The sequence below is a fragment of the Astyanax mexicanus genome, unplaced genomic scaffold, assembly GCF_023375975.1.
Source record: "Astyanax mexicanus isolate ESR-SI-001 unplaced genomic scaffold, AstMex3_surface scaffold_31, whole genome shotgun sequence".
Taxonomy (NCBI): Eukaryota; Metazoa; Chordata; class Actinopteri; order Characiformes; family Acestrorhamphidae; genus Astyanax; species Astyanax mexicanus.
The window spans coordinates 2,589,346-2,718,346 of NW_026040041.1; the positions used below are offsets into that span (position 1 = coordinate 2,589,346).

Below are 129,001 nucleotides of genomic sequence, written 5' to 3' on the forward strand. Positions count from 1 at the left end.
TGGGACTCCACCATGTCCACATCTGATGCTGAGGTACATAGTTAGTTAGTTATGTCTCAAATAGACAGATGCATGATGGGACTCTAGAAAGCACAAGAGAGGATTGAAGGATCTCAAGGTTTTAAACACTGGTCTACATGAGATCAGATCTTGATCTGGAATCAGAACTCAGACAGGCAGGCTTTTCCACAGGGAACTCACAAGACGGCAAAACACACAAAAACAACTAATTGTGAGTGTAATCAGAATTGCACGCGATGCTTCGGCCAGTGAATAAGAAGAAAGCAGGTATAAATACATTGAATTAAACAGAGAATCTCACACAGGTGTTCATTATTAACCAGATGAGCGAGAAGATCCATCCGAGGTAGAGCCTGCAGTCACTCAAACTACACCTCTGCCAGTTACACACCTTTTTACAATTGACTGGTTTAAACATTTCAGTATGAACGTACGTAAGTGAGACAGCAGTGTCCTGCAATTTACTGTGTTTACCTCAAACCAATATCTGAACAACAGTGTGATTTTTTGTTTAGCGCTAGTAAAGATATATCACATTTTTTATATATCACGTCTTTATATTGCCAGGAAACTGTAGATGAGTTTTAATCAGAGATGTGCAGTATAGCTGTTAGTCTGCTGTAGTTTATGTACAAGGGAATAACTTATATTTAATCATTTCTGACTTATTAAATGTGAAAATTATTGATCACAGATAAATATTAGTACAGTATATGTCTCCCAAAACCCATTCGAGACTGTTCAGATTTGTCTACATTTACTTCTAAGTCACTTCTCAAAACCCACCTCTTCAGATCTCAAAGTCAAAGTCAAAGTCAAAGTGGTTTTTATTGTCATTTCAGCTATATACAGAGTACACAGTGAAACGAAACAACGTTCCTCCAGGGACCATGGTGCACATAAACACAGTGTAGACAGAACAATAGTGCAACAGTACAAAAGTGCAGACAGACAATACAACACCATACAGACAAAGAATAATAAATAACAAGACAGTGTGCAAATTATGCAGTGTGCAAAAAGTGGGCAAAAAAGACCAGTGAGGTAGTAATTACTCTATTACACAGTGTGCAACAGAGCCCAGTGAGGTAGTAGGGTTTTTAGTGCTTTCCATTTTCTGGGGTAAGTGGGGTAAGAGTGTGTGTGCATGTACAGAAAAACCATCAGTTCAGTCTCTGCAGTTGAGGAGTCTGATGGCTTGGGGGTAGAAGCTGTTGCAGAATCTGGTCGTGCTGGACCGGATGCTGCGGTACCTTCTTCCCTGCTTTTAATTTAGAATGTGATGTAATTTAGAAACCTTTTTTATGTTCAATTAATACTGTATCCCTTATTATTGTTGTTATACCTTTAACTTTTACTTTGTGCCTTATTTTTGTATTTATAGTATATTAAAAAATGTTGAAAAGCGCTATTTAAATAAAATCTATTCTTCTTCTTCTTCTTCTTCTTATTATTATTATTATTATTATTATTTTTATACTGTAGAGACACTAAAGATGCACTAAACCCTTGTTTAAGCCTTTCCTAACCTTTAAAAAATGTTTTTTTATGCTTATTTTCGCCTCTTTTTCGCCTCTTTTTCTGTTTCTGTTTACTTTGGTACGTGGGCACTCACAATATGCAAATCAGTCAAACAAAGGCACACTGCTCAGCCAATCAGCTCTCCCTCCTGCACGCCCCTAAACGCATTCATAAATGAATGTATGAAGTTACAGTTATATAGCACCTTTCTAGAAACTCAAAAAACAACCATTCATACTCAACACTAGTGAGAGGCAGCAGCCAATAGCGCACAGCGTACTCTCAACCGGAAACAACCCCCGTCCACCTGGAGGACTGCATTGGGCACTACAGCATTTACCCAGGACAGAGTGCAAATTTATATCTGGGCACACAGTCATACATACATTTTTATGTTGTTTCTGGTTGAGAGTACGCTGTACGCTATTGGCTGCCGCTTCTCACTGGTGTGTGGATGAGTGCTGAGTATAAATGGTTGTATGTAAAAATGTAAATTTTAAATTGTAAAGCATCCTTGGGTTTCTAGAAAGGCGGTTTATAAGTTAAACTTCATTCACACCTGGGAATTTAACAAACCAAACCGTAAAATAAAAAGCAACATTTGCTGTAGTTGCACACAGAATTACTGTGGTTATATGTTGATATATCAATGTTACAAATAGTTTATATCTGCAGGACATTTTTGCTGGAGAATAAATGTAAAAATGTAATTGTAATTTTTGACACTTTTTGTGGATGTTCTTTGGCACAGCAACGTTTACATGTACTTTTTAAAGTCATTTATTAACACACATTTTTCACATTTAAAAAGTGAAAACAAAGTAAACATATCATCATAAATTATAGGGCTCTTTATCCTTTGATTTAAATAAAAGGAGCAAAATTCACTGTAATTGTACAGCAAATTTATTGCTGTTTTATTGCTAATATATCACTGTTAATTACGGTTTATAGTTGCATGAAAATAAATGTAAAAAAACGTCATTTTTGTGGACATTTTCTAAAAAAAAAAAATATTTTATTCAATTGGTGTATTTTTAAAACAGAATTTTTCATTTTAAAAGTGAATAATAGTTGTGAACTCTGTGTTATAAAGCTGTGATGTATGTATGTAATGAACGATGTGTTTTCCACGCTGCTGAGCGGAATGCTGTTATATGTTATATGTTATATATATATGTGATATATGTATAGAGACGTGGAGGTGTTGATGTGGACTGTTGTGGACGGTTCTCTCAGTGCTGGTGTTTTTCTCCACCCTCAGTCTTCCCTCGTTTTCCACTCTTTTATTGGGAGAGAGGGACCATATGGCCTTCAAAACACAGTAAAGAAGAAAGATCGGCTCCTGTCTAATAAAGTCAGTCATTCAGTCTTTATCTCTCTCTCTTTCTCTCTTTTACTCTCTCTCTCTCTCTCTCTCTCTCTCTCTCTCTCTATCTCTCTCTCTCTAAGGAGTGATATCCGTCGCACTCTTACATTTCTTGATGTTCTTCCAGTCTCTGCTCTGCTGGTTGAAAATGACCAAAACAGAGTCTCTCTCAGTGCCACATATGGCATGTTGTGTATTTGTGTGTGTATAACTGTGTGTGTGTGTGTGTGTGTGTGTGTGTGTTGTTTGTTTGGGTTTGGATTGGCGTAGCATGCTGGTTTTTCCGAGGCTTATAAAACACACGGTGTTCACCTTGTTCGTCAATCAACACAGAGAGTTCAATCTTAATATTTATTATCTTTTGCTGGATCTTGCAAAAGTATTCATACCTCTTGAATTTTTCCCAATTTTGTCACTTTACAACCACAAACTAAAACATATTTTATTGAGATTTTAAGTGACAGACAAACACAATGTGTTGCATACGTTTAAAGAGAGATAAAAATGATATATGGTTTTCAAAACTGTTATAAAATAAAAATCTGAAAAGTGTGACATGAAAAAGTATTCAGCCCTCTTTACTCTAAAAACCCTGAATAAAATCCAGTGCAATTCCCAAAATCAATTCCCTTCAGAAGTCACTTTATAAGTTAATAGAGTTAATCCAGCTGTGTGTAATTTAGTATAAGAACTGTGTGAAGAACAGCCAAGAGGCCCATGGTCACTCTGGAGGAGCTGCAGAGATCCACAGATCAGGTGGAAGAATCTATAAGAATCTATAGGACAACTACAAGTCATGCATTCCACAAATCTGGCCTGAAATACACTGTTAAAAGAATTTATCTTATCATGAGCACACTGAGCAGTGTTTAAACTCACTTTCAAGATAACACCTCACAACCTACACAGGTGTGCATTTACATTACATTCACATTACTTATGAAATCTCGATGCATATCTCTTTTTTAAAAAATGGATGTTTTCCAAACCAAAGCACTCATAGTATCATCTGAACTGTCTGTATTAATATCTTTTTTATCTCGTTTTTTGACGAATCAAAAACAACACATGTTAAACACAGAGCAGAGGAAGAGCCAGGGGTCATCCAGACCCTCTAAACACTGCAGCTGAACGCCCCCGCTGATGTCTTCACCCACCCGGCCCTCATTCCCTGCCAGAGACCCGGAACCCGTTTCCACTGGAACGCTCAGACCGTTAAACGGCGGCGCCGCGGGACTGCAGGCGTTTACAGGAGCGCTGAGTTACTCCAAACTCCAGAGCACCAATACACACTCAGGGTACATGATGTTCATGATGTTCCCTCACTCCACAGTGATGTCATTACTAAAGAGTGCAGGTTAGTGTGATGCTCAGGAACACCTAGAGTGGCTTGCAAATGTACTTATACCACTTGAACTTTCCCACATTTTGTCACCTTACAACACAAACTTAAATGTATTTTATTGAGATTTTAAGATCAACACAAAGTATTGCATGCGTGAGAAGTGGGGAGCTTTGGGGTTTGTCTCTACCAGCTTTGATCATCTAGAGACTTGAGAGAGAGTTGGATGGAGAGTGTTGGTCTGTGAACAGCAGTTTTCATGTCTCTCCACAGAAGATCAGTGAGATTTAAGACTGGATCATTCTAACACATGAATATTCTCTGATCTAAATCATTATAGCTCCACTGTAGCTCTGGCTGTATGTTTAGGGTCATCGTCTTGCTGGAAGATCTCAAGTCTTTTACAGCCTCCAACAATCTTCTTCCAATCTTCTTCCAGGATTGATCTGTATTTATTTATCTCCATCCATCTTCCCTCCATCAACTCTGACCAGCTTCCTAAATCTGTCCCTGCTGAAGAAAAGCTTATCCCCACAGCATGATGCTGCCGCCACCATGTTTCACAGTGGGGATCAGGGTGTGTTCAGGATGAAAGTTCAATATTGATCTGATCTGAACCACAGAACCTTCTTCCACATGTTTGCTGCAATTGCAAACAGAAATCCATGTTTCTTTTAACAATGGTTTTCTTCTTCCACTCTTCCATAAAGGCAAGATTTGTGAAGCGCACAACTTATGATAGCTGTCCTATATACAGATTCTCCCACCAGCTGTGGATTTCTGCAGCTTCTGATATGTTTTTATAATCTAACCCTGCTTTAAACTTCTTCTCCACAACTTTATCTCTGATCTGTCTGGTGGGTTCCTTGGTCTTCATGATGCTGTTTGTTCACAGAACAGCTGTATTTATACTGAGACTAATTTGTCTATCACTTAAAATCTTAATTAAATACATTTAAGTTTGTGGTTGGTGAGCCAATGAGACTATTGGGATTTAAACCCACTTTCTCCTGTTTACTAGACAAGAACAATAACCAACTAAGCCATAGTCCTAGTTTTGCTTATCCCAGCTAAGAGAGCCAGGGTCAGATGTTGTTGGACTTTCCTGTATTGATCGTTACAGAATTTAAAGGGGGCTCAGACAGTTTGTTGTAGCATTCAATGCATAACCAATAGTTGTCTGGCGGCCCCTTGTTGCAATAGGCCTTTTGGGATCAAAGCCAAAACTCAATGTCATCAATAACCCACTAAGACTATTTGGTGAACTAAAGGCACTGCTGGGAATCAAAACCAGTGCTGTTGGCTCACTGATTCAGTGGTTGTTAGATCACCAGATTATTGATGACCTTGTTGACAGTGTTCAGGTTCGATTCCCAGGTCTATTAAAGACTCCAGATACTGTTGAATCTTTGGGCATGGACCATACCCCTCCCTGCACCAGAGGAACACTGCCAGTTACCATCAGCTCGGATCAAAACGTGTTCGTGTTCAATTCCCATAAAGTTGTGTTCTTAACCCGGTTCTGATCTGCTGCTGGATCACCCATTTCTACAGCCTGAGCCCGACCCCCCCCCCCGCTGAGCAGCGCAGTAATGAGATCTTATAAAGCTGCGTATTTCTCTGTGGCACAAACTCAGAGTTTCCGTCTACAGGGTTTCAGAGCTTCCCCTGCGCTGGCATTCGGCGGGTGGGCGTGGCTCAGAGCCAGGGGGAGGAGTCTCAGTCTGCTGAAAGAGCTCTCACGCTCTCATGCATTCATTTAATAAGTGACCTCTCTCACACACACTCTCCCACACACTTTATCATGAATGCATAGCATTTATCACTTCCATTTTCTGACTGTGGGAAGCTAAATGATAAAACTGAAAATTAGGTGCTAAAATTATTGTTATTTTGTGTCTTTTTAACCTTTTTTGAGCCACAGCAGATTTTTTACATTGCAAAAATCCAACGGCACACCACCAACCAATAATGTTAGAAAATTACTGCTTTTAGCCTAATTATGACAGCATGATCACCTATTTCATACTGAGTGAGATAAAATAGGTGACCTTAATCTAATTTTCCTATTTTCTCCCAAATTTTGCACGGCCAATTACCCAACCCAACAGTGATGCTCCAACACCAGGAGGGTGAAGACCAGCACATGCTTTCCCTGACACATGTGAAGTCAGACTCCGCCTCTTTTTGCCGAGTAGCATCACAGCGCTAACGCTCGGAGGAAAGCACAGCGACTCGGTTCTGATACATCAGCTCACAGACGCAGCCTTGTGCTGATCCACATCACCCTAGGAGAAGTGATGAGGGGAAAGAGCACCATCTACTCTACCCAGTAGATCCAGTTCCTGAAGTGTGAATATTTTGTGTGGCCACAACTGCTTTCCAGAACTGCTTTAACTCTCCTGGACGTGGATGGTGTATGGTCTAACAACTGACAGACTTATCCTCCCACCTCTTCAATCTCTGCAGCAATGCCCTCCTGCATCTATCTTTTAAACACAGCATTTGGACGCGACGCTGAACTTCACGTGCACTCAGCTTCTTGTCGTGTATAAAGACTTAGCCAGTAGACAGTAGATAGGGAAAGGCCTCTATGTCGATACCCTGATTCAGACAGCGACTGATTTGATTTGCTTGCATTTATGAATTAGAGTAGCATCTGCCACCAGTTTTCCTGTTTGAATTAACAGCATACATCAACCTTCACCCGCAAACACTCTCACAACAAACTCAACCAACACAAACCAAATACAAACCAGACCAGCAGCAGAACACATTTACAAAAGCCTTAGAAACCAGAAAACACAGCCAGCTCAGAACCAGGTGACTCACGATGAAATCACGATGAACATGTGATGGAATATGGTACACCTTGCTAGTACCGGGTTGGACCCCTTTTGTCTTCAGACAGACAGACAGACAGACAGACAGACAGATACTTTATTGATCCCGAAGGAAATTTATCAAGAACTGCTTTAATCCTTTATGGCACAGATTCAAAAAGGTACTGGAAACATTCCTCCGAGATATAACTCGTTTAAGATGAACTAGTATAATTACTCTACATCCATCAATATAAATCTTTATAATCAAATCAGCCAAAGCAGATCTACACTTATCTAGAAGGACATGTGATAATTTGGATCTGCAGTTCATGTTAGCATCATGCTAACTACTTGGCTATAAGTTTGTTTCCATCACTGTTAGCTACATTAGCCTCGTAGCATCAGAGTAAAAAAGATAAACAGATACAGGAGTAAAGCTCAGTCTCTGAACATGACCTGGCTGATGGACGGCTCTTTGGACGGAGTTAAAGCGTGTGTTTAACGGAGGACGCTGCACTGTCCAGGCGGAGGATCTCAGCGGGGTAAAAGTCCTGCTCTCAGAAGTGTTTTGGAAATGCAGCAAAAAGAACCGGTAGCTAAGGAACGCTACACACACCACAGCAGCAGCCTGGGGAAACACTTAGCGCCTGCAGTGTGTGTGTGTAAGTGTGTGTGTGTGTGTGTGTGTGTGTAAGTGTGTGATGCAATCATTGTGTGGGTGGGATCAAACTAGATGATATCAGACACAAGCTGATGGTGTTTGATGGTTAAGGTGAATGAAAAGCTGTTTTTTAATACAATTTTCCCATTTTCCCCCAATTTATCTAGTTAGCCCACCTATATCACTAGTGATGCTCCAACACCAGGAGGGTGAAGACTAGCACACGCCTCCTCCGATACATGTGAAGTCAGACTCCACCTTTTTTTTAACTGCTGTAGCCGAGTAGCATCACAGTGTTAACCAGTGTTGGGCACGTTACTTTGAAAAAGTAATTAGTTATAGTTACTCGTTACTTCTCCAAAAAAGTAACTGAGTTACTAACGGAGTTACTCCACTATAAAAGCAATTAGTTACCAGCAAAAGTAACTATCTCGTTACTTTTTATTATTCGCCCGTCAAAAAAAGGAAATCAATTATGCATTTACTATTATTATTAGAAAAATAACAAAAAATAACAAACGAAAATAAACCCAAAATGTTGACAAAAATATAATCTAACGAATTTCAAAAAAACAAAACGAAATTATCCACAGAACCAAAGAAAATTACTAAAACTTGTAATACTGAAAAAAACGGAAAAACCGGAAAAACGCGTCTCGGGATGAAATTAAACAAACCAACCCACACTCAAAGGAAATATGTTTATATAAACAAAACAAAATAATGGACAAAAACAACAATGTAATGCCCGTTAAAATGGTATTAATATAACAGCTTCACCAAAAGAGAATAGAGCTTAGATCATGCCCAAAAAATCCGACCCAGCCGGAGCCCGTGCACATTCTGCCCAAGCCCGAACCATAAACTGTCATTATGAGCCTGACCCGATCCGCCCCATAAACTGTCTGTTTTCGGGCTGATTGAATGAGCGAAATATAATCAGAATTATGTTAATTAACACTGTAACATAAAAGCATAGAACTATTATTTAATTTAAATGATTTTTAAGAACAGCTACACACAGTGCTGCAAGTCAAACGCGGAGGCGTTCACGTGCGCCCAGAGCTACGTGATTACAGTTTTCATTTTTATTATAGTTTAATTTTATTTTGTTTTTATTTTTTCTGTTCATTTTAGGGTGGGCTTGCTAGCGCGAGCGCTTTACACAAGAACTAACGGACCACGAGTGCCGCGCGCTCGGCACAACAACTCCCGCTGTACAACTCCGCTGTACAACAGGTCCTCAGGTCAGGTGGGATTCGGGCAGAGAATCTAAGCTCTAAAATAGAAAGCAGCAGCACCACAAAAACCGGAGCAGCTAAAAAGAGCTTAACGTCCTTAATTCGGAACTTGGGCTGTCCACGGCAATCACTGAATTGATTAGAGCACGCAAATCGTCACAATTGTGCCTCACTTCACCACGCCAAACCACAGGCACAGCGGCCAGAAGCTCAAGTTCACCGGAAAGAGGAGGGGTTAACCAGGGCAAAGCAAAGTTAAAACAAAAAAAAAGTTCATAGAGCTGCTAAAGTAACGTGCAGTAACGGGGTGTCGGAAATGGTAACGGCGTTATAGTTACAGTCATAGTAATTAGTTAGATTACTCGTTACTGAAAAAAAGCAACGCCGTTAGTTTTAACGCCGTTACTCCCAACACTGGTGCTAACGCTCGGAGGAAAGCGCAGAGACTCGGTTCTGATACAACAGCTCACAGACGCAGCCTTGTGCTGATCCACATCACCCTAGGGGTGATGAGGGGAACGAAAGAGCACCATCTACTGTACTGTACCCACCCAGAGAGAGCAAGACCAACTGTGCTCTCTCAGGGCTCTGGCAGCTGATGGCAAGCTGCATGACTGGAATTCGAACCAGCGATCTCCCAATCATAGTTTTTATTTTTATAGATTACTAAAGGTGGGAATCACAGGGCGTTATCTCATGATATGATTTTATGATGATTTTCCGCAATACTCAATATATTATAATACAGTATCCGTTTTACTGAAGAGGATAAAATTCTCCTAAATAATCAAATACCAGAAGTTATGGACTCATTAGTGTTTTAATTTCACATAATTTAACAACCGATATTCTTCACCGCATGTTTATTAACCCTATTTATCTGATAATAGCGCCACCATGTGGAGTAATGTAGCTGAAACTTTAATAAGGCAAGTTGGAGAGCAAGTCTTACATAGTTTAGACAGCCTAAGTTTCAATAAATATATCTGCAATTGATGGCACATGTTGATAAAGTATCGCAAAAAAAAAAATACGATACATCGCAATATTGATATTTTGTCCCACCCGGGTTGAGGAGTTCTGGTGCCATCTTTCTTTATTGTCGGGTCGTTGGTTGGGGTTATCTGTATAAATTAGGGCTGTCAACATAAAAGCCGGTTAATGTGAAATCAATAGCGCAGTATTATTATTATTTTTATTTTTACGCAATTTAATTACACCACCAAGTTTGACCCCAACGTCCACCATAATCTGCCCCGCCCGCTGCCCAATGCGCAGTTAGTTTTTCTGCCTGAATGTCTATAGAGAGCTTTGGGGCAGGTGAAACACGAAGCACATGGAGCAGATAGGACACTCAGACTCGCTCTGGCAGTTTTATACTTACTTATTTATTACTTCATATATGAGCTAATGTACAACTGAATACTGGCTGTTACACATTTCCCCCAGGCCATTTAAATGGTCATCCCCCCATTGTGAGCATGCTCGCAATACCAAAGATTTTAAAACTCAGCAAATTAAGTTCTAATTCAGAAATCCTAACAGAAAAGCTGAGATATTTACAATAATAAAGTAAAAAACAATACTCTATACAATTTATCATGCATTCTTTATTCCAGCGCCACATGTTATGCTTTATGTTCCCCAAACATACTATAGTATAAGTATATACTAATATTTTTTTTTTATTCATATTTTGATTACATTTAAATATCCACTATAAAAACTCGCATCTTAAGAAGAATGAGTGCGATTAATCGCAGTTAATCACAGAATATTGTCGTGATTAATCTGATTATATTTTTGAATCGATTGACACCACTAGTATAAATGAATGAATGATAAATTAAGTTACATTTATATAGCTCTATCGACACTGCTGCTACAGCAGCAATAGCATGTGTGTACAGAGAATATTGGAGTTATTATGGGATGGATTATCACAGGAGGAGCATTAGGAACCTCTAAAACCCTATAAATGCTGAGAGGTCACTATTTGTGTATGTGTAGATCAATAAACCCATTAATATTATCCATATCAGTCTAAATTTATAATAATTTATCTATTTTTTGAAGGTTTAATCACCAACTTCACTGCATGTCCTCCACTGATGGTTTAAAAACAAGGGTATCTTTTATATTTGCGTCCCTGTAGAGCCACATGCTCAACAGGAAGTCGTCCAAATTTCCTGAAGATCATGAGAATGAAAATAATAATATCCCTTATTTCCCTTCATGCTGTTTTCACTGAAAATATCATTAAATTATTTGTTAAAACATTTTAAGTGAATCGTGGTTAACCACATTACATTCAACCCCATTAATCATTTAATCCATTATCATCAAAGAAAACACGATACATTCATTCTGACACTTTGATGGATTATCACAGGTCCCAGGCCTGTTTCCTTTGTTTCTATTGGCTGAACAGATCTCAGGATTTTCTATCATATTAGCTATTAGTTTAAAATCCCGAACTGTTGAGAAGAAACACGGACGCAGTGCTCTCTGACCTTCAGTTCAGGTCAGATTCATCACACAGCTGCGCCACACCGAGCTCCAGAAACGCTGCAACCCGCAGACTGATTCAGGCCTCAGGGAATCGTCATGTTTTGCATTACATGTGTCAAACATCCTTAACTGAAGCTCTAACCACTAAAATGTGTTGATGGGTCTTCAGGGGATCCAGCGTCTCTCAGAGAGGAATAAAATCTGAGTTACGGTTTTGTCCGAATCCGTGGACTCCGGGGAGTCCTGTACGATCAGGGATGCTATTTTAAATAATTACCCCTCAGGGACGTTAGTGGTCCTTCAGAAAGTCCTAATTTGGTCTCCGGTGGTGGTAATCCTCAACACAGTCTGAGAACACACACTTAGATACCATTTACAGCATCGAATAAAGAAGAACTGTGTGTGTGTGTGTGTCTGTTCCACATGCAGAATTAAAAAAAAATAATTAAAAATCTCATTTACACCCAATTTAAAAAGTCAAATTTGATGTTTTTTAAGACCTCACTATGTAAAAATGTAGAAAATAATTTTATGCACTGGAAATCAAAACTTACATTTCCCATCTGTTGTTATCATTTTATATGTTGTATAAGTTGCATTTCGTTAATGAAAAACATTAAAGTATCCTCTCTATAAATAATAATCATTGTTCATTTATTATTGTCTGATGTGGCCATATATTTAAAAGTGGTGCCTGATAAAATAAAAACCCACTAAAACAAACTTGTAAAGCGTCCAGATTTTAGTTCACGTAGCTAACTCATGCTAACCTTAGTTCTCTCTCTGGTAACGTAGCTTACCTGCTGCTAAAGTTAATATGTTAGCTAGCTTGCTGCTAATGTTAGCTAACTCTCCGCTAACCTTAGTTCTCTCCCCGGTAAAGTAGCTAACTCACCACTAAAGTTAGTGTGTTAGCTTGCTAGCCACTAATGTTTCCTAGCTCACTGCTAATGTTAGCTAGCTCTCCGCTCACCTTAGTTTTCTCCCTGGTAACATTAGTATGTTTCCTAGCTCACTGCTAATGTTAGCTAGCTCTCCACTAACCTTAGTTCTCTCCCTGGAAATGTAGCTAACTCGCCACTAAAGTTAGTGTGTTAGCTAGCTAGCCACTAATGTTAGCTAGCTTGCTGGTAATGTTAGCTAGCTATCCACTAATCTTAGTTCTCTCCCTGGTAACAAAGCTAACTCACCACTTAAGTCAGTGTGTTAGTTAGCTAGCCACTGATGTTAGCTAGCTCTCCACTAACATTAGTTCTCTCCTTGTTAGCGTAGCTAACTCATCGCTAACATTAGTATTTCAGCTAGCACACCACTAATGTTAGCTAGCTCTCCGCTCACCTTAGTTTTCTCCCTGGTAACATTAGTTAACTTAACACGAAATGTATTATCTGCTTTCCCACAAAATGTAATACTTACAGAAAATGTACTGTAAACTAAAGACAATTTAAGGCCTTAATGACTTAATTAATTTAAGACATTTTAAGACTTTTTAAGAACCTGTCAGAACCCTGCAATGAAGTTCCATTGAAGAAATGTCTGGGTTGGATCAAGAACATAAATACAGGAAGATGGTTCTGCGCTTAGACTAGCACAAATTTTAGCGTAGTTTAGAATAAAACAGCAGCAGAGATTAGCATTTGTTAATAAACGTAGTAATCATTGGTATCTCGGTAATAAATCAGATTAAACTGCACCTGAAAAGCTGTTTAGCTCAAATATGAGTAGTATATTTGATAGTTGGGTCTGAACGAGGTCGATCTTCTCTTGTGGGTCTCGGTCTGGTTGTTTTTGTCCAAACCAGAGTCCTATTACTGTTTTCACACCTGCTGAAACAAACCGCACCAAGAATACAACCAAAAAGCAGGCTGTTTTAACTGGATGAACAGTGCTGGTGTGAAACACTGTAAGAGTTCATGCTGTCGATGTTCCTGATATGACCTTTTTACAGATGGCACAGTTCCTGAGATACAGCAAAAGAAGCAGAGCTAAGATCAGACCAGCTGCCTGAAAACTCCCCGAAACTCCCTCCATTCCTACCCTGCCTCAGATCCCCTGAGTGCTGACTGTACGCTGCTGTTACAGAGCATGCTGGAACTGATTCTGTCACGTCTGTAAATCTTTATCAACTCCATCTAGTAACTGATTTTAGCAGAACGAGAGAGAAAACCTAGAAATCTTACCCAAAGATTTATCACTGATTAGTGCTGTGATTCTGTTTTTTGATGTGTATTATCAGGGGCGTTGCCTGGGTATGTAAAAATCCTAAAACTAATTATAGTAGTTTATTATCTGATCAGTTAGATCTGGAAAAAAACATACAATTTTATAGCAGAGATCAGGGTTAAGAAACTCATTTAAACTAAGTATAGGACTAAATTCTGAATATCCACAACATCCAGCTTCTAGCTAACTGATTAGCTAAATAAATGTTTGTTAATTATAGCTTACAGTAATCCTGCAATCCCAAATTAATCCTAAACACAGAATTCATTAGAAAATTAAATAGTTATTGGCTGTTCAGGTACATAAATCAGGGCAAGTTAAACATATACAGTTTTATTTTCTGAAACCTTGATCTGTGTGTTTTGATTCAGAGACGTGTCTTTTTAACCGGCTATCAGAAACATATCATCACAGTTTACATGGTTTTGGAAATCCTCCCCAGCGATGGCGGTGGGGGGGTTGGGGCGGGGGCTTCCCTACTAGCCCACCACGCTCCGCAAAACCAGCAAGCTGATTGTCTGTTTCTACTGAAAGGCGGGACTTTATCCTTGAACTGGCTCCGTGATTCGCGTCAAGAGATAGATAGATAGATAGATAGATAGATAGATAGATAGATAGATAGATAGATAGATAGATAATATTAATTAATCTCTAATAATACAGCTGAGCTGAGCGAAACAATTCGGGGCTACTGGATATTTATTCGAGGCTAAAGCCCCGGAAGCCCAGGCCAGGCAATGTCTGATAGCTCTTACAGAAAATGCCGGCTAGAAATAATTTTCCGGCATCGATTTGGCGCCCCCTCTAGTGCTGCATACCCCCTTTTTGCGCCACTGAGTCTTAAAGATGCATGATGGAGTGTAGATGTGTGAAACTCAAACCTGGACAGATCTACAGAACCTCCTCTAAAGCTACTGCACTGCTGAACTTCTATTTGGTGAATCAACACTCACAGCAGTAAATATATCACTCAAAATTGTTTTTAAACTGCTATGCATTTTTCACATACTGCCATACTGCTAGAGGTGCTGTGGAGCTCTGTGTAGAACAGCACAACCAAAGAAGAAGATACAGCTCACTAACTTAGGCTAGCCAGTTAGCATAACAAGCTAACACACTGTCCTGCCTGGAGAGAAATGAGAACAGCCCTTTATCTAAGGGGCTCCTGCTGCTGCTCCTCGCTGTATGAGTGTTTTTATCCAAGTTAAATACTAAAATAGAAAATAAATAAAAAACAGCAAACAGCGATTATTCACTCAGAAAATTGATCCACAGCTTCCTTTCGTTACGCAGACGAGCTCAGAATCAGTTCTGAATATAAAAAGGTGTGTATAAACAACTGTGATATACCGTGAAACTGCCAGGATATACATTGAATTTAACACTGGTAAATTTGCTGTGGGGAGCAGAAAATGTCTTTCAGGAGAGGAGAATTTCATTGTCTGCAATTACAGGTCATGCAGCTGGATTTATGGTGTGTTGGTGTATCTTTGCTATCGTAACAATGGGACATCGTAACAAAGCTTATTTAAGGGAACAGTAATGTTATTTTATTCTGTATTCTGTTTATTGTTAATGTAATGTCTGTAATGAGCGGGGGTGTATGTAGAAATGCACGAGTGACTGTTGTCATGGTTATAATCAGTCAGTGGAGCTCCTGTTCTTCTGTTACCAAGAAGAAACTACACTGTCCTTACTGAAGGGCTTGATAATGATATTATAGAGGGTACCCTCATTAAAACCCATCTGATTATCAGAATAAGAAACTGGACACCCTGCAGCTTTAAAGTCCTTGAGGACACATGCACATGAAGAGCACTATGAAGACGGTAAGTTTGCCACTTGGGACAGTTTCCTGCCCCCTGATGTTTCCTGTTAACTCCCACATATCTGATTGGATCTGCGTAATGCAAAGAATGTGAACATTATCAGACTGAGACTAACGACTCCAGTAGATCTGACTGTAACACAGACTAACTGAAGAGAGAGATAGACAGGAGGTAACATAGACACGAGAGCGGGGTGACAAAATAAATCAATGTTCAGGTTTATAACACTATCACTGTTCATGATTTTCAAACACAAGTCTTAAAGTTCTTAAAAATTAAGACTTGGGCGCAAAATTATGAGCCCGAGCCTGATTTAAACCCTACATTATTTATAGTAAGTAGAGCGTTAAAACTGAGCTATTTATAAACATTTTCAGGCTGCTTGTGTGAGCAAACTCTGTTCAGAATGATGTTTATTAACATTGCAACACTGAAGAACCATAGACCTATTATTTAATAAAAATGTTTATTAAGAATTATTAAGAATATCCAAAAGATTAAAACACCAACAATGCGAACAATGATCCACAGAGGCCTAAAGATCAGTAAATTAGTAATAACGATTTCCTTCTAATCAAATATAATATAGCATGTTTCAAGAAAATAAAATACTTTCTAAACAAGAAAACTTTTTTATATTGAGCTTTTATTGAGTTTACATTTTTCTTCTTTTAATATATTTTTGCTTTATTCTTATTTTACTTTTATTTCCAGTTTATTGTTATTCTTTTGTTTTTTAATTTGACTTCACTTTTTTTATTCTAATTGTATTGTTTATTTCCATTTTTATTGTTTATTGTGCACAATCATTAAACCCAAATAGAGCAACAACAATTACATGATTTACAATAACTTTTCTCTACTCTAATATAATTAACAAGGTTTAAGAATATAAAACACTTTCTACACATTTTTTTTTAAAATATTTTATCATATAGCCTAAAACCCTATCCGGACGGGTTTATTTTCTCATGGGGTTCTGGGTAATTTTCTCATTTATGGGTTTTTTATCCTCTGTGATTTTATTCCCGTCCAGAGCGATCATGTAGGTGTTTTTCTCAGACGTCCTCTGAGAAAATTACAGGCTGAATTATCTACTGTTTTTCTCTGAACTCCGTGCTCCTCCAGTAATTTTAGTCCCGTCCGGACGCACATCTCTGAGTTTCGTCTCCTCGCCTTTAATAAAATAGATATTTGTCCACTGCCGCGCACCGTAATTACACTTTGGGCACGCCACGGTTTCCACGGAGATCCATGTTAAAAACACAACAGCGAGTGGAAATGGAGGAGCTACTGAACACCGCGATGATGTCACGTGACCGAGAAAAAAAAGCCTAAAAACTCACTGATCCTCCTGTTTTTACAATTGCAGTCCGGATGCAGGAGTTTTATCACCTGACTAAAACACAGAAACTAATTCCATCCGGATAGGGCTTAAGCATTTGATTTGTTACTTTGCTACATTGTGATTATCACACCATGGCTTTATATAATATGAAAATAGCATAAAAAAAACAGTTTTAATCTTTCAGAGATCGGTTCTTCATAAACAGTTTTTATTAAATTATAGGTCTATACTTCTTCAGTGTTGCAATGATGACTAACATCTGGGTCGAGCAGAGAATATCAAGTCTAGTCTGAGAAAGGAACATTTTTAGAAGGATTTTCCAGAGTTGGCGAAGGGTTTTTATTGATGAGTGTGGTCCAATGTTAATTGTAGTAAGCAGGTAAAGGTTCTTACAGGTGATTTTTGATGTTGATAATCGTGCTTTCTAATAATTCTATATGTAATTCAGTAACTAGTTAAAGTCGTTGTGTTTTTGAGAGCTCTACTGAGCTGCAGTGCGGGTTCAGGGTTTGGTCAGGTGAGCTTCAGCAGGACGTACACGGTTGTTTATGAGAGAAGCTCCTGAACAGAACAGTCTGTCTAAGAATCTGAGAGAACACTATAAACCCAGCAGAACCGTCCATGTGCTCAGAACCATGTGATCAGAACCGGGCCAGAGAACCTCCAACATAAAATCCCTCTCAACTGGCAGAGACAACCCGGGAGACACTCAGGATGCTCAGGAAGATCTCACTACCATCACACACACACACACTAAAACACACACACACACACATCACACACACACAGACCAGACGAGGATCAAAGACATTAGAGATGCAGCGCTCGTCATTCAAAAACATCTAAAATATCAGATGTTTTCCATTGAAGCTCAAAACGCCCAGCAGAGACCAGTAAACCCCAGAGAGAGAGAGAGAGAGAGAGAGAGAGAGAGAGTAAGAGAAATAGACAATAGAAAAATAGAGTGGAAAAGAGAGAAATAGCAATAGGAAGAGAAAGTGAGACAGAATAAGAGATACAAATAGAGAGAAAGAGGGATCGAGAAAGAGAGAGGGAGAAAGAGAGAGAGATAGAGTGGGAGAGACATACCAAGAAAGAGAGAGAGAGAGAGATTATCACATCTCTGTCTGACTGTGATAATGTCAATATCATCACAGAAATCAGCTTAATCACCAGTCTAATCACAACATATAACACTGTTATTAATATCTTATTCAGTTATCCTTTCTATTATTTATCTATATGATTTACTTTTATATGCAAGGTATGTTAATATATATATATATATATATATATATTTATGTATTGTTATTTTTTTACCTTTTGTATATGAAGACAGAAAGAGGGATAGAAAGAAATATACATAATAAGACAGAGAGAGGGATAAAAACAAATAGAGAGAGAGTAAGAGAGAGAGAGGGATAAAAACAAATAGAGAGAGTAAGAGAGAGAGAGGGATAAAAACAAATAGAGAGAGTAAGACAGAGAGAGGGATAAAAACAAATAGAGAGAGTAAGACAGAGAGAGGGATAGAAGGAAATAGAGAGAGTAAGACAGAGAGAGACAGAGAGAAAGAGAGAGTAAGACGGAGAGGGATAGAAAGAAATATATATAGAGAGAGTAAGACAGAGAGAGGGATTGAAAGAAATAGAAAAAGAGAGTAAGGGAGAAGAAATAGAGAGTGGGGAGGGATAGAAAGAAATAAAGAGAGAGTAAGACAGAGAGAGGGATAGAAAGAAATATATAGAGAGAAAGTAAGACAGAGAGAGGGATAGAAATATATAGAAAGAAAGTAAGACAGAGAGAGACAGAGAGAAAGAGAGTAAGACAGAGAGAGGGATAGAAATATATATAGAGAGAGTAAGACAGAGAGAGGGATTGAAAGAAATAGAGAGAGAGAAAGACAGAGTGGGGAGGAGCAGAAAGAAATAGCGAGAGAGTAAGACAGAGAGAGGGATAGAAAGAAATAGAAAAAGAGAGTAAGGGAGAAGAAATAGAGAGTGGGGAGGGATAGAAAGAAATATAGAGAGAGTAAGACAGAGAGAGGGATTGAAAAAAATAGAGAAAGACAGAGTGGGGAGGAATAGAAAGAAATAGAGAGAGATAGAAAGAAACAGAGAGAGAGAGAGAGAGAGAGAGGGAGGGAGAGAGACGTCTGCATGCAGAGTTGTGTAAAATGATTCTGAAGGTTCAGAGAAACTCCTGGAACAGTGCATGCAGGACAGAATCAGGACAATTTCCACTGATTCTAAAAATACAAAAAAGGACAATCAAATTCTGGAGACATTTACAACACAGAGACACCCACTCTTACCATTATAAAGCTCTGCAGTACCAAGACACCAGTCCCCTCACTCAGCTGCACTGAAAAGAAATTGGAGTATGATTTACTTAAAAAAAAGTTAGGAAACCTTTTCCACGTAAAAACAGCAAGTAAATTTAAGAGCATATATTCAAGTAATATTCACTAATAATTCTAAGTGTATGTAACTACAATTTTTTTAGTAAATGTTACTTTGCAACAATTCAATATTCAATTAGATTTTACTCTGTGTATCTTATGCAGCGCTACATTCTCCCATGACTTTTATGGTTTACTAAATAGTACTAAATAGCACTGAGTTAAAACAACTCAAGTGTTTCATTTGTCCTTTTTAAAAAATGATCTGTTTAGTCAAATAAACTAACAATTCATCTTTATTTTAACACAAACTTTCAAGTTTATACAATTTTAGTAATATTCACATAACTTATCATTTTAAGTTTAGTATTGTAACAGTATAATAATGGAGTAATACAGGAGTAAACTGGGTAAAGAGTGAACTCTGTAGCTCAGAGTCAGCATACTGTGATCACTAGGAACTTACTCTTACAGCTCTACAACACTGAGACCTGCCAATCAACATGTATATTATAATTACTGCACGCTCAGGATCAGGTAGCTTTGGGCATCAGACAACACAAAGATGGAAAGTAAGGGGGAGGCCACACCCAATATGCAGATATATGGTTTTCAGTTTTGCGTCTCACAAAAAGAAAGAATTACAAAAGCGTTGTACATTTTACTTTGGCATTTAGACTGAAATTTACAAATGTATTTGAGGACACACAATTACAAAGAAACACCCAGTTGTCACGTCTTGGCCTCGTCTCGTGTCTCTGTGTGTCTTCCCCACGTGACCTGTGCTCCTCTGTGTCTCCCGTCTCAGTACTTTTCCACCTGTTTCTCATTTGTAGCTCCGCCCCTTCCCCAGGTGTTTCTAATTATAGAGTGTTTCCTGTTTCTTTAAATAGCCCTCCTCTGCCACTTTGTCTCCGTCGGTCTTTGCACCTTCACCTGTCGTCTGTCTCTCCGCGTTTCTGTGTTGCTAAAGCCCTAGTTCCGTGTTTATTCCTAGTTTGTTTCCCTTGCCCTGCTTAGTTTAGTTTTCCCTTGTCTAGTTTAGCTTCCTGTTTATTTCCTTGTTTATTTCTAGTCCTTCTCTTGTATATATTCCCTGTTTATTATTTTATTCTCTAGTTGGTTTAGTTTAGGTTCTCTGATTTGTTTTGGTTATTGGTTATTTGTGTATTTATCCCTGCCCTGTTTTGTTTTGTATTTATTAAGTCTCTCGCTTGCTTCTTTGTTTATTTACTCACGGTTTGTTTGTTAGTTATTATTTTTATCGAGTTTAGTTCCTTGTTGTTATTCCCTGTTTGTTTATTCTTATTATCTCTTGTTTGTTTATGTTCTCTAGTCTCCCTCGTTTATTTTGGTTTATTATCCTTGTTTACTTGTTTCTTTGTTATTTATTTAATAAATTATTTATTTATTTCGCCCTACCTGCACTTGTGTCCGTCTCCTCGTCTACCTGCCTGGGTAAACCGTGACACCAGTAGTGCATATAATTATATATGAAATTCTTTAGTAGCTAGACTGTACTAGATTATTCTTGTAGATAGTACCTAAATACATTTAATTCAATTTACAAAGTCAAAAACAGTGTGGTCCTGAAGCACAGCTCTACACTCACACACATTAACACACTTACACACACAGCTCTAACACACACTAACACCCCACACACTCAGGACCAGAAACCAATCAGATTCAACCAAATTACAAAACAACTCCAACAAAACTACAGGCTCTAAAGCGTCAGTACAGAGCAGCAGAATACCTGAGCACTCTGACTGACCCCAAACCGAGGTCCACCCTGACCAGGTACAGACTCCGTGCCCACAGCCTGGACACAGGAAATCCTGCTGCCCACACTGCCCACTGAACAGACCAGAGACAGAGCTGCACTTCCTTACAGAACGTCCCAAATATACCCAGATTAGAACCCAATTCTACACCAAATTCACCCACAAATTACCTGCATTTAAAAACATCCCCGATCCAGAAAAACTCCCCTATTATTATAAATTACATGTGTTTTTTTCTTTTTTTATATAATAATTAATTGAATTGTTTACTCAAACTTGTGTTCAAATTTACCTGTGCAGTTTTCCTATGCTCTATTTTGTTAGTTAAATGTTAATCACAGCTTTGGCAATACAAATGTGAATAATTATCATGCTAATAAAGCAACTTTGAATTAAATTGAATTGAATTGAGAGAGAAAATGAGTGAGGGATAGAAAGAAACAGAGAGAGAGAAATGGAGGTAGAGGGAGCAATTGGAACAGAAAGAGAGAAAGAGGTATACAGAGATAGGGAGAGATCTGGAGAGAGAGAAACACACAAAAAATGAAAGAGAGAGAGAGAGAGACAGAAAGACAGAGAGAGAGAGGGATAGAAAGGAATAGAGAAAGAGAGAGGCGAGAGAGAAAGAGGGATAGAAAGGAATAGAGAGAAGGTAGAATAGAGAGAGAGAGGAATAAAAAAGAAATAGGGAGAGAGAAAAAAATAGAGTGAGGGATAGAAAGAAATAGGGAGAGAGAGATACAGAACAAGAGATCAAGTGAGAGAGAGAGCACTAGAAAGAGAGATATAGAGATGAAGAGAGAGGGAGATAGAAGGAGCAATAGGAACAGAAAGAGAGAGAGAAAGTGGGAGAGTGAGAGAGAGAGAAACATACAAAAAGTGAAAGAGGGAGGGAGAGAGAGAGAGAGAGAGAGAGAGAGAGAGAGAGGGGGGAGGAAAATTCTTAAAGAATGAGAAAATTTTACAGCCTCTCTCTCTCTCTCTCTCTCTGTCAGTAGGGTAATGAGTGAGGAGTGGATGGAGGGATCAGTGATAGGCAGGCAGTAGAGGAGTGAGGAGGTCTGGAGAACTCAGCAGAGGAGCAGCGGACTCAGGTAGGACCTCCATACTCACCTGTTCCTCAGGTACTAACAGAACTAATACTGCTAACTACACCATTAAACCCCCCTGAGGAGAACCTGCAGCCCAGCAAACCCTCTAATAACTCTATAGCTATTCTGCTATATATTTATATATATATATAAGCCTAATTAATATATTACAGTACAAAGCCTGAACTCTAATTCTGTAACAGTAAAAAATTAATTTATGAGCATTTTACATCATAAAAAATGTATTATTTTATGATTTGCACATTCGCTACATTACTTCTCACATCGTTGATTCATGCACTGTATCCCATTTCTATAGTATGCATCAAAAAATGAAATGAAATGAAAATAACTTTTAAGTTTTTGAATAATGCACCAAATACCACATACATTTCTTCAATTTTCTCCATGTTTTTAAGTTCGAGATCTGGAGAGCTCTTGGTTTTTATAGTGTCTGTATTAGTGATGCGCATGCATCTACAGTACCTCTTCTCATTCAGTGTGTTTTTCTTTCTTTTTATGATTTTCTACATAGTAAATGTAATATTAAAGACTATATTAAAGCTCTACAGGAACACATGCTGAATTATTATTAATAATAAACCAGAATCTGTTTTATACTTTAGATTCTTCTAATGATTTAATCATTTATCTTTGAGGACACCACAATATGTAATAAAAACACAATATGTTTCTGTAAACACATGATTATATTATTCAAAATGCATCCATATCTCATACTGAGCACAGTGATGTTTATTTAAAAAGAAAAAATAACCTAACCTAACCTAATTAATACATTACAGTACAATAAGTCTAAACTGTAGTTTTGTAACAATAAAAAAGTTATTTTTTTAGCATTTTACATCATAAAAAAATATTATTTTATGATTTGCACATTCACTACATTACTTCTCACATCACTGGTGCATGCACTGCATTACATTTCTATAATATGCATTAAAAATATACATTAACTTGCCATTTAAATCAGAGATTATTAAATGAAAATAATTCAAAATGATTTTAAGTTTTTAAACAATGCACCAAATACCACATCAACTTTTTACATTTTACTTTTAACATCTTGGTTTTTATACTGTCTGTGTAAGTGATGCACAGACGTGGGAATTATGGGCTGTTGCAGTTGTCCAATATAACACATGTATCTACTATATTTCTTCTTATTCAGTGTTTTTTCTCTTTTTTTATATATTTTTTACATTGTAAATTTAATATTGAAGACTATATTAAAGATATAGAGGAACACATGCTTTTTTTTATAATAAACCAGAAAATAACTCTGTTTTATACTTTAGATTCTTTAGATTCACATTTATTTTAAGACTCCACAATATATATATATATATATATTTAAAACACAATATTTATCTTTAAACACATGACAACATGATTCAAAATGCACCCATATCTCATACTGTCCTGTCTTTTATTCAGGTAAAATGCACTAATTACACTCTTTGCAATGAAATAAGATTTTCCTTTTCATCTGTCAAAAAGTATATTATTAATATGATCAGAAAATGTATCGCAGTACGGTAAAACGTGGAGAAATATTAAATGATAAGACTTAATAAACACTCAATAAAATAGCAACTACTAACAGTACCGAACTAACAGTAATAAACAGTATTAAATGGTAATTAAGTTATTAAGTATCAACTAATTGTCAGTTAAAAGATCATAAAAACGTATATTAGTTAAAAAATGTGATGATTCATTAAAAAGTTCTAGAAAAGCTCTAGAAAAAATTGATTTTGCTATTTATAGGTTTATGTTTGAGTAAAATAAACATTGTTGTTTTATTCTATAAACTACAGACAACATTTCTCCCAAATTACAAATAAAAATATTCTCATTTAGAGCATTTATTTACAGAAAATGAGAAATGACTGAAATAACAAAAAAGATGCAGAGCTTTCAGACCTCAAATAATGCAAAGAAAACAAGTTCATATTCATAAAGTTTTAAGAGTTCAGAAATAATCAATATTTGGTGGAATAATCCTGGTTTTTAATCACAGTTTTAATTTCATGCATCTTGGCATCATGTTCTCCTCCACCAGTCTTACACACTGCTTTTGGATAACTTTATGCTGCTTTACTCCTGGTGCAAAAATTCAAGCAGTTCAGTTTGGTGGTTTGATGGCTTGTGATCATCCATCTTCCTCTTGATTATATTCCAGAGGTTTTTAATTTGGTAAAATCAAAGAAACACTTATTTTAAAAGTGATTTCTTATTTTAGAATAGAATATGTTACGTTTAAATTGTACAGAACTCTCCACAGCTCTGCTTTAATAACAGATCTCACTGTTCCTATAAACTGGACACATTTATTAAATTAATTTGATAAATTGAGTAGCACTGCACAATATATCAGTTTAGCATCGATATTGCAATGTAGACATGTGCAACAGTCACATCACAGACTGTGAAATGTTTTTCATTTTCATTTGTATTTCATTTTTACAAACTTTTCCACTGTTTGATACAACATTGTTTTCACACTCGTTTTACATGACAATATCTACCGATAATGAACTTTTTTAACATCATGACATGTTGGATCAATGTCGATGTCTAATTCTATTTCTCCTGAACAGTTTTAGGAGAAACATCTTTAAATCTTTGATCTTTAAATGAAACCTAAATGAGAATCACAAATACGTCTCCAACTTTTGAGAAGGTCTCAAATTTCTATTTCTATGGGAGGTGTTTGCTATTCTTAATAAAACAGCTGGATTCAACTTCTTAAGCATTTTTTTATGTTGGTTTCATTGAAGTTTTATTTTTTTATTAAGTTGTATTTTGCTGCATGGTTTTGACTTTCTTAAAAATAAATATAAAATAAATATTTTTACATTACATTACATTACATTACATTTGGCAGACGCTTTTGTCCAAAGCGACTTACAATAGTCAAGTATAATGTAAAATAAGTTTAAAGGTAAAACATCTTTGGGTAGGGATAAAAGGAGGTCAAAGGGGAATAATAGGATAGAGGAGTGAAGGAGGGGAAGAAGGAAATGAGGTTAGAAGTAGTTAGTGTGTTAGAGGTGTTAGGAGAGTAAGTGCTCTTTTAAGAGCTCTGTCTTCAGGAGTTTATTAAAGATAGTGAGAGATTCTCCTGATCTGGTAGTAGAAGGTAGTTAGTTAGAGGTGTTAGGAGAGTAAGTGCTCTTTAAAGAGCTCTGTCTTCAGGAGTTTATTAAAGATAGTGAGAGATTCTCCTGATCTGGTAGTAGAAGGTAGTTGGTTAGAGGTGTTAGGAGAGTAAGTGCTCTTTGAAGAGCTCTGTCTTCAGGAGTTTATTAAAGATAGTGAGAGATTCTCCTGATCTGGTAGTGGAAGGTAGTTAGTTAGAGGTGTTAGGAGAGTAAGTGCTCTTTGAAGAGCTCTGTCTTCAGGAGTTTATTAAAGATAGTGAGAGATTCTCCTGATCTGGTAGTAGAAGGTAGTTAGTTAGAGGTGTTAGGAGAGTAAGTGCTCTTTGAAGAGCTCTGTCTTCAGGAGTTTATTAAAGATAGTGAGAGATTCTCCTGATCTGGTAGTAGAAGGTAGTTAGTTAGAGGTGTTAGGAGAGTAAGTGCTCTTTGAAGAGCTCTGTCTTCAGGAGTTTATTAAAGATAGTGAGAGATTCTCCTGATCTGGTAGTAGAAGGTAGTTTGTTCCACCATTGGGGAACTCTGTATGAGAACAGTCTGGATTGCTTTGTGTGAATGTTTGTTTGGTAAAGCGAGGCGGCGTTCATTGGAGGAGCGCAGCGGCCGGGAGGTAGCGTAAGCCTTCAGGAGTGAGTGCAGGTAGGAAGGAGCCTGTTCTGTCATCACCTTGTAGGCGATTGTAAGAGTTTTGAATTTGATGCGAGCATCAACTGGTAGCCAATGGAGCTCAATGAGCAGCGGGGTGACATGTGCCCGTTTTGGCTGGTTGAAGACCAGACGTGCTGCTGCATTCTGGATCATTTGGAGTGGTTTTACTACACAGGCCGGGAGGCCAGTTAGCAGGGCATTGCAGTAGTCGAGGCGTGAGATGACGACCGCTTGCACCAGGAGTTGGGTGGCCTGTTGCGTCAAGAACGGTCTAATTTTTCGGATGTTATAGAGCACAAAGCGGCAGGACCGAGCAACTGAGGCCACATGGTGCGTGAAGGAGAGCTGGTCATCAACCAGAACACCCAGGTTCCTAGCAACCTTTGTCGGTGAGAGAGAGAGAGAGTCGATACTTATAGAGAAGTTGTGTTGAAAAGATGGTTTCAATACAAAGAATATTTCTTTGTATTTTTTATCTGATGGCTCTAAATGGTGCTGTTTGTTGCTATTTTGGAAAATACTACAAATTAAAACCAGAATTAAACCGACTCAGAGCGTTTTCACACCTGTAGTTGTAAAAGTTTCTATGATCCGAATCAGTTGAGATCAGATGAGTTTGTTTATTTGTAGAGTTTCTTCCTCTGTTTGGTTTGTTTTCACACAGGCACAAACCTGAACGCACCAAAATGCGCACCAATAAACTATGCATAAAACACATCGTCTCCTCTGATTGGTTTAGATCTGTCTGGCGTGGAAGCAAGAAATACAGTAAATATAGTGAGAAGATTCTGTTTTTCAGTGTGTATACTTGTGTAACGCTTTAATACAAAACACTGAAACACTTTTAAAAACAGTCGCACGACTGTGAACAGTGAACGCAGCACATACCGTGCTCAGTGTGTAAACAGCATGGAGCAGCAGCAGAGACTGTAGCTGTGGTAATTAATTAGCATTATCTGGCTACTATATATCAGATTAAACTGCTCCTTATCAGCAGTTTAGCTCAATTAAAAAGGAGTATATTTGATATCTGGGTCGGATTGAGACCAGATCACGTTCCCACCACAAGTGAACTACTCCAGAGTTTGTTTGGGACCTGTTCTTTTTCTTTTAATCTGCACCAGAGTGTGATTACTGTTTTTACACCTGCACAATCGAACTGCACTAATAGTACAAACCAACCAGAGTCTGTTTAAACCAGTGACTGTAAAAAAAGATGGCTGCCGTGTCTCCGTTCCCATTTATTCAATGAAAATGAAGCCAAAATCTTCCTCCATGTTGGCGATCCTGAAACCCGAGTCTGTAGAGCGCAGTAGAGACCAGAGGAGGGAGAAAGACTGTGGACAGACAGCCTATTAATTTAAATAACCCCGCCCCTGAGGGCTGCCTCGAGGTCACAGGCTGCAGGACGGAGCGGAGCAGAGCTGACCATCTGTTATTGGTCCCGCCCATAACCAGCCCTTTTACAATAACCACACCTTTTTTGAATAGAGCTGAATAATGTTTTAAAAACCGAATTCTGTGGGGAAATAAAAATATGACAATATAAGCAGAGGTTACACTAGCTGCTGCATTTAAATAATGGAGGTAGAATTACAGTATATTAGAAAAAAACACGATTGAAAGTTGTCTGTTTTGCCATTGAAACCTATGGGAATAGGTGAGGTTACACAGCTTTCTGCAACCGAACAGCAGGGGGCGCCCGACCTGTGGTGGCTTCACTTTTGAGAGACTATGCTCTGTCCAGCTATACACAGTCTATGGTTTAAACTGAAAAAACGCACTTACAATAAAAAATCGTGTATATATTTGAAGAATATTGAGATGTAATTATTTTAAGTATAGCCCCGCCCACCGTGCACTAACAGTAGTGAGTATTAGTGAGTATTGTGCTGTAGTGATCTGCTGCTGGTGATGGATGAGTTTCTCAGATTTAGTGAAGCTGCTGGTGTGAAGTTACAGAGTTTGGAGAGTAAATGGAGGCAGACTGGCAGATATACGAGCGTCTGGAGGAGTGTGTGTGTGTATAGTGTGTGTGTGTATATAGTGTGTGTGTGTGTGTGTTAGTGTGTGTGTTTGTTGGATATATACGGAGGGATTTATACAGCAGCACGGCTCACAGATTTACATGCTTTTTTCCAGAAGATTGAAAATGGAATAACCTGTTGGTTTTCCAGACTGTTCCTCTAACTGTTCCCCTGTCTCTCCTCCGCTACCGTTACGCTCCCTCGTTCATTATCCATCTTCATTTTACCCTCCTCCTTCTCCTCCTCTTCAGTTCTTTACTAAAGCAAACAGAGTGATCACTGATTAAATGAAAAGAAAACATGGTAAGTTAAAGCTCTGGCATCTCTCCACAGAAGAGTTTTAGCCTCTGATCCCATTCCCTAGTTCTATTTCCACCTTCGGGTTGCCAGGTATGGAACATAGCATGCTCCAGCCTGATCAGAGGCAGATTAAAACACCAGTAAATATAATTGCCATATAATTGCATTTGATAGTTGTGGACAGATTACATTGAAGCCCAGAAGGACTACAAGACACATGCTAAGCTCCTACTTTTTACCTCGAAAGGTTAGCACTGAACTTCAGCTAAGGTTAGCTAACGTTAGCTAGCTAATTTACCACACAGCCACTAGTATCAATTGACATTTTAAGTCATTTCCATTGCATTTCTACTCTGTGAGCAGCTGGTTTATCAAGTGAATTATAGGATTAAAATCATAGAATTTAGTTAATAGAATTTATTTTCTTATTAATGTTTGAAACCCAGAGACAATTTTCAGAAATATGTTATATTCTTTATTTAAATACTCTTTACTTTCCTAAATATTACAAAGTATTAATTTATTTGTCAGACATTGCTATTCTCAGGAGAGTCTACACTACTCAAGTATGTGTTTAATTGATTCCTAAAGGTTTAATTGATTTGCATTAATTTGGCCAAGTTTTGATCAGAAATCTGTATGTAAAATGTATCGCCTGCATTTTTTTTTTTTTGCATTTTTTGCAGAATCTTGTTGAGAAATCTTCTTGGGAAGTGGTAATATAGTGTTTTTTTAAGCTGAAAGTACAATAATTTTAATCTTGGGTCATGTTGTAGTCAATATATTGATAAATACAGTATATTTATAATATGTAATTTACAATATTTGACAGCATGAAGTGCTGTAAGATTTTGTGGGAAAACAAAACTGCACTGACTTTAGACTTGATAATAAAACACAGTGGATCAACAGCAGCAGATGACAGACATGACTCTCCAAACCATCACTGATCATCAGTAAATTTTACATTTTATTTAAAGTAAATCAAGGGAGCAGAGTCTGGAGGAAGAGTGGAGAGACACACAGTCCAAACTGCTCGAGGTCTAGTGTGAAGTTTCCACCAATCAGTGATGGTTTGGAGAGACATGTCTGTCATCTGCTGGTGTTGATCCACTGTGTTTTATTATCAAGTCTAAAGTCAGTGCAGTTTTGTTTTCCCACAAAATCTTACAGCACTTCATATCTTACAGCTTCCCTCTGCTGAAAACAACTTTTATGGACATGCGGATTTCATTTTCCAGCAGCACACTGCCAAAGTACCAACTGGTCTTAATATATAATATTCTAATTTTCTGAGACACTGATTTTTGGGTTTTATTTGGCTGTAATCCATAATCAATAATCAACAATAAAAGAAATAAATGCTTAAAATAGATCACTCTGTGTTTAATACATCTATATAATATTTGAGTTTCACATTTTGAACTGAATTACTGAAATAAAGTAACTTTTCAATGATATTAAATTTTTTTGAGATGCAATAGTATGGACTGCATTATATCCATATCATACGCAATATACGTAATATAAGTAAGTAAGTTAATATTCATGTTGCTGCAGTAGTGCATTCTTAAAATAATCATTATTTTTAAATGTTCTATTATATCATCAATATTATAGTTGCCGCAAAAAAAATAATATTGTGATGTTATTTAAGAGCCATATCGCCCAGCCCCCTATTATCTGCTCTTTTTATTTATTAATTCTTGCACTGGTGGTTACTGTACCCCATGCCTGAACCCTAAACCCCCCCCCCCCCCTGAGAGCAAGGTGTTGTAGGAGACAGTGGTCAGTGTGCTGTAGGACAGAAGAATGCTTCAGATCTCAGCAGGATCTCCATGTGTTTGGGTTTTATTACAGCATGAAGCTCCGCAGGGCTCCTGCAGGGGGTCAGCGGTGGAGGAACGAGCGTCTGGAATAAGAGACTTAAATAAAAGCAGTGAATTAAGGTCAGAAGGTCACAGATCTCAGCCAATGTATGCTAAACTAGCACTAGCATTGTACCACTGAAAGTCTGGGGGACCTATTTTAGTGATCTGTAGTGCACCGGTCTATTGAGCGCTGGGAGCACCTATAGGAATGGACTCTGACTGTTGGCTGTTGTCAGGGTTTTAATCAGTCAGTAGCTCTCCTGTGTTTTTCCCCACCAAAATATATAGAAATACACCAGAACTTTACCTGAACACACCTCATTTCCAGACTACCATGCCCATCAGGGTAGATATTTCTTAACATTTCTTTTAAAGTCAAACAATATTAACAGTTAGCTTAGATTTCCAGATTTCCACTAAGGCTGGGTGCAGCAGCGATAGCATTAACAGCTAACTGCTAGCGCTAGCCATGGTTAGCAGCTAATGCTGCCCCACAACGCTACACTGAAGAACCCTGAGTGTTCTGGTATACTAGGGTGATATTAGCTAACGGTTCTTCCCACGTAGCTTGTTTTTACACAGAAACATGCACACTACAGTTCAATAATACTCACCTCTGAACAGAGAAAGAGCTAGGTCTAAGCACATATAGTGGCTAATGCTAATGCTGCTCCAGCTGTGCTAGCCGAGGTTAGCAGTAGGCTACAATCTGATATTCTCATCTCTGAACGGTGAAAAGGTTAGTGCTTAGCGCTGTTACCAGCTAATGCTAATGCTGCTCCAGTGGTGCTAGCCGGGGATTAGCAGCAGGCTACAGTCTGATATACTCATCTCTGAACGGTGAAAGAAACGGTTAGCGGCTAATGCTAATGCTGCTCCGGTCTTATGCTGGAGAAAGTTTATGAAACTCCTGTATAACTCTGTACTGCACTGAAGTGATTTTACTGCTCCTTAATACCTGACTGATAGAATTCATACATAATACATGTGGAAGATTTGTAAGAGATTAGCCCATGAGTTGCAATATAAGATTAATAATCTTATCCAATCACAAGCCTCTTTACAAAGCTCAATACCTACCACTAGCTTTTTAGTCTGAAGTCATGCACTTCAGTTTCTGAATCAGTTTCTCTGGTTTTGCTATTTATAGGTTTATGTTTGAGTAAAATGAACATTGTTGTTTTATTCTATAAACTACAGACAACATTTCTTCCAAATTACAAATAAAAATATTCTCATTTAGAGCATTTATTTACAGAAAATGAGAAATGGCTGAAATAACAAAAAAGATGCAGATTAATATTTGGTGGAATAACCCTGGTTTTTAATCACAGTTTTAATTTCATGCATCTTGGCATCATGTCCTCCTCCACCAGTCTTACACACTGCTTTTGGATAACTTTATGCTGCTTTACTCCTGGTGTAAAAATTCAAGCAGTTCAGTTTGGTGGTTTGATGTTTTGTGATCATCCATCTTCCTCTTGATTATATTCCGGAGGTTTTCAATTTGATAAAATCATAGAAATTCATCCTTTTTAAGTGATATTACCTATAAATCTTCTTTTTGATATGCATATAAAGGTCAGATATTCTGTTGTGCTGCAGTTTAGACCTCATGGGTCCTTCAGAAAGACCGTATAAGGAAGTGAAAGCTGTTTACTGAAGCAGAGCGTCCTCTTTCATGCTGTTCTGATGCTCTTCTACAGAACACATTCTCCAAATGATTAAGATCCTTTAGCTGTTATTATTAAATGACATTTCAGTGTTTAGGGAAACGCTCCAAAGACCAAAGCGTCTCAGAGTTCCTGGACCTGCTCCTCTCAGATATCTGGAGAATACAAGCTCTACTCTGAGCTTTAGTGACACTTCATGATTACACAGTACTAAACCTGAATTAAACCCCAATACACAAACTAAAAGATAGTTAGGAGGAGGTGATACTGACCAATAACTTTCAGAAGGAGGTTTAGGAAGAACTAACACAGTGATTAGGACCAATGGAAGTCAAGAGAAGTATCCAATCATCCCAGTAAATAACAAAGAAACAACTATATCCAGTGTTTTATTGACCAAGCAATATTATAGTGATGGGCGAATAAGTATTTAATGTGATTAATGTGATTTTTTAAAATATATAATGTTATATATATATATATATATATATATATATATATATATATATATATATATATATATATATCAGAAATCATCCTCTTGATTATATTCCAGAGGTTTTCAATTTGGTAAAATCAGAGAAACTCATCATTTTTAAGTGGCCTCTTATTTTTTTCCAGAGCTGTATATCAAATATATACTGGCAGTATAAAAAATAAAATAAAAAAAATGTTCCTAAACTAAACATTTTTTAATTTGTATTCCTTTCGCTGTTCTTCATTTCTTTTAGTTCACACTTTTTTTATTTAATTGCCTGAAATAAACTTGTTTTCCACTGACTTCCATTGAAAGGTTTTTTCTCTCTCCTGTAAAGTTGCTGTTTGGAGATAAATGTTTTTCATTGGACAGCAACAATATTTCACATCTGTAAATGGTGCTGTTTGTTAGTATTTCTACATATTTACCAATAAAAACTGAATACAAGTGTAAACTAACATAAATGAAGAGGAGCGAAAAAAACATCTAAATTAAAAATGTTTAGTTTAGGAACACTTTTTCATTTGAATGAATTACTGCCAGTAAATATTTGATATACAGCTCTGGAAAAATAAGACACCATTTAAAAAATGACGAGTTTCTTTGATTTTATCAAATTGAAAAACCTCTGGAATATAATCAAGAGGAAGGTGGATGATCACAAACCATCAAACCACCAAACTGAACTGCTTGATTTTTATACCAGGAGTAAAGCAGCATAAAGTTATTCAAAAGCAGTGTGTAAGACTGGTGGAGGAGAACATGATGCCAAGATTCATGAGTAAAATGAATTGATTATATTCTAGAATTTTGTAAAATCAAAGAAACTCATCGTTTTTAAGTGCTTTCTTTTCTTTTTTCAGAGCTGTATATTGAATTATTTAAGTATGAGGACAGTATATGTATTGCTGCATGTTTAGAGAACTACAGTGTGGTTTAGTGCTAAAGAAACATCTTTAAACATTGAAACAAAGTGATACAATTTGATAAAACTTTAAAACTGCAGAAATTTCATCTTTAGAACTTCTTTTTGTGGCTGGTTTCCACTGGATTCCCACCACAGCTTGAAGAACAATAAAACTCACTCATGCGGAAAAATCTCCATTAAATCTCCATTAAATCTGCATTAAATTAACACCAGCAGTTCAGTTTAACAGCTGTACTGCTAATTCTCAACATCATACAATAATAATAATGTTAAAATCCTAACTATAAACTATGAAGTGTTTTATCTTTTTTTATCTTTTTATCAGGTGATAATGAGGCTTTAAGAGGAGTAAGGGATCAGCTGCTGGATCTTCTGAGGACTGAAGAGTCGATTTAAAGACAATAAGAAGATAAGAATAAGACAATACATCTGAGAGAAGAGTCAATCCATCAGCTCCATCAGTTTGGGAATAAACTTTATGGACGATGCCCGTCTTGTCCTTCCTCCACCTCGTCCTCGTCCTCCTCCCATGTCCCGTCTTCCTGAGCGGGGACACCGCTCTGGTCTCCGTGTCCCAGCGCGTCTCCAGAGACACCAAACCCCAGTCCATCCGGGTGGTGGTCTCAGAGCCGTGTCTGCAGGGTGGAGACCCCTGTGAGCCCAGCGAGGCTAAAGGGAAGGAGGTGGATCTGGAACCGGGGGCTCCTCTGGTTCTGACCCACCGGATCCGGCTGGTTCCGAGCTCGGGGTCCGGCTGCGGCGGCTGCGAGGGGGACTTCGCGGCTCTCAGGGCTCGTCTGGAGAGGCTGGAGAGGGAGGTGTCTGAGCTGAGGGAGAAATGTGGAGGTCCGGAGGGAGGATGCTGCACCTCCCAGCAGAGTAAAGGTACCAGAGATTTACCAACTGTTATAACTGTTCTATTATATTCTATTATAACCCCTTTTCACTGCACGGTACATTGCTTGTATATAAGCATTAGATTGACACATTTAAATTCAATTATATAAGTGATGTCAATCACTTAAAAATTCATTATCATCATGCTTCTTTTTTTAATGCTGCTAGTTCCCTGTAGGGGGCAGAAATAGTGTAAGCTTAGGTCAGACAGACTAGAGCTTCTTAGCAGAGAAAGATGGAGAGAGAGAAAGAGGGGGGAGACAGCGCAAGTAAGCGAGAGACAGAGCGAATGAGAAAGAGACAGAGCGAGAGAGAGAGGGAGAGGGAGAGACACCAAGTAAGTAAGATGGGGAAAGACAGTGCGAGTTTTTGAGAGAAAGAGCGGGAGAGAGAGACAGAGCGAGTGAGAGAGAGAGAGACAGAGCGAGTGAGAGAGAGAGACAGAGCGAGTGAGAGAGAGAGACAGAGTGAGTGAAAGAGAGAGAAACAAAGCGAGAGAGAGAGAGGGAGAGACAGAATGAGTGAGAGAAAGAAACAGAGCGAGTAAGAGAGAGACAATGAGTGAGAGGGAGGGAGAGAGAGAGACAGAGTGAGTGAGAGAGAGAGAGAGAGACAGTGAGAGAGAGAGAGAGAGAGAGAGAGAGAGAGAGTGTGAGAGTGAGAGAGAGAGAGACAGACTGAGAGAGAGAGAGAGAGACAGAGTGAGTGAGAGAGAGAGAGAGACAGTGAGTGAGAGAGAGAGACAGTGTGAGAGAGAGAGAGAGAGAGAGAGAGAGTGTGAGAGTGAGAGAGAGAGAGACAGAGTGAGTTAGCATTAGAACAAACAAGGTATTGATTAAGACCAATCAGCTTCAAAGCGGAGGTCTCAACACAAACAATGCAAGGATTAGAGCCAATCAGAGTTAAAGCATTAAGCATTATATTTTCTGTATGAGCTCATAACATGTTTAGAATGCATCATTAGATAATAAGGAAACATGAGGAGCTAAGGCAATGGCAGCTCTTTTCAGTAGAGCTTCAGACAGTATTTTATTACTTGAACTGTAAAGAACCTGAACCTCCCCACTGAAATTTACCCAGTCCCATTTCCACACCCGGAGTTGCCAGGTATAGAACACAACAGCATGGAAACAGTGTAATTCTAAGCTGCAGCCTAATGCAGTACATTAGGAACATTACCACTTTTAATTTAAAAGGAAAAAAATGTACAGATTGCTGCTTTAACAACTTGATTCTCTTTTTGGTGTACCATCTTCAGAGTGATGGGACAGCAATGATTTGTCTTGCATGGTGTGCCAATTCTATTTGACCAATCAGAGCTCAGCTCACTCGGAACCATAGAAAAAGTCTGATTCCACGTGCTTCTTCCACTTCAGAGATACTGCTTCTCAGCTTGTCCAAAAAAAGTGTGAACTTTAAACACAGTGTATGGAAAGTGCTGCAGCCAGATTGCATTATGCTTTATGGTGAAATGCATAAAAATGCTTATTATAAGTCAAAATCCTTCTATCTTCCTAAAAATATTCAGATGTTCTTATATAAATGATCTTAAGAAAGGTTCGAAACAAAAAGACAGATTTACTGTGTTTTTTTTTAAGTGCAGAATTAAATCCCATTGTCCTCGTAAACTGAGCAAATATGAAATTAGAGAACGCTGGAGAACGCCAGAATATTAGTGACTGTTTTTTTGTACTTTGTATTTTGGAGCATTTAGCAATCCCTCATTTTATGATCTTAAAACATGATGTGGAACGTTTTCTATTAGCCTTGCAGCTCCAGTGCAGAAGTACAGAAGCCGACTGCAGAAAGCGTGGCGGGTCTCGGCTGATTAATCGCGTTTGGGACGAGAGAAAAGTCACGCATATTTGATTCTTTACCAGAATTATTCCTTTAAAACCCTGAATTAAAACAGCCTCTCCAGCGGGAAAACACTCCTCATCAGAGCCAAGCTATGATCACATCTGACTCTGGTAGAGTGTGAGCTGAGGTCAGTCCATCACTCTGAATCAGGTCACACCCTACAGATTTAACCCTATAAACGCAGCAGATATGAAGTTTAGAACATGCACAGGGGTTTAGTGGTTAACACGCTTACCTTCCAGTGCTGGGGGCTTGGGTTCGAGTTCATATCTGGGTGGAGTTTCCACACTGTTTATTATTAAGTCCAAAAAAGTCAGTGCGGTTTTGTTTTTCCGCAAAATCTTACATCACTTCATATCTTACTGCTTCCCTCTGCTACTGACAACTTTTATGGAGTTGCGGATTTCATTTTCCAGCAGGACTTGGCACACTGCCCTCACGGACACTGATTTTTGGGTTTTAATTGGGTTTCAATGAAAGGATTTCTCTTTTTTTCTCTTATGTACTCTGCTTCGTCCTTTCAGGAGCCGGATGCACCACGGTCCAGCCACCGACAGACGAGTGTCCGGACGACTGCAGTGATCAGGGACGCTGCGTGGACGGAAAGTGCGTTTGTTTCCCAGGATTCAGTGGGCCGGACTGCAGCGAGTCCGACTGCCCGGGTAACTGTAACGACAAAGGGAAGTGCGTGGACGGTCAGTGTGTGTGCGATCCCGGCTTCACCGGTCCGGACTGCTCCCAGAGCTCGTGTCCTGGGAACTGCAACAACCGAGGGCGGTGTGTGAACGGGAAGTGTGTGTGTAACCCCGGCTTCTCTGGTCCGGACTGTTCCGGTAAATCTTGCCCCAAAAACTGCAGCAACCGTGGCAGATGTGTGAACGGGAAGTGCGTGTGCGATACCGGATTCACCGGCCCAGACTGCTCGGCTCGGTCGTGTCCGAGAAACTGCAGTAACAGAGGCAGGTGTGTGAACGGGAAGTGTGTGTGTGAAGCCGGATTCTCTGGTCCGGACTGTTCTGAAAGGTCTTGCCCTGGAAACTGTAACAATAAGGGCCGGTGTGTGAACGGACAGTGTGTGTGTGACGCTGGGTTTTCTGGTCCAGACTGTTCCGCCAAGACGTGTCCTGATAACTGTAATAACCGGGGACGGTGTGTGAATGGGAAGTGTGTGTGCGACGAGGGGTACGGCGGTCCGGACTGTTCTGAGAGGACCTGCCCCGGAAACTGCAACAACAAAGGCAGGTGTGTGAATGGTCAGTGTGTGTGTGACCCCGGTTTCACCGGTCCGGACTGTTCCGAGAGGACCTGCCCCGGAAACTGCAATAATAAAGGCAGGTGTGTGAACGGACAGTGTGTGTGTGACCCCGGTTTCGCCGGACCGGACTGTTCCGCCAAATCCTGCCCTAATGACTGCAGTGACCGAGGTCAGTGTGTGGACGGTGAGTGTGTGTGCGATGAAGGTTTTACCGGTCCGGAGTGTTCCGCCAAATCCTGCCCCAACGACTGCAGCAACAAAGGCAGGTGTGTCGACGGCAAGTGTGTGTGTGACGTGGGCTTCACCGGGCCGGACTGCTCCACCAAGACCTGCCCTAACAACTGCAGCAACCGTGGCAGGTGCGTGAGGGGCAGGTGTGTGTGCCGGCGTGGATTCACCGGACCGGACTGCAGCGAGTGTGAAGAAGGGTTGACGGGACCCGACTGTGCAACAGGTAAGTTGCCTAGAACCTCTGCATGAACTCTGCATGAACCAGAACCTTGCTATTCCAATTCAATAATAAGATTTATTAAGATTTATTATTATTATTATTCATTACAATAAATACACTGCTCAAAACAAATCTTCATACTATAGTACAAAGTCTGTTAGTACGGTACGTGAAGTACGGTAGAAATCGTAGAAACATTCAGAGAGCAGAAGCTGCAGATCTCAGACCCCCATTTCTGTGACTGGTCCAAAGTGTTTGTTCAGCCAATTGGTGTAGAATGTCTCTTGATAAAATCGTCAAGATGCCAGTCGCCTGGCAGTGTAAACGCAAGGTTATCAGGGATGTCATTGTGCACAGTTAGGAAGCATGAACGATTGGAAATCAAGTTTTGGTGCTTTGGTGTGAATGATACTGAGGTAAGAACAGGAGAGGAAAGTGCAAGACAACCTGCAAAAAATGTAATTTTTAGGTTTTGCTAGTGGTACAAACTAATCCTGTCCTGCCCCCTTATCATTTTTGACTGATTCTTTTTGAGTGTTGAATGTCGCAAGTATCACTACTGGTAGCATGAGGCGGTACCTGTAGGATCTTCAGGGAAAACTGGATGAACCTATGATTAGCTAAGTTTAGTTTATCTTTTGTCATAGTAACTTTGTCTTTGCTGCCCAGAGAAGACTTTTTACTGGATTCTGAAGCATGGCTATGAGGATTTGATCGTATTTGGTGACAAGATAACTGATAGCGAGTTCAGGATGTTGGGTGATCACCAACTCCCCAACTCATCCCTTTAAAAAAGTAATGGATGGAGCTCCATCATTGCAGATTACACAGTTCCACTGATTCACAGCTGTGGGCTGTATACCCCTCTAGCCAATGCCTGGGAAGCAATTTGGAAGTACCTCTTTAGAGGCACTAAACAAGCTGTGTTTGTGCAACTGCACATCTGTGTCAGCAGTAGACATAGACACTATTATCACATACTGTTTTTTTTAAGCCATGTCCATTTATTATTGTTCCTAGAAAGCTAACTGTGATTTCCTTTCCTTTCCTCATTCTAGCTCTGACGGGAGTTTCTCGTCTCAGTACGAGAGACATCACCGAGTCTTCCGTCACTCTCTTCTGGACTCCTCCCTCTGTCCAGTACGACACCTACTACATCACCTTCACCAGTAAGGTAATCCCCTCGCACCATCACCGTCACCATCAGATCACAACTACAGAAGCTGCTCCTGAGCTCAAACGCCTGTTATTTATCTTACTAATTTCACTGTACTTCACTTTAAACACACACACACACACACACACAGAGAGTCACACCCATGACCTCATCTCAGTTTCACATGTAATCACTTACCACACCACAGCACACACTCACACTCGCAGCACACTTCCTGCCCTCAGCGGTTCACCACAAACCACCTTCTGCCACACGACCACTCCGGAAACCATCATATAAAGCATCAAATTAACTTTCCTCTCAGAGGAAAACCATCTTAGTTAGAGATTTCACTCATAGTTTCAGTCGTAAAAATCAAACGTTTAAAAATACCAGAGGAAGACCAATCAGGAGCTTAATCCAGAGATGAAGGAATGACTAATCGCTTCTTTCACACTATTGGATTATTTGTGCAACAATCACAAATGAGAATTTCTATGACTTCATACAAGCAAACCTGCCAAATTTTCTAATAACAGTAAAATTAAAAGAATATTTTTAATCAGGCAATGAGGCATGTACCTGTTCTTAGCAACACCCTAGAAACCACCACTTACCAACACTATAGCGACCACAACGGATACAATAGCAACCACCTAGAAACACTATAATTGCTAACTTGGAAACACAGTAGCAACCACCTAACTACCACTTATTTAAACATTGCAACCATATTGGACACCATAACAACTACCTAGCAATGCCAAAGCAAAACAACAACAACCACCTAAAATCATGGCAACCATTTGACAACATCAAGGCAACCACCCAACATCTACCGAACCTCCAGATGAACTACCTGGGATCCCATAGAAACCAACTAGAAACACCATAACAATCACCTAGCAATGCCATAGAAAAACCATGGCAACAATTTAACACCACAGCAACTACACAGCAACCACTTAACACCATGGCAGCCACTTAGGAACACCATAGCAACCAGCTAGCAACCACTTGGGTACACCTTAGCAACCACTTAGCAACCATTTAACTTCATCATAGCAACTACTTAGCAACACCAATTGCAAACCTCCAGATACCATAGAATGGTATGATACCATAGAAACACCATATACCATATAACAACACCATATAACAACAATCACCTAGCAAACCCATAGTAAAACCATGGCAATCACTTGGGAACACCATAGCAACCACCTAGCAACCATTTAACATCATAGCAACACTTTGTGAACCTCCAGATTAAATAGCTTTGATACCATAGAAACACCATACACCTAGCAACACCATAACAATCACCCAGCAACTCCATAGTAAAACCATGGCAACCATTTAACAACACCACAGAAACCACCCAGCAACCACTTAACACCATGGCAGCCACTTAGGAACACCATAGCAAACTTCTAACAACCATTTAACATTATCATTGCAACCACTTAGCAACACTTAGCAAACCTCCAGGTTAACTACTACTTGGAATACCAAAGAAACCACCTAGCAACACCATAACAATCACCTAGCAACCCCATAGTAACAGTGCAGTAACAGTCTGAGGTGCACAGCTAGGAAGTGGATATGTCTGCAGTGTGTTTGTATGATAAACAGCATTAGTTGTGATTAGTTCAGGGCAGATGTCGCTCAGCGGGGGCGGTGGTTTCAGCACCAGTTTTACGACACGAATCACAGAAACGAATAACTGCAGTCTGACGAGAGACAGCAGATGTTCCTCCAGACAGACATGAGTCTGAACTGCTGTTCTGTCTTCATCACAACTTCTCTCAAACATCACATCTGCTCATCTGCTCTCGCTGTTTTTGTTTCTGTTTAGCGGTGGAGCTGCTGACTCACAGCCGTTACTCCAAACCAGGAAACCAATCAGTCCGCGGTAGAGAAAACCTATCAAAGGGCATCTTAATTTAAGCATGTAAAATTATACAGTGTTTAATACCAGTTTCTGCTCCATGATGTTAGAGTCACTCTATCAAAATCATTCAATTTCAAGCTAAAAAAAACTTTTTCTCTGCTGTTAAACATATTGGTGGGGGGGGGGGGGGTTAAGAAAACACAATAGCCAAAACAGTACTCTAAAACATGTGATAGGAAGTATAATAAGAACCTGCTGGATATGGGTTGGATATCCCAGTATTAATGAAAAATATATATATAAAGACTGTATCTGTTCCTCACTTTATCTCACAGTATCTACCACGCTCTCTTGCTTTCTGTAACACCATCTATTCCTTTACCTCACTCCACATAAACCCCAGCTCAGTCTGCCTCACTCTACCTCACTCTACCTCACCTCTAGCTCAGTCTGCTTCACTCTATCTCTCTTTACCTTCCTCTACCTCACTCCACCTCAACTCTAGCTTCCTATATTTTATTTTACCACTAGCTTTATCTTACTATACCTTTCTACCTCCCTAATTCATTACACTTCTCTCGACCTTGCTTTACCTCACTATGTCTTGCTCTACCTCACTTTACCTCAATCTGCCTCACTCTACCTCACTGTACCTTAATCTGCCTCACTCTACCTCACTTTACTCCACTTTTCATCGCTCTCTAACTCTACCTATCTCTAACATCCTCTATCTATCTCTGTCCAGCTATACTTCACCATACCATCCTCTACATCACTGTACCTTGCCTCTACCTCACTTTACCTTGCTCTACCTCCCTTTGTATTGCTCTACCTCACTTTACCTTGCTCTACCTCCCTTTGTATTGCTCTACCTCACTTTACCTTGCTCTACCTCCCTTTGTATTGCTCTACCTCACTTTACCTTGCTCTACCTCCCTTTGTATTGCTCTACCTCACTTTACCTTGCTCTACCTCCCTTTGTATTGCTCTACCTCACTTTACCTTGCTTTACCTCACTTTACCTTGCTCTACCTCACTTTGTCTTGCTTTACCTCACTTTGTCTTACTCCACCCCACTCTGCCTAACTCTACCTCACTCTGCCTCCAGCCTCGTTATGTTACATGATCACAGTCTCTGCAGTGTGAAGAGCTCCCTCTGTTGTAGCACACTGGTAATGCAGGTTATGTTCACTGTTATAGGATTTATCTTACAGCCTCAGGTTTTTACTGTGAAAAAGAGGCAGTATCACCCCCCCCACCCACTGATCTCCATGTACAGGAGGCTATTAATTTTTAGATTACTGAGGGCTAATGCCAGTCTGTCTGCTGGTCGTGCAGCGTGTAATCACATCAGACCGACTCCAACCTGATCACAGATCTTTCCTCCAGATCTGACCTCTGATCTGAATGTAGCACAAACAATACTATAACTCACACAAACACAAACTCGCCCCCACGGCCTCGGCTGTGTTCGGGCAGAGCCTGCGATGAACAGGAGCATAAATCCAGACTTTATGAGGGACCTGAGGAGCATGTGTGGCACTCATCACTAAACGCGTCAGTTTGATGGAAAGTCCTGAGTTTGGGTCCAAGCATTGCAGCTTCTGCAAACAATGTACAGCGCAGTTTATTCTGGAACAGGAACTTCCCAGAACATCTACATGATTTCATATTTACACTGGAGCGGTCCTTCACTGAAGACTTTATATTTTAAATCATTTATCTAAGGTTGGGAATCACAGGGCAGCTCATAATTCATGATACGGTATTATTACGATACGCTGAGCAATATAAAGATTATTTTATGATACTGTAATTCTGTGATACTCAATAATATATCACAAGACTATTCTTTATGATAGCATCTGCACAGCATCTGTATTCATTTATAATCTGATTATTGCACCAGCATGTGGAGTAATGAAGCAGTATCTTTAGTAAGTATAATTAAGGGCAAGTCATACACAGTTTAGAGCACCTAAACTGTTATATTTTTAAAAATATATAAAGTTAAGTAAATATAAAAGAATGAGAGACATTAAATTCACAATACAACAAGACTACAGATATAGACATATGTGAGACAAGAGACACAAGACAATAGTGCAATAAAGAAATGAGAGTGTACCAGTCAGTTATGATGGGGGAAATAAAGAGATAAAAGACATATCCATATTTGACGCCATGCATTGATAATGTATCGCAAATTAAAACCATAAGATATATCAAGATATTGATACTTTGTCCCACCCCCAGTGTTGGGAAGGTTACTTTTAAAATGTAATCCCTTACAGATTACTGATTACATCACTCAAAATGTAATTTGTAACGTAATCAGTTACATTACTTCAAGTGAGTAACGTAATCTGATTACTTTGGATTACTTACAATATTGTCATTTTTTTGAATGAATGTAGCAACCACATATTGCATATTATTCTTTTATTTTTCTTTCCAGTTAACAAATAGATAAACAAATAAAACAGCCTGTTTAATCACTCTATAAAAATACTTATGAAACCATTTCATCAAACAATTTTATGAAACACTTCTATAAATTGATGATAAAACAATTTAAAACCAAACAATGTAACAACAACTGTAAGCTATCTACTTGCAGGTTTGCCACCAGTGTTAATTTTGACAACAAATTTTGATTTAGTCTTAGTTATAGTCTTGTGACGAAAATAGTATTTAGTTTTAGTCACAATTTAGTCATCTGAAATGTTTTTAGTTTTAGTCGACTTAATGTCATAAGAATATAGTCGACTAAAATTACAGTAAATTTAGTCGACTAAAATGTAAAGGGTGTAAATGTAAATGCTTTTTCATCAGTTCCCTTGAATTATTAACTCTACACGTATACGAAATGAAACGTTTAATAACCACTTGAGTAATATTGTTAATGTTTGAAAGTGAAATATATTTATATATGATTTAATGTATATTATTATTATTATTGTAGGTGTGTGACTATACATATGTTACATTTAAAATTTTGCTCTAGAAATCAGGTCATAAAACATCTGAATAGTTAAATTATAGTTTAAACAGAGCTGTGGATGCAAAAACAGCTTTTAAAGGATCTAGTTTTATCTCCAGCACATCTACTGGAGCTACAGTCTATAAACGAGATCAAAACAAACATTCACACACTGTCCTGTAGAGATGCTCTCAGGATGTACTGAGAGACTTCATGAGTTAAAGTGAGAAACTTATGAGAAAGTGCTGTAAGGAATTTACACAGACTTTTGGGTTCATAGATTCACTTATTTTATTGTTTTATTTTCGTTGTATTATTGAGTTTCTTTCTGACCTGTTCCTGCTTTAACACTAGCTATATCTTTCCCACTGTGAGACTAAGCAGATGATCTGATCTTAATGAGTGAGTTCTGTATCAGTTCTGTGTTTTAGTGCACTGCTGAGTTAAACACCCCATCAGCGCATGAAATAACATCAGCATTAAAACGCGGATCTCGGCATGGAGATCTGTGTGACTCTGGTCTGCAGAAGCTGAAAGATTAGTGGTGTTTTTACCGGAGATGGAGTCTCTGTTTACACATTATCTTGTTTTTCGCGACGTCAAAGGAGAAATATATCGCCTCTCCCCTCTCTCTCTCTTCCTGCTGAACACTGTCGAGTTAACTTCCAGTCGAGCTCCGTAACGACAGGTTAATTCCCGGGTTTGTAACTGAGCGCGCGGCGCCTCCGCTAAAGTAGCAGTGATTGGATCTCTTCCTAACTGGTCCCTACCTTTCACAGAACTAAATCAGTCTGATTGGATTTCGTCCCTGCCAAACATTTTCGTCTCGTTTTTATTCGTTGACCAAAATGTCAGTTAATTTCGTCTCGACGTGTGTGCGGAGCCGCTGTCTGCCCCTCCTCCCTGTATGTGTGTGTGTGCAGCGAGACGGGAGGAGGGGCAGACAGTTCCCCGTCATATCAGAGCGATTTCACACCAAAATGTTATTTGCGTTTTGTCGGTGTTGGATTGGAAGAGCAAAAATAGGAAAGTACCGCAATGTAACCCTTTTATTTTAGCAGAGTAACTGTAATCTGATTACCATTTATTGAAGCAGTAACTGTAACGGATTACAGTTACTCATAATTTGTAATCTGATTACGTAACGCCGTTACATGTAATCCGTTACTTCCCAACACTGCCCACCCCTTATATTAATAATGTATTATTTTCATCACAATTTGGAAGCCCATTTACTCAACCCACCAGTTAGACCATAAAAGACCATAAAAAAACAATATGATGAAACTGGCTCTCATCAGGACTGAAGAGCAAGGTGTGTTCAGGTAATTTCCTGGCAAGTTCATATCTTGGCAATGGAAAACACAGGTGCTCCACTGACTGATTAAAACCCTGACAGGAGTCAATCATCAGAGTCCATTCCTGTAGGTTCTCCTAGCATGCCTTAAACATCCCCACTCATTAAATACACACATGGACACACATGGAAAAAAAAATAAACAGAATAAAAAATAAAATAACATTGCTGTTCCCTTAAATGAGCTGCTGGTGTATCTTCACAGTGAGAACAAGCAGGTCAGTATCCTTTGCTAAGAAGCACAAAAGCACCACGCTATTCAAATATCAACGCTCTGCCACTATGATCAGGAGATAGCTAGTCCGAATCCCGGTCATGCAGCTTGCCATCAGCTGCCGGACCCCGAGAGAGCACAGTGTGCCTTGCTCTCTCTGGGTGGGTACAGTACAGTAGATGGCGTTTTTTCCCCTCAATACTCCTAGAGTGATGTGGATCAGCACAAGGCTGCGTCTGTGAGCTGATGTATCAGAATCGAGTCGCTGCTTTTTTTTCCTCCGAGCGTTAGCACTGAGATGCTTCTTGGCAAAAAGTTCAAAAAGAGGCGGAGTCTGACTTCACATGTATCGGAGGGGGCGTGTGTAGTCTTCACCCTCCTGGTGTTGGGGAAAACACTAGTGATAGGGGGAGTCCTAATGAGTGGGTTGGGTAATTGGTCGTGTAAATTGCAGAGAAAATGAAACAAAATAGACATAAAGGAAGATACAAATGTGCCAAAGTCAGAGTACACCTGGCTCTTAAAGGGAGTGACTACTGACACTCTGATTGGTTTATTTCACGTTACGCCCAAAATTAACCACACCCATGAATAGTTAAGAGAAGGACTACATGCCTTTTGCACGTTTTGAGCGATGCGCTATCCACAGTTGACCAGATCACTAAAATAGGGCCCTACGAGTTTTTAGACCGTATTTATAACTCAATATCTTTACTGAGCTTTCCATGTTGGTCTTGGTCTTCTTATAAGCAGTTCTGTTATTCTAGGTGCCACCAAATCTTTGACTGGCACAACAGGAAACTTCTGGCTCTGGAACCACCAGATATTTAACGGAACATCTACGAAGTTTCATATTACCATCTAGACTTCTTAATCAATCAGATCACACAGCAAATGGTGCTTTTTAAGATTCCTCAGTAGCTCCCCCATTGTCTTTATTGATCTTTCCACAGTCTTGGCGTTCTCTCAAACTATTTTATGAGGAACCTTCTGAAATTTTCCAGATTTGAGAAAGGTACACTCACGCTGAGCTTAGTTTTTTGACAGCTCCTAAAAACAAGGTGTTGTGAAGGAGGGCAATAATCCCAGCTTTAAGTATACAGAGAAACAGATACAGAACTACATCCTGTAATTGCCTATTTTTTGTACTATAGCATTATATTTTTATTTTTAGCATTAGCATTTGCTGCTACCCACGCTAAGCGCTAACTCTTCATATATCGTATTTCAGACTGTTGTATGCAGCTAACCCCAGCTAGCACTGCTGGAGCAGCATTAGCATTAGAATTAGTCGCTAACTGCAGCACTAGCTCTTTTGCCATTCATAGGTAAGTATATCAGACTGCAGCCTGTGCATTTAACTTGTTAAAATAAGCTACATGGGGCGAACCGCTAACAATAATATGGCTCTGGCTTACCTGAACACTCAGGGTTCCTCAGTGTAGTGCTGTCAGGTGGTGTTTACTAGCACTAGTTATTAGCCGCTATTGCTAATGCTAATGCTGCTGCACCAAGCCTTAGTGGAAATCTGTAAATCTAAGCTTGCTGTAAATAAATGGAAGCGCTTTACTCACCCAAATAAACAGTTTTCAGGAGGGAAATCTGTATTGAATAACATCATGTTAAATGTTTTTTTTAAGAGTAACAGATTTGTTTACTTAGCTTAACTTTACTTAACCTATTTGACCTACCTCCACCAACACCCAGTGATTAAAATTATACTGAATTATAAGGGAAACATGGCGACACCCCTGTTCCTTACTAGCATAGTATACTATTATACTTTTACAATATTATTATTTATTACAACTACAGAAAGTCCTATATAAATTGTGGAGCAGGAATAATAACAGGATAATGTTTTTTTTTTTTTTTTGGTTTAGATAGTCAAAATGTTATGCTCAATCCCTGTACCCCATTACACTGCCTTCAGTGTGCAATGGCCCTAATGACCTCAAAGCCCGTACAACAGCCTTAATCAATCCCAGCATGCCCAGTTTAATGAGCTTTTAATAAAACCAATACATCACTCATACGCTCAACATCTCCAGAACTTTAGAACAGGAGGAACCGGCCCAGTGCTGCAACTTCACAGCACATCTGTTTGGCTGAAAACTGCAGATTACTTAATGCAGCATCGACTGTAAATGAAAGAACAGTAAACGCAGTAAGGAGGAGGATGATTGGACGGTGGAGTAATGCTTACTGGAAGCAGAGTAAAGTGTATACAGAGTTTTAAGGAGTCTCTCGGCTCCTGTTTACAGAACTACCGCTCTCCTCTCATCTCCAGCATTAATAATCCTGATCACCCTGTTCACTCTTTATACAGACAGAATCGAGAGCGTTACGAGGGGTTATGGAACCTGTAAATCTACAGATACGGAGAAAAATAATTCCTGATTAATTATAACTAGAATTAGAAACGTCTGTAAAACCACATCTATTTGAAAAAAAGTGTTCAAAGTAGTACTGGTCGGTAATACCGCATATCGTTAGATGCGATGTGGAGTGCTGTGTAGAAAAACACCACCAAAGAAGCATGTGCAGCTCGCTAAATAATGGTAGCCAGTTAACATAACAAGCTAACACACTTGAGTGACTGTGTAGCTAAGATTTGTCATATACTACTCTCGCTCCGTCCTACCTGGAGAGTAATTAGAACAGCACTTTATCTGAGGAGCTCCTGCTGCTGTTTCTCACAATATGGGTGTGTTTATCAGCAATTATTCACTAAGAAAATGATAGGAATATAATTAAACAATCAATCCACAGCTCAGAGAAAAGTTCCTCTCGTCCCCCAGACAAGCCCAGAATCGGTCCTGATTACAGAATCATTTATTTTGCACTGATGATTAAATTCCTTAAAACTCTGGGTATGAGGTGCACAAAAACTTCAAGAGCAATAACTATAGCCCTTTTAAATATATATTAATACTGTAGTTTGAAGTATTATAATTATATGTCCTTGCTCTCTCTGGGTGAATACAGTAGATGGCGCTCTTTCCCCTCATCACTCCTAGGGTGATGTGGATCAGCACAAGGCTGCGTCTGTGAGCTGATGTATCAGAACCGAGTTGCTGCGCTTTCCTCCAAATGCGCTGTGATGATACTCGTATTGCTGCATCAGCAGCAGTTCAAAAAGAGGCGGAGTCTGACTTTACATGTATCGGTGGAGGCGTGTGCTAGTCATAGTAGTAATGGGGGTAGTCCTAATGAGTGGGTTGGGTAATTGGCCTTGGGTTAAATGGGGAAGACAATAGGATAAAAATTTGTTTCATTGGCTTGTAAACTTTTTCATTGGTCTATTCTGATAAATGGAACAGGTCTCAATTAGTGCTGTAAGCAACAAAATATAATATAAAATATTTATGTTGAATATCTAATGTTCTGAACGCAGGGTCTGAAAGGGTTAAACAGCTGTTTTTAGTTGCACTAAGCTGAAGGAATCAGGGATCTACAGTGAAGGATTTGCTCGGTAATTGAAAAGGAAAACTTCATGATCTCTGTTTATTGAGCTGCTTACTGTGGAATTTGTCTTGGTTAAGACTGGATATCAAATTCTATCCAAATTAAAGCCATATATTCACAGGTAACGGCACTCTGAGTTCACCAGGTGCAGTAGTGCAGTGTACTGTATCTGATTATGTATTAGCGTGTATATGGTGTATATAGATCAATGCCCTCATCGTTTAAGAAGATGGGTTTTATTAGTGCTGTGCTTTTTTTAGGAACAGTGAGATCATGTAACTTGGGGGGATTAATGAATCTCACTGATTTAAACTGGCTGGTATCATTAGCAGAGTGCACTTCCTGCTCTTCACTGAACTTTTCCATGAATTCTTAAAGAGCCAGTAACTTCTAAACCATAATTTTTACATTAATGGCTGAAATGTGTTCTTTTAAAGTAATAAAACATACCAGTCCTGCTTAAAACTTTTATAAACATTTCCTAACCTTTAAAAAACACTTTTATTGCGCTCATTTCTGCCTCTGCTGCTCCTCTCGGCTCCAACTGTGCTATAGGTGAGGATAATGAATCACAAAATATGCAAATCAGTCAGTTAATTAATAATACAACGCCCTGGTCACCATCCAAATATCTTTGTCTCATTGAGCTATTTAGTGAGGCACACTGCTCTGCCCAATCAGCTCTCCCTCCTGCCTCGCCTCTAAACCCATACATCACCCAGTGCCCCTCCCAAACTACTCCTCCTATTTTGAGCCGAGGGTGGAGTCAGCAAAAATCAGAGAGTTTAGTTAGTGTGGTTGGACTCTATTTTCGGCCATTTCAGTCAAAATTGTGGAGCTAAGCTTACTGTAGATAAATTTAAGCTCTTTAATCACCAAAATAAACAGTTTTGAGTAGAGAAATCTGTGTAGATTAACATCCATCTCATTTGACTTTGTCAGAAAAATATATATTTTTAAGAAATACAGTTTTGTTTACTTAGCTTAGCTTTACTTAACTTATACCCCCCACCACCACCACCATCCAGCAATAAGACCTGCTGAATTAGAAGGAAAACATGGCGACACCCCTGTTCCTTACTAGTGTAGCATAATGCGCCTTATAATGCGTTGTTTGCTGTATTCTAAAAAAGTGAGTCAAAACTAAAAGAAGGTAAAGAAAGCCAGAAAGAAGAATTTCAAGAACTTTGAAAGGTTCCTTAAGTGCAGTCGCAAAAAATACCATCAAAATGTAAGAATGATGAAACTGGCACTCAACAGGACCGGCCAAAGTTTTGTTTACTTTGGCGCCCCCCAGCGCCAAGATCTGCGGAATTACAAGGGTCCCCTATTTTCGGCCACCTTACATACAGCTTAAAATACTGGAAAATATATACAATTAAGCTTTTATTTTAATTATAACAGCTCTTAACCTGATAATGGTGGCTGATAATGTGAGTAATAATGCAAATCTTTGAATCGCTGGGCTTATTTATTTGTGGGATCCAGCGTCTCCCAGTGGGTTATAATGACATTGCATTTGTCCTGTGTGGGCATCCGTACTCTGATTACATCAGGAAAACATGGCGACACCCTTGCTCACATAGAATTAGGCTCCCTAAGTAGTGTACAACATAAAAAATTGAGATAAATAGCCATCACGTTAGTTTTATTGGTTTTATTGGTTTTATTGGTATTATTGTGGTTTTATTGGTTTTATTAATATTATCAGATTTCCCTGTATCTGATGTGGGTCTGATGTGAGATCAGATGGTACAGAAGGTTCAGATCAGGTGCAGTAGATTTGTATCTGAGTTTTATCTGAGTTCTGTTTAAGCTGTGTGTTTATAGGCTAGCGCTGATAATTGGTTTTATTGGTATTAATGGTATAATTGGTTTTATTGGTATTAATGGTATAATTGGTTTTATTGGTATTAATGGTATCATTGGTTCTATTGGTATCCTTGGTTTTATTGGTATTAATGGTATCATTGGTTCTATTGGTATCATTGGTTTTATTGGTATTAATGGTATCATTGATTCTATTGGTATCATTGGTTTTATTGGTATTAATGGTATAATTGGTTTTATTGGTATTAATGGTATCATTGGTTCTATTGGTATCATTGGTTTTATTGGTATTAATGGTATCATTGGTTCTATTGGTATCATTGGTTTTATTGGTATTAATGGTATCATTGGTTCTATTGGTATCATTGGTCTTATTGGTATTAATGGTATAATTGGTTTTATTGGTATTAATGGTATCATTGTTTCTATTGGTATCATTGGTTTTATTGGTATTGTTTCTATTGGTATTATTGGTTTTGTTGGAGCTATTTATGTTTCTTTAAAATTTTGGTTTATATTGACATTTTCCACTTGGGGGCGCTGCCAAGGTTTATAGGTGAATGTATGGTAGAGTGGGGAGGGGGAGTTGGCGAGGAAGTCAACAGTATTTTGACCGCACGGTGAACGCTATTGGTGTGTGTGTAAAGCGGGACATTTAAAGACCATGAACGCTGGAACTACTGCTGGAATATGTACTGCTGATGTCAGACCAATAAATGGATTGGTATATCCAACGTTTTAAAGGTATGGACTTTGTTATAATACCCGCTACAGCGAGTCAAACCGCTATCGCCAGCTCTTCTTCTAATTGTGGTGGCTTAGGTCATTTTAGTTCGTTTTGTTTTAAAGGTCACTACAGGTTTTATTGGTATTACTGTTATCATTGGTTTTATTGGTATTATTGGTTTTATTGGTATTAATGGTATAATTGGTTCTATTGGTATCATTGGTTTTATTGGTATTAATGGTATCATTGGTTTTATTGGTATTAATGGTATCATTGTTTCTATTGGTATCATTGGTTTTATTGGTATTATTGGTATTGTTTCTATTGGTATTATTGGTTTTATTGGTATTAATGGTATCATTGGTTCTATTGGTATCATTGGTTTTATTGGTATTAATGGTATAATTGGTTTTATTGGTATTAATGGTATCATTGTTTCTATTGGTATCATTGGTTTTATTGGTATTATTGGTATTGTTTCTATTGGTATCATTGGTTTTATTGGTATTATTGGTTTTATTTGTGTTATTGGTATTATTGTGGATTTATTGGTTTTATTAGATTCTCTGTATCTGATGTGGGTCTGATGTGAGATTAGATGGTACAGAAGGTACAGATCAGATACAGTAGATTAGTATCTGAGCTCTGTTTAAGCTGTGTGTTTATAGGCTAGCGCTGCTAATGGGTATTCCCTGATTGCTGTACAGTGGATACTGTATCCAGCATGTGTTCTGAATCTGCAGTACAGTCTGGTGATGTAAGTGTGAGTTAGAGTGATAAATGGTGCTGGATCTGATCGGAGGCAGGGGGCGGAGCCGGAGCCGCGGTGACCCCACATGCTGAACCTCTTATCTCCACATGCGACGGTGTTTCAGACGATCAGGACTAATCCCTACTGCTTCCCCAACTTCCTCCCAGATTACAGGCTAATCTGACGGGACTGCAGGACGTCTCTGAGGCGATCAGAGTGACGAGATGTACTGAGGGACTGGAGTTTAGTGAGCATGAGGGACACATTATACACAGCAATGAGTCAAAGTGTTGAATTAACTCCCAGAAAGTTGATTTTATCTCTTTTTTCCAGGGTTTATGTAGCTTAAAACTCTCTGCAGTTAAATCAACACTTACAAAATTTAGTCATACTTCTTTACAATATCATTATAAGACATAAATATCCCTTTTTTAAAAAAAGGTCATTTAAAGTATATATCGCATTAGGTTGCCATTGTTTCCAATAAACTGTTTGTTTACCAATACAAATTTCAGGATTTTGCCAAAGTGAGGCATATGATTGCTTGAAAGGTGATAGTTTAAGTACTTTATGTATTTTCGTCCAAACATGTCTTTTATATATTTATTAACTGCTTATTAATGGGTTTTAAAGTATTTAATAAACTGCTTTATAAATCATTCATAAACCCATTATAAAGGTAGTCTTATTATGAAGTGGTAGCGTTTAATATCCCCATATCTGCTCATGCTACAGACTTTTGCACAATAATGTATTTTTTTTATATTTTCAAGAAAATTCAGTCTACAGTGATGAGAACTAGCGGGGTAAACAGGATCGTGTTTCTGCTGGGGTGTAAATTTGGGAAGTGGAAAGGGACAAACAGTAGAGAGAGAGACAGAGAGAGAGAGACAGAGAGACGTTTACTGCACTGTGGGGACATGTGGAATGGAATGATTGTCCAGGACGCAGGGTGTCATCGGGAATATAAAACAGCAGATACGTTTAGCAAAGACGGAAAGAGTCGCAGAGACACGGCAAACAAAAAAAAGCAATAAAACAGAAAAGGCACGTTTTATTCTCCACCCAAAATGTGACGGGGTGGAGCGCGAGGAGGATGAAGACATCGATAAAAAAGAAAGGGACGAAGAGACGGAGGACACGAGGGACAGAGCGTCAGAGTGTGTAGTGAACAAAGGCCTGAGAGAGGAGGAAGAATGTGACACTTATAACGAGAGAGAGAAAAAAAGAGAGAGAGAAAGACGGGAATATTTGTGGAGAACGGAAGAGATACAGATGTGGGATGCTTGTTGCTAAGGGAGGCGTAAACATCGTCAAAAACATCACGCCGGCCAGAGGAATGACCTCATAGGCCAGCAGCTGGAACATGCGGACCAGAATAAGGGGACACCAGAAGATGGACAGAGTGATGGAGAGGGAGAGAGAATATAATGAATCAGAATGAAAGAGGAGATCTGAGATGTTGGGAAATGAGTGAAAGTGAAGTGAGATTCCTGTCTCCTGACAGACAGTGAGGTGCCTCAGGGCTCTCACCTGGGTCCACTCGTGTTTATAGAGAGAAACCTGATTTAATATCAGAACCAGAGAGAACTGGAGATCACCCCGGTTCAGAGCAGTTACGCTATTTTACACCAATTTTAACAATACAGGAAGTGGGTTTTACAATGTATTTAAATGTATTTAAATGTTTTAAACATATTAAACGTTTTTAAAGGGAGTTAATTCTGCCTGAAAGGCTCTGTGTTAAAGCCTGATGCACTTGATGGAATCAAGTAATCACTTCATTCAGTTTCAGCAGTGGGTTTTCTTTTGGCCAAACACTCCTGAATTAAAATGTCTTAAATTGTTTACTGGTTTGGTACTTTAAAATATATGTCTTTATTGTCTTTAGTAAAGGGATATAATTATCCCATAAAACATTGCAGTTGGTTTTCATCAGGATTAATCTAAACAATGATGGACCATTGAAAGTCTATTTAGGGATGTTTTTCTATACTCTACTGGTATTTTACTCTAGATTTTACATTGTTTTCTCCATGGTTGGGATGGGTTTGTGTTGTGTCGGGTTGGTTTTGGGTGGCATGGTTTGGCGTGGTGTTGAGGTTTAGGTTGGTTTGGTGTGGTTGGGATTGACTTGGTTGATTTGGTTCAGAGTGAAGCACTTTGGTTGGTTTGGACTGAACTGGTTTCGTTTTAATCTGATTTGGTTTAGGTTGGGTTGGTATTGTGTTTAGTTGGGTTTGAGCTTGGCTTGAATTAGTCTGGTTTGGATTGGTGTAGTCGGGTTTGGACTTGGCCTAATCTGGTTTTGTTTAGATGGGTTTGAGCTTGGCTTAGTCTGGGTTGGTTTAGTTGGGTTTGGCTTAATCTTGTTTGGTTTAGTTGGGTTTGGGATAGGCTTGGTCTGTGTGAGGTTTGGATTGGTTTAGTTGGGATTGGACTTGATGTAAATTAGTTTAGTTGGGATTAGACTTGATGTGAGTTGGTTTAGTTGGGTTTAGTTTAGTCTGGTTTGGTTGGGTTTGGGCTTGGCTTGGTCTGAGTTTGGTTCGGTTTGAGTTGGTTTTGTTGGGTTTGGTCTTAGCTTGTCTTAGTCTGGGTTGATTTGGTTGGATTTGGGCTTGGCTTAGTCTGGGTTTGGGTTTAGCTTGGTCTGGGTTGGTTTGGTTTAGTTGGGTTTGTCTTAGCTTAATCTGGTTTGGTTTAGCTGGATTTGGGCTTGGCTTAGTCTGGGTTGGTTTAGTTGTGTTTGGGCTTGGCTTGGCTTAATCTGGGTCAGTTTAGTTTGGTGTGGCTTTGTTTGTGTTGGTTAAATTGGGTTTGGCTTAGTCTCAGTTACGTTCTGGATTAGTTTAGTTTGGCTTGGTTAGGTTTGGTCTGTTCTAGTCTGGTGGGAACAAACAAAGAGCGCCAAAAAATTGTATGTGAGAACATTCTCTTTTTTGTCATACCTGTCTGGGGCGGGGTTAAGAAGGTAAATAGAGTAAGAAGATCCTTTGTTCTGGACTAATACATATTTCTGTACAGTTTAAATTAAACCATTTTAGTCTGATTTACTCAAACTAAGTGTGAAAACACTCTTAAAGCCTGTGTTTTTGTTTTTTACCTTAACATTTAATAAAAAAAAACTCAATTTAACCAATTAAAAACTTCCTAAAATCTCCTTTCAACAATGTTTGGTGTAAATAATGAATTTTTCCTCTCCCTCTTGGTTAAACTTCGGTCCAATATGGGTTTTCCTACACCCTCCCTCACACCATCACCCAGTTCCTTCCCACACCATAAATCACATTTTTATTATGGGAGGCATTTTCTGAGCTAATAAAAGTGAAATTTAGTCTGAGAGCTGCAGGATTAGGAGGTATTTTCCGTGTTAATTCCGTATCTGTTTAGATTAATCTCCCGCTCGGTGTCTCACGCTCACTATATCATCTTACAGAGTTCATTAGGAAAACACTTGTCATCAATTAAATCAGATCCAGAGTTTCCACATGCTGGGAGATTAACTCAGCGCGATCCTCGCAGGAATACAGTGATGCTTGCTCTGACTCACTCTGTGTTTGTTATTCAGATGTTTAACAAACATCTCAGAATAAAAGACAGAACCTGACAGCTGTGACTCAACTCTTCACCTGCTGGTCAGGAGGAGTAACTGACTCATGATCACGTCACGTTATTTACATTATTATCGTCTCAGTGTTCAAAATATGAAGATAACCATAATAGCCACATAACCACAATGCTTAATTAACAACAAGAGCCCATTAATAAAGTAAAAAAGTACTTTATTATCATTTATATATCAGTTGCATAAAACTGCAATTTTTAGGACAACGTATAGTCTAACACAATTAATCATAGTATATACTATGACTATATATACAGCTCTGGAAAAAATGAAGAGAGCACTTCAGTTTCTGAATCAGTTTCTCTGATTTTGCTATTTATAGGTTTATGTTTGAGTAAAATGAACATTGTTGTTTTATTCTATAAACTACAGACAACATTTCTCCCAAATTACAAATAAAAATATTCTCATTTAGAGCATTTATTTACAGAAAATGAGAAATGGCTGAAATAATAAAAAAGATGCAGAGCTTTCAGACCTCAAATAATGCAAAGAAAACAAACAAGTTCAAATTCATAAAGTTTTAAGAGTTCAGAAATAATCAATATTTGGTGGAATAACCCTGGTTTTTAATCACAGTTTATTTTCATGCATCTTGGCATCATGTTCTCCTCCACCAGTCTTACACACTGCTTTTGAATAACTTTATGCTGCTTTACTCCTGGTGTAAAAATTCAAGCAGTTCAGTTTGGTGGTTTGATGGCTTGTGATCATCCATCTTCCTCTTGATTATATTCCAATTATATTTCAATTTGGTAAAATCAAAGAAACTCATCATTTCTAAGTGCTCTCTTATTTTTCCAGAGCTTTATATACTATAAAGTTGCTGTCCAGTAAAAAACAAGTCGATTTTGTTGATTTTTAGTTTACTACATAATTTGAACAGACTGTATCTTACAATGTGCCAAAATTTCTTGATGAACCAACCAATAGAAATGCTTTAAAACTACCTGAAATAAACTCTTTTTACATTGACTTCCGTTGAAAGTTAAGAACAGTTACACAAAGAAGCAGTGTGTTTCAGGTGTGCCTTAAAATTTGTGCACAGGTCTCTAAATATCTCAGATGTTGCCATGGTTCCTAAGACGTGACATTATCATACTGGCTGTGCCAAATTGTTTAAAGGTGTAGTAATCTTAGTGTAGGTAAACTTTTGACTTTGCAGAAACTAATAAAAATCCCTTTAAAATTCTGTCTCTCTTATTATTCTGGAATTTACCAAATATAACTAATTTTGATAATTATAATTGACCTAAAAGGGGAAAGGTTTATTCTGATTTTATATCAGACAGTGAGAAAAACATGCATATGTGTCTTTTTATATATTGTATATAAATTTATTTATAAATACATTTATTCTCCACAAAATCTTAAATTTCTACTTCCGCTAAAATCCACTTTTTTTTGTTCTTTGTGAAATACAGTAAGTTTCTCCGAGTTGCCCATCTCTGTCTGTGAGTAACTATAGGTTTAAATAGGATCTCCGGTGGATTTGGTGTTTTACAGAGACTCTAAGACTAGATCAGTGGCTGAACTGCACTTAGCAGGGCATTATTACACATGTTGTTAAGTAACATATGACATTGCAAAGACTGTTATTAGTGTAAAAATGTCTTTATTTCTTTATTTTAAAATGTTTCTAATTGTTGTTCGTCTCGCTGCCTCCTGGTGTCACAGTGCTGTTAGCCAATCAGAGGGGATATGATTGCATGTATGAATATTCATCCTCCATGAATCCTATCCTCCATTTCTCCCCAGCCTCGACTCCTCCACTGGACTAAAGCAGTGTTATACCAGATCACCGGAGCACTTTTTTTATACAAAAAAACAGCTCACATGGCATTCATTCATACTAGAGACACAACTAGACATTTTAAAATGAAAAAAAAAAAAATGATGGAATGAGACTTTCAAAATGCGGTTTACTCTACAGATCAACAGTTAATTCTAATTTAATTTTCACTCTGTATTAACCCTTAACTCTCTATTGTCCTGCAGAAAGAGAGTGATCAGAAGATCGAGACTAAAGTGAGCGGTAGACTGACCACCTACACTCAGGTAGGGCTGGCGGCCGGACAGCAGTACATGGTGACCATCATCGGAGAAAAGGACGGCAAGATGGGAACCGAGAGCACCACAGAGTTCCAAACCCGTGAGTTTACATACAGAGCTTGTGTCTTTGCTATCGTAACGGCAGGAAAAGTACACCATGCTTAGCTTGAAAATTTTTTTGTACTTATTCTCTTAATTAATCATGGGTGTGGTTAATTTTGGGCGTAACGTGAAATAAACCAATCAGAGTGTCTCTTGCTCATCATTCTCTTTAAGAGTAGATCAGGTGAGCTCTGTCTTTGGTGGATTGCTATTGTAACGGTGCAGCTACCTGGACGTGTCCAACAAACTCTTCTCAGCAGAGGAAACTGAGCTGCTGGTTGACGCTGTGAAGGAGCTCCAGCAGCTCATTTACGGGAACAGCAATGTTATTTTATTTACTATTCTGTTTATTGTTGATGTAAAAGTTGCCAAGATAGCGATGAACGTCTGACTGTTGGCGTCTGTCTAGGTTGTATTCAGTCAGTGGAGCTCCTGTGTTTTCTGTTACCAAGATAAACAAGATAAAACTCCAGAAATTTAGATATATTCAAAAGCACTGCTGCTATTTAAACAATTTAACTTACATTATCTTTATTTATCATTAATTATCTTACATGCATAAATGCAGGATGATGAGTGAATTTTTTTTAACAATTTGTCAAAATTTGTCAAAATTTTTTGTTAAACAGATTTGTCACTGTTAAAGTCAAATATAATAAAATAAATTAACCACAAACAGTAATAAATCTCCTGATATTTTATTTTGGTATTTTTGGTTATCTTTATTTTTTAAGTTATTCATACTTTTTTGTACTAATTTTACAGTTCTGTATTATAATACTGTATTATTATATGTTTTTTTTAAGAATTGTCTCAGATTTTGATCATTTAATGCTTTTTTATTACCATAATGTTAACTTCTCTTAATGCTTTTTAAATGTATTTTGCCAGTTTCTTACACATATAATCCTCTACCCTGTCTTTTTCTTTTAAAGCACTAAAATTTTAATTACTATAATTGTTGCGATAAAATTTGATGGTTATCATATTGGTTACAAGTATTGTATTGGGGAAAAAAATCTATGTATTACAATATTATTAATATTAATAATGTGATTACCACCTATTTTCCATATATCTATATTCTCTCTCAGTGATCTCCGGACCCAAAAACCTACAAGTAGTGAAGACCAGCACTACGTCTGTTATCGTCCAATGGGAGCAGGCGCTGGGAGAGATCGACAGATACATCCTCTTCGTTTCGCCCAATCAGACAGATGGATCGGGGCGGGGCAGGCAGGAGATTAAGCTGCCGGCGGAGAGAGACTCCGCCCAGATTGAGGGTCTGGAACCCGGTCGTCTGTACGATATCTCACTGGTTGCTGAGAAAGACGGAGCTCTGAGTCTACCGTCCACAACCCAGGCCACGCCCGGTCAGTATTAACCAATCAGCACTTATTCCTGATTTATTACAGATTATTACAGATTATTACAGGTTATTACAGGTTATTACAGGCTATTCCTGCAGGAGAACCGGATACAGTAACAGATACAGACTTTATCCACACAGGTTCATCACATCTAAAATCTGAGGAGTTTCCAGCTCTAATCTAATCACTACCATTAATCCCACAGATTTGACCAAAACGGATCTACTTTCAGAATCAATATTAATCCCTGATACTATCAGCCCTTCTGAAGAGGATGCAGTTACTTGTAATGTTAAGTCGTAAAGTGTTGGCTAATTTCAGCTTCACGCATAATTTATAAAAACGTGTGCTGACTGCAGACTAGTGGTGCAGATTCAGTAAAAGATTTTTTTTTAACTAATCTAATGTAACTAAGGACTTTAAGTTTGTAAATGGAGACTTTACGCACAAATGTATCCTCCTATTATGTTCATTCTTTTTTAATGTTTCCCTACTTTATTACTTTTGAAAGACCAACATAACATTGAAACATAACATTGCAATTTTGTTTTAGTTTATTTTTGCAAATATGTTTGATTTTAGAAAAAATACTTTTAACTCTTTTTCTAGTTCTTCAAACTTTAAATCGGGTAAAACTGACATGGAACATAACAAAAAGAACTATTACAAAATTGGCGCAACCCAGCCCTGCACTACTTTGTTAAAATGATTAATAATCCAGTTTAACTTCATCATGACTTTTCAAACAACAGTCCAGAGAGGAGAGACCTCCCTGTTAGACAGTGGTTAATTTTACTGATTTCACACAGCTGACTCCTGGATTTCTATAATCCTGCTTCTTTAAACTGGGATTGGCCGAATCGTGCCAGTGCCTGAAATCAGATCCCTCATTACTGAAACGTAGAGCTGCTGGAAATGAGCTTCAAACGAGGCGAGGCAAACCGTTCCGCACTAATGAACCCATGAGGAGCAGGGCTCGTCTCCGGCACAATGAAACCATAATATTTTCCCGTTTCCTCTTTCTTTGGCGTGGCAGTGATGAATCATGTTATTTCCATCCATCCCAGCAAACGACCCGTCCTTAACAAGCATCTGATTTTCATTCCTTTCTGTATTTATCACATATTTAAAAGTCTAATCACTCTTCGTTTTTATCCAGGATGCGACTCGACTGTGCTGGAGACATGCTGATACCACATGGTGACCGTGAATGTAGATCGTTTGTCTACAAATTAATCAAGTAATAAATGCATTTTACTGCATTTGCGGTTTAACTGCAGACTTTAACTCCTAATGCTTTAACCTTTATAATTCAATCAGCAGAGCTTCCCCTCGTAGCGAAAAACCAAGTCAAAGACGCAGAGTGTGCAATTTGATTCCAACTCGTAAACTTCATTCATGCTTTAGGAGCCACCACAAAAGAATTACCCAGGATGGAAACTGTGACCATGGAACCATCATTGAGACATGACGACAGTGATAGTAAGAAGGTGGAGACGAAGCTAAACAGGACTTCAGGACCCTTTTTGAAGAACCAAAAGCTGAGGAAGCCTCATGGAGCTTCAGATCCAGGAAGATCCAGGAATATCAGTATGTCCAGACCAACAGGTCAAGGAACACCCAATCGACCAGGTCAGATCAGGCCTGGCAATCAACCTGATGTAATACGACAGCCAAATGGTGGCATGACGAGATTCAATGGCTCAAAGTTGAATGAAAGAGGAGGAAGAATAGGTCCATATCCTTTGAGGAGGGACCCTTTGGGAAGATACTCAATTGAGGGGCCAAGAATAAAGAAACCAATTATAAACCAAGAGTCTGGACAAGAGCATACAATTACCAAGTACAGCACAACAACACTGGTAATGAAGACCAGTCGTGAAGAGCTAATGGACAGAGTGGTCGGAAGTCCTGCTGTAAAACATGACTCTAAAGGTTCTCTTTCGCAGAGAGAAAACCACCCAACAGCCAGTGTTTTAGAAAAGCCTGCAGATTTGAAGACAGTCCCAGATTCTTCTCAGGTCAGCCCTGCAACAACTGAAGAGCCACAAGAGCCAACCATCACCACCGAGAAGAACCTCACAGCTCATATCAATGGGACAAAATGTGTCAGAAGGGTCTTGGTTGGGCATAGGAAGATACACTTCAATGGGTCATCAGGTGAAAAAACAGTGACGAAAAACTTGACGGTCATAGTTGGTCATGTCAATGGAAACGACCTTATTCAAAAGCTCCTTCTAGGCAATTCCGAAGGTCTTGTTGAAGATGTTACACCATCCAGTATTGAACAAGCTAAGCTTCTACAAGAAGAAGGAATTGAAACAGGGACAATTGTGGACAAGCAGAGAATGAGTGTCACTTCATTGCCAACAAGCTATACACCAATTGAGTCAATTTCAGAGAAATTTAGGAGTATGAGCTCACAAAGTGGAGAAACAGAAGAAACAGAGGTTGAGAAAACAGATTTTCCACTCATTTCTCCATATTCCTCGCCACCACCTTTGCCTTTTGCTCAAGCCATCACAATGTCCCAAACGATTCTGCTGCCACCCAAAATACAAAAGGGCAAACACCCTACTAGAGACTCTTCAAAGATGCCTCCACCACAAAGAAGATATCCAACCAGACCAATATCTTCTGGTTCATCAACCTCTGGGATCAAAAAGGCACCCATAACATCAGTAACATTTAAAGATAGACCTCCAACCACAAATGACCACGTAGTCCCTTCCCCTTCGCCTGACCCATTTAGACTAAACAATGACGACTCAGAAAGTAAAGAAGCAACTGTACCTGTACAAATAGACAGTGATCCACCAGAATTAACCAAATTACCAGAGGTGGAGTACAGACCAATCACAGATTCAGAAAAGACAATCGAAAGAGGTGAAGGAGGAATGCCTAAAAATGAATCGACAAAACCAAGAAATGGGAATTTACCTCCATACCGCCGCACACCATTCCGAGGTACATTCCCTCGTAGACCGAACACTTCATTCCAAAACCGAACCAGACCTATACTGAGGCCTCCACAGTTTCCCAACAGGAGTCCACCACTGAGACCAGTCCAAGAGCCAAGAGTCCCAGACCCAGACAACATCCCTGTTACGCAAACTACTGGCAGCAACCAAGCAGAACCTGAAATCAATGGTCAAAGCAGTCAAAATGGCTTGAATCCAAAACAAACCTTCATATTTCGAAGAAGGAACGGTTCAGTCATCAGACCTCCACCGAACCTTCACAAACAGCCTTCACAAAAGTCAAATTCCACCAATATTCATAGCAGTAAGCTACAAACAAGAGGCAAAGACTCCAATGTCTCAAGATTTTCATTGGAGAAAGATGCAAGCAGCAAAGCACCTACAGTTGGACTTCCAACAGATTTCACTCTCACAACAGACAAGCCTTCAGTTCCAACTAATGACAGATTTCAAGACGTTGCTGGAGAGTCAGAAGATGGAACTGATCGCATTCTGTCTAAAGTTAAAAGCAGAGATAACATCACAGTTTGGCAGACTGTTCCCCATGACCAAGTCAAGCCTGAAATCATCAGCAACGGCAGCCAAGGCAGCTCAAATCGCAACCTAAGACCTGCTCTCACGGTTAGAGGTAAAAATGGAACTTTTGTAAGACTTCCACCTAAACATACTCAAATAAAGCCAATAAAACCAAAAGCTACATATGTTCACGGTGTCCGACAAGGGGGTAAAGGGATGAAAGACTCAATTTCTGATCTTTTAATAGACAAAAATGCAAGAAAAGACCCTGAACCTGCTATTGTAACAGGCAAAGGTCCAAGACAAGACCCTGAACCTGGACTTGTAACAGAAGAACTTACAAAACAAGGCCAGAAAACTGGTCTTGAAACAGATGAAGATGCAAGACAAGACCCTAAACTTGGTCTTGTGACAGGCAAAGGTCCAAGACAAGACCCTAAACTTGGTCTTGTAACAGGCAAAGTTCCAGGACAAGACCCTAAACTTGGTCTTGTAACAGATGAAGATGCAAGAAAAGACCCTAAACTTGTTATTTTAACAGAAGAACATAGAAGACAAGACCCCAAAACTGGTCTTGCAACAGACAAAGGTGCAAGAAAACAACCAAAACTGCCTCTTATAACAGTAAAAGTGACAAACCAAGACTCAAGACTTTCTACCAACAAAACTGTCAGTAAATCTAAAGGAATGTTTGAGTTTTCGGAGTCAGAAGATGGAATAGATCATGTTGGAGTTCAGAATGTAACATCAAGAGGATTTCTTGTCATATGGGCTTCACCTAGAGGAATGTTCCAGAACTTCGTAATCAGCCTAGGAGAACGCGGGAAAAGTGGAAGTGAAGAAGAAGAGGAAGATAAAAAAGAGGAAAGTCCAAATGTTCTCGGTAGTTCAGTGGATTCCCACATTGTGAGCTTGAATAGAAGTGATATTGGAGTTATTAAGAAATTTACCAAAGTTCTTCCAGGTTCTGCTCGTTCCTACCCAGTCTCTGACCTCACCCCTCAGACCGGCTACTCAGTGTCTCTTTTCGGAAAGGGCCCTGGATTACGGTCCAATATTCACAGCTTCATCATCAGCACAGGTACCCAGAACCTGCGTCACGCACTGAAGACTGTGTATTTAACCCTGTGCTGCTTTCTGTCTTGTTTATTGTCCTTCTTAACCAGTAAGAACTTTTAATCAAAGCTACGATAGGTGACCTGGGTGATCTGAAGCTTTGATTAAAACTCACAGTGTTGATAATAATAATGTTTCTACATGTTATATTTCAATATAATGCTAACTTTGTGTTATTTATGTTGGTGCACAAGCTTAAAAAACAGGCATTCTTAACAATTATTATATTCAATCAAATGATTGCTTACTATAGGTAAAAAAGCTCAATTGTAATATATTAGCCTGTTTTTTTACTTGTGCACTTGTTTGTCCAATTCAATCCAGTCATGTTCATATGTCATGCGTAGATGTGTCATGAATATAAGAAAAAAGTATGGCTACTAATCTAAATACAATAAACATACATCATCTGTTTAAAAATATAGCAAAAATGCTAAATACTACATTTATTATAGCAATAGTCAAAAATTGCCTACATTTCCAACAAAACCAGGCAAATCTAAAACCAAATTCTAAAAATATATTTAAATTATATCATATTTGTTTAGAATTGTTGCGAACCAATTATACAGCTCTGGAAAAAAAAATGAAGAGAGCACTTCAGTTTCTGAATCAGTTTATCTGATTTTGCTATTTATAAGTCAATGTAAAAACGACTTATTTTTAGGTCATTTTGGAGCAATTCTATTGGTCCGTTCATCAGGAAATTTTGAGACAGTGTAAGGGACAGTTGGTTTGTTGAAATTATGTAGTAATATAAAAATTGACAAAAATAAAGATACTTGTTTTTCATTGGACAGTGAAGATTTGCACCTTGCATATATTTAAGTTGTGAAGATACATTTTTAATACCTACCCAAAAAATGACCTAATTACCAGTAGACTCCCTCCATTAACGGCCGCTCTCTCTATATTCATGACACAGTCTACGAAAAACCAAAACCAAATGAAACTATTAAAACCAATAATAACCATCATTCTCATCATCATTTACTGCTGGTTTGATCTTCTTTCACCCAGGATAATCTTACAGTCAGCCATCCTACTGCCTCTCTCTCCATTCACCCAAATACGGGTAAGACCCAGGCTGCTCCAGAGACGTCTCCTCCAGAACACTGGAGAACAGTCTAGATCATAGAACTGAAAAAAAGAACTGTCTGGAGAACACAGTCTGTATTCTGGGGGAAAGGCAGGCCGGGGATGAGTGTTGGTGTGCAGGTGGTTTTACCATGTGGTTTACCAGGACTACTCACTAGGGATGTAGAGATGAAGAGCAGATATCAAATTCTGAACACAGTTTATGGCTAGTTTTCATTAAAACTGGCATCATTTGGTCACCATATACATATTTAACAGACTAAATGTATTTTTTGTCCAAAGTGGAAGGTTCTATTTGTCATTTTTTGGCCTAATCATTTTGGTTAATGAATGTTCGGTGTATCCCTACCAAAAAACAACATTTGTTGGTATATAAGGTTTCCTGTTTAAAAAGGAGGTCCTTATTTATTTATACATCATATTTCATTTACAAAATCTACGGCTAGGGCCCTAGATCATGGGCTGCACAATATATGTAAATATGCAATATTCACACTACCATATGTGCAATAGGGCAAATTGAATCGAACAAATCATGTTAAAAACTGTTTGATAGAAATAGAAAAATCACAATTATTAAAAGCCTTGGCTTGATCAGACAGTCTACATCTATCTATCTATCTATCTATCTATCTATCTATCTATCTATCTATCTATCTATCTATCTATCTAGTTAATCAGTAATACTACTAATAAGGCAGTGTTACTGTACTGTGTAATGCTTTAATAGTTACTTTGTACACTCAAGTAAACTGCAAGTTCTCTGCAGTTTTTAGGTACCATATTTTTCAGACTATAAGGCGCACCTTAATAAAAAAAAAACATTTTCTTTTAATGTTAAACAAGCGCTGGATGTTAATCTGCAGAGATTTCTCTCCTGAAAACTGTTTATTTGGTGATTAAAGCACTTCCGTTTATGTACAGCAAGCTTAGAGTTTTAAATGAAGTTTCTCCAGCACTAAGGCTAGGTGCAGCAGCATTAGCATTAGCCACTAAGTTAAAACTCTGACTTTTCCGGTAAGCCAGGGCACTATCAGCTAGCGGTTAGTCCCATGTTGCTTGTTTTACCAAGGTAAAAACACACAGTCTGGCTATGCCTTTGGTCACTACCGTGCACTACTGTGGTTTTAAAATTTGACACCATGGCGGACAGTTTTGGCTTTGTTTGTATAGAACAAATGTGAAAAAGAGCATGGGGTCCAGAAAGTCTCACAGAAAAAAAAGTTGCAACGTAAGCTTTTTTCTAATATCGTGCAGCCCTAGTGTGATTGCTTGCTTTAGGCCAGTATAGAGATCTTCCTTTCCTCCAGTTTTAGAACTCCTCCATCCTTCCATTCTTCAGAACTAGAATCAGATTCTGATCCAATCAGCTCAGACCCCTGCTATCCACAGAACCCAGCCTCTTATCTTTTACAATGAACGTCTACAGGACAGCCTACTTCCTGTTCACACCCATCCCAGCCCTCTCTTTCTTCCTTTACTCCTTCACTCCTTTACTATATCACTCCATCACTCCTGTTTTCCTTCCTTCTTCCTCCCAGGATCAAACAGACCAGCCTCATCTCCACAGTCTCACACTCGTCTTCTCTCCAGGATCAGTGTTCACTATTAACACCAGCGTCCTGTGGGTCTCGGTTCTGTATATGCTGTGCTGTGTATACTGTATATATGTTTGGTTTGCACATATATACACAAGTGTATATGTACTCTATACGCACACTAATTATAATAATCAATACACCAATAAATGAATGATTAAGATATATGCTTTTGATATATTTTAAGGTGTATGTGAAAAATTACGTTGTTTTTGCTTTTTTTCTTAATTTCTGACTCTTAATTTATCTTATAATTAAGAGAAAATCAATTTTTTTCCAGCTTTATCTGAGAGTGCTTTCACACCTACCTATCTTGTTTGGGCTGAACCAAAATATCAGTTTTACAAAGTACCATGTACCACATTGTACAACAGATTATGGGTACAACAGATTACAGTGCTGGTGATTCTGTATCTACTGTAACTGTAGATTATTTACAGAGCAGTATGGGTACAACAGATTACAGTGCTGGTGATTCTGTATCTACTGTAACTGTAGATTATTTACAGAGCAGTATGGGTACAACAGATTACAGTGCTGGTGATTCTGTATCTACTGTAACTGTAGATTAATTACAGAGCAGTACGGGTACAACAGATTACAGTGCTGGTGATTCTGTATCTACTGTAACTGTAGATTAATTACAGAGCAGTACGGGTACAACAGATTACAGTGCTGGTGATTCTGTATCTACTGTAACTGTAGATTAATTACAGAGCAGTACGGGTACAACAGATTACAGTGCTGGTGATTCTGTATCTACTGTAACTGTAGATACAGAAACTGCAGTGTGAAACCGAAACCTGGAATAAATTGTCTGGACTTTAAGGTGTGAAAGTGCCATCAGTTCTACACTTTTTATTTGACTCTTTCTCTTCGTTTTTTGTTTATTTGTTTAGTTTTATTCTTTCTCATCCTTTTCTCTTCTGATTTGAATGTTTTTGGCCGTTCCGCAGGTCCGGAGCCTCCTTCAAACCTCGTCTTCAGTGAGGTGACCGACAGCTCTCTAAAAGTGTCCTGGACCAGACCCAAGAGCCCAGTGTCCGGGTTTAAAGTCACATATACACATGTAGAAGATGGTACGAAACTAAATACACAGTACATCATCAAATTCTGACTCTTAACAACTTTTTTACTAGTTTTTTCTAAAGAAATTCCTTCTTACTAGGCAGAATAATTTGCTTAATTCAAGCAACACACTGAAAGCATTAGCAAGATTAGTCTATAAAACAACCATTCTTATAGATAAATGATTTTTAATCAAATAAACAAATAGTTTAAAATAGTATTTATGCAAGAGGCTTCTCTCTACAGAGTGAGAATCACCATTATTACAGTGTACAGCAGGCTTTACACCAAGACATTTTGATGTCTTCAGATTGCTTCTTTAGTTTTGCACAGGAGTTACAGAGCTAATTCAGCTAATAAGTAAAGAAAGTTTATATTCAACAGTTAACATTATGCTAAAGCAAATAATCTTACACTTAAACAATGCTTAGTAAGACACAAAAAATCTTACCAGACGAACAAATAAGATTTATTGCATTAAATTAGAAGAAATCACTTGCTTAGAGTAGGGCTGGGCGATATGGCCCTAAAATAGTATCACAACATTTCATGGTATTTTTACGATAACAACACTTTTGGCGATATGACAAAACACTGAATTACCAAAAAAAAAAAAAAATGCAACAAAATATACATTTTTCTATTATTGCATACAATATTAAATGACACACCCCTAACTTGGATATTAAAAAATACAAGATTTGTTTTAAATCAGATTTATAACAGAAGTTAATGATCCACAATGATCAGTCATCATACTAATAATAATGCACTCCAAATATCTCCATATATCCAGGATTAAAGTAAAATACATAATACTGGACAGATATAATCTCTAGTATTTATATAATGGGAAATAATGAGAACAGTGTGACTTTTTTATATATGTAAAAACATTAAAAAAAATAGTTGTACCCTGATGTGATAATTAGGGGTGGGTGATCTGATACGATATTTTAGGGTATAATATCGTTTATGATATTCAAACATGTTAGTGATATTATTGCGTACGTTACGATATGGCACACCCGTAGCTAAGAGTTTGTTTTTTTGCTGTGTACTTTGCTGAAAAGCGCACTAGAGATTTAATAAACGTCTTTTATTATATTAGCCAGTGTTTTTGTCCTGCTAATTCTAAGGTTCTCTGATTGTAGGAGAGCCTATATCCGTGGCGGTTGACGGTTCAGACTCCACCCTGCCTCTGTCGAAGCTTTCTCCCGGCTCTTCTTACGAGGTGAGCGTGATATCGTTGCTCGGACTGGACGAGAGCGACCCGATCGACGGCGTCGTCCTCACGCGTGAGTCCTCGCTAATCATTTTTCTGAATATTGCGTATTTAATGATTTCTTGGTGGTTTTATAGTAAATGGTTTTCCGAGGGTATTTTCCCCATTAGGCTCCTGCTTTCATTTCCGGTTTGCTCTTTAACAGCATGTTAAACGGCCCCGGCGCTGCTGATAGATCTAGCAGGTGCAGATCTGGAAAAGTGCGGTCGTATCCGTGCTCAGAGGGCCAGCGCTGGACTGAGTTCCAGAGAAATTTTAAAAAGCTGTGGCCAAGTTTCTTTGAGCGTATTGACAGATTGAACAGCTTAACGCTGGAGAGTCTAACTCCATATCCTTCCCTGTGTCTCAGTGCCCGACCCGCCGACTGACCTCAGGGCCATAAATGTCACGGACACGAAGGCCCTGCTGCTGTGGAGACCGGCTCTGGCCACCGTGGACCAGTACGTCATCGTCTACGGCTCCGAGGAAGGTGAGTAGCATCTCGCGGGCAGGCGTCCACCGCCGCTAACTCCTCGGGGCCTTTTAAAGACCTGAAGATCTGCAACAATACAAGCTTTCACAAAGAGCTTTTCACACACGGCCAGTTAGATCAGGGGAAAGGAATGTACCGACACAAGATGCCCGGGTTACACAGTTAAATCAGTGCTACAGAAAATGTCCTTTTTCCGATTAAAAGCTACTTTTAAATCTGAATTACTGCTGTTTTATAGACCTCACGCTGTCCTTCTGCTCTGGGCAAATCTGAAGCTTTTGCTAGAGTGAGGAAAAGGGCAAAGTGAAGGACATTGTGCACTTTGGTAGATTTAGTAGATCGAGTTTTACGGAGAAACTTTATCTGAGGAGCTCCTGCTGCTGTTTCACAGCATATAAGTCTTTTTACTAGAGTAAAATAGAAAAACAACAGCAAACAGCAATTATTCACTCAGAGAAAAAGAGAGAAAATGGAAGTTCAGAGAAAAGTTCCTCTTGTTCCCCAGACGTATCTAGAATCAGTCCTGGGTACTGAAGCTTTTGCTAAAGTGAAGAAAAGGGCAGAGTGAAGGCGCTTTGGTAGTTTATGGTATTTTACGGACTATCAGCACTTTATCTGAGGAGCTCCTGCTGCTGTTCCTCACTGTATGAGGCGCATTTAAGCGACAGTAATAAGTTGCACAGTAATCTACACAGATTTCTCTCCTGTAAACTGTTTATTCGGGTGAGTAAAGCACTTTTGTTAATTTACAGTAAGCTTAGATTTCCAGTATTTTGGGTGATTAGCAGCAGCGATTAGCGCTAGCAAATGCCGCCTGATAGTGCTAGACTAAGGAACCCTGAGCGTTCTGGTAAGCCAGGGCAATATCAGCTAGCTATTCGTCACTCATAGTTTGTTTTAACACAGTAAACACAGACTACAGTCCGGTATACTCGCCTCTGAATGGCAAAAGAGCTAGCGCTGCAGTTAGCAGCTAATGCTAATAAGCACTCTGTATAACTCTGTACTTCAGTGGAGTGTCTTTACTGCTCCTTAATACCTGACTGATAGAATTCATACATAAGGAGCACCGGATTATAAGGATCACTGATGTTTTTGGGGAGAATTATAAATTTATAAATTTTAGTTTATAGAAGTTTATAACACTGGTCTGGATATACACCACGTTTTAAGTTTAAAGTCGTACAAACCACTGGCAGCCTCTCCATCCATTAGAGACTGTCCCTTTTACCAGACAGATATATGTTTTTTCACTCAGGATACTTAAACCACAGCATATGTCTACGTGAAGCAGATCATATCAAACATTAATGACAAAAATGTCTGGAAACCCCATTTATCTCTTTTTATCATCTTTCATGTTTTTTCTTGTGTTTGCTAAAGCTATAGTTTGCTTTCCAGGCATTTCAGGACGTTGTATTGAGAAACAGAGCAAGAAAATGATTGTAAACCTTCTGAAATACACATTTCTAATCAAAAAAGAACAAAATCTCAAGCAGATAAAGCTGGATGACCAGCCAGATTATGGTGATTTTTCAGCTTCGACCAAAGAAGTCACCAGTTTTATCAAAATAATCAACCAGTTCAACCATCTGGACCAGTGGTTCTCCAACGTCTTAGACCACATTCCAACCAAACTAAATCTTCCAAATAGTGGTACCCGCGTCACAGTTTAAGAGCCACTGATCTAGAAGTCCTCATTTACATTTAAGTATCTGTAATAACTGTGTATTTACACAATAACAATCCATGTAATAACAGTAACTACTGGTAAAGTATGCATTGTTACAGATTCATTACAGTTAAACAGGTTATGTAATTCCACATGTGTATAAAAATAAACTAAAACATATCAAAAATGTAATTATACCTGTCAGAGTGTGTATTAAATAAGCTGTGTATAAGTTTTTTAGTAGCATTAGTATTTTAGCTAGCTCATCACTAAGGTTAGTTAGCTTGTCGCTAAGGTTAGCTAGCTCGTCACTAGCGTTAGTTCTCTCCTCGGTATCATAAGTATTTTGCTCATCACTAAGGTTAGCTAGCTCATCGCTAGCTTTAATTCTGTACCCAGTAACATTAGTATTTAAGCTAGCTCATCATTAAAATTAGCAAATTGGCAGCTAAGGTTAGCTAGCTCGTCGCTAGCTTTAGTTCTCTTCCGGTAACATTAGTATTTTAGCTAGCTCATCAATAAGGTTAGCTAGCTCGTCGCTAGCTTTAGTTCTGTACCCAGTAACATTAGTATTTTAGCTAGCTCGTCATTAAGATTAGCTAGCTGGCAGCTAAGATTAGCTAGCTCTTCGCTAGCTTTAGTTCTGAACCTGGTAACATTAGTATTTTAGCTAGCTCATCACTAACATTAGCTAACTAGTAGCTAAGGTTAGCTAGCTATTCGCTAGCTTTAGTTCTCTCCCTGGTAACATTAGTATTTAAGCTAGCTCATCACTAAGGTTAGCTAACTAGTAGCTAAGGTTAGCCAGCTCTTCGCTAGCTTTAGTTCTCTCCCTCGTAACATTAGTATTTAAGCTAGCTCATCACTAAGATTAGCTAACTAGTAGCTAAGGTTAGCTAGCTCTTCACTAGCTTTAGTTCTCTCCCCGGTAACATTAGTATTTTAGCTAGCTCATCAATAAGGTTAGCTAGCTCGTTGCTAGCTTTAGTTCTGTACCCAGTAACATTAGTATTTTAGCTAAATCATCACTAAGGTTAGCTAGCTCTTCGCTAGCTTTAGTTCTTTTCCGGTAACAGTATTTTAGCTAGCTCATCACTAAGGTTAGCTAGCTTGTCGCTAGCTTTATTTCTACACCGGTAACATCAGTATTTTAGCTAGCTCGTCACTAAGGTTAGCTAGCTTGTCACTAAGTTTAGCTAGAGATCTTTAGGCACACAGTCTGTTTGAATGAAGTACAAAGTGAGACCAATCTAGGCTGAAAAAACAGCTAATCCATCAAAAACTAATTCAATTATTATAATAATTTTTCAGTTTTCAGATTTTCTAAATCCAGATTAGACTATTTCTTTTTCTAACTCTGATTTCAGTGTTTAGTTTCACTCTGAGATTTACTGAGTGTGTATAAATGTCTTTATTACTCTGCTGGTAATGTGTGTTTATCTGTGTTATAGTTTCTGGCTCTGAACAGACCGTTAAAGTGTCGGGTAACGCGGCGGAGCAGCAGCTGCAGTCTCTCAGAGCAAACACTAAATACACCGTCACCATCATCAGCCAGCTGGGAGAACACAAGAGCCCAGCCGCCATCACCATCTTCACCACCACCAGCGGTCAGTGCACAGCTTCTGTACAGATCTATCAGCTAACAGCATCGGTTTATTAAACGAACAATCATATCAAAAGAAAAAATCACACTTTCTCATTTCCCATTTTATATATATATATACATATTATGGCAAGCCAAACAGGAAATATATAATAAAAGCTGATATATATATAATGAAAGCTGATATATATATAATGAAAGCTGATATATATATATATATAATAAAAGCCGATATATATATAAATATATATATAATGAATGCTGATATATATATAATGAAAGCTGATATATATATATAATAAAAGCCGATATATCAGCTTTCCTTATATATATATATATCGCTTTATATATATATCAAGATATTATTTTAGCCTGCTCCAAATCCTGCTTTTGAGTTGGTCCTTCTACCATTGCAGAAAAAAAATCCTAACGTTAGAGGAAACACTGCGATTTGACCTATAATAAACTAGTCAATGTTCAGTATGAATTATTATATGTTTCTCTTATTAATAAAGGAAATAAAGGAAAGTGCTTTATTTTATTTATTTCCAGACAAATATATTTAGTTGCCAAAAATTCAGTGCATTCCCTGATTAACTCATGAAGAACAAGTTGGTAAAACAGGAAACATCAACATGAGCAAAACAGAATAATAGAGGAAAACTCTCCTGTCCTGCTCTGTGATAGGCTCTGGTGGAAGAGGGGAGGGGCCTCGCGACCTGACCGCCAGTCAGGTGACCCCACGCACGGCCGTGTTGTCATGGAAACCACCTGCTTCAGCCGTGACGGGCTACAAGCTGACGTACTTCACAGAGAGCCAGGAGATGAAGGTGAGACAAAAATTAAAAACACTGAGACGGATGATTTTATAAAGTATTATAAAGAGTTTATCCTGCTTTTGTTGGAGTAACTGTCTCTACAGTCCAGAGAAGACTGTCTACTAAATTTTGGTAGGAATAATTGCTGTGAAGATTTGTTTGCATCCTAAAGATGATCCCAACTCATCAAGTATTGGTTGGCATGCCGTCATTTAGGAGATTCCATGATGCCAACTGGTTTATGTTGATCTACTCCAGAGAGTCATAAGCCCTATCCGGTTGGGTTTAGTATCTCAGGGGGTTCTGGGTAATTTTCTCTTTTATAGGGGTTTTTACCCTCTGTGATTTTATTCCTGTCCAGAACGATCATGTACGTGTTTTTCTCAGACGTCCTCTGAGAAAATTACAGGCTGAATTATCTACTGTTTTCCTCTGAACTCCGTGCTCCTCCGGCAATTTTAGTCCCGTCCGGACGCACATCTCTGAGTTTCGTCTCCTCGCCTTTAATAAAATAGCTATTTGTCCACTGTCATGCACCGTAATTACACTTTGGGCGTGCAATGGTTTCCACGGAGATCCATGTTAAAAACACAACAGCGAATGGAAACGGAGGAGCTACTGAACACCACAATGTCATGTGACCGAGAAATCCTAAAAACTGACTGGTCCTGATCCAAGAGATTTATAACTGAGTAAAAGTGTAAAATATTCACTGTGGCATTGTTTCGATAAGCTTCTACAATGTCACAAGATTAATTTTAATCCAATGTTGCATTAATTTTTACTAAGATCTTGCAGCAGTATTGATGATGGTAGAGTCTGACCTCTGCACAAAGCAGCTCTTCTCCATCCAGCACATCCCAAAGATTCTCAGTGAGGTTAAGATCTGGACTCTGTGCTGAACTCTCTCTCAATCCATGTGTGAAAATGATGATCTCATGCTCCCTGAACCCTGAACTCTTTCACAATTCCAGCCCCATTAATCCTGACATTGTTATCTTGGAATATGCTCGTGTTCATCAGGGAAGAAAAAATTGATCCATAGATGGAATAACCTGGTCTATATTCAGTATATTCAGGTAGTCAGCTGACCTCATTCTTTCAGCACATACTGTTGCTGAACCTAAACCTGCAGACCAACTGCAGCATCAACCAACCAACCCCACATCATTTACTTACTTACATCCAGGTAGAGACTTTTATTTTGGTCAGGCAGTGTGTTCACTATTGTGTTAGTTACACTTTATTACTCCTCCCCCAACAGGAAGTGATCATTGAACCTGGAATCACTGAGTATAAGCTGACAGGGCTTCACCCCTCATCCACCTACACCGCCCGACTGCAGGGTCAGAGAGGAGGAGTCTACACTACAGCTATCTCCACCCAGTTCACTACAGGTAACTACAGCTACCTCCACCCAGTTCACTACAGGTACACTACAGCTATCTCCACCCAGTTCACTACAGGTACACTACAGCTACCTCCACCCAGTTCACTACAGGTACACTACAGCTATCTCCACCCAGTTCACTACAGGTACACTACAGCTATCTCCACCCAGTTCACTACAGGTACACTACAGCTATCTCCACCCAGTTCACTACAGGTAACTACAGCTATCTCCACCCAGTTCACTACAGGTAACTACAGCTATCTCCACCCAGTTCACTACAGGTACACTACAGCTATCTCCACCCAGTTCACTACAGGTACACTACAGCTATCTCCACCCAGTTCACTACAGGTAACTACAGCTATCTCCACCCAGTTCACTACAGGTACACTACAGCTATCTCCACCCAGTTCACTACAGGTACACTACAGCTATCTCCACCCAGTTCACTACAGGTACACTACAGCTATCTCCACCCAGTTCACTACAGGTAACTACAGCTATCTCCACCCAGTTCACTACAGGTACACTACAGCTATCTCCACCCAGTTCACTACAGGTAACTACAGCTATCTCCACCCAGTTCACTACAGGTAACTACAGCTATCTCCACCCAGTTCACTACAGGTACACTACAGCTATCTCCACCCAGTTCACTACAGGTACACTACAGCTACCTCCACCCAGTTCACTACAGGTAACTACAGCTACCTCCACCCAGTTCACTACAGGTACACTACAGCTATCTCCACCCAGTTCACTACAGGTACACTACAGCTATCTCCACCCAGTTCACTACAGGCACACTACAGCTACCTCCACCCAGTTCACTACAGGTACACTACAGCTATCTCCACCCAGTTCACTACAGGTAACTACAGCTACCTCCACCCAGTTCACTACAGGTAACTACAGCTATCTCCACCCAGTTCTCTACAGGTACACTACAGCTATCTCCACCCAGTTCACTACAGGTACACTACAGCTACCTCCACCCAGTTCACTACAGGTACACTACAGCTATCTCCACCCAGTTCACTACAGGTACACTACAGCTATCTCCACCCAGTTCACTACAGGTACACTACAGCTACCTCCACCCAGTTCACTACAGGTACACTACAGCTACCTCCACCCAGTTCACTACAGGTACACTACAGCTATCTCCACCCAGTTCACTACAGGTACACTACAGCTACCTCCACCCAGTTCACTACAGGTACACTACAGCTACCTCCACCCAGTTCACTACAGGTACACTACAGCTACCTCCACCCAGTTCACTACAGGTAACTACAGCTATCTCCACCCAGTTCACTACAGGTACACTACAGCTACCTCCACCCAGTTCACTACAGGTAACTACAGCTACCTCCACCCAGTTCACTACAGGTACACTACAGTCTAAGAAAAATTATTTGTGCAAGTGCAATATCATGATATATTTACACAGAATGATGTTATACAAACTTTTAATTAAATTAAAAATACTATAACACACCTGGAAAACTCACGAGAGTAAAGTCATAAATATTAAAAGGGAAAAGTAGAATAATTATTTAGGCTGCCAGTTTAAAAAGGGAGGGAAAGGAACATTTGCCACTCATGATCTGTTACAGGGCTGCTGTGATTATCATCAGTTATCTACATTTATAACCTGCTGTTTATTAATGCTCTGTTGTTACAGTTATGCAAATTTAGCCCTATTTTAAGGCCAATCTGGTCGGATGCGACTCAATTTTATGATTGAGTTTTAGCTTTATTGTGCATTGTTTTTCATGCAGTAAGAGAGGGGAATCCATATCCGATTAGCTTATCTCTTTACAGAAAACAGTTTATTTGGGTGTGTAAAGCGCTTAAACAAAACATGTTTATATTATATTAACTGCAGTGATCAAAGCATGTGGAAAAGTAGCAGCTTATAGCCAAAATTAAGGTAAATACAGTACATAATACAACGTATCACACACATTAAGCTCAGTTCAGACTCTAGAATTGACTCTCAGGTGTGAAAATGTTCTTAATCCATTAGTCAGAGCAGGAAATCTCTATAATCAGTGTATTTAATCTCAGGTACCCTGCGGTTCCCCTTCCCCTCGGACTGCTCTCAGGAGCTGATGAACGGGGTACGAGAGTCGGGGGTGGTGGAGATTTTCCCTCGTGGGAAAGAAGGAAAACCGGTCCGAGTTTACTGTGATATGGAGACTGATGGAGGAGGCTGGACGGTAAGGAGTGGAGTTTTATAACCCAGTTATTATTCTTTCTTTAAATCCCTCTGTTTAGCAGCACACTGATCCCCTTACAGTTTAACCCCCTGGGGTTATAGAAGGTGATAGCTTCTTAACTTTTATGATTTTTAATGTTATTATTAAGTTACCTTTATACAACACAATACAGCATGGTTAAAACCTTCTGCCATTCGCTGTGTGTTAACTGATGGACTGGGGGTAAAAGTATGTGAACCCCTAGACTAATGATAATCTTTTCTAAGAGCTAATTGGAGGCAGGATGTGATGAGATGTGATTGGATGTGTTGGTTAAAGCTGCCCTGCCCTATAAAAAACAATCACACAGCAGTTTAGAGTTTGCTGTTCTTTAGAAGCTTGATTTCTTGATGTGAATCATGCCTCGCACAAAAGATCAAGCTCTCAGAAGATCTACGTTCAAGTAATCGTTAACTTGCATGAAGCTGGAAATGGATACAAAAGTATCTCTAAAAGCTTTGATGTTCACGTGTCCACGGTAAGACAGACGCTCTACAAATGGAGAAAGTTCAGCACTGTTGCTGCTACTCTCCCTAGTCGTGGTAAAGTCCTGTAAAGATGACTGTAAGAGCACAGCACAGAATGATCAATGAGGTGAGGAAGAATCCTAGAGTGTCAGCTGAAGACTTAATACAGAAATCTCTGGCACATGCTAACATTTTTACTGATAAAGCTACAATATGGAAAATATTAAACAAGAATGTGCTTCATGAGAGGACACCACGGAGGAAGACACTGCTGTCCAAAAAAACAGCTAATGACCAATTTATGCAGAAATCCAAGTAAATCCAAACGGTTTCACATACTTTGTCTTGACTGAAGAGTGTATCTGCTCAGTGTGTGTGTGTAAGCTGACAGGTTAGTGTGTGTGTGTGTGTGTGTGTGTGTTCCAGGTCTTCCAGAGAAGAAAGGATGGGAAGACGAACTTCTTCAGGGGTTGGCAGGAGTACAGTAAGGGCTTCGGGGAGCTGGAGGGAGAGTTCTGGCTGGGTGAGGAAATCATTCATCACAGAGAGAGAGAGTGTTTAGAGTTCCTCAGAACTGCAGAAGCCCTGACATACACAAACAGAAGCCCTGAGATACACAAACAGAAGCCCTGAAACATCAGAACGTCAGCTCTATTTAAACACTTAAACCAGTATCACAACAAAACAGCAGCCAAATCTCTCACTTTACGTAGCTTTAACACATTTATTACAAACCACAGTGAATTAAAACAGATTTACACAGTGTTACAGCACGCTGTAGTAACGCAACATCCTTATACCAAACAGTAACTACACAACTACACAAGGCTACCCTGTGCTGCTATATATTTCAGTGTATTTCACTGGTTCGAATCCCAGTCATGTAGCTTGCCATCAGCAGCCGGAGCCCTGAGAGAGTACAGTTGTCCTTGCTCTCTCTCTGGGTGGGTACAGTACAGTAGATGGTGCTCTCTCTTTCCCCTCATCACTCCTAGGGTGATGTGGATCAACACAAGGCTGCGTCTGTGAGCTGATGTATTAGAACCGAGTCACCGCATTTTCCTCCGAGAGTTAGCGCTGTGATGCTACTCGACAAAAGAGGTTTAAAAAGAGGCGGAGTCTGACTTCACATGTATCGGAGGAGGCGTGTGCTAGTCTTCACCCTCCTGGTGTTGGAGCATCACTAGTGATAGGGGGAGTCCTAATGAATGGGTTGGGTAATTCGCCGTGTAAATTGGTAATAAAACACTAAGCAGATCAATAAAAGAAAAAGAAAATTATGCATTTTTTTTGTTTTGAGCAGCCAAATCCTTGTATTTTTTTTTTTTTTTTAAATGTACATACCCACATTGCGATGGCGAAGTGTAAAATTGTGATGTACCCCAATTTTTTTTTTTTTTTACTTTTTCCACAGAAAAGGTAGAATAGTTTTTATTTCCATTATTTCTTTAAATAGTGATAAGCAACTTACCTGTACAATGCAATGCATGTTAAAATCAATAATATTGATTTTAAACTCTATTTTATATTTGCTTTAAATTATTATTATTATTTCATGCAAAATCTTGGTAAGTTGTAAGTTAAAGTATGAAAGAGAGAAAGTTTGTAGATTTTTTTTTTTTTTTTTGCTGAATGTAAAAAACTGTCACTTATACTATAAATAATTTATTTATATTTATTTATGTTTATTTGTTGCCATAGTATATTCTTGAAAGTAATTTAAAATATTTAATGTTTTGTCACATCGCCAAGAACACCATACGATACTATATTTTACCAGAAATATTACAACATAAATTTGAATTACAAACTGAATTAGAATTCTAAAGTGTGAACTATGCAGTTATAACATTTGTAAGCCTAATTTACTGTAAACCTGATATTTTTTCAATTCTGTAATAAAGAATAGTACGGTCTCTGGCGCCACCTTGTGGATAATATAATTCACAGACAGTCCATGCACTAAATATGTAGTATTATTATTAATGTGATTAATATGTAATTTCTCTCTCTTTCTCTTTCTTCACTTTTAGGCAATGAGCTTCTCCACAATCTGACCATGATGACCCCCATGTCCATGAGAGTGGACCTGAGGTCCGGATCTGAGTCCGTCTACGCCGCCTACTCCACCTTCTCTGTAGACACCATGAAGAGACACTACACCCTCCGAGTGTCGGGGTATTCAGGAACAGCAGGCCAGTCTGCAATTATAAACTAATCGAGATCAGAGATGCTGTATTTAATGTATTTAGTGATTTTTACCTCCTACAGTTTTACTGCAGTAGAGTGCAGATCACAGGTATTTCAATACCACGGTGATCTACAATATATACATATATATATATACAGCTCTGGAAAAAATTAGAGAGCACTTAAAAATGATGAGTTTCTTTGATTTTACCAAATTAAAGCAGCATGAAGTTATCCAAAAGCAGTGTGTAAGACTGGTGGTGGAGGAGAACATGATGCCAAGATGCATGAAAACTGATCAAATCACAAACAATCACAAAACCATTAATTAAGTCATTAATTAGCCTAAATACCGTCCATTTAAAATCCAATCCCACCACTAGGTGGCAGTATAATGGCCTCATAAGAGGACACCAGGCCTGGCTTGAGCACTTTTCCTGTGGTTACAATAGCGAATACAAGATAGAATGCTATAATAGGGCCCATTGTCTGGTTAAAAAGAATTAAAAGTTATTATTAATGATTTTATGGTATATTTTTCCTCTCTACAGGTGATTCTATGACGTATCATGACAGACGGAAGTTCTCCACGCGAGACCGAGACCCCCAGCCCTTCATCACCCGCTGCGCCATGTCCTACAAAGGAGGCTGGTGGTACAAAAACTGCCACGAAGCTAATCTCAACGGCCTGTACAATACACACACCGACCACCAGGTACACACACACACTATACACACACACACACATTTAGCTTTAGCTTTAGATATTTTATATTATAAGCATAACTAAACCTCCTCCACCCTCAGCACAAATTAAAAAATACTAAAAATGAGACGGGACTTTGCAAGGGGCACTGGGTGATGTATGGGTTTAGGGGTGGAGCACAATAATAGCGTTTTTTAAAGGTTAGGAAATGTTTATAAAATTTTAATCGGTACTGATATGTTTTATTACTTCAGAGGAACACATATCAGCTATTAATGAAAATAAAAAATAATAATTAAAAAAAAAGATATATATATATTAGGATTTAGTGGATCTTTATATTAATTAATGTGTGTTTCAGGGTGTGATCTGGACCGCATGGAAAGGGAAGGACTTCTCCATTCCATTCGCTGAGATGAAGCTCCGCCCATCCTCCTTCAACCCCCGGACACAAGGATAGACAGAACCAGGGAGGAAGAGAAGAGGAATAACACAAAACACACACACACACACAGATATGTACAGTATAATCACACACACACACACATGTGCCGGATGAGTATGTGGTATAAAGCAGGTTTATCAGTATATGATATTGTACAGTTTTCTGTATGTATTTTCTCTCTGTATTCTGTGCAGTTGTGGTATGTATGAATACTATGCACTGTCTCCCTCACTATGAAGCTACGCTACAACTGAGCAACTTTACCCTGGATATATAAAATTATATTTATACAGTACTGTGCAGTAGTTTTAGTCCCTCCTCTGTAAAATATTATCCTTATCTGGCCAGTAAGTGATTATTTACTGAGTAAAACACTCATTTTAAAATAAATACAAATTACATTCATAGAAAAAGTAGTGTTTCTACATTACTGTGTTCATTAAATCATCTATAAACCTAAACAGATTAACGAGACACATGTTTCTTCATTTATTATATACAGTAATTTTTGCCACATACATATATTTCAACACTGCATCAATGAAATGTATAACTATAACTATTTTAGTCTTGTTTTAAAAGAAAAAAAAACTAACTGTGACTTAAAATGTCATTTTAGTACCACTTCAAAAGAAGGATCCTTTATAAAGGGTTTATAAATCGTTTATAAAGTAGTTTATTATTGGGTATTAATTAGGTATAATTCGTTGATTCATTAATTATAATAATTTAATATAATATTAAATTACTTAATTTAAAATGACTTCACTAAAACTTAAAATAAGTGCTTATTATTGTTTTTAAAATATTTACCATATTTATATATTTACTTTATAAACTATTTATACACTCTTTATAAAGGAGCCTTATTTTAAAGTTGTACCGTCTTTTTCCTATTTGGCCGACAAACATTGAAAGTGCTTTTTTTTAAACCGTTTTCAGTTAAATAATTTTGAATCAGAGCATCACATCAGCATCATATCAGCAGCTGGTTTTATGGTAAATCAGATAAGTCAGGTCTTAATGATGGTAAATCAGGTGAGCTGCTGATGGAATTGAACAACATTCGTTTACACTGTTAAATTCTTCTTAATTGTACCGGTTTATGTTTAGCTGCACCTGTTCTAAAGGCATCTGGAGATTTAACAGTGAAAATCATTGAATATAAAGGGAAAATTAGGGTTCTAAAACTTTTGCACGGTACTGTATATCTGTGTGTACTCCACTTGTATTTTTGCATTCTGTTTCTGTTGTGTTTCTGATTGTATGTTAAATGTTCTGGCGCTCAGATGTTGCACAGTCTAAATAAAGAAAATGGACAAAATAAGCATTTTTAATCCGTGTATCATTCTTTTCATTTTTCAATTGAAAATCCAAAATTGGTAAAGGAAAAAAAAAACAACAACTTTATTTAGCTTTTTGCTTTTAAATGTAATAAAAAAACAACAAATAAAGGCTTGTATTTTCTGTTTTTATTTGATGATACAAACAAAAATGAAAAAAAAAAAAAAAACGGACCAGAAGCCAAACTTAATTTAGATTTTTAAAATAAGATAATACTAGAAAACATAACAAAAATACATAAAAAAGATGTATTATATTATTTTTTTATTATAGACTTAGGACACAATACATCAAGCTGAAAAAATCCTGAAAAAAGGACAAAAAAAATCGATATTTTCCATAGACGTATTTTTTTTCTTTAAATGAGCTGTTCCACCTTAAATTCAAGCACAATTTAAGGTGGAACGGATAAATCGAAAAATTAGCAAACTTGAAACTTTTTCAGTTTGGAACATTCCGCTTCCACCTTAAATTTTGCTGAAATTACATTAAGGCAACTCAAGTTTGTCCTTGATATATAAAATTATATTTAAACAGTACTGTGCAATAGATTTAGTCCCCTGTAAAATATTAGAATAAAAAAGCTCCTTATCCGGAAAGTAGCTGTTTATTTACTCAATAGAACACTGATTTTAAAATAATTACAAATTACATTCATACAAAAAGTAGTGTTTCCACATTACTGTGTTTATTAAATCATCTATAAACCTAAAGAGATTAATGCGACTCCTCTGAGTATTATTAACTATGGATGCATTAAATTAATAAAATGATTTGTCTGAAAACAAAAAATCTAAATTTTCTTTAGGTTTATTATATATCTTTTTGTCGCATACATGTATTTCAACATTGCATCAGTGAAAAAGCCCATAAATATATATTTTTCTTGCTTTTAAAGGAAAAAAAAACATCTAACTAAACACATTTGAACCTTTTTTCAGTGTGGAACGTTCCACCTTAAAAATAATTGAGCCATTCTACCTTAATTTTAAGCACAATTTAAGGTGGAACGGATTAATAAAAAAAGAAATTTAGAAGAAAATTAAAACATTTTTTGTTTATCAGTTTGGATCTTTCCCGTTCCACCTTAAATCATGCCGAAGTTACTGTATGGCAACATTGTGGCGATTCAGAAAGAAGTGCCGAAATGTAACTGCAGCACAATTTAAGGTGGAACAGATCAGTTTAAAAAAGGCAAACTTGAAACCTTTTTTTAGTTTGAAACTATTTCGTTCCACCTTAAAAATAAATGAGCCATTCTACCTTAATTTCAAGCACAATTTAAGGTGGAACGGATTAATTAAAGAAGCAAACTTGTTTCCCGTTCCACCTTAGAATGAATGAGTCCTTCCACCTTAAATTTAAGCACAATTTTGGGTGGAAACGGATCGATTTTAAAGAAGCATAAACCTAAAAACCTGTTTTTTTTTCAGTTTGAAACTTTTCCGTTCCACCTTAAATCCTGCTGAAGTTACATTACGGCAACACTGTGGCGACTCAGATGCGCCATAATGTAACTGCAGCACTATTTAAGGTGGAACGGAAAAGTTTTACCAAGAAGCTATTCTTTCATTTGATTGGTCAAAGTCTGATCACGTTCTCTGAACAGAAAGTGAAAGGAGACGCGTCTGAAATCGCTGACACACTGTCAGGCCTCCTTTAAAACCTGGTTAAAACCTCCTGTAAAATTACTTTTAGCCAGTTTTAGTGTGATTTTATTGGGAGAAAGGTGTTGGAGAAGCAGTGGGAAGATGCTGAACTCTTCTACCCAGTATGAGATGAGCAGTGGAGGCTTTAACTTTGAGAACGCGCGCAGGTGAGCTTCATCTCATCACTATCACCCTCTCTAAACCCATCCAGAACCCTCACCTGAGCTCTACAGGTGATCCAGGTGTGCAGGTGCTGCTGGATCTGACTGGAGATCAGTCATGCTGTTAGATTATATCTGTTCTACTCATATCTCAGGTGTAATTATAGGTATATGCTGGAATAGATAAAACATGATTGGTGGGAAGTTTGCATCTATAGTGTTAGCATTGGAGCTACAATGCTAATGTAGCTAATATAGGATACATAGAAAAACATACCCGTCGTTAGCATCATGCTAACCATATAATAAGATGCCACCAATTGGAATGATATTATATAATTTATGATATAGTTAAAATGGCATCAATGAATATTGGGCTAATTATGTAAGATAATAGAGACCACCGCCAGTTAGCATTTTGATCATGATGCTAATTGAATATATACACAGCTCTGGGGAAAATGAGGCCACTTAAAAATTTACCAAATTGAAAACCTCTGGAATATAATCAAGAGGAAGATGGATGATCACAAACCATCAAACCACCAAACTGAACTGCTTGATTTTTTTGCACCAGGAGTAAAGCAGCATAAAGTTATCCAAAAGCAGTGTGTAAGACTGGTGGAGGAGAACATGATGCCAAGATGCATGAAATTAAAACTGTGATTAAAAACCAACCAGGGTTATTCCACCAAATATTGATTATTTCTGAACTCTTAAAACTTTATGAATATGAACTTGTTTTCTTTGCATTATTTGAGGTCTGAAAGCTCTGCATCTTTTTTGTTATTTCAGACATTTCTCATTTTCTCTAAATAAATGCTCTAAATGAGAATATTTTTATTTGGAATTTAGGAGAAATGTTGTCTGTAGTTTATAGAATAAAACAACAATGTTCATTTTACACAAACATAAACATATAAATAGCAAAATCAGAATAACTGATTCAGAAACTGAAGTAGGCTCTTTATTTTTTCAGAGTTTAGTATTATTTATATTTTTATCTTGCTGTATTTTTGTTGTAACTTTGGGAAGGAGAGTAACATCATTTGAATATTCTGTATATCCTGTAAATATGCAGTACTGACAATAAATCAATAAATCTACTTGACTGGACCTGATATATGAAAATATGCCACCAATGACCAGTGTGCTTTGCTTATTATATAATAATATAACATATAACATTTGAACAAGTAAACCAGTGACAGGGTCATGGCTGCATTTAAAGACTAAAATAACGTTAATGGACAGATTATACATAATGTTTTATATACTAGAGCTGCACGATATTGAATTTAGATTTATAAAAAATACAAGAACTTTCACCAAAAGTCTCCTGAAGTCAATAGAAGTCAAGATAATATCGTAACATGAGATGATCTGTGATTCCCACCCTTACAATCTATTAAAGTATGTAAAATATCAGTAGAAGCACCTGAATATTGTGTACCTCAGTTCTCGTTTCCAGGTAATGCTGATTCCTTTAGTATCCTGTAATGGGTTTCTGCTTTTTCTCCTGTTGTCAGAAATGCAGTGTTGGAGGCGGATTTAACAGAGAAGGGCTATAAAGCACCTAAAGCCAGGAAGACTGGAACCACCATCGCTGGGATCGTCTTTAAGGTCTGTAAACTTCTCAGTTTACTACAGTTTTCACTGCTTAGAAACACCTGAATCAAATGATCATCTCAATTAAGAGAAGGAATCCAGGATCCTCAGAGCCTTCACCCACACCAATTTGGTTATTTATAAAAAATAAGATTTTTCTTTCACTGTGAGAGACTAAAATTCTTATGTGAGCATCCAACACACCTGCAAATGAATCCCAAATTACTCCCTAAACACTGCTCCCTGAAAAGTGTACGCACTAAAAAGCCATTTGCTTTCTTTGGAGATCCCTCTGTTACTGGTCACCACTCTACAAAGGTGTGATAAGGGTGTGTTGCCTGCTTTGGCCTTATATACCAGTGCCAACAGGTGTGCCTGGTTTGCACTGTTCACCTCTTGGAATTCTGGGATTTAGAGTTCCCTTAGGTGTCAGAGCAGCTGGCAGTACAGGCCGACCACTTAAATATATAATAAATCAAATCAGGGGGGCGTCTGTGTAAAATATTTCACACTTTTACTCAGTGATAGAACTCCTGCATCCGGACTGCAATTGTAAAAACAGGAGGACCAGTGAGTTTTTAGACTTTTTTTTCTCGGTCAGATGACATCATCACGGTGTTCAGTAGCTCCTCCATTTCCACTCACTGTTGTGTTTTTAACGCGGATCTCTGTGAAAACGGAGCACGCCCAAAGTGTAATTACGGTGCGCGGCATTGGACAAATAGCTATTTTATTAAACGCGAGGAGACGAAACTCAGAGGACATTTGAGAAAAACACGTTCATGATCGTTCTGGACAGGAATAAAATCACAGAGGATAAAAACCCCCATAAAACAGAAAATTACCACAGAACCCCCGTGAGAAACTAATCCCGTCCAGATAGGACTTAACACAGCAGCACAAACCCAACTTTTACTTGAACAATAAACAGAATAAAGAATAAAATAACATTATTGTTTCCTTAAATGAGCTGCTTTTGTATCTTCACAGCAAGAACCAGCCGGTCAGTTTCCTCTGCTGAGAAGCGCAAAACACCACGCTGTTAAGATACGAATGCGCCAAAATCAGAGCTCACCTGACTCTTTAAGGGGAATGACAACTGAAACTCTGGTTGATTTATTTCACGTTACGCTCAAAATGAACCACACCCATGATTAATTAAGAGAATTAGTACATTACGTTTGCGCATTTCGAGCTGCAAGATGTATTTTTTGCATCATCACCATACCAAAGACACACCGACACGCCCTGTAGATTCACCCTACAGTTGATGACTCGCCTATAGATCAGTAAAGAGTTCTTTGAGATTCAGACAGAATCAGGCATGCACTGTGATATTTGTTTTAGTTAATCTACAGCGTGAAGAAGAGTCTAAAACATAAAAACATATCCAGATACTTATTTTCCATTTTATTCTGATCATTAGTGAATAAACTGTGTTTTATTTATTAAACAGGATGGAGTGATACTCGGTGCTGACACCAGAGCTACAGACGACATGGTGGTGGCTGATAAAAACTGCATTAAGATCCATTACATCGCTCCTAAAATATAGTAAGCAGCTTAATGTTCTTTTTTTACTGAACTGGAGACGGTGTTCTGGGTAAAAAACAGGTAATAATGATAAATCTACACCTTTAATTCTATTTATTGAGACTAAGGCTGTAGAAATCATCACAGCTTTAAAACCCAGTTCCAGACTGTGTTTAGGGAAATCCTATCAGTTTCAGTTTAACAGAGACGCTGCTGAGAAGCTGCTGATCTTATTAATCTTCAGTAACATATCAGGTTCTTCTGTTGGGTTTATTGTAGAGCTTGTATTTTAATATCTCAGTATCTGTAAAGCTGCTGATGTCTAATTTTACTTTAACCCTTTTAGACCTGAATTAAATTTCAGTGATGGAAAAAATATGAATTATATTTTCTCACATATAGTCACTTTCCAATAAAAACCTATTTTTGGTTTATTACATATTTTGAACACACTAACTAACTGTCTTTTACATTCTGTTAAATTTCTTCATGAATGGGCCAACTATTTTTAGATTGACTTCAATATAAAATTTAGGACATTTTTGTTATTCGGCAGTAAATATATATTATGTTAAATTATATATGAATTAACAAAAGTATTGAATTTATTTGTAAATGTAACTTGCATAGGAAGCCTGTGTTTAACTTGTATTCTGTTCAATGTTGACCTTTTTATTTCACAATCCATCTCTAAACAGTAAAACAAGCATGATTAGCTAAGCTGCTGTTTCATTGGCTAGTTCGTGGTCTATTCTCATGGAAAGCAGGCCTCAGTAAGAGTTATGTTCAACAAAACAAGAAAATAAATTATGTCCACGGTAATGGACGCAGGGTCTGAAAGGATTAATCAGCTGATCCAACATGTGGTTTAAGGAGTGTAGCAGTTCTTAGGCTGTCTAAAAAAAGGATTTTCTCAGGGAAAAAGAGCAGCTCTTCACCTGAAGTTTCAGTTTCATCTTCTCCGGCATCACAGAGAGATAACAAGGAGTTCCATAGTCTGCAGCTGCAGCTTATCACCAAGACTTTTTTCCAACTCCCAGCTGTTGTTTCTCTCTGATTGGACAGCTGTTAAGTTGTGACATCTCTCTGATTGGACAGCTGTTAAGGTCTGATTTGTCTCTGATTGTAGAGCTGTTAAGTTGTGATTTTTCTCCGATTGGACAGCTGTTAAGCTCTGTTTGTCTCTCATTGGACAGTTGCTGTGGTGCTGGCGTTGCTGCGGATGCTGAGGTCACCACCCAGATGATGTCGTCCAACATAGAGCTGCATTCTCTCAGTACAGGACGTCCTCCTCTCGTCGTCACCGTGACCCGACAACTCAAGCAGATGCTTTTCAGGTCTGATACTCTCCTTTATTATCCTTAGCTTAGATTTTCAGATTTCCACTAAGGCTAGGTGCAGCAGCATTAGCCAGACAGCGCTACACTGAGGAACCCCGAGTGTTCCGGTAAGCCAGGGTGATATTAACTAACGGTTTATTCCACATAGCTTGATTTAACACAGTAAACACGCTACAGACTACAGTCCAATATACTCACCTCTGAACAGTGAAAGAGCTAGCACTTAGTGCACTTAGCAGTTAATGCTAATTCTGCTCCAGCAGTGCTAGCCAGGGTTAGTTTCAGGCTACAGGCTGATAATACTCACCTCTGAACGCTGAAAGAGCTAGTGCTTAGATCAGTTAGCAGCTAATGCTAATACTGCACCAGCAGTGCTAGCTGGGGTTAGCAGCAGGCTAAGTATGCAGTACTGCTGTATAAATATGGTCTGATTAACTGTGTGTGTTTTGGGGACCGAGTGCTCCAGCAGTCTAAAGCGCTGCCACTATGATCGGGAGATCACTGATTCGAATCCTGGTCATGCAACTTGCTTTTAGCTGCCAGAGCCCTGAGAGAGCACAATTGGTCTTGCTCTCTCTGGGTGGGTACAGTAGATGGCACTCTCTCTTTCCCCTCATCACTCCTAGGGTGATATGGATCAGCACAAGGCTGCGTCTGTGAGCTGGTGTATCAGAACCAAGTCACTGCACTTTCCTCCGAGCGTTAGCGCTGTGATGCTACTCGGCAATGCTACAGTATCAGCAGCAGCTTAAAAAGAGGCGGAGTCTGACTTCACATGTGTCAGAGGAGGCGTGTGCTAGTCTTCTTCACCCTCCTGGTGTTGGAGCATCACTAGCCTAGCTAAACTTAGGAGAAAATGGGACAAAAATGGAAATAAATTATTTTAAAAAAACTGTGTGTTTTTCAGGTATCAGGGACACATTGGCTCCTCCCTGATTGTGGGCGGGGTCGATGTTAACGGCCCCCAGCTCTACAGTGTCTACCCCCACGGCTCCTACGACAAACTGCCCTTCCTCACCATGGGTACGTACCCTAACCGTCTGCAGATTTAACACACTCTTAAAAGACAGTTCTTTAAATGGTTATTTTTTTAAGTGTTTTTTGGGAAAATTGGTCTTGACATTGGTTCAAAATCTTATTATAAAATCACATTTTCCCTGTGCATTTTATTGTTGTCTCTGATTGAAACCACCCACTTAGTGTCTGAAAGAGGTTGTTAAAGGCAAAAAAAAATGGGTAAAAAAGCCTCTCGAGCAGAGTTGGTTTTAACATACAGCTCTGAGTATAAGAGAGCACTTAAAAATTATGAGTTTCTTTGATTTTACCAAATTAAAAACCTCTGGAATATAATCAAGAGGAAGATGGATGATCACAAACCATCAAACCACCAAACTGAACTGCTTGAATTTTTACACCAGGAGTAAAGCAGCATAAAGTTATCCAAAAGCAGTGTGTAAGACTGGTGGAGGAGAACATGATGCCAAGATGCATGAAAAAAAACTGTGATTAAAAACCAACCAGGGTTATTCCACCAAATATTGATTATTTCTGAACTCTTAAAACTTTATGAATATGAACTTGTTTTCTTTGCATTATTTGAGGTCTGAAAGCTCTGCATCTTTTTTGTTATTTCAGTCATTTCTCATTTTCTGTAAATAAATGCTCTAAATGAGAATATTTTTATTTGTAATTTGGGAGAAATGTTGTCTGTAGTTTATAGAATAAAACAACAATGTTCATTTTACTCAAACATAAACCTATAAATAGCAAAATCAGAGAAACTGATTCAGAAACTGAATTGAGCTCTTATTTTTTACAGAGATGTATTAGTGTATTAGTTTTTTTAAGCTCCCTACCCAACTACAGTCTAGACTTTGAAACAGAGCTACAATACATTAAATGTGGGAGAATAACTTGGTAAATATGTTTCAGGATCTGGAGCAGCTTCAGCCGTCTCTGTGTTTGAGGACCGATTCAAGCCCAACATGGAGGTAAAACATGTAGTTTCACCACAGTTACAAGACTAACACACTTTGCTGTTCTGCTTTTTTTAATTTGCTGTTAATTTGTGTGGGGTTGTTATAAATATGCAAAACATATGTAAAAAAATGTACCTTAAAGAATCGTTCACTTTTTCTCAAGTTAAATGTTCAGTAAATGTATATTTTAAAAATATTTTGGGAATCAGTGGTGTTATCACTATGATCCAAGGATCACCAGTTTGAAACCCAGGTCATGCTGCTTTTGTATCAGCAGCCGGAGTCTGAGAGAAAATACATGACTGTATACTGAATAATGTGAATCTGAATGAATACATTTGTGTGTTTCAGCTGGAGGAGGCGAAGCAGCTGGTGCGGGATGCTATAGTTGCGGGTATATTCTGTGATTTGGGTTCTGGCAGTAACGTGGATCTGTGCGTGATCACGGAGAAAGGCGTGGATTTTCTGAGGGGTTACGACCAACCTGCCGAGAAGGGCGTCAGGTGAGTGACACACCTGTGTTAGGCTTCTTCCACAGCTACCGTATTGTTCACACTATAAGGTGCACCAGAGTATAAGATGCATTATCAATAAACATCTATTTTTTGGCCCATTTTCATACATACGGCACACCAGATTATTATGCGACACTAGTAAGGAACAGGGGTTTGCCATGTTTTCCTTCGAATTCAGCAGGTCTCACCTCTGGGTGGGGGTAACTAAGTTAAGTAAAGTTAAGCTAAGTTAACAAAACTGTAACTGTAATCTACACAGATTTCTCTCCTGAAAACTGTTTATTTGGGGGAGTAAAATGCTTCCGTTTATTTACAGTAAGCTTAGATTTCCAGATTTACACTAAGGGTGCATGCAGCAGCTTTAGCATTAGCTAGCTGCAGTTAGCGCTAGCATTAAACCGAATTCTAAGAATCCTGAGTGTTCCGGTAAGCCAGGGCAATATTAGCTAGCAGTTCATTCCACGTAAACACGTAGACTACAGTCTGATATACTCGCCTGTGAATAGCGAAAGAGCTAGCGCTTTTTACAGTTAGCGACTAATGCTAATACTGCTCCATCCTCGGTACTGGAGAAACTTTAACAACCAAGTTTGAAGCTCAGAGAAGATGTAAAATTACAGCAGTTTGGAAAGTCCTGAAGAAGAAAGTCATCGCTGGTGTATTAAGTTACAAACGTCAAACAGTCTGTTACACTCATTCTGCGGCCAATAGTAAAACAAGGAAAACAATGAATAAAAGGACAAAACGGATAAAATAAATAAAATATAGTAATATAATAAGCTGTATGTGTTATAATTGTAATAAATGTTGAGTTTAAGTGTAAATGTGTATAACGTTGCTGTCTGTCTCTGTGCTGTAGGGAGGGAAGCTACAGGTATAAGCAGGGCACGACGCCGGTCCTGACCAAAACCATCACCCCGCTCACTCTGGACATCGTAGAGGAATCTGTCCAGACCATGGACACCCAATAAAACTTCACCCAGTGCTTCATTTAACTCCATTTAACATGTTTTTTACTCAACTGGACCAGAAATTACAGGCTGCACATTAAAGATTGATCTGAGAATAAATGGAATTTGTGCTTTATTTAAACAGCAGTCCCTAGAAATTGGAAGAACACAAAATATTGTAATTTATTCACATGTACTATTAGTAAACTCCTTTTAAACTAAAATTAAGCACGTACACATGGCTTATACTTCAATCAATCAATCAATCAATCGATCAATTAATCAATCAATTAATCAACTTTTATTTAAACTCAGAGTATATTAATAGTGGCCTTCATGTATGTAGCCAAGCCAATACACAGGAGTGAGATAGTCAAAGAACAATAATTATTAAATAAAAAGACCCAACATTTTAATAAGATATATAGGATATTTTACAATAAGATATTAACCAGATAAGATACAAAAAATATAATTTAAGTAATAAAAATGATAAGAATGCAACTACAGATGAATAAATAAAACTAAGAACATAAATAAGCAATAGCTAAAAAACAATAAAAGAAGAAACAAATACTAAAATAAACTATATAAAGAAGGTTTACAGAAAGCTAAAACAAACCAAGATTTAAAAAGTTAACTTAAAATGAAATAAAACCAAAAACAACTCAAAAACATAAGAAACATTATAAAAAAATGTACTTAATTTTTTGATCATGATATATTTAAATGGCTCTTAAACCTGATCATTTAAAGTAAAATAAATTAACAAACACAGATAAACAGATCAACATTTGTCAGATTTTATTATTTAAATATTCTTTTAAAGTGTGAGAATTTAGTAACAGGCTTCATTCGTATTATAATCCATTACCTGAAAAATATCCTGAGTATCGCTATCTTATTTTTATATGCGTAGTCTAATAGTGAATCTAATAAAAAAACAGTTTAAAAGACCTTAAGATTTAAACCTAGTAGTTATGCTACACACTGCTAAAATAATATAGAAGTAAACTGTAAGTATTATCTCATGGTCATTTAAAAAAAGACTTTTAAGTATGTTTTAAGTATAAAATCACTAAACTAGTAGTTTACTGAGAGTATAATTAAAATTGTATTTTAATAAGCTGCATTTATACAATAATATTACTGATATTTAACATTTTCACACTAAAAAAGAACTAATTCGCATTTTTAAAGCTTTTAAATTAATGCTCAGGCTGTAACTCCAGCATCAGCTCATCAACCAATCAGATCACATTAGCAGTGATGCTAGCAAACCCACTGCATAAAATCCGCTTAAAGTACAAAAACTCAAATATTCAGGAATATTTTATCTGCTTTTTTAATTAAATCCTTTATTCTGATTTCTGTAATTAAATGGAAATCGTTTATATTTAGCTTTTTATATTTTAAATAATGTTTTTTAGCCGATTAGCTCCATTCACTTCCATTCACTGAGCTCTGTCTCGCGGGCTCCCTCTAGCGGCGCGCTGTGTGCTGTCATGAAGTGGGCGGGGCTTCCACGGATAAGCTCCTCGCTGATTGGATCATAATGGCCGGTGTTTATACGGTTCGGAAGTTTTGACTGGAGCCTAGACGCTCGGCCCGCCCATTTCTGACGAGTCACGTATTAGCCCCGCCCCTCAACAGATGCAAACAACGAACAATGATATTTTTCTCACAGTTTTTATTCTGACTTTAAATATAATAAAACTTATATTTAAACATACTGAATGTTTCCATCGATAACATACATTCAATTCAATTTTCTACAGATGATAGGCTACTATTAAAATAACTGTTATTACTAAAGACATTAATATTTCACCTGTAAATGTGTCTTTATTTATTAAACCATTGGGAATTATAAGCCCAGTCACACTTAAAAAATAAAAAAATATACACCTCAATATATAATATTCTCTAAAAATGAATTCTAAAAAACATTTTAGCTAACATCATTATAATAATTTTAACATTTCAACACAATCAGCAATATTTGTTCAGCAGTACTTTTTTCATCCAGTCAGAAATGTAATTAAAAATGATAAATATAAACCAATAAAAGACAGCATGCATAAAGACATTAGCAAGAAAATAAAAAAAACAAGAGGCAAGTGCAAGCTCATCATAAATGTTTACAGTTTTTAAACATTTTAGTAGGATTTTAGTAGTGAGGTAAAATCCATAAAAAAAATTTAAAAAATTGGTGTTGAGGTCAAATATTTACATATTATATCATATTATTATAAAACATATTATAACATTGATATTTAAATAAATAAATGTTTTACCAAAAAGAAAGAAGAAAATATACAATACAACATTTAAAAAATATATAAACGTTATATATTATACGGGGCGTTGGAGCCGAACGGTGACGCGAACAAAGTGGGCGGGGCTGGACGCTCAACCAATCAGTAGCAGTTGCCTGTGTTAAATCCCCTGTGACGTATGAGCAGATGCCGGCCGCTGATTGGTGGAGGCCGCGGCGCATTGTTTGAATGTGTGAGTGAGTGTCAGTGCGCAGTGAGAGCGGAGGATCCAGAGAGCGGGTAAGAGACTCAGATCTGCTGCTTTTTATCCGCTTTATTAACCTTTAAACCCTTAAATAACCCGCTGTTCCGCGTTTATATGAGTTTATTAGCGGATTATTATTAAATTAAAGGCGGGGCTGGGCTGTTAATCCGTGAAATCTCTGTGTTTGAGTGTGTGTTGTAGCTGCGGGCTGTAGCTGTGCTGTAGTTAACTGTGTTTTGTGTGTTTAGTAGCTTTAATTACTTAAAATAAACTAGATTAATCCTCTACAGATTAACATTGATCAGTTTATTGTAGCAAAATAGTGTTTAAATTGGTGTGAAAGCACTGCAGACTGTATTAACGCGCTGTTTCTAAGGTCGCGCATGCACTAAACATTACGGAAAGGGCGTGTGGGGAAACACATTTCAAAATAAAAGCTCTTTAAAGCTCTCTAACCCTGTTTTTTCTAGTTTGTAACTACATTTATTAATTTATTCTCCTAAATATTAAAAAAAAAATTTAATAGGGGTCAGTCACTCGTCAGATATTATTATTTGTATTATTTTATATGTCCTATGTGCATTAATTTTGTTTATAGCCCCTGAGGTATGGAGAGGAATTGGTGCCAAATTGAAAAGCAAAACCTACATTAGAATCATGTCAATGCAATCCACAAGATGCATTGCTTTTCCTCACTAGCATGCAGAATACGTGCCAAAATGCAAAACCACTTTTGCATTGCGTTTCACTGCACTGCACTGAACTTTTTTATTGGAAATTGATAAGAGAAGGATTTACGTTTTCGAACCCCAATGCTGAATTTGTGTCAGAATTGCACTTAAAATGCAATAGCAATGAAATATTGCATTGCATTCCACTATGTCGATGTGCTGCGAATGTTCAAAAGCAGATCACAATGCACAGGATTGCATTTCGTCTAGAAACAGCGTGAAATTTATATCAAAATAAAATGTTATCAATGTCCAGTCAGAGCCCAATATACAGATATTTCATGGCAATCATAAATGCATAATATTTTTGTAAGTTTAATTTTAAACCAGATGCCTCAGAAAACTTCTTATGGTTATGCCATGAATATTTGGAAATTTAGTATGTTAAATGTAAGATTAAATGCAGATCTGCAGACTCTTGGTATTTTAATCTCAGTATCTGGAACAGATTTCTCAGCATCTTGAAGGAAGGAGTTTCTGGAGGTGCTGAACAATAGTTGGTCTGATTCGCACAGACGAATGTATTTTCACTAGTAGTGAATGTAATGATTGTGTGCAGGAACTCTGTGCACTGTGTGAAGGATGACTCGTGATGCTCACAGACGGAAGCCCTCCACCCCGAAGAAAAGATCCCCTCCTCGCCCCGCCCCAGCATCCACCTCCCGGACCCGCAGAACCAGCGGGCCTACAGGTCAGAACCCCAGATCAAGCTATCAAAAATACTCCTTTTATTCGAGCTAAACTGCTTATAACGCTTAGTTTAATCTGATGTATATTAGCCAGATACCGCTAATTACCACAGCTATGAACAAACGCTGACTCTTCTGCTCCATGCGGTTTACACACCGAGAGTGCGGTATGTGCAGCGTTCACTGCTCACGTCCCATTGAAAACACTGTGTTTAAAAGCGCAGCAGCAATTTTTCAGTATTCTATGGTAAAGCAGCTTCACTCTGCACAAATATACACACTGTAACGCAGAATCTAATCACTATATTTACTTTCTCACTCCCGCACCAGACAGATCTGACCGTCTCAGAGGAGACGATGTGCTCGCATGGTTTATTGGTGCACTTTTTGGTGCGTTTAGGTTTTTATACCTGTGTGAAAACAAACCAAACAAAGGGAGAAACGCTCCAAATAAATAAAAGCATAATTTCAGCCGTCTCTCTTCTTACTCTGATGCTCCATTACTTTGGAACAGGGTAAATCTGGACTCATCAGATCTTCTCATGATCTTCTTCCACTGATCCAGAGTCCAACTTTTACAATCTCTAGTAAACTGAAGCTGTATTAAAAGCTGGTTATTCTCACTGATAAAAGAGCTTTTCTTAAACCTACACAGTTGTTTAGCCCCTTTAATCCCTTCAGTTCTCTTCACTGCACTGTGTGAGTGTGTGTGGTAAAGCTCTTACTTTCACTGTTAAACAGCATGTCTCTGAGTTCTAACGCTGTTTTCTAGTGACAGTTCTTGGCCCAATTTTAAAAGCAACTCCTTAGATTTATCCTTTGGTTTCTCTGCATTACTGATGCATGACAATAGCTTGACTTATCTGAAACAGATTAACCACTTTTCAACGCCCACAGGATGAGTCTTTTCACATGGTTGTTTAATAAACAAATGAGAAGCTACTCCCTGCATCAGTTAGGGTTTAATATTTTATCGCAGTTGAAACATATAGACTGGAAAGACTGAGACCATGACTTATAATAGTTACAATATGAAAAGGAATATGTGTTTATTTTATATTTTGGCTGCAGTAGTACTAGAATATGTCCCCACTGGTGATTTTGTCTCTGACCTTGGCTGTGTTGTGAATCTCTGTACAGAGGGAACACCGAGGAAGAAGCGGAGGTTTCGGCCCGGGGTGAAGGCGCTCATGGAAATCCGTAAATATCAGAAATCTACAGACCTGCTCCTGAGAAAAGGACCGTTTTCACGCCTGGTGAGACTCTCGTTTCCGTGCACAGTTCACTTTTTATGGCCAATCAAAGCTGGTGTAGACCTGTTAGTCTAGTTAAGGTCTTTGAAGACAACTCAACCCTAGTGACCGCACTCGTGCACAGATAGTTTGTTGTGTGTAAAATGTGATGTGAATCATAACTACTGGAGAACTCGGAGAATATTATAATATATTACTATAGTAGAGTGACAGTAAACCAGGTTCACTTTCAGGTTTAAAAGGTCATGTTTTGGAAAAACAAAAAAATACCCAGAGTTTTGGAAAAGTCATGGAAATTTCAAAAATTTCTTTCCGTTTATTGATCGTTTTGGTTTTCAAAAATTTGATTGAATGATTAAATGTTTGGGTAAATCGTCACATCTCTTTGCATTAGCTAGCTGTCTGTTTGTTTTCTATTCAGCTTGGTTTCATTCAGACACAAAACGTGACATTTTAAAATGTTTTCAGTTATTCTTGGGTGTGATATAGGCCTTTTGGTACCACTTTAAAATAAGACTACCTTTATAAAGGGTTTATAAAGGGTTTATAAATGAGTTTATTAGTTACAACACATCAATTGTAAAGGCATCAGTGATCCATTGTTTGCTTAGTCATTTATATCAACTTAGTCATTTAATTTAAGTATTTAGAAAGATCTGAAGTTTGACTATTTAAATAAGTGTGGAACCACATTTGAAAATTATTTCAACTATTTATGTTGTTATAGATGTATTTTTAACTCTCTCTCTCTCTCTCTCTCTCAGGTGCGGGAGGTGTGTCAGATGTTCAGTAGGGAGCATATGATGTGGCAGGCCTATGCTCTGATGGCCCTGCAGGAGGTGCTCTACACTTTCTCTTTACTCATTGTTCCTAAACCACTCCATCACATTACTCTCACCACACCCTTTATTACTCACTGACCTGCTGTGTGTGAAATCCCATGACTGTATTGGTATCAGGGGAAAATCTGTCATTTAAAAAACTGTACCAGAGTGAAGTCTAGGTCGTATTCTATATTTAATTTTCTATACAAAATCTCCATTTAAAATACTGTGAGTAGAGTAGAGCAGCAAGACTAGACCTAATCCCTGTCTGGGAAAACTGCTCTACTGTGTTTTTGATTCCTTTAGTATGAATTATTGTGGTTTTATTATCTGTACAACCAAAACAGTGTGTATTCAGACTACTATATATGGGTAGTTAACTAAGTTAAGCTAAGCTAAGTAAACAAAACTATAATACTGTAATTAAAGTAAAACAAGTGCTGAATAGTTAATCTACACAGATTTCTCTCCTGAAAACTGTTTAAAGCACTTCTGTTTATTTACAGTAAGCTTTTACTCCTGAATTTCTCCAGCACTAAGGCTGGAGCATTAGCAGCAAACTGCTAGCAGGTAATGCCGCCCAACAGCGCTACACTGTGTAACCCTGAGTATTCCTGAGTGTTCCCATAAGCCAGAGCGCTATCGGCTAATGGTTCACCCCATATAGTTTGTTGTAACATGGTGAACACTCAGACTACAGGCCAATATATTCACCTCTGAACGGGGAAAGAGCTGGCTAGCTTAGTGTGGTCAGCAGCTAATGCTAATGCTGCTCCAGCAGTGCTAGCCGGGTTTATCAGCAGACTACAGGCAGATAATACTCACCTCTGAACGGCCAAAGAGCTAGCACTTAACACAGTTAATCTATCTCTACGTCTATCTCTATATTACGCTCCTATATATCCTATATATAGTATTTATATTCAAGCATATATAAGGATTATGAGGCTCACCTTGAGTGTTCTGGAAACCGAGGGGGCTATCAGCTAGCGGTTTGTCCTACGTAGCTTGTTTTAACTATAGTGCAGTATACTCCCCTCTGAGTGGAATACTGCGATTAGCGGGTGATGCTAATGCTGCTGCACCTAGCCTTAGTCCTTCATTAAAAACGCACCCTTCATTGAAAACTCAACTGTATAACTCTGTACTTCAGCAGAGTGGCTTTACTGCTCCTTAATACCTGACTGGTAGAATTCATACATAAGGAGCACCAGATTATAAGAAGCTCTGATGATTTTTGGGAAAATTTAAAGAATTTAAAGTGTGAAAAATACGTTGTCATTTTACTGCAGAGAAAAAGGGTTTTGTATCACTTTCAACTGTAGTTCATCATATACAGACCAATCAATGCCTGTTGAGATTTGTCTTTGATTTTACTTACAGAATGTTCTTTATATTTTTTATGATATTTTTTCTTTCTCAGGCGGCGGAGGCGTTCCTGGTGCGTCTTTTCTCCGATGCTAACGTGTGCGCTATCCACGCTAAGCGCGTGACCCTGTACCCGCGGGACATGCAGCTGGTCCGGCGCATCCGCGGCGTGGAGCACCTGTAACCTGAACTGACATACATCACCTGTATTATTTAATAATGACAGACCTGTTATCAGTTTTATTGTAAGCTAAAAAAACATATTTTCAGGAGAACATTTTAATCAGCACATATAATAGCTTTATTAGATGAACTTTATAGGGACTTATAATTGAATTTTCGGCATTTTATTATTTGTTTTTAGGGTTTTTTTTTGAAAGGAGAAAAAAAAACAGTTTTTGTGAGTCATCCCATTCACACACATCCCCTAAAACTTAAAACTGAGCTTTATATAATGGTTCTCCAAGCTTTTAGTGAGATTTTAGTGAAAGCTCTGTTTTTAGTGCTTTTAGAAAAGTAATTTGGGATTAAAACTTTTTTTTTCTTAGTTTTTTTTTCTATTTATAAAGTTTGCCCAAGACAAGTCTGAAGTGCTAATTCAAGCATTTTGATCAAATACGGGCAGTGGAAAATCTATTTTTATTGTTTTAGTGTAAAATCTCTGAATCTCCTTTAATTGATTTTTTGATGCTACGCTATAAAATAACCACTTTTGTTGCCATTTGGAATCGTAACTACCTTAATTTTTTTAAGAGTGCTTTTTTACTGTTTTTATCATTTAAAGTTTTGTTTGCATAAAATGATGTTAAACATTGTATTTTAATGTGTATATAATTGAGAAATTGTTAATAAAATGATGTTTTGTAATAAATTAGAAGTCACTCTTCTTTTTAGTTAAGGAAATTCATGTTGTCCATTTACAGGTTAATGGGCTCACACATTAGTGGTGCTAAGTTTTATGTATTTAGAAAAAAGTCATATTTTAACAATTGCTGACCTAGAGTGAGAATTTTACTTATTAAATTTTAGTTAAACTGTATTTTACATGCGTAGTTTAACCACAATGCTGTTACTTATAAGCTAAGACTCCAGACTCTGCTCCTTTGATTTTTAAATGAAATGTAAAATTTACTGATGATCAGTGATGATTTGGAGAGTCATGTCTGTCATCTGCTGGTGTTGATCCACTGTGTTTTATTATCAAGTCTAAAGTCAGTGCATTGGCTGTAAGCTTCATAATCAACAATAAAAGAAATAAATGCTTAAAATAGATCACTCTGTTTAATACATCTATATAAAATGAGTTTCACATTTTAAACTGAAATAATGTAACTTTTCAACGATATTCTAATTTTAGATGTACCTGTAGACTGTAAGGGGGGTATTTTGTTGGGGGTCTCCGACTCCGGTTCCCGGGGCTGAACTCTGAGTTTATTTCAGGCACTGCAGATCTCAGGGCATTTGGGCTGTTTTAATTGGTCCTCTGGGACGCCCCTTTGTCTCAGTGAGTTCCAGACTCCACCCACTTCTCTAGGCTGCAGCCAATCGGCTGTGTTCGCACCTGCTGGTGGTGTTGTTTACAGGTGAGCTGTGTCCTCGTGGGAACAGGATGGGAGCTGTGAGAACAGAGTGCATCACTACCAGACTGAGGAACAGCAACAGAACCCTGAACCAGAACTGAGGAACAGCAGCAGAACTCAGGAACAGAACTGAGGAACAGCAGCAGAATCCTGAACCAGACTGAGGAACAGCAGCAGAACTCAGGAACAGAACTGAGGAACAGCAGCAGAACCCTGAACCAGAACTGAGGAACAGCAGCAGAACCCTGAATCAGAACTGAGGAACAGCAGCAGAACTCAGGAACAGAACTGAGGAACAGTAGCAGAACCCTAAATCAGAACTGAGGAACAGCAGCAGAACCCTGAACCAGAACTGAGGAACAGCAGCAGAACCCTGACACAGAACTGAGGAACAGCAGCAGAACCCTGACACAGAACTGAGGAACAGCAGTAGAACTCAGGAACAGAACTGAGGAACAGCAGCAGAACCCTAAATCAGAACCGAGGAACAGCAGCAGAACCCTGAACCAGAACTGAGGAACAGCAGCAGAACTCAGGAACAGAACTGAGGAACAGCAGCAGAACCCTGAACCAGAACTGAGGAACAGCAGCAGAACTCAGGAACAGAACTGAGGAACAGCAGCAGAACCCTAAATCAGAACCGAGGAACAGCAGTAGAACTGAGGAACAGCAGCAGAACTCAGGAACAGAACTGAGGAACAGCAGCAGAACCCTGAACCAGAACTGAGGAACAGCAGCAGAACTCAGGAACAGAACTGAGGAACAGCAGCAGAACCCTAAATCAGAACCGAGGAACAGCAGTAGAACTGAGGAACAGCAGCAGAACTCAGGAACAGAACTGAGGAACAGCAGCAGAACTGAGGAAAAGTGGCCGTTATTAAACAGGTATGTAGAAATGAATGTAATGTGGTGTGAGTGTAAATATTATTATTATAGGAGGATTATTATTATTTAACCCTCTATTGCATGGTGTTGTCTTCAGGCAACCTAACACATTTTTTGTTTATTATACTGTCCATCATTTAGCATTATCCCAAATAAAATTAAATAAAAAGTTAAATCACTATTTGGACACCAAATCAAATATTTGTATATAAAATGTAGAAATGAACATGTATTGACCTGCTTATACTATAAATGTCCAGATTTACATTGTATCTAATATGAAACCGACAGGGAAAATAGTTGTTATCTTGAGTAAATGTTTATTTATTTAGAGAATGTAAGTTGAAATTGAAAGTTACAAAACAAACAGAAAATGAGAGGAAAGCAGTTTGAAGGGTAAAGCAAAAGTGCAATGCAAAAAAGAGAAATTAAATAATTATTTGGAGATACTAAGACAAATGAATGTGAGAATAAGTACTTATCTAATTAATTCAATTTTAAAAACAATATGTCAAAATGTTTATTAATTAAAGCATCATTCCTTGAATTACTCTTTGTTTGGACACTAAAGCAATCATATGGGTAATATGTAATTAAACATGATTTATAGTATTATTTCTATAAAATATAGTATTATTTCTATAGAAAATTAAGTATTAATAGTCTTAATCAGACCTGCCGTTATCATTACTGTAATATTAATAATGTTAAAAGAGATTATTGTGGATTTTTTTCAGGATCAGGATGAGGTCGGCTGATGATGCCACCCTGGATGAGCTCCTGTACAGCACCTTCAGTGACCACAGCGGGGGCGGGGCCGAGCCTTTAGGCCAATCAGACGGCTCCACCAGGGATGACTCGTCTACACCCAGTGTAATACATAGTGATACAGTATAGAATAGTTCAAAAATACACCACAATCAATCAAGAACATATAAATGGGAGGGGTTAAACTGCTCTATGAGCTGAATGGGAGGGGTTAAACTGATGTATATTCTGAATGGGAGGGGTTAAACTGCTGTATAGGCTAAATGGGAGGGGTTAAAATGCTCTATGAGCTGAATGGGAGGGGTTAAACTAATGTATATTCTGAATGGGAGGGGTTAAACTGATGTATAGGCTGAATGGGAGGGGTTAAACTGCTGTATAGGCTGAATGGGTGGGGTTAAACTGCTGTATAGGCTGAATGGGAGGGGATAAACTGCTGTATATGCTAAATGGGAGGGGTTAAACTGCTGTAAAGACTGAATGGGAGGAGTTAAACTGCTGTATATGCTAAATGGGAGGGGTTAAACTGCTGTATAGACTGAATGGGAGGGGTTAAACTGCTGTATAGGCTGAATGTTAGGGGTTAAACTGATGTATAGGCTGAATGTGAGGGGTTAAACTGCTGTATATGCTAAATGGGAGGGGTTAAACTGCTGTATAGACTGAATGGGAGGGGTTAAACTGCTGTATAGGCTGAATGTTGGGGGTTAAACTGATGTATAGGCTGAATGGGAGGGGTTAAACTGATGTATAGGCTGAATGGGAGGGGTTAAACTGCTGTATAGGCTGAATGTTAGGGGTTAAACTGCTGTATAGGCTGAATGGGTGGGGTTAAATTGCTTTATAGGCTAAATGGAAAAGGTTAAACTGATGTATAGACTGAATGGAAAAGGTTAAACTGCTGTATAGGCTGAATGGGAGGGCTTAAACTGCTGTATAGGTTGAATGGGAGGGGCGAAACTGATGTATAGGCTGAATGGGAGGGGTTAAACTGACTGTATAGTCTGAATGGGAGGGGTTAAACTGATGTATAGGCTGAATGGGAGGGGTTAAACTGCTGTATATGCTAAATGGAAGGGGTTAAACTGCTGTATAGACTGAATGGGAGGGGTTAAACTGCTGTATAGGCTGAATGTTAGGGGTTAAACTGATGTATAGGCTGAATGGGAGGGGTTAAACTGATGTATAGGCTGAATGGGAGGGGTTAAACTGATGTATAGACTGAACAGGAGGGGTTAAACTCCTGTATAGGCTGAATGGGAGGGGTTAAACTGCTGCCTAGGCTGAATGGGAGGGGTTAAACTGCTGTATAGGCTGAATGGGTGGGGTTAAATTGCTTTATAGGCTAAATGGAAATGGTTAAACTGATGTATAGACTGAACGGGAGGGGTTAAACTGCTGTATAGGCTGAATGGGAGGGCTTAAACTGCTGTATAGGTTGAATGGGAGGGGCGAAACTGATGTATAGGCTGAATGGGAGGGGTTAAACTGCTGTATAGACTGAATGGGAGGGGTTAAACTGCTGTATAGGCTGAATGGGAGGGGTTAAACTGGTGTATGGACTGAATGGGAGAGGTTAAACTGATGTATAGGCTGAATGGGAGGGGTTAAACTGCTGTATGAGCTGAATGGGAGGGGTTAAACTGCTGTATAGACTGAATGGGATGGGTTAAACTGCTGTATAGGCTGAATGGGAGGGGTTAAACTGATGTATAGGCTGAATGGGAGGGGTTAAACTGATGTATAGACTGAATGGGAGGGGTTAAACTGCTGTATAGTCTGAATGGGAGGGGTTAAACTGCTGTATAGTCTGAATGAAAGGGGTTAAACTGCTGTATAGGCTGAATGGGAGGGGTTAAACTGATGTATAGACTGAATGGAAGGGGTTAAACTGCTGTATAGGCTGAATGGGAGGGGTTAAACTGATGTATAGACTGAATGGGAGGGGTTAAACTGATGTATAGACTGAACAGGAGGGGTTAAACTCCTGTATAGGCTGAATGGGAGGGGTTAAACTGCTGCCTAGGCTGAATGGGAGGGGTTAAACTGCTGTATAGGCTGAATGGGTGGGGTTAAATTGCTTTAAAGGCTAAATGGAAAGGGTTAAACTGCTGTATAGACTGAACGGGAGGGGTTAAACTGCTGTATAGGCTGAATGGGAGGGCTTAAACTGCTGTATAGGTTGAATGGGAGGGGCGAAACTGATGTATAGGCTGAATGGGAGGGGTTAAACTGCTGTATAGGCTGAATGGGAGGGGTTAAACTGGTGTATAGACTGAATGGGAGAGGTTAAACTGATGTATAGGCTGAATGGGAGGGGTTAAACTGCTGTATGAGCTGAATGGGAGGGGTTAAACTGCTGTATAGACTGAATGGGATGGGTTAAACTGCTGTATAGGCTGAATGGGAGGGGTTAAACTGCTGTATAGGCTGAATGGGATGGGTTAAACTGCTGTATAGACTGAATGGGAGGGGTTACACTGCTGTATAGACTGAATGGGAGGGGTTAAACTGCTGTATAGACTGAATGGGAGGGGTTAAACTGCTGTATAGGCTGAATGGGAGGGGTTAAACTGCTGTATGAGCTGAATGGGGGGTTAAACTGCTGTATAGACTGAATGGGAGGGGTTAAACTGCTGCCTAGGCTGAATGGGAGGGGTTAACTGCTGCATAGGCTGAATAGGAGGGGTTAAACTGCTGTATAGGCTGAATGGGAGGGGTTAAACTGCTGTTAAGGCTAAATGGGAGGGGTTAAACTGCTGTTAAGGCTAAATGGGAGGGGTTAAACTGATGTATAGGCTGAATGGGAGGGGTTCAACTGCTGTATAGGCTGAATAGGAGGGGTTAAACGGATGTATAGGCTGAACGGGAGGGGTTAAACAGATGTATAGGCTGAAAGGGAGGGGTTAAACTGCTGTATAGGCTGAATGGGAGGGGTTAAACTGCTGTATAGGCTGAATGGGAGGGGTTAAACTGACTGTATAGGCTGAATGAGAGGGGTTAAACTGATGTATAGGCTGAATAGGAGGGGTTAAACTGACTGTATATGCTGAATGAGAGGGGTTAAACTGATGTATAGGCTGAATAGGAGGGGTTAAACTGCTGTATAGGCTGAATGAGAGGGGTTAAACTGATGTATAGGCTGAATGAGAGGGGTTAAACTGATGTATAGGCTGAATGAGAGGGGTTAAACTGATGTATAGGCTGAATAGGAGGGGTTAAACTGCTGTATAGGCTGAATGAGAGGGGTTAAACTGATGTATAGGCTGAATGAGAGGGGTTAAACTGATGTATAGGCTGAATGAGAGGGGTTAAACTGATGTATAGGTGTATCTGAAGTGAATAAATAAGTAAATATTCTGTTTTTCTGTCTCTTTTATCCTCAGCCGTCGGTGGCAGCAGCTCCTCCGGTGTGTGGCGGGTGTGGTGAGCGGGTCAGTGACAGGTTTGTGTTGTTGGCGGCTGGGCAGGCCTGGCACGGGGCGTGTTTACGCTGCAGTAGCTGCCACTGTGAGCTCCAGTCACACTCCTCCCTCTACTGCAGAGACGGGAACATCTACTGCCAGCAGGACTACTGCAGGTACCGGGTCTAATCCCTGTAGAGAAGTGCTGCCAAAAGAATAGGACTATCTAAAGCAGATAATTTAATATAAACCTGCCTAATGCCAGGCGTGAGGGTATAGAGGGGTATAGAGAAGGACTGGGCGATATGGTCCTAAAATAATATCACAACATATCAGATGATATCAAAAAGATATATTTTTTAATAATTTCAAGTATGTACTACTGCAACAAAATAAATGTAAATAAGCTAATATACATTATTAGAAACAAAATCTACAAACATTTGTCTCTTTTGTAAACAGTAACTTATTAACACCAAGATTTTATATAAAATAAAAAAAATATTACAACAATTGTAACAACAAATTGTAGCACACCCCTAGTATAAACCCCCAGTATTGAGAACACTGTGAAGCAGTGGAACTGTGTTCTCTGTAATTGCGGAGCTTCATCAAATACTTTTGCAATTGGGCATGAGTTGAGGATAAGGTGGGGATGAGTCAGGAGTTGGAGATGAGTTTGGAATAATTCAGGCAGTTTGGGATAAGGTGGGGATGAGTCAGGAGTTGGAGATGAGTTGGGGAGTTGAGGATGAGTTGGGGATAAATAGAGGATGAGTTGGGGAATTCAGGATGAGCCGGTTAGTTGAGGATGAGTTTGGGAGTTAAGGATAAGTCAAAAAGTTAGGGATGAGTCGGAGTTGTGGATGAAGTGGGAAGTTGGGGATGATTTGGGGAGTTGGAGATGAGTTGAGGATGAGTCAGGGAGTTGGGAATGAGTTGGGGATAAGTCAGGGATGAGTTGAGGATGAGTCGGGGAGTTGGGGATGAGTCTGGGAGTTGGGGATGAGTTGAGGAGTTGGGGATGAGTCTGGGAGTTGGGGATGAAGTATTTCTCCCGGAAGATTATTGCAAATACACATTTTATTACACTCATGTTTATTTCCATCGTGTGTATTGGAAAAATACAAAAAAACAGAGTAAAAAAGTCGAAATTAATATTATATTCACGCAAAACTCCAAAACACACCTAAAACCAGAGAAAAAGGGCTAACTTGACTCTTGATTCTTTGCATTGTGAATTGAATTACTAAAATATAATGAACTTCTTGATACTGTTCTAATTTGTTTTACATCTCTTTATTGTTCTCTTTTTTTTTAGTCTTTTTGGAGTTGGAAGATGCGCCCGCTGTTCTCAACCAATCCCCTCCTCTGCTTTGGTCATGAGGTCTGGCGACATGACCTTTCACCTACACTGCTTTTCCTGTCAGGTCTGTGATCTTTTTTGTTATTGTATTAAAATAAATGTATTTAGTACAGTACATTAAAAAACTGCCTCTATGAAGAGAATACAGATTTACTTCTGGATATGATGCTGAATATGTGGAATATAGTTTCTCACATTCTTAGAGAGTTCTTTGCCATGAGGTGGCAGGTTGAATATACAGTGTCCAGTATGAGAGTATTATACCCAGAACCCCAAATGTAACAGCCCTGCCCCCCTGTTGCAGATATTTAGAAATTATTTAGCTGAGTTATTTTCAGAGCAAAGTAAATATATACTTCTATATAAGCCGCACACTGATTACTCTACATTATATCCAACTTTCTACAAAATTTCTACAGTTCTATTCCATAAAAAAGATTAATACAATATTTACTGAACTGTATACTGTGGAGAACCACAGGGGTCCATCTTTGGCCCTATTCTTTTTACCCTCTATGTTACACACTCTGTTAATTAAGCTGTATAAATATAAGATTAGTTTAAACTGTAGAACATCCAGAATTTATAATAATAAAATAATATTTAGAATAAAATTACAATAAAGTTAACATCCAGAATTCCCAACCTGACAAAACATTAACCTTCCCATTATACTAAAATGTTAAGCAGTAATGTTCTCAGGTTAAATTGTTTGGTGTTAAATTATGTTTAACAACCCAACAGTAGCTAATAATCGAACACTATTAATGACATTTTTTTAAATATACAAATCAGTGTACTTATTTCAGTTAAAAGAAATATAAATAAATTTTAGTGTCAGCAAAATCTGCTTACATATCATTGTTTACTTATAATAATATGTGTAAGTACATTAAATTAGTTAAAAAATAATTTAATGTAAACTATACTTTTTACACGGACCAATGATAAAAATAATTAAAAAAAAAAAATCTGTATTTTTATACTTTGCTGTTTGAGCTGCTGTGTAACAGGATGGTTTTAGTATTATTAATAATTTACTGTTTACTTTTCGTTCCTTTTGGTTCTATAATAAGTTCTATAATCACACTGTATGTAACTTATTATTATTATTATTATTATTATTATTATTATTATTATTATTATTATTATTATTATTATTATTGTTGTTGTTGTTGTTGTTGTTATATTGTTAATAAAAGAAAAAAAAATTAAAAACCTGTTATCTGATAATCAATTCATTAAATGCTGTGTAACAAGAAGTTTTTAATATATAATTTATAATTTACTAATTAATGTTTATATTAAGTTACTGTTTGGTATTAAGTTAGAAAATCACACTATATAACTTTATTATTATTATTATTATTATTATTATTATTATTATTATTATTATTATTATTATTATTATTTAATATTGTTGTTGTTAAATTGTTAATGAAAGAAAAAAAAATAAAACATAAAGCAGGTAATTACATGTAATCAGTTATTTTAAAATGATTTATTTATATTATTTAAAAGTGAGGAATCTGAGTGTGTTATTGTTGTGTGTTAAAGTGTAATCTGTGTGTGTGTGTGTTATTGTTGTGTGTTAAAGTGTAATCTGTGTGTGTGTGTGTTATTGTTGTGTGTTGTTGTGTGTGTGTGTGTGTGTGAGTTATTGTTGTGTGTTAAAGTGTAATCTGTGTGTCTGTGTGTGTGTTGTTGTGTGTGTGTGTGTGTGTGTGTTGTTGTGTGTGTGTGTGTGTTGTGTGTGTGTGTTGTTGTGTGTGTGTGTGTGTGTGTTGTTGTGTGTGTGTTGTGTGTGTGTGTGTGTTGTTGTGTGTGTGTGTGTGTGTGTGTGTGTGTGTGTGTGTGTTGTTGTGTGTGTGTGTGTGTGTGTTGTGTGTTGTTGTGTGTGTGTGTGTGTGTGTGTTGTTGTGTGTGTGTTGTGTGTGTGTGTGTTGTTGTGTGTGTGTGTGTGTGTGTTGTGTGTTGTTGTGTGTGTGTGTGTGTGTGTGTGTGAGTTATTGTTGTGTGTTAAAGTGTAATCTGTGTGTGTGTGTGTGTGTGTGTTGTTGTGTGTGTGTGTGTGTGTGTGTTGTTGTGTGTGTTGTTGTGTGTGTGTGTGTGTTGTTGTGTGTGTGTGTTGTTGTTTTGTGTGTGTGTGTGTTGTTTTGTGTGTGTGTGTGTTGTTGTTTTGTGTGTGTGTGTGTGTTGTTGTTTTGTGTGTGTGTGTGTGTGTGTGTGTGTGTGTTGCTGTGTGTGTGTGTGTGTGTGTGTTGTTTTGTGTGTGTGTGTGTGTGTGTTGAAGTGTAATCTGTGTGTGTGTTTGTGTGTGTGTGTTGTTGTTTATGTGTGTGTGTGTGTGTGTGTTGTTGTGTATGTGTGTGTGTGTTGAAGTGTAATCTGTGTGTGTGTGTGTGTGTGTGTGTTGTTGTGTATGTGTGTGTGTGTGTGTGTGTGTGTGTGTGTTGTTTTGTGTGTGTGTGTGTGTGTGTGTTAAAGTGTAATCTGTGGTGTGTGTTTGTTGGGTTTTCAGGAATGTGACGTCACTCTGCTGCCAGGTAACCTGTACTGTGTTGAGGGGCGGAGCCTGTACTGTCAATCACACTACCAACCAGACGGAACGACACTGTCCCTCCATTCCAGCTCTCAGGGTCAGTGTCTGACTTCATAACTACACCACAGAATTCAGCACATCACCTGAACTGACAGCATTCTAGGAACCAATCAGTGTGAAGTATAGGGAGACTCCGCCCATGTAGGTGGTGTTGACGTGGTATAGCAAAATTGTTCAGTCGCTCAGTCACTAAACTGCTGTGTGAAACTGAAATTAACCACTAAATACAGAACTAAATACAATATAACACACATCAAGCTTAGTTTCATATTTTTGTATACGACTTTAATGTATATGTTTATAGTGTATACATTTTAGTATGCATTATTATGTGTTTTAAGTGTTTAGTTTTAATGTACAGTACCTTTCAAAACATTTGGACACACCTTAAATTCAAACTATGAAGGAAAACATGAACTTATTTAATGAAGTAAAAAAGGGTTAAACAAACCAGAATATGTTTTATATTTTACATTCTTCCTTCAATTTCTTGTCTCTTAATAAAGTGTTTGAGAGCATCAGTTAAAGTAAAGTAGTGAAGAGGTAGAGTTACAGGTATACAGTGAATAGTGAATATTTGAGTAATGTTCGAATCCAGATTATTAGAAGCAACAACTACTCAACTAAATAAAGAATAAAAATGCTAAGTATAAAAAGGTCAGTCAATCCAAAAAGAAAAATAAAAAACAATTGTTTGAATGTATGTTTAAAAAATGACCTACCAAAAATGTTATGATGGTGAAACTGGCACTCATCAGACCTGCCCCAGGAAATCCTCTGTTGCACAGAATAAATTAGTCAGAGTTACTAGCCTAAGGAACTGCAGATAAGATAAGAGAACCTGCCATATTTTTTGCAGTTGTTGTGTTGGTGTGTTGGTGAGTTGGTGTGTTGCTGCGTTGGTGAGTTGGTGAGTTGGTGAGTTGGTGAGTTGGTGAGTTGGTGCGTTGGTGAGTTGGTGCGTTGGTGAGTTGGTGAGTTGGTGAGTTGGTGTGTTGGTGCGTTGGTGAGTTGGTGAGTTGGTGTGTTGGTGTGTTGCTGCGTTGGTGAGTTGGTGAGTTGGTGTGTTGGTGAGTTGGTGAGTTGGTGTGTTGGTGAGTTGGTGTGTTGGTGAGTTGGTGAGTTGTTGTGTTGGTGCGTTGGTGAGTTGGTGCGTTGGTGAGTTGGTGCGTTGGGGGTTGGTGATTTGGTGTGTTGGTGCGTTGGTGAGTTGGTGCGTTGGTGCTTTGGTGCTTTGGTGTGTTGGTGCGTTGGTGAGTTGGTGCGTTGGTGCGTTGGTGCGTTGGTGAGTTGGTGCGTTGGTGAGTTGGTGTGTTGGTGCGTTGGTGAGTTGGTGCGTTGGTGTGTTGGTGAGTTGGTGTGTTGGTGAGTTGGTGCGTTGGTGAGTTGGTAAGTTGCTGTGTTGGTGCGTTGGTGAGTTGGTGTGTTGGTGAGTTCGTGCGTTGGTGAGTTGGTGTGTTGGTGCGTTGGTGAGTTGGTGTGTTGGTGCGTTGGTGTGTTGGTGCGTTGGTGAGTTGGTGTGTTGGTGAGTTGGTGTGTTGGTGAGTTGGTGCGTTGGTGAGTTGGTGCGTTGGTGAGTTGGTGAGTTGGTGTGTTGGTGAGTTGGTGAGTTGGTGTGTTGGTGAGTTGGTGTGTTGGTGAGTTGGTGTGTTGGTGAGTTGGTGTGTTGGTGAGTTGGTGCGTTGGTGAGTTGGTGTGTTGGTGAATTGGTGCGTTGGTGAGTTGGTGAGTTGGTGCGTTGGTGCGTTGGTGAGTTGGTGCGTTGGTGAGTTGATGAGTTGGTGTGTTGGTGAGTTGGTGAGTTGGTGAGTTGGTGTGTTGGTGCGTTGGTGAGTTGGTGTGTTGGTGAGTTGGTGTGTTGGTGCGTTGGTGAGTTGGTGCGTTGGTGAGTTGGTGAGTTGTGTAAGGTTTAAGTGGATTAATAATGAAAGTGTAGAGATAGGGAAGGATGATGTCTCCTCTCTGAGAGACTGGGTGAAGTGGTAATTATCAGGAAGTCTGCTGGACCAGTTCAGGTATCCAGGTTACAATGGTTTCCTTTGCAGGAGAAGCCGAGGAGCCGGTGAGCAGCCCTGAGCCCCGATTGGAGGAGAGGGCCCGAGGGGGCGGGGCCTGTCGGCGGGTGAAGAGGATGAGGACGTGTTTTAGGCGTGAGCAGCTGAGAGCACTGGAAGCGTACTTCTCTCAGAAACACAACCCAGACGGTAAAGACTGGATCAACCTGTCCAACCACACCGGCCTGCCCAAGAGAGTCCTACAGGTACCTCACAATGCACACCTGAGATTAACACCTTTATTATAGAGTTTACTGCAGATCAGAACAATTTATAAACTCCTCCCATCTCATACCACACCTCAAAACAACAGCCCCAGGGTTAGAACAAGTTTAATGTGAATTAATGATCTTACACCTCATGCAAAACATGTCTCGATTATGGATGCAACGATTAGTCGATATATTCGACAATGTCAATTATAAAATCGTTAATTTGTAACCGTACTGTATTACACTGTATCACTATATAAAGCACTTTTATTTTTAAGAGTACATTGTTCAATACAGCGTTCTAGGCTACGTTCACATTACAAGCCATCAGATTTGTGTATCTTGTCGGTTCACATTCAGTGTAAATGTAAGTGATCTGTATCTGTGTGTAATGTGAACACAGAATCTGTTCCTGAATCGTCTCACATGCTGCACATTGATACCTGTATAAACGTCTCCTTCTTCACCTTCAACAACAAAAAAAACTCATATTAGAGAGAGGAGAGACTCGTGGCTTTATAAAGGGAAATGGATGAGTTAGCAGCTCATATGTGGAGCATCTTTTGCTGGAGTGGAGAAACAGTAAATAGCTGCTCTGAAGTTCATGCTCAGCTCCAGGAGGTGAAAAAAGGACAGGTGGTTTGCTTTTGCTGTTTTTTGCAGCTATAGCTGCACAGCTGCACCAAGAGATACAGTGTGGGTAGGAGAGAGAAGCAGGTAGCGCTAATGCTAATGCGTAAAAGCAAAAAGACGCATGAATTCTGGATGATTTGACCATTCACAATCATGTCGCATGTTTGTGGATCGTATACGTATCCGATTTAGAACCACATATAAAAAAGTGACTCAAATCTGATTGAATAAAAATAGCATTCGGCACGTTCACACAGCCATGAAAAAAATCTGATCTGAGTCACATTGAGCAAAGAAAATTAGATCTGATTCACTTCAGCCTGGTAATGTGAACATTTCCCTTAAAATAAACCGGATTAATGTTAAAATTATAATTTATCCCTGAAATAACCGTAAATAAAATAATGAATGTAAGAAATGTAACTGCAAATATATTTATTTTTATATTAGTTTATTACTAGAATATGCTTGTAAAAGAAAAGTGCTTTTAAATATATATATTTTTAAAGTATATTTAACATGGCAAAGTACATACTTTTAACATTTTAAATAAAAAGTACCTAAATACATACTACAGTAGTATTACATAGAACAACTTATGGCAACTTTTTAATGCACATATTGTCTACACCAAAAAAAAACTACACTAAAGAGCACTTTAAACAGTATTGAATGCCACTAGATATATTTTCTATCAACATAACATTTGATTTAACATATTACTCAAAAATATTACTTAAAAATACATTTTATGGAAATACAGAGAAAATCTATAGAGAGAAGCACATAGCGCTAATGCTAATGCGTAAGAATAAGAAAAAAGACGAATAAATTCCGATTAGGACCACATATGGAAGTGACTCAAATCTGATTTTAAAAAATTGGCACTGATTTTGCACATTCACAAAGCCATGAAAAAAACCCCAGATCTGAGCCATATTAAGAAAAAAAATCAGATTTGAGTCACTGAGTCATTTTCAGCCTGGTAATGTGAACATAGCCAAAGTGACTCAAATCTGATTTAATAAAAATCAGATTTGGCACGTTCACACAGCTATGAAAAAATCAAATATGAGTCACATTGAGCAAAAAATCTGATTTGAAGCATTTCATCTTGGTAATGTGAACGTAGCCTAAGATACTTTCGTTATTTACATGTGTTTCTCTTAAAATAAACCTGATAAAAAATTAAGTTAAAATTCTTATTTCATCCTGACACTGTCATTATGATTGGTATTACACTATTTAATGTAGATATGATTGAAGTGCTAGGTGTTCCTGAAGTTTGATGACCTGTGTGGATCATTTTGTAAGAAAAATTAGAGAAAATGTCTAAAAAGTAGAACCTCATGGAAGAAGAAGAAGAAAAATTTCAGGTGTTTCCCTTTTCATGAGTCATGAGTCATGATGAGTCACGATGGATTAAAATGTGGATGTTTATGGGTTTTTTTACCACTAGAGGAAAAGATTCTGTGAGTTACAGGGGCGAGTAACACTAAAGTAACGCAGTAATTACTTTTACTAGTAACTAGTTAGTTTTATAGTGGAGTAACTCAGTTAGTAACTCAGTTACTTTTTTGGAGAAGTAACTATAACTATAACTAATTACTTTTTCAAAGTAACGTGCCCAACACTGGTTGTAAAATCAACAAACTCTCTCTCAGCCAATCAGATCTGTGCAGATGCGGGAGGGCGGAGCTACAAACAGGTGCAGTCCAGTATACAGTGAGAAGCAGCAGTCTGAGAATAAAGAGAGAAAAAACGCAAATTCAGATAGTGTGCGCACCAGAAAAATAAAATAAAATACTACATTTATTAAACATACTAACAGTAATAATATTCAATAAAATAAAACTGCCGTTTTAAACAAAGCTGATATTCTGGCCAAGTTAAGCAAACATTTCTCCATATATTGTATGATTTATCAGTCATGTAATTATTATCATGACGGGCAGGCGTAAATCTAATATAAATAAAACCAATTAGAATAAATATAGCATTTTGATTCACATTTATAGACTTGATAAATGTAATTATTGATGATGTTTCCATGTATTGTATGATAAGTCAATAATGTAATTATTGTGACAGGCCTGTTTAAAATAATAAATATAGTTGAAATATACTGAATAGTATTTGTAACTGACAGAACTACTATAGTTTTCTTCAGTAAACAGGATAATAAAGCACTGAATCAGAACACAAGTTAAAAATGGCGACGGTCCGGACCCTGGCCCGATGAAATCTTCTCTAACTGGACCGAACTGAATTCTGATGAAATACCCCTGATATAAAGCGTTGTTTGGTAAGAGTGTAGAGTGTAATAATGTTAGTCTATCTCATAGTCTGTATATAAAGATGGACGCCGTGTCGCCGTTCCCATTCATTCAATGAAAATGAAGCCAAAATCTTCCGCCATTTTGGCGATTCAGAGACCAGAGTCTGCACAGTAGAGACCAGAGGAGGGAGAAAGACTGTGGAGAGCAGCCTACTCATTTAAATAACTCCGCCCCTGAGGGCTGCCTCGAGGTCACAGGCTGCAGAGCGGAGCGGAGCTGACGGTCTGTTATTGGTCCCGCCCATAACCAGCCCTTTTACAATAACCACACCTTTTTTGAATAGAGCTGAATAACGTTTATAAAAAACGAATTCTGTGGGGATATAAAATTTTAACAATATAAGCAGAGGTTACACTAGCTGCTGCATTTAAATAATGGAGGTAGAATTACAGTATATTAGAAAAAAAAAACATGATTGAAAGTTGTTCTGTTTTGCCATTGAAACCTATGGGGATGGGTGGAGCTACACAGCTTTCTGCAGCCGAACAGCAGGGGGCGCCCGACCTGTGGTGGCTTCACTTTTAAGAGACGATGCTCTGTCCAGCTATACACAGTCTATGGTCTATCTGATCAGGAATGTCGTACCTGCTTTACATTCCTCCAACCAGGAAACACAGAACCACATTCCAGATCTGAACACAGCCTCAGAAAGGAAAGTTCACATTAGTGCTTGTTTGTGTCGTCTGTGTTCACTAGTGCTTCAATCATTAAAACATTTAATCAGATTAATCACAACAATATTCTGTGATTAACTGCTTGTTTAGATCATTTAGTCTCTAACCTCCTTCAGACAGCCAGAACTGTTTTAGTTGAGTTTTTATTTATTTTATTGATTTCATCTCTTTATTTGTTTTATTACTGGTTTTACTTTTGGTGTTTTACCTTTTTATTTCATTTATTTTGTCTTTTTTTGAATACTTTCTTAATTTATTATTATTATTATTTATTTATTTATTTTAGTTCAATCAGTGACCTTTTTCACAATTATGGTGTTATTGTAGTCCTTTCTGCATTTTCTTTATATTCCGATTTTTTTACTTCTTAATGAAATATTATATCGTTTGCTTGTTTTTTATAATTTAAGCTTATTTTTCAGTCTCTTTAATTTTGTAAATGCTCGGCTGCATTGAAAATGAGGGTTACCCTCGATGTATTATTACTGAGTAGAAATAAAGGTTGGTTGATTGATTGATTGATTGATTGATTGATTGAAGACACAATTTTTATAGTGAATATTTAAATGTAAATAAAATCATACATTTAAGAAATGTAAAATGTAATTATATTTATATTAGTGGTGTCAATATAATTAAAATACTAGTATATACTTGTATGTTTAAGGGGAGATAAAGCATAGCGTGATGCGCTGGAATAAAGAACGGATGATAAATTGGATAAAGGAGGAAACATTTTTTACTTTATTATAAACATCTCAGTGTTTTTGTGAGGATTTCTGAATTAGATCTTAATTAGCTGAGTATAAAAGGGCGTTTTCACACCTGTAGTTGTGAAAGTTTCTATGGTCCGGATCAGGTGAGGAGTTTGTTTATTTGGAGCTTCAGTTTCTCCCTCGGTTTGGTTTAGTTTCACACAGGCACAAAAACCTAAACGCACCAAAATACCAACACCAATAAACCACTTTTAGACCAGTAAATTACAATTAAAAATTAATAGTAGAAGGAATTAATGAGTGAGTCCTTTATGAATGGGGGTGATTGGAGCTAAAAGTAAGTTAGTTACTGTAAAAAACTGACTAGAATAATGATTTTTTTTCTTTAAAAACAAATAAAGTGTGCCTAAAAACTTACATTTTTCTACAGTAAACAGGGAAAACAGGGTTACGTCAGTAAAGACGCTAGCATTACCGCTATAAGCTGATTGGTTGGTGAGATAAAAAGACTTAGAAACAAAGTTTAAAACCTTAAAAAATTATATCTGTGGCTCCAAACTACATTAGATAGTTCTGTGTTTAAGGACATAAGTACATATTTTAGTATAAAACTGATCAGATTTATAAACTCTGATTTTACTCAGTTGCTTCATATAAACCCGTTCATGTTGGACTCACTTTAAGTGCGTATTCTCCTCTATAGAGGTTCTCTGGCGTGGCATCACTAGCTCTCGTGCATTTAGTTCTGGCATGTTCTTGTGGAGAGCAGCCATGTGAGTCGGTGATTTCCCACAGTGAAAAGTCACAACAACTTAATGACTCACGATTACAGCACAATCAGTTATGTAGTGTGAACAGCACAAAACAACTCAGAAAGTGGTGTAGTGTGAACCTGGCATAACAGTTCTAATATGTAACAGTCAGCAGTTTCTCACCAGGAGGTGCACTACCCAAACGTAGTCTCTGAGAGACTTTTTATAGGGCAGAATGGGATGTATTTCTACATAATCTCATGTCAAGACATTTTGATTTTACTATTTATAGGTTTATGTTTAAGTAAAATGAACATTGTGTTAATTTTAAGAGTTTTAAGAGTTCAGAAATCAATATTTGGTGGAATAACTCTGTTTTTGAATCACAGTTTTTTTCATGCATCTTGGCATCATGTTCTCCTCCACCAGTCTTACACACTGCTTTTGGATAACTTTATGCTGCTTTACTCCTGGTACAAAAATTTAAGCAGTTCAGTTTGGTGGTTTGATGGTTTGTGATCATCCATCTTCCTCTTGATTATATTCCAGAGGATTTCAATTTGGTAAAATCATAAAAACTCATAATTTTTTAAGTGTTTTCTTATTTTTATCCAGAGCTGTATATATGCGTAGAACACACAGTAACACAGTATTAACTCTCTCCTCCTTTTCTCCTCTGTAAGGTGTGGTTTCAGAACGCCCGGGCGAAGCTCCGGCGCTCGCTGTCCTCCGACACCGCCGTCTCCACGTTCTCCTCCGGGGACGAAACCATGGCGACCGTCTCCATGGCGTCCTCTCAGGATGCTCCACCGCACCAGACCAGCACCATCGACCAGCTGGAGCTCTCCTTACTCACCGCCCCCATCAGTGAAGCTTCCCCGCACCACGCCGTGAACCTCAGCAGCCCCACAGAACCATACAAAGACCTGGCCTTTCTGGACTACACTACCCAGAATTCCCACTTGCTCTCTGCTTTGGGAGACATTGATCTTGAAGCTGGATTTATTATGCAGTAATACTGAGACTGGCCTTTATGCAATCTGTCGGAAGTCAGACATTTGAGGATTCATAGATTCAAGATTTCAGTTAATTAGCATTGACGTGAAATACAAACACTGTGATCAAACAAACAAACAGCTCTGGAAAAAAACAAAAGACCACCTAAAAATGATGAGTTTCTCTGATTTTACCAAATTGAAAACCTCTGGAATATAATCAAGAGGAAGATGGATGATCACAAACCATCAAACCACCAAACTGAACTGCTTGAATGTTTACACCAGGAGTAAAGCAGCATAAAGTTATCCAAAAGCAGTGTGTAAGACTGGTGGAGGAGAACATGATGACAAGATGCATGAATTAAAACTGTGATTAAAAACAACCAGGGTTATTCCACCAAATATTGATTATTTCTGAACTCTTAAAACTTTATGAATATGAACTTGTTTTTTTTTTTGCATTATTTAATGCAATTTGTTATTTCAGCCATTTCTCCTCATTTTCTGCAAAGAAATTCTCTAAATGACAATATTTATATTTGGAATTTGGGAGAAATGTTGTCTGTAGTTTAAATAGCAAAATCAGAGAAACTGATTAAGAAACTGATGTGCTCTTTTAATTCTTTTCCAGAGCTGTATAATACTTATTGCACTGTGCGTAGAATCAAATACACTAAATAATTAGATATAAAAGCCTCACAAACAGACATTGGTTTAATGTGCTACCTGGAACATTATTCACATTTACTACAGTACTGATCCGATACAGTGAAGGTAATAATTATTATTATAGCTGATTTCATAAGTTTGCCTATCTGAAAAAAGACATTTAATTCAAATTCAATTTAAAGAGTTTATTGTCATGTGCACAGTAAGAAGCAAGTTTCCTCGTACCATTAAACTCTTTTATTTGCTCCTCGCCAAGTAAAAAAACACTGCATAAAGATAAAAGTAGAAAATATACAATAAAGAAAGAAATGAAAATGAAAAAAGTGCAAAAAGTTCAGTAGTGCAATTATAACATTTTTGCAGTAACATGAACAGTCTATAATTTTAGGAGTAGCCTAATTTTAACAGTTAAGAGATAGAATATCAAAAATAAAACACAGAAAATCACATTGTTTAAGTTATATACATTAATTTGCATTTTTGCAGAGAGAAATACGAACAGTATTTGATCCCTCTGCAAACAAGATTTTATACTTAAGCACAGCAGGAAGACATTTTTTGTAGTTGATGATGAGGTTTGTGAACATTTCAGAAGGAGTTTTGATCTCTAAATCATTAAGATTTTGAGGCTGTCACTTGGAAACCCGGACATTCAGCTCCATCTATACGTTTTTTTATAGGATTAAGGTCTGAAGATTGGCTATAGGCCGTTTTATGACCTTATGTGCTTCTTTTTGAGCCACTACTTTTATTTGTTTCCTTTGTTGCTGTATATTCTGGGTCATTTTCGTGCTGGAACTTGTTTGATAATGTGAAAAAATAATTGATAACAATATTACAACAATTTTATGCCATTGTTTCTGTTAAATCGGTACCACTTTAAAATAAGACTACCTTTATAAAGGGTTTATAAATGGTTTACAATTAGTTTATTAATGGTTACTAATTAGGTTCTAAATGCCTTTAAAATCATTAATAATCAGTTATAACACATACTGTACGTAGAAAGGGCAACAATATAGATGGCTGTGGGTTCATTATTAAGCAAACAGCAGGTCATTGTTGCCCTTTCTATGTATGTGTTATAACTGATTATTAATGATTTTTAAGGCATTTACAACCTAATTAGTAACCATTAATAAACTGATTTATAAACCCTTTATAAAGGTAGTCTTATTTTAAAGTGGTACTGTTAAATCACAGGGCTTCACATGTTAATAGATTGCTCATGTATGTGTTATGTATGTAGTAATGTGTATGAGTGTCTCTGCTCATTGTTTTTAAAAGTGAAAGAACGCAGCAGTCCTGTTTTTAGTGACTCGTGATAAAGGTCGCTTAGCAATGCGAACGTTTCCATAACTGGAATTTGACACCTAAATGAAAGGAGCTCTACAGCAGCTGGATCTGTTCCAACATCTATAACTGAAAACTCAACATCAGGTCCACAGAGCCTGAGGGCGTACACTGACCCAGCCTCTACTGAGCTCAGAGTCCACTACTCCCTAATCCACAACCTCTTATCTCCAGATCTTTACAGTACGTAAATGTCGCAGGACGTCTGCAATCAGAGCTGCTGACTTCATCAGGACCTCCAGTCTGAGTTCAGAGGAGTTAAAACTGGTCAGACTGGTTTTCTCTAACCTTAACTTAGAAACTTGGCTCTGACTGAAGAGTGAACAGAAAGACTAGACACAAGAGTCCTTGTGTTTGAGTAATGTAGAGTACTAGTGTAATAAGTGTGTAAGAGTGTGAAAGTGATTGTGATTTAAAATGTTTGTCGAATGTTCAAATAAAAACCCGTCCTTAAAAAAGCCTCATAATCATATAAATGTTTTATATGAACACTATCTTTAATAAACTCCTGAACACAGAGCTCTTCAAAGAGCACTTACTCTCCTAACACCTCTAACTAACTACCTTCTACTACCAGATCAGGAGAATCTCTCACTATCTTTAATAAACTCCTGAAGACAGAGCTCTTCAAAGAGCACTTACTCTCCTAACACCTCTAACTAACTACCTTCTACTACCAGATCAGGAGAATCTCTCACTATCTTTAATAAACTCCTGAACACAGAGCTCTTCAAAGAGCACTTACTCTCCTAACACCTCTAACTAACTACCTTCTACTACCAGATCAGGAGAATCTCTCACTATCTTTAATGAACTCCTGAAGACAGAGCTCTTCAAAGAGCATTTACTCTCCTAACACCTCTAACTAACTACCTTCTACTACCAGATCAGGAGAATCTCTCACTATCTTTAATAAACTCCTGAAGACAGAGCTCTTCAAAGAGCACTTACTCTCCTAACACCTCTAACTAACTACCTTCTACTACCAGATCAGAAGAATCTCTCACTATCTTTAATAAACTCCTGAAGACAGAGCTCTTCAAAGAGCACTTACTCTCCTAACACCTCTAACTAACTACCTTCTACTACCAGATCAGGAGAATCTCTCACTATCTTTAATAAACTCCTGAAGACAGAGCTCTTCAAAGAACACTTACTCTCCTAACACCTCTAACTAACTACCTTCTACTACCAGATCAGGAGAATCTCTCACTATCTTTAATAAACTCCTGAAGACAGAGCTTTTCAAAGAACACTTACTCTCCTAACACCTCTAACTAACTACCTTCTACTACCAGATCAGGAGAATCTCTCACTATCTTTAATAAACTCCTGAAGACAGAGCTCTTCAAAGAGCACTTACTCTCCTAACACCTCTAACTAACTACCTTCTACTGCCAGATCAGGAGAATCTCTCACTATCTTTAATAAACTCCTGAAGACTGAGCTCTTCAAAGAGCACTTACTCTCCTAACACCTCTAACTAACTACCTTCTACTACCAGATCAGGAGAATCTCTCACTATCTTTAATAAACTCCTGAAGACAGAGCTCTTCAAAGAACACTTACTCTCCTAACACCTCTAACTAACTACCTTCTACTACCAGATCAGGAGAATCTCTCACTATCTTTAATACACTCCTGAAGACAGAGCTCTTCAAAGAGCTCTTACTCTCTTAACACCTCTAACTAACTACCTTCTACTACCAGATCAGGAGAATCTCTCACTATCTTTAATACACTCCTGAAGACAGAGCTCTTCAAAGAGCACTTACTCTCCTAACACCTCTAACTAACTACCTTCTACTACCAGATCAGGAGAATCTCTCACTATCTTTAATACACTCCTGAAGACAGAGCTCTTCAAAGAGCACTTACTCTCCTAACACCTCTAACACACTAACTACTTCTAACCCCATTTCCTTCTTCCCCTCCTTCACTTCTCTATCCCTTTATTTCCCTTTGACCTCCTTTAAGCCCTATCTAAAAATGGTTTATCTTAATTCCTATTACTTTTGTACTTCATTATTATAAGTCGCTTTGGACAAAAGCGTCCTTTCAAATGTAATGTAGTGTAGTGTAATGTAATGTTTACTAATAAAGCCTATAGCGGTTCTGGGTACCACTTTAAAATAAGACTACCTTTATAAAGGGTTTATAAATGGTTTACAATTAGTGTATTATATAATTCGGTTGTAAATGCCTTAAAAATTATTAATCAGTTATAACACATAGAAATTGTAGAAATGGCAACAATGACCTGTTGTTTGCCAAATAGTGAACCCGCAGTCGTCTATATTGTTGCCCTTTCTACGTACAGTATGTGTTATAACTGATTATTAAGGATTTTTAAGGCATTTACAACCTAATAGGTAAACATTAATAAACTAATTGTAAACCATTTGTAAACCCTTTATAAAGGTAGTCTTATTTTAAAGTGGTACCCAGGTCTGTCAGTGTTTTATATCATACAATAAATGGAAACACCCTCAATAATTTAACTTATCGAGTCTAATCTAATGTGAATGAATCTGTATGTCCACTTTGTTTTAAAATGTAATATTTATTCTATTTAATTTTATTTATATTAGATTTAGCCCTGCCCATCATGATAACAATTACATGAACGACAAGTACAATACATAGAGAGATGTTTATTATTTGCTGAACTTGGCCAGAATATTAGTTTTGTTAAAAATCAGCAGGTTTATTGTATTTAATATTATTACTGTTAGTATGTTTTATAAATGTAGTATTTTAATTTCTTTTTCTGGTGCGCACACTATCTGAATTAGCCTTTCTCTCTTTATTCTTTATTCTCAGACTGCAACTTTTCACCGCCTGCTTCGCCTGTGTGGCTCCGCCCTCCCGCGTCTGCACGGATCTGATTGGCTGAGGAAAGCGTTTGGTGATCTTACAGCACGTGTGATTGGTCTGTGAGTTTACTGCGCCGCAATAAAACACGAAGCACGTAAACCGTAGACAAAAAAAGTTTCGCAGCTTTAAATAAACTCTGTCAGAATTAAATCCTTCTTAATAGAGTCCATGCTCTATATTTTAATCATGTGCTGTTAGAAAATAACAAAATAGCAAAAGTTATCTAAGAAATTCCAGTAGCCATGATCACTGCTGATATGGTTTACACACATCTTTAATAATTAATCTTAAATAAAATGAAGTATTAAACAAATATTAGAAAAGAAACCAAAGGAAACCAATCTTTATCCTACTTCATTATCTAAAACATTCTTTAAAATCAAGCCAGAATAATCCAATCGAAACAAAATGGTTAAAACAGTATAGAATAAATGCACTTGAATATGGCACTCTGTAGCAGAAACCTACTTAAAATGCTTAAAGATGGCCAGTAGCCAATGCCTGTTACAGAAAATGCTAACATGCTAGAAATGCATGGAAACAGAGGACTCAATTCACTGTTACTCAAATTAGCAAAGACCAACATGGCTGAACTATCCAATTTCTTGATCTTTGGTAATTTATTACACATTTATAACATTTCTATTGCAGATTTCGTTATACTATAAAGTGTTTTAACCCATCAAGGGTTAGCAAATCCAAAATCAAATTCCCTCATCATTGTAAGTGATAGGGAGTGTACCTGCCATCAGATTTCAATATACAGTATTTTCCTGTAGTTATACAGAAGATTACAGAACACAGACTGGCTTATCTCACCATCCAAACGGGGCAAAGAACACATATCATAACACGAAGGACAATAAAGTACAAAGGTTCAAATAACAGTGAGTTATACTGTAGAGCCGTAAACAGACCCAACAAAAACCAGGGCAGCAGTACAAATACACCTAAAACACCCATAAATGTTGAAATGAATGAATGATATATTAGAGTAAATACAGTATTATAGTAAAAGAATAATAATAAATGAGTTTATTGGAGAAAACTGTACAATGGAAAGAAGACCCTACTGTTGTAGCCAGAAAACAAGCTTCCATATGGCATCGTTCATTAAAAAAACAGCATTCTCTACTGGAAATTAATGCATGCGCTCAGGAACTGTTGTTTAAAATTGGCAGAGGCAAAGTGGAAAACTGTTCTGTGGTTTGTGGATTAAATTTGAAATGTTAAATGAGCTTTGAGCCTGTTTTTAATGCAGTGCTTGTAGGACCTGAGGGCCCAAAGATCACCAGCATCCAGTGCTTACTGTTGACCGTGTCCCTTACACAAGGTTTTTCCAAGGTTTTCCCCAGATACTCTGAACCTTTTGATGGTATTATGGGCTTTATATATCCTAAATCTTCACAATTTTACATTGAGGAATATTTTAATATTTTTCTAAAATTGTTCTAAAAGTGTATTTTTTATGAGATTTTACATTTTAAATGTATTATATTGACTGTTTAAGCTGAACAGGAACACATGCTCAATTACTCTGTAAACTAAAAGTGTGAAACAAAGCAGAATCTGTTTTATATTTCAGATTCTTGTAAATAAGTATCAGATGTATCTTTGACTTCAGATCTGCAGACTCTTGGTGAGATTTTAATCTCAGTGTCTTCATGAGGGAGAATCACCTGGAGTAGTTTTCTCAGCGTCTTGAAGATAAAGGAGTTCCTGGAGGTGCTGAACAATAGCTGCTGCTTTTCCTTTAATTCATTTAATAAATTAAATAATGAAATAAAGCGTATATAGTTAAAAGTGTGTGACTGAAACTCTTTGTAAAGATCTTAATTGTTCCCAAACAGCTTCAATCACAGTGATCATGGTTGGGTCCAACAATCGAACAATTGAACAATTGAAGAATCGATCGTGGTCCATTATGATATCAGGAATGACATCAATGAGCTCAACTGATTTCTGGGAAAGCTCTAGAACTTCACAGAATTTCACCCAATCAGAGCGGGTTTATGTCCTAATGATACAGATCTAAGACTATTCCATTGAGAAGACCACAAAGGGATTCTTCTAGATGATTCTCAGACTTCCTGGTGAAAGAGAACTTGTGACCTGTGGCTTTTCTTAATGAACAGATCAACAGACCAGCGTTCCCCGGAGTAATTGGCCACTTTGGGTCGGCCACTTAGAGAAGCTGTGTTTCCACGTCCGAGGAATGCTGAGGGCATCGGTGCGGTGAGGTCCTGCGTCAGGAAGCTTCTGACCAATCGCAGGAGGTTCCTGAAGACTGTGATGCTGGGCTGGCCATGCCCTGTGCCAATATTTAAGCTCCACGAGAGTGAAGGAGTGAAAGATCTACACCATCCTGCAAGGTAATTAACTAATCTTATTTATCTGGTGGATTTGTGATCAGTTAGCATGTGTATGTTTGGGGGATGTTTTGCTGTTAATTGTATGAGAATAGCTGTATTAGATGTTTCTGCATGGATGTGCAAATTATGTATCTTTTGTAAAAGGTATAGATAGCACATTTTCTGCAATTAAGTCAAATTCAGTAGATTAAATCTAGTCGTAGGCTATACAGCACTGTGGATGGAGATTATGTAGTCCAGAACTGGTCGTAGTCCATGCATGTCTAAGCGTTAGATTCTAACACTTACTAACAGTGTTGATTTAACACTAATAGGCTTGATTCTGGTCCAGTTTTAGCATTTTATCAATATTAGCGCACCAGCTATAATATAGAAATGTCTCAATAATTAGCTCTTTTACCTAAATTACATTAATTTGACCAGGCAAACCATCAAACTTTGCTTTTGCTACATGTGTTGAGAACCATTGTACTGAAATATGCAGGATAAATATATTACTACTGTAAGACCAGGGCTGCTAAATACTGAAGCTAGCCTGGGTGTCCACTGTTTGCTATGGGTGCAGTTAGTCTATAAACTATGCTTTTTCAGGACCTACTGATTATTTAATTAGTTTGATCAGATGTTGGATCAGACTATAAAAAAACATCATACTATTCTTTGTTAAACATTAAATTAGAAGGATTTAAGCTACAGACACTGAACGATGTTAATGTAGAAACTAGCATAGGATGGGAGTCAACGGTTTTCTATGGGTGCAATTTGTCCATAAGCAATAGCTCTTAGGGAATTAAGTAACTAGCTAATAAGTTGGATTCTGTGTATTCCACCAAGAAACATCAGAAAACCATCAGAATTTACCATAGATGTCTTAGGCTAGCTTTGGGTGTTAGGGCTGGGCGATATTGTAAAAAAAAAAAAAAAAAAAAAAATCAATATTCTCCAAATATATAAGCAATTCTTGATTCTGATTACAATTAGGATTTTTGGTTTGTTCATATGTTCATATATGTATTGATTTATTCATGTTTGTATTTCAGTTAAATATAAGAAAAAGTGTAAAAAACACTAATAAATCACTGTTATATAAAAAAAAGTATTCACAGGATTCTGACAGAAGCATATCTCTAAAACCTCTAAAATATCTACTGAGATTCACTCTCAAGCTTCCATACCGTATGTAAAAATGTACAATCTTGATTATCCCATTTTGAAAATTGCATGAAAATAAGTAATTCAATGAATCAAATTAATTCTTTTAATTTCCCAGCCTTTCTTTGGGGGTAACATTACTACTAAGGCTACCCAGTCAGTTACCATATGAAACCATATGATATGGTAGATATGCTTGTGATGTTCAGACAGGCAAATCCAATCTGATTACTCGTAAATGGTTAATAAAATTGCATGCAGTCTAAATGCAACCTTAACATCACTTTTAGGGACTTTAGCTTATTAGCTATTAGTAGAATTAGAACGACTACTGTGCTACGCTAATGCTATATATAATATGCTAACTACTGTATGTTTAATTTCCTTTTTTCTTTAATCTCTTTTTGCAGATGAAGCTCCAGCTGTTCCACATCTGCTCGTCCCTGTCTGGTCTGGTCCTGCTGTCGCTGGTGTTACTGGTCCTGTCTCCATCCGGCTCCAGTCTTCCCCACCAATCCGCCGCCTACCTGCACGCACTGGAGGACCCGGACTGGGAGGCGGCTCTGCTGCAGCTCCAGGCCCTGATTGGTGGAGCTCCGGGGGGAGCTCTGATTGGAGAACTGGGGCCTGAGGAGCTTCTGGCTCGGTTGCAGGGGGTGGAGAGCCAGGTGGGCTGGGCCCCGGCCCCCAGCGGTGGGGTCCTGAGGGACCTGAGGGAGGATCTGGGCAGGAGACCCCTGGGGCCCTTCCCTCAACACCCAATGGAGACGGTGCATTACCAGCAAGGGGGCGGAGTCGAGGGCGAAGGCAGCGAGAAGAGGAACGAGGCGCTGATGTCCATCGCTGGAGGCCTGCAGGCTTTTAACAGACAGAAAGGAGGATTCGGCTTCCGATTCGGCAGGAAGTGATGCGGGAGAAGATGGGCGGGGCTATGCACTGATGAGCTGATGATGAAAGCTGGGATGTGTTGAATTGATTTCAATGTGTAGATCTTTTCCATGTCAAACACAATGTCCATGTAACATATCAATCATAGTTATATACAGTAGTTATATAGTTTAAGTAGTCTATTGATGTGAAATTAAATGTACATATTATTATTTTTTTATGTATTACTTATGAATATGGACGTGATGCACACATTAAAATCAATTAATCACATTCAGCACGTTTATTTCAGCATAGCCAGTTGAATCGAATGGAATCGCATGATCTATAATAGAGAATAATACTGCATATGTTAATATAAACCAAAGTTACTGTGTTCATTAATGTATAGAATTAAGTATTTATTGAGTTCTTAAAAAGAAAGGCAGCAGCAGAAATGAGAAATGAATATCCAGTCATCCTGTCTTCGTCAAATCGTCACTTTTCTGTACCACAGCAACCACCCTTATCATATTAGAATGGACTGTGTATTCAATCCATACCAACTACAATCTCCTGAACCAGTAAACATGTAAATGTGTGAATGTAATGTTTAATGTTCTTCACTACAAACATCAGATGTACTATTGTGATCCAAAAACATGAGCTCAAAAATTCATTTTCCCTTCATTAAAAACCTTTATTCACTTTATCAATTGCAGAGTAAATCTTTTACTGTCCAGCAGTCAAAAAAATAAGAGCGCACTTAAAAATGATGAGTTTCTTTGATTTTACCAAATTAAAAACCTCTGGAATATAATCAAGAGGAAGATGGATGATCACAAACCATCAAACCACCAAACTGAACTGCTTGAATTTTTACACCAGGAGTAAAGCAGCATAAAGTTATCCAAAAGCAGCGTGTAAGACTGGTGGAGGAGAACATGATGCCAAGATGCATGAAAACTGTGATTAAAACCAGGATTATTTCACCAAATATTGATTTCTGAACTCTTAAAAGTTCATGAATATGAACTTGTTTTCTTTGTCAGCAAATTGGTAAAAAAAAAAAATCATGACTAGTTTTTAAAAGATTCATCTCGGTTCTAAAATTCTCTAAAAAATTTAAGTTTAAAAATAAAAATTACTATTAAATTATTAATTATTACTATTATAAAGTTTTTTTTGCCAGAAATTACTCTGACAATTCCTCTCGTTCCTAAAATTCTCTAAAACATTAATATTTTAACTTCAATATTAATGATTATTCTTATGTAAAGTTTTTTTTTATTTT

General features: G+C 38.1%; 4 protein-coding genes across 5 annotated transcripts; all 4 read left to right on the forward strand.

Annotated features, from left to right (window-relative positions):
• The first annotated feature begins 22,059 nt into the window (after positions 1–22,059).
• On the forward strand, positions 22,060–81,034 carry LOC103034105 (tenascin-X). 2 transcript variants are annotated; one of them, XM_049472740.1, is made up of 18 exons: positions 22,060–22,173; positions 33,606–34,165; positions 36,562–37,746; positions 38,802–38,917; positions 57,750–57,903; positions 59,000–59,278; positions 60,683–63,853; positions 67,541–67,663; positions 68,807–68,950; positions 69,287–69,406; positions 72,533–72,688; positions 73,372–73,514; positions 74,767–74,899; positions 76,969–77,120; positions 78,053–78,149; positions 79,660–79,821; positions 80,368–80,531; positions 80,884–81,034. In XM_049472740.1, the coding sequence occupies exons 2-18, from the start codon at positions 33,766–33,768 to the stop codon at positions 80,980–80,982; spliced, it is 6,798 nt and encodes a 2,265-aa protein (XP_049328697.1). In that variant the 5' UTR covers positions 22,060–22,173; positions 33,606–33,765; the 3' UTR covers positions 80,983–81,034. The 2 variants fall into 2 exon arrangements, with proteins under 2 accessions (XP_049328697.1, XP_049328698.1); XM_049472741.1 differs by lacking the exon at positions 60,683–63,853 and having other exon boundaries at positions 22,066–22,173.
• Positions 81,035–83,921: 2,887 nt separating this feature from the next.
• psmb10 (proteasome 20S subunit beta 10) lies at positions 83,922–92,166 on the forward strand. Its single transcript, XM_022663978.2, has 8 exons — positions 83,922–84,127; positions 85,651–85,744; positions 87,186–87,283; positions 88,459–88,599; positions 89,510–89,625; positions 90,535–90,593; positions 90,933–91,084; positions 91,956–92,166. Exons 1-8 carry the CDS (start codon positions 84,063–84,065, stop codon positions 92,065–92,067), a joined length of 837 nt encoding a protein of 278 aa, XP_022519699.2. The 5' UTR covers positions 83,922–84,062; the 3' UTR covers positions 92,068–92,166.
• A 2,348-nt stretch (positions 92,167–94,514) lies between these two features.
• On the forward strand, positions 94,515–100,305 carry LOC111190280 (histone H3-like centromeric protein A). Its single transcript, XM_049472826.1, has 5 exons — positions 94,515–94,604; positions 95,860–95,991; positions 97,130–97,245; positions 98,007–98,081; positions 99,490–100,305. Exons 2-5 carry the CDS (start codon positions 95,883–95,885, stop codon positions 99,616–99,618), a joined length of 429 nt encoding a protein of 142 aa, XP_049328783.1. The 5' UTR covers positions 94,515–94,604; positions 95,860–95,882; the 3' UTR covers positions 99,619–100,305.
• A 2,338-nt stretch (positions 100,306–102,643) lies between these two features.
• LOC125788841 (LIM/homeobox protein Lhx9-like) lies at positions 102,644–118,472 on the forward strand. The gene is made up of 6 exons (XM_049472717.1): positions 102,644–102,772; positions 106,054–106,247; positions 107,393–107,501; positions 109,959–110,076; positions 112,085–112,299; positions 118,103–118,472. The coding sequence occupies exons 1-6, from the start codon at positions 102,644–102,646 to the stop codon at positions 118,433–118,435; spliced, it is 1,098 nt and encodes a 365-aa protein (XP_049328674.1). The 3' UTR covers positions 118,436–118,472.
• Positions 118,473–129,001: the final 10,529 nt, after the last annotated feature.

Excerpts from the sequence above, each read along its gene's own strand:
- LOC103034105 (XM_049472740.1), top strand. The coding sequence starts at position 33,766 with ATGCCCGTCTTGTCCTTCCTCCACCTCGTCCTCGTCCTCCTCCCATGT. Across the intron at positions 68,951-69,286 it reads CGACGGCGTCGTCCTCACGC|TGCCCGACCCGCCGACTGAC; the intron begins GTGAGTCCTCGC and ends CCTGTGTCTCAG. Across the intron at positions 77,121-78,052 it reads CTGATGGAGGAGGCTGGACG|GTCTTCCAGAGAAGAAAGGA; the intron begins GTAAGGAGTGGA and ends TGTGTGTTCCAG.
- LOC111190280 (XM_049472826.1), top strand. The coding sequence starts at position 95,883 with ATGACTCGTGATGCTCACAGACGGAAGCCCTCCACCCCGAAGAAAAGA. Across the intron at positions 95,992-97,129 it reads CAGAACCAGCGGGCCTACAG|AGGGAACACCGAGGAAGAAG; the intron begins GTCAGAACCCCA and ends ATCTCTGTACAG. Across the intron at positions 97,246-98,006 it reads AAGGACCGTTTTCACGCCTG|GTGCGGGAGGTGTGTCAGAT; the intron begins GTGAGACTCTCG and ends TCTCTCTCTCAG.
- LOC125788841 (XM_049472717.1), top strand. The coding sequence starts at position 102,644 with ATGAGGTCGGCTGATGATGCCACCCTGGATGAGCTCCTGTACAGCACC. Across the intron at positions 106,248-107,392 it reads TGCCAGCAGGACTACTGCAG|TCTTTTTGGAGTTGGAAGAT; the intron begins GTACCGGGTCTA and ends CTTTTTTTTTAG. Across the intron at positions 112,300-118,102 it reads TGCCCAAGAGAGTCCTACAG|GTGTGGTTTCAGAACGCCCG; the intron begins GTACCTCACAAT and ends CTCCTCTGTAAG.
- psmb10 (XM_022663978.2), top strand. The coding sequence starts at position 84,063 with ATGCTGAACTCTTCTACCCAGTATGAGATGAGCAGTGGAGGCTTTAAC. Across the intron at positions 84,128-85,650 it reads AACTTTGAGAACGCGCGCAG|AAATGCAGTGTTGGAGGCGG; the intron begins GTGAGCTTCATC and ends TCCTGTTGTCAG. Across the intron at positions 91,085-91,955 it reads CCTGCCGAGAAGGGCGTCAG|GGAGGGAAGCTACAGGTATA; the intron begins GTGAGTGACACA and ends TCTGTGCTGTAG.